General features: G+C 50.0%; 4 protein-coding genes across 6 annotated transcripts; 2 read left to right on the forward strand and 2 right to left on the reverse strand.

The window, feature by feature from the left end:
- Positions 1–1,885: 1,885 nt before the first annotated feature.
- LOC127043138 (tubulin alpha-3 chain) lies at positions 1,886–48,861 on the forward strand. Of its 3 annotated transcripts, none has more exons than XM_050936930.1 (5): positions 1,886–1,996; positions 5,967–6,210; positions 7,532–7,680; positions 9,039–10,045; positions 48,776–48,861. In XM_050936930.1, exons 1-4 carry the CDS (start codon positions 1,994–1,996, stop codon positions 10,014–10,016), a joined length of 1,374 nt encoding a protein of 457 aa, XP_050792887.1. In that variant the 5' UTR covers positions 1,886–1,993; the 3' UTR covers positions 10,017–10,045; positions 48,776–48,861. The 3 variants fall into 3 exon arrangements, with proteins under 3 accessions (XP_050792887.1, XP_050792885.1, XP_050792886.1); XM_050936928.1 differs by lacking the exon at positions 48,776–48,861 and adding an exon at positions 40,522–40,821 and having other exon boundaries at positions 9,039–9,719; XM_050936929.1 differs by lacking the exons at positions 9,039–10,045; positions 48,776–48,861 and adding an exon at positions 39,841–40,821.
- On the reverse strand, positions 48,777–51,045 carry LOC127043179 (tubulin alpha-3 chain-like). Its single transcript, XM_050937017.1, has 3 exons — positions 50,808–51,045; positions 50,285–50,433; positions 48,777–49,754 (listed from the first exon to the last, which is right to left on the reverse strand). Exons 1-3 carry the CDS (start codon positions 51,034–51,036, stop codon positions 48,777–48,779), a joined length of 1,356 nt encoding a protein of 451 aa, XP_050792974.1. The 5' UTR covers positions 51,037–51,045.
- A 3,851-nt stretch (positions 51,046–54,896) lies between these two features.
- LOC127043143 (tubulin alpha-3 chain-like) lies at positions 54,897–69,291 on the forward strand. The gene is made up of 4 exons (XM_050936942.1): positions 54,897–54,919; positions 62,989–63,207; positions 66,542–66,692; positions 68,314–69,291. Exons 1-4 carry the CDS (start codon positions 54,897–54,899, stop codon positions 69,289–69,291), a joined length of 1,371 nt encoding a protein of 456 aa, XP_050792899.1.
- Positions 69,292–78,804: 9,513 nt separating this feature from the next.
- UCN3 (urocortin 3) lies at positions 78,805–91,273 on the reverse strand. The gene is made up of 2 exons (XM_050937032.1): positions 91,189–91,273; positions 78,805–79,269 (listed from the first exon to the last, which is right to left on the reverse strand). Exon 2 carries the CDS (start codon positions 79,258–79,260, stop codon positions 78,805–78,807), a length of 456 nt encoding a protein of 151 aa, XP_050792989.1. The 5' UTR covers positions 79,261–79,269; positions 91,189–91,273.
- Between the last annotated feature and the right edge of the window lie 51,376 nt (positions 91,274–142,649).

A 142,649-nucleotide genomic window follows, 5' to 3' on the forward strand; every position in this document is an offset into this window, starting at 1 on the left:
TCCCTTCCCTGAGGCCCCGCCCCCAAAGGGAGATGTTATTCCACACTGTTGGTGGGGAACCTGCAGCGTATGCAACTGAAGTATTCAAATGAATAGTGACGGATCTGCACATCTGGGAGTGGAGTGGGCTGGTCAGTTAGGGAGGTGGCCCTGGAAAATACGCCTCTCCCCAAAATGTGGTTACCTGCCTGGAATTCCTGCTACAGGAAAAGTTTGCAGCTATCAGCACCCAGGATTGGGTCAGAATTCATGAGGGAATTGATAGGCTGCTGTGTTAGCTTCCACATGATTTAGCCAGCTATGGCTGCATGAAAACACAGAGAACTCCCCAGCCATCTTCCTTCCCCCATTCTGCACTCTGCCCCTGCCATATTTCTGGGCAAAATTTCAAACCCCAGTCGAATTTGGTACAAATGATTCCATCAGCTATGGACCATATGGGATTGTGGGATACTTTTGGCGGACTTCCAGGACTTGAGTTGGGGGAGGGGGCCTGCGTCTACATTGCAAAGCAATAGGGTTCAAACCCTGGGTCTTAGCTTGACTCGTGCTCAGACTTTCCACTCCTACAGGGTCCTAAGACCGGTATCAGCCCGAGTCTGAGAGATTTGTGTGTAGCCAGAGTGGGGTTTATGCTCAAGCCTGAGTCTAAGCCCGGGACCAGACCTAGACAGCCTGAACTGCCTATACTAAACTGGTTACAAGGGGGCTGACCCATGAGGGGGCCCTCTAGTATTACTAACTGGTCTTGCTACTGGTTCATTAAAAACACTTCAGGCTGTTTACACCTGTTCTGTGCCACCAGTTCTAAAACTGGTTTGAATGCTTGAGGCTAGTTCTAATGGGACAGTCCGGTGGTTAGGCTATGAGTCCAGGATGTAGGATTCCTGGGTTCAATTCCCTCCTCTACTACAGGTTTCCTGTGTGACCCTGAGCAAGTCACTTGGTCTTTGTGTGCCTTGGTTTCCCAATCTTTAAAATGGGGGTAATAGCCCCATCCTACCTCACAAGGTGTTTGCAGGATTAGCATAAGAAAGCCTGTCAGATGCTCAGATACCATGGTAATGGGGGACAGATCACTGCCTTAGCTAGACAGACAGTGTAAACAAGCCCATTGAAGTCAAGGAGACTGTTCACAGAGTGAGGAGTTTCTGACTGATGAAATTTACACCTATGCTAAGGACCTGCCTAAGCTCTGGGCACCACTTTATTCCTATTTGCAGGGCTCAAATCCAGACCTGCTAACACTCGTGCTCGTGCATAACTCTAATCATGGGAGCAGATCCATAGACGTCAGAGTTCAGTGTTTGCAGGATGGGGGCCTCCAGTGATGCACAAAGCTGGTGTGAACTCTCTAAGCAGGGCTGGATTTCACCAGCTGTCACACAGGGGAGCAGAATAAGACAGACAGAGGCCTGACCTTGTAAGTCATTCCTCATGGGCAGACTCCTATGCCCAGGTGGGAATCCCATGGATGGCAGTGGGGTCCTTGGCACAGACTGACTTGCAGGATTATGCCCATTGAGTAGGCAGGACACAAGACAGCACTGACAGCTTTGTTACTAATCAGAATGTGGATAACTGTTAAATAATAAGAACTGGGCACGCTTGTGTGCCAGCCTGCGGCTTGGGAGTGGTTAGTTTATCCTTATGACACAGCACAAGCTTCCCTTCAGCTGGAATAAAACCCTCATGTTTTATTTATTTACTTACTTTTCAATCAAATCCCTCTTTGAAAAACACTTGGGGCCAACTACATCCCACCCAACTCTATTCAAATCAATGGGATTGCTCCAAGCGCAAGTCAGTGCAGAATCCAGCCCCTAAGGGATTGTGTTTCAGGCCAGCCCAAAAAAGGGGTCTCTGCCCCTTTAAATGAGCAGAGTCCCTCTTTACATTCAGGTGGAGTCAGTTCTTACTGGGATATAAATTTCCAGGAAGAGAGGCAGAGGCAGCTGGGTTGCTTAAATCTTAGGAAGCTTACAAAGCCATCATGGTAAGGCATGCATTATTATTTGTATTAGTGCTAATGTACAGGGTTCTTAAAAACTACTGATCTATACACCCAGTCCTTCCTCTGTGGATGTTAAGTCAAAGCAGCTATCTCATTTAATTGTTGCTTGCTTTGTAGTTTATTGAACCAACAGTTTGCTCCTTATAAGGTAAAAGAATAATCCAAGTGCTGGCTAAGTGGCCCCCTCACTCTGGTGTTTTTCTCTCTAAGATTTCAGCTCATGAGCAGCTGGTGCCAATAGACTTGTTAAGTGTTTAACTTTTAATAGGAGTTTTGAGGGGTTTCTTTGTATCTGCAACTGGTCTATATAGAGGCACAAATGTGTTTTTTGGCAAGCTAAAATTTTTAAAAGTACAGTATATTTGTGGTCTTTCCCCTTGAAATTAACACGTCAGCAACAGTAACAATGCATGAAACTAATGTATTTTGCAGAGGATAACTTTTTCCTTATGAGCTGCCATGTTCCCTTTGTCTACTGTAATCCCAAGGGTTTGTCTGTTAAATGAGTAAAGTTACAACTGTCTCTTAGCATTTCTAATTTAATCTTGACTCTAAAAAGCTTAGTGTTGACACTCAAATGCTTTAATATACAAGCTTTACAAATGCATGTAATCTACATAACTACCCAGAAAGTGTACAATAAGGGGACTTGTTGTATTCTAAGTATATTGTTCTAAAAAAAAATGTTTGTGGAATGCTGTTGAATATGATTAATCTAAAATGTGAAGGAAAAGGAGTTTTCAAAATAACTTTTTGCAGACAGTAGTCAGACTTCAAAGTGCTGTTCTAGGGACTTGCCTGTTATAAAAATTTAACACTTTCATGACAACTTAAAAGCAAATAATCTGGACAACAATGTTTCATCTGTTTGTAGCCTGATGCTGTAAAATACAGCTTATCTTGGTGCAGGATGCAAATACTGTTGATCTGGTACCTCTTAACTGCATTCCCAAGCAAACTGTTATTTCAACTTGCATTTCCTGCTGTTCCACTAGGGTTTTTCCATTTGCCACGCACTCATTTTAAAAATTCCAGTAACCATGCTATGTTGGGAGCAGGTGCTGTCCCTTGTGGACTAGAATAAGTCAGTGATCCAAACAGCTGTCTCTGCTAAAGCTGGGGAAAATGGACACGGTGGTGACCTTAGCCACATCTTGCTAAGAACTATTGCAACTATCTAAATGGTGGGGATGGGCAAGCTGAGTAACAGATTTCCCAAATAGTACGAATACCAGCCCTCTGAGAGAGAGAGAGAGAGAGAGAGAACTTCAAATATCAGCCAGATGGAATCAGGAGTGGCCACGCCCACTTGAGATGGGCCCACCATAAGGCCTTGGGGTCTGAGCTCTCACCCTAGTTTAGGGGTGATGAGAAATCAGGCCTGGACTAAGTCTGTCTCTTTCAAATATATATGATAAGCTAGTGGGAGATCTTCCAATCCCATGAGAGCAATCCAGCCAGTTGGCATCTGGATTTCACATCATCTGGCTTGGCTAACTTGCAGTCCTTCATCCCTCACCTGGGGTGCTGAGTTGAAGTTAGCTCCTGAGATCTCAGGAGCTATGTAGCCTCATGGCATCTCACTGACTATAATTACTTGAGTACTTAACATGTGTTTAAAGAAGTACCTTTAATTCTAGGTTATTGTTATAGCTATTCTAGTTGCTGAAGCTCTGTTTTATTTATATTAAATAGTCTCTTGCCCCTCCATTGCAGCTGTCTCTAGATCTCTGGAAACTGAAGTAATGCTTATAGAGGGAAATGTGTATAACAATCAACAAACACTTCAGTAAGACACAAACCAAACACTAAATCAGGACAACCTTATTGGCTGCTCATACCCTAAGGCCGTGACACTGTTGCTAGAAGCCAAGTATCTTTCAGATTAACCCTTTAAAGCCAGGGCTGCCAAAATCTTCCTAGTGTAGATATCCTTGTGGAGGATCAGTGGATGGACAGCTGCTATGTTCCCTTGCACTGGGCTAGGTTACTAGGGTTGTCAACTTTCTACTGACACAAAACTGAACACCCTTGGGCCCCCTCTCCAAGGTGTGCCTGCCCCCCCTCCCCCCGATCACTTGCTCTCCCCACTCTCCCTCCCTTGCTCACTCACTGTCACCAAGCTGGCTCAGGGGGTTGGAGTGTGGGAGGGGGTATGGGCTCTGCACTGGGGGTGCAGGTTCTGGAGTGGGACCAGAAACAAGGGGTTTGGCGCACAGGAGGGGGATCAGGGTGGGGGCAGGGGTTTGGTGCTCAGGGTGAGGGCTCCAGCTGTGGGCTCTGGGGTGGGGCTGCAGGAAGGTGCTCTGGGTGGCACTGAGGGGTTGGGAGGTAGGGTGACTAGATGTCCCAATTTTGGGGTCTGTCTTATATAGACTCCTATTTACCGCCCCCCCCATCCTGATTTTTCACACTTGCTGTCTGGTCACCCTATTTGGAGGGCAGGGGATTGGGGCACAGGAGGGGGTCAGGGTGCTGGCTCCGGGTGGCACTTACCTCAAGCAGCTCCTAGAAGCAGTGGCATGTCCTTCTGGCTCCTACATGTAGGCATGACCAAGTGGCTCTGCACGCTGCCCCACCCCACATGCCGGCTCTGCAGCTCCCATTGGCCAGGAATTGCAGACAGTGGGGGCAGTGCCTGAGAACGGGACAGTGCGCAGAACTGCCTGGTTGTGTCTATGTGTAGAAACAGGAGGGAGGACATGCTGCTGCTGCTGCTTCTTCTGGGAGCTGCTTGCAGTAAGTGCCCCTGGCTGCCCCCATGCTTAGAAGCCAGAGGAGGGTCATGCTTCTGCTTCCAGGAGCCCCACACAGCCATGGCAGGCAGGGAGCCTGCCTTAGCCTCGCTGTGCTGCCGGCCGGACTTCTAATGGCCTGGTCAGGAGTGCTGACTGGAGCCACCAGAGTCCCTTTTTGCCTGGGCGTTCCAGTCTAAAACCAGACACTTAGCAATCCTATAGTTACAGTTAATTTTTTGGTCCATCTTCTCTCCCTGGTTCTTTCAGCCTGTCTTATCTCTTGCTTTCTACTTTTTTTAATACTCACGTGGCTTCTCAGTTCCCTCTCACCAGCTACATGCTGCTTGGAGCTCTGGAGGGAGAGTGAATTATTGAGTCTACAAGTGGCTTCTGGATGCAGAGCCTATGTGAGAAGCTGAGAACCTGCTGGAGCTGAAATGCACTTGGGCCAGAAAGTTGAGCTTGCAGCCCTGTGCAGTGCATGTACGCTTCAGTAGAGGCTGTGCAAGAGCGGGGGGTAGAAGGCCAGTGGGTTACAAGGAGTCACCTGCTGCATAAATCAAAACTGCAGGTGCCCATTGGGTTGGATCGGTCCACAGCTGTTATTCTTTGCTCACTGTGTTTCCCCACCTGCCCCCAGGCTGGAAAACCCTGCATCAAGGTTACTGTCACATACAGGACTCTGTTAGAGATGGTCTAATCTCTGTGTATTACCTGAAAACTAGAGATTCTCTCCCAGAAATCTAGGTGTAGACCAGGGGTCAGCAACCTTTCAGAAATGGTGTGCCGAGTGTTCAGTTATTCACTCTAATTTAAGGTTTTGTGTGCCAGTCATATATTGTAACGTTATCAGAAGGTCTCTTTCTATATGTCTACAATATATAACTATACTGTAGTATGTAAAGAACATAAGGTTTTTAAAAGTTTAAGAAGCTTCATTTAAAATTAAATTAAAATGCAGAGCCCCCCGGACTGGTGACCAGGACCCGGGCAGTGTGAGTGCCGCTGAAAATCAGCTCAAGTGCCACCTTCGGCACCCATGCCATAGGTTGCCTACCCCTGGTGTAGACCAAGACCTGGTGTTGGGTTCAATGGCTGCATGTAGGAAATAGCTTGAAAGAGCAAAATACAACTGCCAAGGCGAACACCTAGTAGCCACAACGTGTGATATCTCCTTAACCTGAAGCAGTAACGAGACTTGTCCCCAATTCCAGAGGGAGTGTCTTTCTATCCATATTGGCCAGGCTGGGGTCCAGATGGGCAATGCCTGTTGGGAGCTGTATTGTCTAGAACATGGAATCCAGCCGGATGGGACCATTCCTGGCAACAAGGTAGCTAAACCGATAGAGCCAGAGACTGAACAAGTGGATTCTTCTTTTGAGACTTTCTTCTGTGAGACTGCATCAGGAAAGCACGTGCCCAGAGCTGTGTTCATTGACCTGGAACCCACGGTCATTGGTAAGATAATAGACAGACTCTTAAATATGCAGCAGAACATTCTTTAGCTTTCTTTCCAGACTCTTGGTGGGAGGGTCTAATGGCTAATGTCCCTGATTGCATCCTTTGACTTGCCACCTCCATCAGTTTAACCCTGGTGACGCTGTCCAACCATGAAGTGTTGTATTTTGTGTCATTAATTCCAAACAGGACTCTGCGTGGCAAACCAGTTACTTCTCCTACACTAGGAGGTGTGTAGCATTTCACTTTGGACTCTGCTTTCTTACGTGGCATTTCCCTCTTGTGGATAGAGGGCTAGAAGCTCAGCTGGTGAAACTGGCCTAGCTCCATTAACTTCAGTGGCACGATGCTACTTACACCCACTGAGGATCTGGCCTGTTTGATACCAGCTCCTAAAGCATCCCCATGAAGTCTATGTAAACCAGTTTGCCTGGTTCCTTTGGAAAACAAGCATCACACTTTTCAACAATCTGAAGTAGTGAAGAGTGTGTTTCTGAGTAGATCACCAGTCTCTTATGTTGGAAACCTCTCCATAAGTGTTCACTATAAAGTGTTTGTGTGTGTGTGTGTGTGTGGGGGGGGGGGGTGTTTTTGTTTAACCCAGGAGACATCTTCACTGCTGCCTTTGATTCCTGAGGATTTCAGAGATTTGTTGCCAGAAATCTTGTTTAGGGTCTGGGTGACTCCCTGTAGATTAAGGGGGAAATAACTAAACTAAATAAAGAACAAATCTCCCATGGCAGGGGGAAGAAGCAGAGTAGTCTGTGTAACATGCTGAATTTTTAACAGTCAGGGAACTGGATGTTTCTCTAGAAGATCTGCTCTAGGAATTATTTTGGGCAAGTCTTATGGTCTGTGTTCTACAGTAGGTAAGACTGGATCACAATGGTTCCTTCTGGCCTTAATCTATGAATCTGCAGCATGTAATGCCACCCCTAGAGAAAATGCTACTAGAAATTCAGAGGTGCAAGTAAACAAGACAAATACACAAGCTTCATATGGCAGCTATAATCCCACAGACAGAACACCGGAAACCCAGCCAGCATCCTAAAATGACTTCAAGGTGGAAGTCAAAGTCCTATGTGCATTACCTGAGCAAACTTGTGGGTATCTATCTAGATAGCACTCTTCTTCAGTTCTAGTTCACCAATCCCAGGCCTTCCTCTGAAAATTCCTAGAGTGTCTTCAATACACTTCATGCTGGACCTTCTTAAAGCTTGTCTCTCAGACTCTTGACAGCTTTGCTAGCAATGACATTCAGTCACACGCTTCTAACATCCCCAGTCTAACTATGTTTAACCAATAATCCAACTTCCTGCAGATGAAATCCGAATTGGCAACTACCGTGCACTCTTCCATCCTGAGCAGCTCATTAGCGGCAAAGAGGATGCTGCCAACAACTACGCCCGGGGCCACTACACCATTGGGAAGGAAATCATTGATACAGTGTTGGGTAGAGTCCGCAAAATGGCAAGTAGACAAATACTTTCTTCTAAAACAGTGTTTTAAAGCACCTCCCTCGCTAATCTTTGGGTCTGGAGGGGTTGGGACAAGTGGGGTTCTAAGAAGGGCAGATTAAAAAGGGATTGTAACAAGAGGCTAACGGGGCATTCTGACATCCTAATCCAGTGTTTGTGATGGGCACTGCAAGCCAAGTACAAATAAGTTCGTTGCTTCAAAAGAACGCTTAAAGTCTTAGCTCAGGAGTTGTTACTACTTTTGAAGATGGCTTCATAATGAGATTTGGGGGTCTTGTCCTCTGTACTTAGTAACTATTGTGTGGAACCTAAATAGCTCAGGGCCTTGCAGTCTATTATCAGTGTGTCAAATCCCAGCCATGGTGAGTAGATTACATAAGAACATAGGAATGGCCATATTGGGTCAGACCAATGGTCCATCAAGCCCACTATCCTGTCTTCTGACAGTGGTCAAAGCCAGGTGCTTCAGAGGGTATGAACAGAACAGGCAGGCATCAAGTGATCCATCCCCTGTCACTTCAGCCAGTCACATAGCTTTGCATCCAAGCATAGCTTTGCATTCCTGCCCATCTTGGCTAATAGCCATTGATTGGCCCTATTCTCCATGAATTTATCTAGTTCCTTTTTGAACCCTGGTACAGTCTTGTAACCCTTGAATAGCTGGGGTGGCCTATATAACATTAGCTAGTGGTTCTCAATCCAGTTCCAAATAGACAAGTGTCCATATCACAAATGACTTCAGACTCCAAGCTGTCAAACTTGCATTTCAATGATCGTGAAACAGAGTGCATAGAATATTAGGGTTGGAAGAGACCTCAGGAGGTCATCTAGTCCAATCGCCTGCTTAAAGCAGGACCACCATCCACTGTTAGTTGTCCTAGAACTAGCCAATAACTTGCACTTGGCACAAGTGCTCTGTGGATGTTGGAGCGTGATACGCTGCCTGAAGGGTTTACAGATGTCCATGCAATAGTACCTCTAATAGCACCAAGTATTCTGTCATTGTGCCATCACTTAACACCCAAACTAATTAATAATCTCCTATGGAATCATCCAAGGGGTAACTTAAAGGCCCAAATTAAAGCTGAATAACATTCCTCTTAAACTGTTACTATTACTAAGTCCTGCCTTGCAGGCAGGGGATTGGACTAAGTGACCCACTGAGGTCCCTTCCTGTTCTGCACTTTTATGATTCTAGGAAAAGGAGAATTATTGGAACTTTATTCTTGCACAGAAACTAACTTTCGGAACTTCTGACTAATCCTGCTGTCAGCTGTTAATCAGCAATGAGATTAAATAGTATAAAATCATTGAGATGGAGGAGATTAACGAATATTGTTTCTCTTGCAGGCTGACCAGTGCAGTGGCCTTCAAGGGTTCCTGGTCTTCCACAGCTTCGGAGGAGGCACAGGCTCTGGATTCACATCCCTCTTGATGGAGCGCCTGTCAGTAGAGTACAGCAAGAAGTCCAAGCTGGAGTTCTCGGTGTACCCTGCCCCACAGGTCTCCACTGCAGTGGTGGAACCCTACAATTCCATCCTGACCACCCACACCACGCTGGAGCACTCGGACTGTTCTTTCATGGTGGACAATGAGGCCATTTATGACATCTGCAACCGGAACCTTGATATTGAGCGTCCCACTTACACCAACTTGAACAGGCTGATAGGACAGATAGTGTCATCTGTCACTGCTTCCCTAAGATTTAATGGTGCATTAAATGTTGATCTGATAGAATTCCAAACTAATTTGGTGCCTTATCCCCGCATACATTTCCCCCTCACTACCTATGCACCCATAATTTCAGCAGAGAAAGCCTACCACGAGCAGCTCTCAGTGCCTGAAATCACCAACGCTTGCTTTGAGTTCTCCAACCAGATGGTGAAATGTGACCCTCGCCGAGGCAAATACATGGCTTGCTGCCTGCTGTACCGGGGGGATGTGGTGCCCAAGGATGTGAATGCAGCTATAGCAGCCATCAAAACCAGGAGGTCCATCCAGTTTGTGGACTGGTGCCCAACTGGGTTTAAGGTGGGCATCAATTACCAGCCCCCGACTGTGGTGCCGGGAGGAGACCTGGCTAAAGTGCAGCGGGCCGTCTGCATGCTGAGCAACACCACAGCTATTGCAGAAGCCTGGGCCCGTCTGGATCACAAGTTTGACCTGATGTACGCGAAACGGGCCTTTGTGCATTGGTATGTGGGGGAGGGGATGGAGGAGGGGGAGTTCTCTGAAGCCAGAGAGGACATGGCTGCTCTAGAGAAGGACTATGAGGAAGTTGGCAGGGACTCTGCCGATGGGGACGAGGCAGATGAAGATGAGTATTAACTGGAGTTTGTACTGGATTTGAGGTTTGAGTTAATCAGGCTAAAGTTGTGCCCATGCTCAGGCAGCATCTCCCTCAGGATTCTCCCTTAATATCAAGGTTACCAGCTGACATATTTTATGCCCTCTTATGCTTACATAATTGAATGCAGCCAGCTCTCTGTAGCATGAGCGCATACTTGCTGAAACTATCAGGCTTCATTGCTAGGTCTCTGAAATGAAATTTGATAAAGCACCAGCTTAATGCTTGGTGCAGATTTTTTTTTAGGAGCAAAGATACTAATGTATGAACTGAAGGATCTAAAGCTTGCAATACTCTCCTGCACGAAACATGATTCCTCTGCCTCTTTTACTGCTAAAGCACCTTTTATTAGAAACAGTGTGTGACATTAGACTATGTAAGTCTTGTGTAATTTCAATAAAAATTTGGCTTAACTTCTCTGCTGTATTGACTTCCTAAGATTGTCTTAAATGTGTGACTTTGCACTAATCCACAAGTCATACCAAATCCATGTTTCAGGACTAGCTTTGTAATTAGGCTTAGCTACCTAGACTCTCCACTCGGAGATCTACAATGTGCTTATCCCTCTTTCACTAAATGCAGCGGAGATCATTTTTGCAGCAAACTGTCCCCAGTAGGAGGCTGCCCTCTTCTCTGAAAACTGATCCAGCCCTGAAATTCCTAGTGTGCAAGTTCCTGTTAAGAAGTTCACTCTTCTGTCCAAGAATTGAGGCCATAGGTGCAAGCTTCCCCTCTACGTGGGGAGTGCTTGCCCCTTCCCTCAAGCACACCCCCTCAGAGTGCCTCACCGCAGCATGCAGGAGGTACAGCACTCCTCCAGGCCACTGGTGTGTAGGAGGCCCTGTGGGGAGGCAGGGAGCATGGCTGCTGGTTGGTGATAAACATCTGCTAACTTTTTTCCTGAGGTGCTCCAGCCCTGGAACATCCATAGAGTTCTCACTTGAGGTTGAAGCTATTGGAAGAAGTAACCTAATAAGGCCATTTACTACAGAAAATTATTTCCCAGATGTCTGGTGGGTGAGCTTCACCCACATACTCATGTTCTAACTGATTGCCATATTTTGTGCTGGGAAGGAATTTCCCCAGGTCAGACTGGCAGGGGAGGGATGCCTTCCTTTGCAATATGGGGACATGGGCCCCTTCCTCGTTTGAACTAGAGGAAATGGTGGAGTCTCTGCAACTTGAAGTCTTTTAAAAAATGCTTCAAGGACTTCAGTACCTCAGCCAGCGGTTATGGGCCTATTCTAGAGATGGGTGAGGTTCTGTGGCTCAGCCTGACCTCCTACATGTTGCAAAGGATGATCATAGTCCCTCAGACTTTAAGGCCAGGAAGTAGCCAAATTACTGTATTGAACCCTTGGGTGCCAGAGCAATACACTGGCCTTTTGAAATGTTAATCCTCAAATCACAGAATATCTGGGTTGGACAGGACCTCGAGGTCATCTAGTCCAACCCCCTGCTCAAAGCAGGACCAATCCCCAACTAAATCATCCTAGCCAGGGCTTTATCAAGCCTGACCTTAAAAACTTCTAAGGGAGGCAATTCAACCACCTCCCTAGGTAACCCATTCCAGTGCTTCACCACCCTCTTAGTGAAAACATTTTTCCTAATATCCAACCTAAACCTCCCCTCCGACTGCAACTTGGGTGGGGTGACAGGGGCTCAGGGCAGTGGGATGGCATGTGGGGTGCAGTAGGGGTAAGGGGCACAGCAGGAGGTCAGGGAAATGGGGTGCAGGAGGAGGTCAGGGCAGGGAGTCAGGTGCAAGGTATGGCAGGTGACTTAGCAGGGGATCAGGTGTGGCAGGTGGCTCAGGGCAGTAGGTTGGGGTGTAGGGTGTTCAGGGAAGGGGGTTGGGGTGCAGGGTGCAGTAGGGTGCTCAGGGAAGGGAGTTGGGGTGCAGGGGGCTCAGGGCAGGGAGTCAGGGTCAGAATACAGCAGGGGGCTTAGGGCAGTGAGTTGGGGTGTGGCAGGGCTGCATGTTTGAGACCCCTGATTTAGATCCATCCTCTTTGGAACCTCCCTTCAGGTAGTTGAAAGCAGCTATCAAATCCTCCCTCATTCTTCTCTTCTGCAGACTAAACAATCCCAGTTCCCTCAGCCTCTCCTTATAAGTCATGTGCTCCAGCCCCCTAATCATTTTTGTTGCCTCTGCTGAACTCTTTCCAATCTTTCCACATCCTCCTTGTAGTCTGGGGCCCAAAACTGGACACAGGACTCCAGATGAGGCCTCACCAATGTTGAATAGAGGGGAATGATCACGTCCCTCAATCTGCTGGCAATGCCCCTACTTATACAGCCCAAAATGCTGTTAGCAATGATTCCATTGCTCCTTGTCCTCCTCCACACAGGAGTGAAACACTCCACAAGATTCTCTCTAGAAAGGCAAATGGGCATGATAAGCTTTGATCTAAGAGCAAAGGACTTCAAATGTCTGGAAAGCTTTTTTTTTTTTTTTTTTTAAGTGCTTGTGGTGAGCACAGTAGATAGACATGGATCAGTGACCACGGTAATAGAACCAGCTTGCTCCAGGCTAGGACTTCTAAGAGCAGCTGTTGCTCATTACTGAGCTGTCTTAGTGGAGCTCTTGCTGCATAGCCAAAAGAAGCTTAAGCTGGGCCTGTGGAATTAATATATTTAGCTTGAGAAAGGCACAAACCAGCCCTTAAGGGAATGTGTGGTGAAGAGAACATGGTGAATGCAGCAAGGACAGCTGGCAGGGTTGCTAAATCAAGATTTTGATGTTTCAGTTATGTCCACTAGCTGGTCTCGTGATTCTGCTAATAGCACCCACCCATGTAAGAGGTGGAGGGGGGGTCTGGGAGCCAAGCACTTGCAATGTCACTGAGCTGTGATCCTTTCCGTGCTGAAAAGGGATGGTAATGAAATGCCTCGATGGATGTGAGAGAGGGAGAAATAGCGTCTGCTATGGACTAGACTGTATGTTACTGGATCAACAACTCCGGTATCTGCTACTATGTCACCGCTGGCGTATTGGACAGAGATGGTAGCTGTTACCGAATGAGGCTCCTGAATAACACCTCTATGCTCTAAAAAGTAGACTCCATCTAGAAGAGATGCTATCCTACATCTGCTTCCGATGGGGGAGAGAAACTGACCAAAACAGGGGGGATGCTGTGAATCACATACTCAAATTCCAGCGTTGTACCTCTCTGAGAGGAGGTCAGATTGGGAGCCTTCTCCAGCCTATACAATAAAAGGGACAGGAAAGACCTGTAGGCCCAGAGCACAGGAGTGGGGCCTGGTATGTATTAGAAATGCTAAGTAATAGAGGCTGAAAGTAAAAACAAAACAAAACAAAACAAAAAACCTTGTAAAGACGCTCAAACTTGAAGGTAATTACTCAGAATAGTGTTGCAGGTTAGGTTAATCCTGGCTGAAGCAGGTGGGTGAAATTCTACCCTTCACTGATGGGTAGAAACATTTAAGTTCCTTTATGAAACAGCAGTTTCCAAATTAAAGCACAGGCCCAGGTCAGTGCCCAAAACTAAGCATACTCAAAGGCACTTGGGAACTTGAATGATGCAGATAGGGGCTTTGCTGGGTATTTGATTCAATAAAGAGGTGCATGGAGAGGCGAAGCAGAAACAGAAACCAAATACACAGGCTGGACAAGCATGGTGCGGTCCTGCCTAAAACAGGCTTGAGGCTGTAAGCAAATAAACTTCCTCCTGTGTTCAGGGAAACAAGACTTTCTACATTTCTTTGTAAAGAAACAGGATTGCATTAAAGGTACCTCACTCCAGCAATTTTTCTTCCTAATTGGAACAACCTGAATTTTTGGATAGCCATTTGGACCGAAAGGGGTAACAATAGGTAAGAGAAGACTTGGGAAAACCTGCTTTTATAAATGTTTCCTAGTCCAGCTTCCTATGGAGCTAGCTAAAAAGTAGGAATTCTGATTTTACATTTTAACCAAATGATAAAACATCCCCATACAAAACAATAACACACAAACAAATAGATGTTTAATAAATACCAGAAATAACTACTTGTAGCTCAGGGGTTGTCTACATAGAGCCAGGGGTTGATTTCTAAAACATGTTAATGTGCTGCTCGTTAATTGGTCAAGGGAGACCCAGCTGGTGTGCACTAAAGTTTCCCTAGTGTGCTTTAAGGTAGTGCTATTTGAAACAGTACTATGCTAATTTGCTCTGGGGAATGTTACAAAGATGTTACTCATTACAGTATTTAAAAAGGAAAAAAACCTGAAAAACACTGCTTTTGGGGCATCTGTATAAAACTCAAAAATTGCTAAAAAAATAAACTCTAACAAATTAAATGAATGCCCTTTCCTCCTCCCCCCAAACCCCCCAAGAAGCCCTAAGATAAACTAACTGTGCTAGAAGCTATATTTTAAACGTGATCAAAAACTGAGACAGTAATAGAAAAATGGTACCAGGTGCTTTTCTACCCCATAAAATAATGGAACAACTGACATTTCCTCCCAGCACCCTTGTGCCCTTCACTTCTTCCCCACTTCCCCTGTGCTAGCTACTGAAATGATGAGCAATGAAATACTTCTTGTTGACATCGTTAACATCCATGGAGATGGGGTGAAAGTAAAATACAGCTCTTACTGGTACGGGTCCCACTTTGTGCAACCCCCTCCCCCAGAAGGGGCGGGGCCTCAGATGGAAGGGGTGGGGCCAGGGGTGGAAGTAAGTTACATTTCTTACGGGTACAGTCCAACCACAAGCAACGCACCTCTCCTACACACTTCATGGATCTCTCCCATCGCATGACTTGGATATAGAAAATAAAGCTACTATTACTACTACCAGTACTATCTGTAATAAAACTTCACTATTGGAATAAGCCTGAAAAACTGAAAACTCACTGTCATATTTTTCTCCTTGTCCTCCCTTCTCCTCCTCCTCCAGCCAGGCTGCCTGACACGGCTAGGCTCCCCGTTCCCCCGACCCCCCCACTCAGTAGGGGCTGCAGCAGCTCCCCTCTAGCTTGTAGCAGGGAGCAGGGGGACTGGCTGAGGGGGAGGCCTCCCCAGGTAGCCTGGTGCCTGCGTAGGAACAATTTAAACTTAGCTGTTCACTCCGCAGCCTGAACCATGGGATTCGGGGCTATTTCTGGCATCCTTGTTAATTTCACTCACAGTTGGTGGGGTGGGGTGGGGGTGTGTGTGTGTGACCAAAGCCATATTTGTTTTAGGAGCTGTCACCAGTTTCCACTGGCCCTTTCTGAAGTGCAAGTCCACTTTAGCAGCTGGATTTCACTGGGGAAGGTGGTTTTAGAGCAGTGGTCTCCAACATTTTTACACCCAAGATCACTTTTTGAATTTAAGATCAACCCAGGATCTACCTCTCCCCTTCCCTGAGGCCCTGCCTCTTCCCCAAGGTCTCACTCCGCTCACTCCATTCTGTCGCTTGCTCTCCCCCACCCTCACTCACTTTCACTGGGCTTGGGGTGCGGGAGGGGGCTATGGGCTATGAGTCTGGAGCAGGAGGTTGTGGTGAAGGAGGGGGTGAGGGGTGCAAGCTCTGGGAGGGAGTTTGGGTGCAGGAGGGGGCTCTGGGCTGGTGCAGGGGGTTGGGGTGCAGGAGGTGGTGAGGGATGTGGGTTCTGGGAGGGAGTTTGGGTGCAGGAGGGGTCTCTGGGCTGGTGCAGGGGATTGGGGTGCAGAAGAGGGTGTGGGGTGTGGGCTCTGGGAAGGAGTTGGGGTGCAGGAGGGGGTTCTGGGCTGGGGCAGTGTATTGGGTTGTGGAAGACTTGCTGCCCCTTCCCGGTCTACAAGCACCATCTCTGAGCTCCCATGGCCAATGGGAGCTGTGGAGTCGGTACAGTGGGGCAGGGGCAGCAGCAGTGCACAGAGCTGCCTGCCTCTCCCAAGGGGCTGCAGAGACATGGCAGTCACTTCTGGGAGTGGCGTGGGGCCAAGGCATGCAGGAAGCTTGCCTTAGACTCACTGCGCCACTGGATTTTTAGCAGCCGGAGATCGTGATCGACTGCCAGAGGCTCCGGGATCGACCAGTCGATTGTGATCTACCAGTTGGTGACCACTGTTTTAGATACTGGTCTGTTTGCTCATTAGACCTGTGATGGGAATTTCATTTACACCCCACAGTATTTCATTTAAGAAATACACGTAGCCATCCAGGAACTCAGATACAGTCTGTATTAGAAAAGGAATGGCTCCTCCCCATTTCCTGCCCCTTCCGCTCCCACCGCCACTGGAGCCCCAAGCCCCCCACTGTGGCTGCTGGCTCCTCCACCCCAGTCCTGGGCCACCCTGGCCAGCCCGCCCAAGCACCCGCAGCCCTGGAGAGTCCCCAGCAGCCCCAGTGCTCCTAGCCTCGGAGTGCTGAGTGGGTGGCCTGAGCGCCCCCAGCCCAAGAACACCAGATGGGGGGTCCCAGCGCCCCTAGCCCCAGAGCACTGGGTGGCCTGAGCAGCGGCCCCACCTGCAGGGCTATCCTTAGGATTTATGGTGCCCTAGGCAGGATTATTAAACTGGTGTCCCTGTGCCTGTCTTGCTCTTAGCAACACAAACATAAGCTGACACTATTGGAAAACTTGCCATGTGCATGTTATTAAAACCAGTTTAACGTAGTTAAGCACACTGTAATGCTGATGGACTAGCACTAAAGAAGTAGCACTATAGAAAAAATTCTGATTTGACAGAATGATGCAAATAATATAATTTTTTTAATTTGTCAACATAGTATTGGAAATTTCTATGAAGAGGTATTGAAACAAGGATTAGTTTTTAATTAAAAGCAATCTTTATGACTTTTTTGGCCAGTAAGAATGTCATCGTATGACAAAGACAAAGTGATGTCTTGTTTGATTGCAAGAATAGCAAGACCAGTCAAGTGTTCCTGACTCCTTGTAGAGCGAAGATAGTTTTTAATGAGCTTTAGTTTTGAGAAACTCCGTTCTCCTGATGCTACTGTTACAGGAATTGTCAGTAGAATACGAGTGGCAACATACACATTAGGATATATGTCAACAAGTTTGCTGGTATGAGTAAACTGTACAATGTCCATCATCGATTTTGCATGTGGCAACATTGATGACAGTGTACTCAATTCTTCGTACAGTTCAAGTCCATTTAAATCAAAATGATCGCCGTGCTTCAGGAGGCTCTCTAGGTCAGGGGTCCCCAACGCGGTGCCTGCGGGTGCCATGGCGCCCCCCCAGATGAAAAAGGTTGGGGATCACTGCTCTAGGTTCTTGCACTTTGTCATTAGTTGCTCTTGTTTTCCTATTTTGTTGAATTTAGTCCTGCTCAGCCCACTACCAGCTGAGTGAATGGAAGCCCAGGTTGACAGCAGGTTGAGTGGCTCAGCCAGGGTATCAGCGGCCGGCCTGCTCAGCCCACTGCCAGCCTGGAGTTCCTTGGAGGTCCCCAGGCCAGCAGTGGGTGCTGATTGGGGCCGGCAGCCGGGACCTCGGGTGGCAATGGGCAGCAGCCAGAACCCCAGAGCAGCGGTGAGCTGAGCCGCTCAGCCCACCGCTGTGTGCCATCAAAAATCAGCTCGCGTGCCACCTTTGGCACATGTGCCATAGGTTGCCAATCCCTGCTCTATACACTAGTAAGATGAGCATATTACAATTGTTGGAGGGCTCTATTTAGCAGTAACAGGGCTATAGGAAAGTCAGTCAACGTTTTTTGTTTCTCTGATGAAAACTGGCCCACTCCCTTCCCCATACCAAACTTGTGACAAATAATTGTCAACAACTTAATTTTCTGGTTTTGGCTAAGATATTGATTTTTAAAAAAAAAATATTGAAATTGAATTCAGGATTGTTAGCAAGCATTTTTGGCGAACAAATTTATTAAATGACAATCTAAATGGCAACACAGCACTGCTTTCATGCTTGGCTCACCCCCCAGCCTGCTGGTCCAACAGCTGCAGTAGAGAAGGAGATAGGTGGAAAGCTGCAAGACCCCAAAATCCATCTCTTGTGGTGCAGAGCGGCAACAGCAGCAGCAAACCCTCAGGTCCAATCACACGCCAGTGGGCACTGCCGCCAGCCCAGCGGAACATGGTGAAGTTAGCAAAGCATCTGATCTCAGGAACGGGGCACCCATGGAGCCACAGCAGCTCATCCTGCCCTGTTCAGCTCCATCCGGGAGAGAGACGTGCTCCCCAGCTAGGGTGACCAGATCCAGATGTCCTGATTTTATAGGGCCAGTCCCGATATTTGGGGCTTTGTCTTATATAGGTACCAATTACCCCCACCTAGGGTGACCAGACAGCAAGTGTGAAAAATCAGGACTGGGGGTGAAGGGGGAATAGGATCCTATATAAGAAAAAGACCCAAAAATTGGGACTGTCCCTATAAAAGCGGAACATCCGCTCACCCTACCCCAATCCCCTGTCCTGATTTTTCGCACATGCTATCTGGTTATCCCCAGCCCAGACTTGTGTGACCATTCCAATCCTGGTTGCCTATCAGGAGTGGCTCCAGGCCCCAGCACGCCAAGCGCGTGCTTGGGGTGGCAAGCCGTGGGGGGCACTCTGCCGGTCACCACGAGGGCCGCAGGGAGGTTGCCTTCGGCGGCTTGCCTGTGGAGGGTCCGCTGGTCCCACAGCTTCGGTGGACCTCCCACAGGCGTGCCTGCTGGTCCCGTGGCATTGGACCTCCCGCAGGCACGTCTCCCTCCTCCCCCCACGCCTCCCCTCCTCCCCCAGCACCTCACCCAACCCAGCTCTGACAGAGGAGGGGGGGGAGAAGAGGGTGCTCCGTGGGGGGAAGGGATAAGGGGGGGTGCTCTGTGCTCCATTGCTTCCCGTCTGTTCAGGCTCCCGCAGAGCGGTGCCCCCAGACCTAGTGGTGCACTAGGCGGCTGCCTGTTCTGCCTATGGCTAAGGACGGCCCTGCCCACCTGCCTTGAGTTCCGGGTTGTAGGCCAGCCCATCCTAGCCCCAGCCCTAACCCCAGCCCCAGCTTACGCCCACTTCAAGGAAGAGGAGCAGCCTGGGCTGGGGCCAGGGGGAAAGAGCGGGAAGCAGGACGGGGCTTGGGATAGATCATGGGTGGCACCAGGCCTGGCTGTTTGGGGAGGCTTAGCCTCCTCTAGCCTGCGATACTTGCCGCTCATGGGAGACACTCACATACCATGATGCAGGCCATTCATTGCACCAGTGTCAAATCCAGACATAAAATAACCTCTCTACCCCTACTCGAGATTCCCCTATTTGTGCATCCCAGGACAGCCTTAGCTCTTTTGGTCATTGCATCACACTGGGAGCTCATGTTCAGCTGATTATCCACCATGACCCCCAAATCTTTTTCAGAGTCACTGCTTCCCAGGATAGGGAATCCTGTACGTATTTCATGCATTCGGTGTTCCTAAGGGAAGACTTTCAGACTTCGCCATATTAAAATACATCTTGTTTGATCAGTTTATCAATCCAAATTGCTCTGAATCCAAATTGGTCCTCTTCATTATTAACCACAGTCCAATTTTTGTGTCATCTTCAAACTTTATCAGTGATGATTTGGGGTTTTCTTGCAGATCGTTGATAAAAATGTTAAAGAGCATAGGGACCCCACTGGAAACATACCTGCTCAATGACAATTCTCCTTTTATGGTTACATTTTGAGACCTACCAGTTAGCCAGTTTTTAATCCTTAATCAAGACTATAACAGGAATCAAAAAAGAAATAGATAAGTTCATGGAGGATAGATCCATCAATGGCCATTAGCCAAGATGGGCAGGGATGGTGTCCCTAGCCTCTGTTTGCCAGAAACTGGGAACGGGCGACAGGGGATGGATCACTTGATGATCACCTGTTCTGTTCATTCCCTCTGAGGCACCTGGCATTGGCCACGGTCGGAAAACAGGATACTGGGCTAGATGGACCTTTGGTCTGACCCAGTATTGCTGTTCTTATCTTCTTTTCATATGTGACACGTTAATTTTATATCATTCTAGTTTTTTAATCAATATGTCATACAGTATCAAGTCAAATGCCTTATAGAAGTGAATATGGCATCAGTACTGCCACCTTTATCAACCAAACTTGTAATCTCATAAAAAAAGATGTCAATTTAGTTTGACCAACCCCTTCCCAGCTTGGCGTCATCCACAATTTTGATAATAAGCATACTCTACACTCTAGTATCAGAGGGGTAGCCGTGTTAGTCTGGATCTGTAAAAGCAGCAAAGAATCCTGTGGCACCTTATAGACTAACAGACGTTTTGGAGCATGAGCTTTCGTGGGTGAATACCCACTTCCTCAGATGCATGTAATGGAAATTTCCAGGGGCAGGTATATATATGCTAGCAAGCAAGCTAGAGATAACGAGGTCAGTTCAATCAGGGAGGATGAGGCCCTGTTCTAGCAGTTGAGGTGTGAAAACCAAGAGAGGAGAAACTGGTTCTGTAATTGGCAAGCCATTCACAGTCTTTGTTCAATCCTGAGCTGATGGTGTCAAATTTGCAGATGAACTGAAGCTCAGCAGTTTCTCTTTGAAGTCTGGTCCTGAAGTTTTTTTGCTGCAGGATGGCCACCTTAAGGTCTGCTATAGTGTGGCCAGGGAGGTTGAAGTGCTCTCCTACAGGTTTTTGTATATTGCCATTCCTAATGTCTGATTTGTGTCCATTTCTCCTTTTCCGGGGACAGGAAGAGGTGGGACAGGATTGGGGGTTGGAAGAGGCAGGGCAGGGTTGGGGATTTGGAAGAAGGGGGGTGGGGGGTGAGGCCTGGGGCAGAGCAGGAAGTTGAGCACCCCCAGGACCCAGAGAAAGCCGGTGCCTGTGCCAATTACCCTGCCAATGAAGGAAATTAAATTGGTTTGGCATGAATCACCTGCCATACTAGGTCATTTAAGACTTTGTTTTTGTTAAGAAAATATTTAACGAAAGCACCTCGGGAGAAAAGCTTTGTCAAGGATTCAGTGTTTTCATTCCTAAAAATTGAGAAAGCCCAAACATCTCAGAGCCTTACAAGTCCTCCAGCAAACTGGATTTGTTATTCCTGACATCTCTAAAGTTAGAACAAGCAAGAAAAAGCCTCTCAGACCTTCTTTGCATCAACTCCCCTGTCCTTTGTGGGTCACTGTTAGCTCTTTTCACTTTTGTATTTATTCAGAAAGACTTGAGGGTTTTCTGCCTTTTTGCAAAAAAGTCACATGCATGGCAGGACACCTCAGAGTTTAACAGAATAGTACAATCACAGCATACGTTCTTCTTTCAGGTTCATGAATGGGCTGACAGAAAAGGAGGCACATACCTTTCCTAGTGGGCCTGAGACCCAGCCAAACAGCTGAAGTATATGAATTCTCTTACAAATGCAGAGCAGGCTTCCAGACAGCCTGAACTCTGGCAGCCCCTTGTGCACTACTTTAGCAGGGACTCACAGCATAGCTAGGGATTTAAGTAATAGGATCACATTTGCAGCCATTGAGGCGTATGTCACCTACTGAGGCACAATATTGTATCGGTGGTTATAGAAACCTGGAAATGCAGCCACCGGGGGGGGGGGGGAGGGGGATATCCGCTATCCCATTGCCCTGTTCAGATAACGGCTGAATTTAGAGCCACGGTTGCCGCTGGTATGTTTCTGGTACAATTTCCCCAGTCACTTCAGCCAAGGCTTTATTAGAGCACGGTGTGAGGAGTTACATGTAACTAAGTACAGTTTCAGTTGTGGTGTCATTACAGCTGAGGAAGACAGTCTTGATGAGGGTTACAACTAGGTTTGGTTTAACGTTTTCTATCAACATTGTTTTGATGGAAGGCTGGGTTTGACAAGGGAGATTGTGTGGAGTCTCTGTGGAAAGTTGGTGTGTTTAAAAAGAGGTGTGAAAACCCAGCTAGTTCTGGGTGGAAATGCTGCCCTGGTGCTTCCTGGGAGTTGTAGCAGGGCTCCATTCTCTTCTCTGGAGGGACTCCCCTCTCCAAGAGTTAACCATGGGGCATTCTGGGAAATGTAGTCTGGTTGGAGCCATTGGCCAACAGAGGAGAATGGGAAGAAGAGGCAATGCAGAACCATTTCTAAATTGAAATATTTTAGCTAAAGCTTTTTTGTTATATGAATTTCTGCCAAAACACAACAAACAATCCTATGGTAGAAAAGCTGTTTTTTGACCAGCTCTAGTTATGATCCCAAAATTGCTCTGGTCATATGAAGACAGTGATGGAACTGCTTGGAGATTTCCTCAGGACAATGTGCAATATCCTAGAGGCCAGCAGAGTTTGAAGTTTACTAGATCAATGTTTCTCAGCCAGTGTGTCATTTCCAAAGCTGGAATGGGGAGTAGGGCGAGGAAAGGCAGAGGGGTTTGAAGAGAGAAAAGTTTGGTCACAATGTAAATCAAAGAGACTGTTGCTCTCCACAGGTATTCCATCAACATCTTGCAACACACAAGTAAGATCATGTACATTAACTGTTCTGGGAGTGATACATTACTGCAAAAAGTGGGTTACAAAAAGTGTTTGACTTTGAATAAGGGGTTAAGAAACACTGGGCTAAAGCAGGATTTAAAAAAAATGAAGATGTGAAGTCAACAAGATGCTGGCTCAAAGTAGTACTTTAGAAATATATTTCAGTATATTTCCCCCTCACTCCTCATGCCCATACATTGGGGTTTAACACGTTTAGGGCCAGATTTTCACCCTTGGTTGCTTCAATAGCTGTGGGTAGTTAACTTTAGACACCCTACATTTGAAAATTTGGGCCTCAGCACTCAGTAAAGTGCAACTCCCCCTCCACTGCTTTGCTAATCCAACTTGACTCTGGCCTTCATTATTTAAGCTAATCTAGTCCTGGCTTCTTTTCAGTCTAGGTTGCTGCATAGGCCCAGATCCACAAAGGGACTTAGGTGTGGTGATGCTGAGCATTGTAGTGCATGAGGTGACAGATCTCTGTTCAAATCCTTTAAGTGGCCAAATGTTTATTTTCACTGATTTGTGAGTCACTCTGGGGCTTAGATGGGAGATAGATGCTGGGGGGCCTAGAGGGAGGTAGCAGTGTACACACATAGAGGCAGTAATTTAGACACCTACAGGATTAAGCAACAGCCGAATGGGAATTTTGTGGATCACAGCAGTGCCAAAAAATGGGACTTAGGTGCCTATATACCTTGAAGATCCCAACCACTGCAGCTCAGACTATAGGGTTGCCAGGTGTCTGTTTTTTGACCGGAACGCTGGGTTGAAAAGGGACCCTGGTGGCTCCGTTCAGCACCTTTGACTGGGCCGTTAAAAGTCCGGTTGGCGGTGCAGTGGGACTAAGGAAGGTTCCCTGCCTGCCATGGCTCTGTGTGGCTCCCAGAAGCAGCAACTTGTCCTCTCTCCGGCTCCTAGGTATAAGGGCAGCCAGGGGGCTCTGGCACACTGCCTCTGCTGCAATTGCCGGCTCTGCAGCTCCCATTGGCCAAAAACTGCGGACAGGGCAGCGTGTGGAGCTGCCTGGCCATGCCTACATGTAGGAGTTGGAGGGGTGACGTGCCACTATCTCCGGGAGCTGCTTGAGGTAAGCGCCGCCCGACCCTGCACCCCTGACCTCCTCCTGTGCCCCACCCTCTGACCCAGCCTTGATCCTCTTCCCACCTCTGAACCACTTGGTCCCAGCCTGGAGCACCCTCTTTCACCTCAAACCCCTCATCCCAGCCCCACCCCAGAGCCTGCACCCCCAGCTGGAGCCCTCATCACCTCCAACTCCTTGAGACAACAGGTTTGACCAAATCTGTTTCAGGTGCCAAGCTTACATAGGAGGCACTATTGTAGAACCTAGCTCTAATTGCTGGGTATCTGAATTTACAAGTTCTCTTCTCTGAGCTACACAGAAATGGCAACGTCACCTTCTTTCCATCTACCCAGCTTGTGAGCAAGAGGCCCATTCTCATAGAGTTGCTATGCATTCCCAATGACTGTGGGTTCGAGGTCTACGAACAGTGCTCTGGGCACGTGCTTTCTCGATCCAGTCTCACTGGAGAAGGTCCCTAAGGAAGAATCAGCTTGCCCTTAAGGCTTTCTCTGAACAGATGATGGATCCCATGTTCTAGGCAGTACAGATCCCAGCCTGCAATGCCCATCAGCACTCTGACCTGGACAAAAGTATACCCCCTCTCCATGGGGGAACAGACACACACATCAGGAGCACACACTAAAACTATCCAAATGCCTGGTTCCAACTTTATACCCTCTCAGAAGCAGAGGGCATCAAAGCTCAGCAACATGGAAGTCCCAATAATTTTTAAAAAGACGAGGAGTTCTTGTGGCACCTTAGAGACTAACAAATTTATTTGGGCATAAGCTTTCGTGGGCTAGAATGAAAGCCCACGAAAGCTTAAGCCCAAATAAATTTGTTAGTCTCTAAGGTGCTACAAGGACTCCGTGTTGTTTTTGCTGATACAGACTAACACAGCTACCACTGTGGAACCAATAATTTTAGTCACTTACGTCCTATTAGCAACACTGGGTGTCTGGTTTGAAGAGATTTCCTATGCTGACAACTGCTGGTGAACTATTCACATCAGATTTTAGGATGTTCTCCCCAGCTAGTGACAGAACCACGTGACACCTCATCAGAATCAGAGGTAGGAATGTAAAACACATGTCCGGCACGTCGGCATTTGCCAGATCAGCAATTGCCACTGGAGATCTTTGCAGCTGCAAGGACGTAACCCTTTAGAGAGAACAACGCCGAGTGCAAGTTAAGGCAAGGCAGAAGGTTCTAGGTGGTCACTAACGTACCTGCACTGTCGTTGCACTGATGAACAGGGCAGTTGCAAGTTACTATGCAAGAGCTTCAGATATACTTACTCTCAGGATTAATGAGTGCTAGTTAGGTGGCCTGTAGGGGATTAGAATCCCCTCTTGATTAACATAACATAGGAGGCCAGCTGTGCTTCTTCTTTATATATGCTTACCTGCACACCCTCATCTTATTACCAGATCCTTGTCCTATATGGTCACATCTCATCCTTCTTCGGATGCAGGCTGCTTAAAACAAGAACCATTCATTGTTCTGTCATACAGAACATACTACAATGGGATTCCTATCCAGAATGGAGCCACTGGATGCTAAATAAATATGTTTACCTAGTGGAAGGGCAGGGCCTGGGGTGGCGGGGCAAGTGTGGCAATTTGCCCTAGGCCCCAGAACCCGCAGGGGCCCCCACGAGAGAAAGCTCATGCTGAAATAAATTTGTTAGTCTCTAAGGTGCCACAAGTACTCCTGTTCTTTTTGTGGATACAGACTAACACGGCTGCTACTCTGAAACTTTTTTTATGGAAGAGGCCCCCGATATTGCTTTGCCCGAGGCTCCCTCGATCCTCTGCGTGGCCTTGTGGCAGGGTCAGATGCTTTATATACAAGGACTTGTTTGCCATAGGTTAACGAAACATCCATGGAGCAGTGCCATGCCAGCCTCAGTTACAGGATTGCCTCAAACCTAGAAGGCTGTTGCACGGGTGGTAAATATATGAAATCAGGCCTCCAAGCCTGCCCACACAGGAACACAAGTGTGAACTGGAGTTGTAGTTCTGTGCTGCTGTGGTTCTGTCCTAAACCAGTAGAACTGCATAGGAAACATACTGAGAAAGGCAGGAACGTAACAGGTTTACCACTCAAGAAAGAGATCTTGGAGTCATTGTGGATAGTTCTCTGAAAATATCCACTCCATGTGCAGTGGCAGTCAAAAAAGCAAACCAGATGTTGGGAATCATCAAGAAAGGGGTAGATAATAAGACAGAAGACATCATATTGCCTCTATATAAATCCATGGTACGCCCGCATCTTGAATACTGTGTGTAGATGTGGTCGCCCCATCTCAAAACAGATATATTAGAATTGGAAAAGGTTCAGAAAAGGACAACAAAAATGATTAGAGGTATGGAACAGCTTCCGTATGAGGAGAGATTAATAAGATTGAGATTTTCATCTTGAAAAAGAGTCAACTAAGGGGGGATATGATAGAGGCCTATAAAATCATGACTGGTGTGGAGAAAGTAAATAAGGAAGTGTTATTTACTCCTCATAACACAAGAACTAAGGGTCACCCAATGAAATTAATAGGCAGCAGGTTTAAAACATAGAAAAAGAAGTATTTTTTCACACAATGGACAGTCAACCTGTGGAACTCCTTGCCAGAGGATGTTGTGAAGGCCAAGACTATAACAGGGTTCAAAAAAGAACTAGATAAATTCATGGAGGATAGGTCCATCAATGGCTATTAGTGAGGATGGTCACAGATGGTGTCCCTGGCCTCTGCTTGCCAGAAGCTGGGAATGGGCGACAGGGGATGGATCACTTGAGGATTACCTGTTCTGTTCATTCCCTCTGGGGCACCTGGCATTGGCTACTGTCAGAAGACAGGATACTGGGCTACATGGTCTGACCCAGTATGGCCATTCTTATGGTAGTTGTCATTCTTCAACAAAAAGCATAGTCATTAATTAGACCCCGACCAATGACTAGATCCACAAAGAGACTTTGGCACCTAAGTTTAAATCCTCAGCCCCCCGCTCAACTCCTTTTTAACCATTTCAAGGTCTGTCTACGCAGCAGAGAAAGCTCCGTGGCTGGCTCATGCCAGCCGACTTGTATTCAAGGGGCTTCGGCTGCAACCCAAGCTATGGACCTTCCCACCTTGCAGGGTCCTAGAGCCTGGGCTCCAGCCAGAGCCCACAAGTCTGCACAGCAATGAAACCTGCCCTACAGCTCAAGCCCCACAAGCATGATCTAAAATGGATTATCCATTGAGAACAGCAGTGCCTTGTTAGTTTAGATTTAGGTGGTTGTTCAGAAGAGTTTTTGGCAGGTTTTCATGTCAGATTTCAACCCTTCCCCACAAAGCCAGACAGGAACAGTTGAAGTATAAGATGCCAGGCTAGCTTGAGTCAAAGCTTCAATTCAAGGAACAAACAGGTTAGCATTTGTAGCTCAGAAATCCGTCAGTCGGACAGGGCAACGCCTGTAAAGAGTTAATTGTTTCTGTTTTTAAAAAACTGTTACATTCGCAGAGAAGGAACAGATTTAAAAACCTAACCAAGCTTTTAAACACAGCTCAGGATATAGCTAGCTATCTTCACAGGAACACAAGCCACGCGTAAGACAAAGGAATAATACAGCCCCTTCCTTAGTCACTCTGTGCCAGACAGGAAGTCGCACAACACTGACACTGAAGAGGAAATATTTCCCTTTAACTGGTGCTTTCTATCCAGTTACAACATTAGAGCAGAAAAAATGAGACTACGATAGAACACATCAGCAAACTCACCATGGCGAGAGTCCAATTCAACTCTGCACCAAGCAGCGCTACAGAAACTTGTTGCTGACCCCGGTTAATTTATAGGTGGAATCGTGTGTGTGTGTGTGTGTGTGCCCGACCTACACAGACTTTGTGCATCCGCTTAAGTTTATTTTTTAAGTGTGTAAAGTTAAGCACATCCATAAATCTTTGCAAGGCAGGGGCCATAACTTGTAGGCCTTTCTACTCTCTTACTCTTGGGGACTTTTTTCCTTCTTCTTCCTTTATGGATTCTGATTCAAAGATTTTGTTTGATGCAAGCCACTGATGCAGCAACATCGAAACAAACTCGCCATTCGAATTCCAAAAAGGAATTTCATCCACACCTTTTGCTCTACTTTAATTATCATGGCATCCACTCCGAGCACTCCTGGGGGAATTCTGCACCACTGCGCGTGCGCAGAATTCATGTCCCTGCAGATTTCTTCGCCCCCCACAGAAAAATGACTTCTGACAGGGAAGCAAAGGGAAGCTGCAAGAGTGGTTATGCAGTCCTCCCCCGCAGCAAGGGCACATCATTTTTGGCACTCGGAACAGGTGGAGAGGTAAATCAGTGTGTGTGGGGGGAGGGGATGCAGACACTCCCTACCCTGCGCCAGGGTTGGCTGCTAGTCCCAACTGGGTTGGCGACAGGGAAGGAGGGGACTTCCTCTTCCCCTGACAGGAGCATCTGGAGCCAGGTCAGTCCCAAACCCAGAAACCTTCCCTGACTGTAGGAAGCTCTGCACCTACCCCTACTTCCGGTTCCCATTGCTTCAGAGCGGGGGGGGGGGCAGAGTCTCTGTACAGGGAGCTGCTCCCTCATCCACCCAATCCCCATGCATCTGACCCCCCATATCCATCCCCCCACTGAGCCTCACCCCCACACCCAGAACCCCCCACCTAGTCCCCCACACCCACACCCAAACCCCCACCCAACCAAGCTTCAACCACTGCACCCAACCTCACTGCCAACTGCCTCCCCCCTGCACTGGGACCCTCCCACCAAGCCCCTTCCCCAGCTGAGCTCCACTCACCCTGCATCCAGACCCCCACCAAGCCCCTTCCCCCTTCATCCATACCCCTACCCTTGCACCCAGACCATCGCCTGATGAAACCCCCGCATTTGAACCCCCACCCCGACAAACCCACCCCTTGCACCTGAACCATCCCGACGAGCCACCACACCCAGCCACCCCTCTGAACCCCAGCCAGCTGCACATGGTCGCTCACCCCATCAAGCACCACTCCCCCAACCCCTGAACCTCCCTGCTTAGCCCCCTGCACCCAGACTCCCCCGCTGAGCCCCCATCTTCCTAACACCCAGACCCACCGTGCTGCATCTGAACTACCTTCACCTGGACCCCCCTGAAGCATTCCATTGGCCCTGTACCCAAAACCCACCAAAGAGCCCCTCTGTATCCAGATCTCCCCCTGAGCTGCCGGCACTCAGATTGCCCCATACGGAACTGCACACCCCACACCTGGATCCCCCCACACTTGGATCGTGCCAGGCTAGCCCTGCCTGCCCCATACCTGGATCAGGGGGCAGGGCTGGGCATGTGTGTGAGATCTGTCCTCTCACTTGCAATCCTGGTGTGCCTGGCGTGGAGGGGCAGAGCCCTGGAGTGTTTCTAGGCCAGCTCAGGCTCTTGTGCTCTGACAGGGCTGGGTGCAGCCTCATTGGCAAGTCCATGTCCCATCTCCATGCAGCCAGTGGCCTGTGCTCCCCACTGTCATATTGGAGCCTCCACATTTCTTTATTGACAAAATGTGCAGAATTTTAAAATACTATGCACAGAATTTTTATTGCTTTTGATGCAGAATTTTCAATTTTTTGGCACAGAATTCCCTCGGGAGTAAACTCCCACTGGATGAGCACGGGCATCGAAACAAACTCACCGTTTGATTTGCTAAGAGGAATTCCATCCACACCTTTTGCTCTGCTCTCAGTCTCATGGCATCATGGAGGAGCGCAGGCCATCATTCAGTGGTTTGGGACTTACCTCCCATAAGCCGCTATTCTGACAGGGATTCCATGTAGACAGACACTGGGGGGCTCCATTCTCTCCAACAAGGCTCCATGCAAGTCGACCTCAGGGCCTACCCAGAACTCCACCGACATCACTTGCAGGACTGGGGCTAAAGAGACCACCCCAATGCCTGTGTGTTATCGTGGCACTTGCAAGCAACGGAGGGACCTGGAGTCCTGTGGGGATAAAAGGGGTGGTGGTGCTGGTGGAGAGCTTTCCTCCGGGGCTTGAGAATTCACTGCCCATTGAGCTATGGGATACTCAGACGTGAGGCTCCCACAGCCTCTCCCCTAAACGCTGTTGCCCTGTGGATAACTAACAAAAGAGTCATTTGGGGAAGGGGGAAACGCAAGTTGGAATGGCTGTATAGCCCAGGGGTTACAGCTCTCATCCAGGCAGTGGAAGACCCAGGGTCCAGTCCCCCCTCTCCAATGACTCTTTAATTATTGGTCCACAGTGGAGCAGCTACAACAGGAGAGACTGAGGGGCCCCAGGAGAGAATACCCCGTAGCCCAGCGCTCAGACGTCTCACCCGAGCGGTGGAGATCCCAGCTCAAATCCCTTCTCCTCCTCAGGTGGAGAGAGGCTTGAACTGGGGGGGGGTCTCCCACATCCCAGCTGAGTACCCGAACCACTGAGCTAAAAGTCATAAGGGAGCTCCACCTTTGACCCCTCCCCCAATGTTAGGGCTTCCATATTTGAATTTTCAAAAAAGAGGACACTCCATGGGAGGGGGGTAGTCCCACCCCCTATCCACTCCCTCCCACTTCCTGCCCCCTGACTGCCCCCTACAGAATCCCTAACTCATCCAGACCCTGCTCCTTGTCCCCTGATTGCCCCCTCCAGGACCCCTGCCCCTAACTGCTCCCCGGGACTCCACCCCCTATCTAAGCCTCCCTTCTCCTTGTCCTTGACTGCCTCCTCCTGAGATCCCCCCCAAATACCCCCCTAGGACTCTACCCCCTACCTGTCCCCTGACTGCCCTGACCCCCTCTCCACACCCCTGCCCCCTGACAACCCCCCTAGAATCCCCGACCCATCTAAACCCCCCTGCTCCCTGTCTCCTGACTGCCCCGACCCCTCTCCACATCCCCGCCCCCTGACAGCCCCCCCAGAACACCCAACCCATCCAACACCCCCTACTCCCTGTCCCCTGACTGCCCCGACCCCTCTCCACACCCCTGCCCCCTGACAACCTCCCTACAGAACACCCGACCCATCTAAACCCCCTGCTTCCTGTGCCCTGACTGCTCCAACCCCTCTCCACACCCCCGCCCCCTGACAACCCCCCCAGAACACCCGACCCATCTAAACCCCCTGCTTCCTGTGCCCTGACTGCTCCGACCCCTCTCCACACCCCCGCCCCCTGACAACCCCCTCAGAACACCCGACCCATCCAACACCCCCTGCTCCCTGTCCCCTGACTGCCCCAACCCCTCTCCACACCCTTGCCCCCTGACAACTCCCCCAGAACTCCCGACCCATCCAACACCCCCTGCTCCCTGTCCCCTGACTGCCTCAACCCCTCTCCACACCCTCGCCCCCTGACAGCCCCCCCAGAACTCCCGACCCATCCAACACCCCCTGCTCCCTGTCCCCTGACTGCCCCAACCCCTCTCCACACCCCCGCCCCCTGACAACCCCCTCAGAACACCCGACCCATCCAACACCCCCTGCTCCCTGTCCCCTGACTGCCCCAACCCCTCTCCACACCCTTGCCCCCTGACAACTCCCCCAGAACTCCCAACCCATCCAACACCCCCTGCTCCCTGTCCCCTGACTGCCCCAACCCCTCTCCACACCCTCGCCCCCTGACAGCCCCCCCAGAACACCCGACCCATCCAACACCCCCTGCTCCCTGTGCCCTGACTGCTCCGACCCCTCTCCACACCCTCGCCCTCTGACAACCCCCCCAGAACACCCGACCCATCCAACACCCCCTGCTCCCTGTCCCCTGACTGCCCCAACCCCTCTCCACACCCTCGCCCCCTGACAGCCCCCCCAGAACACCCGACCCATCCAACACCCCCTGCTCCCTGTGCCCTGACTGCTCCGACCCCTCTCCACACCCTCGCCCTCTGACAACCCCCCCAGAACACCCGACCCATCCAACACCCCCTGCTCCCTGTCCCCTGACTGCCCCAACCCCTCTCCACACCCTCGCCCCCTGACAGCCCCCCCAGAACACCCGACCCATCCAACACCCCCTGCTCCCTGTGCCCTGACTGCTCCGACCCCTCTCCACACCCTCGCCCTCTGACAGCCCCCCCAGAACACCCGACCCATCCAACACCCCCTGCTCCCTGTGCCCTGACTGCTCCCTGGGCCCCCCTGCCCCTTCTCCAGCCCCCCCAGCCCCCTTTCCATGCCGCTCAGACCAGTGTGTCTGGCTCCATGCGGAGCGCACAGCCCCCCCCCCAAGTGCTGCCGGCATGGTGTGCTGAGGCTGCCGGGCAGGGGAGGAGAAGGGGAGCAGGGGAGGGGCTCTGGCTACTGGAGGCCCCGATGCGAGCAGCTCAATCCGGCCCGGCTGCTCTGTCAGCCGCGCGGCGCTCTGCACTGGCCGGGAAATCCCAGACCTTTTTAGATTTTTACAGAGTCCTTCCAGACGGCTATTTAAACCCCCCAAATCCGGACATGTCCGGGATAATCCAGACATATGGTAACCCTACCCAACGGCTTGCCAAAGCGGCAGAGGCGCCAAACTCCAAAGAGGGCTCCTGGCTATGACTCCCTAGCCGAGATAGATCTGCAGCCCAGAGACTGGTCAGCGTCTCCTGTTGGCTGGCTTAGGGGGCTTCCTGCCTAGCGTGCTGCCTTCTAAGGCAGTGGTTCTCAAAGCCGGTCCGCTGCTTGCTCAGGGGAAGCCCCTGGCAGGCCAGGCCGGTTTGTTTACCTGCTGCACCCGCAGGTTCGGCCGATTGCGGCTCCCACTGGCCGCGGTTCGCCGCTCCAGGCCAATGGGGGCTGCGGGAAGCGGTGAGGGCCGAGGGATGTGCTGGCCACTGCTTCCCGCCGGTCCCCATTGGCCTGGAGCAGCGAACCGCGGCCAGTGGGAGCTGCGATCGGCCGGACCTGTGGATGCGGCAGGTAAACAAACCGGCCCAGCCTGCCAGGGGCTTTCCCTGAACAAGCGGCAGACCGGCTTTGAGAACCACTGTTCTAAGGCCCCTCTCTCCCCCCAAGCATTGCATGCAGAGCCTGGTGCCTAACTCAGGCTGTGCGGATTCCACGGTTTTTCCAAGGCCCCTGCTCCACCTCTTCCTCTTCCTCCCAACCCCCACCCCCATTCAGCCTCTTCTCCCGAGAACCCATCCCTGCTCTACCTCTTCCCTTGAGTCCGCACTGTCTTCTCCTCTTCCCCACCCCTCTTTTCACCTCTTCCCCCAAGCCCATGCTCCCATTGCTCACTCCTCTCCCTCCTCTCCCTGTCGCTCGCTGGATTGTCTCAAGGAGCCTGCCTGCAGGTAGAAGGCAGCCCTGGCTGAGCAGTCCCCCAAAACCAGGCACCTGGCAACCATAAATGGCACCCGGACACAGAAGCCAGAACCTGGACTGTCCAGGTATAACCCTAAGCCTTAGCCTTGCTGTGCCTCAGTTCCCCATCTGTACAATGGGGCTAATAACACTGCCCCACCTCCCAGGGGTGAGTGGGAGGATAAACACATTAAGGAGTGTGAGGCGCTCAGACACTATGATAATGGGAGCCCTAGGAGTACCTCAGACAGACACACTGATAGCTAGAAAAAACAATGAGGCTGGTTGGGGGGGGAGGGGCGTTGCAGGACTACTACAATGGAAATAACAGTAATAATGACAGCAGCTTGTTGGAGAATTTTAGGTGAAGTAACTCCTTGTTATCATGATTGAAGACTGGGTTTTAAATCCTATCCTGCCACACCAGCAGCTATACAGCTGTTTTAGGGCTTTCTCTGTAGCACCCCTACCAAGCCACATGCTGTTAACAATAGGTTGGAAAATGAGCTCTGTCCTTTTAAGACACACCCTCCCCTCTGCCCAGCTGTGATTGTTTGCAGAGGGGGCTATAAGTGAGCTGGGCGTGGGCTAGGCTGATTGCAAGCTGTTTTGTGTGGAGCTGGGAGAGTTAGGTTACCAGCATGGTGAGTTTGGGACATGGGGGTTTGCAAGTGTTGGATGATAAACTCTGCTGGACTGGAAGTGAATGAATCTAAATGGAGCTTTTCCTTTGGTTATTCTTATTGGTGAAACCTGGGGTGGGTTTTCTGGTAACCTACAGCTGTTGTTAGAGCCCCCCGGTCCCGTCCCCGCCCCCCTCAAAAAAAAAAGAAAACCACAACCTTAGCTCCCATTCCAATTGCTAAATAAAGCTTAGCACTTATATCAGGAGTGCCATGCTGACAGTCTAAGTATTGTGATCTCCTGGGCCCAGGGCTCTTTGGCTCTGTGTTTGCAAAACAACTAGTGCAAGGGGGATGTTGGCTTGTGAGAAGAATCCTAGATACTCCTGCAATACAAATAACAGGGGGGCAGATTTTTCTAAAGGGCTCAGTTCAGACCTCTTGGAAACTCAGCTGCTTAACTTAATGCCTGAATGGGACTGAGATATCTAGGAAGATCTGACCTATGGCAGACTAAGGGGGTGGTACTTCTGTTATGGAGAGGGATTGATTCTGTTCTAATTGAAGTCCACAGTAAAAATTCCTACTCCAATGAGTGGGTCTCTGCTAGTGTTTCCTTAAACTGGGATAGCTATGGACTGACTCTCAACCAGCTTAGCTTAACACTTGTAAACTGGATTGTTTGCTATGTGAGGTAGGGTGTGTCTACAGGAGACTAGGCTCTACTCACTCACTCGCTGGCCTGTTACCTGAGCTGGGTCTACTTCAGGATTCCAGAGGGCTGCAGATATTAATTAACCAGCCCCACTCTGAGGGGGGTGAATGTTCCCACCTTACAGAGGGGCACAGGGGTATGACAGTGAATCTAGCATTAGCTCAGGCAGATTCTTAGTGGTAAAGCTGGAATAAAATGAGGTAGCTAGAGGCAGTGTGGCGGTTCTCAAACTGTGAGTCAGGACCCTGTTTTAATAGGGTCACCAGGGCTGTCACTAAAGTTGCTGTGGCCCAGAGCTGAAGCCAAAGTCCCAGTCCCACTGCCCAGGGCTGAGACCCTCAAGCTTCGGCACTCCCCAGGATGGGCATGAGAGGAGGGGAGGCTCTGGCTTCGGTCCCCTGTCCTGGGGTCTTGTAGTAGTTTTTGTTGTCAAAGAGGGTTGTGGGGCAATGAAGTTTGAGGAAACTGTGGCATGATGGATAGAGCACTGTGTGGGACTCTGGCCTGGATTCTATTCCTGGCTCTGCTGTGGGCCTGGTGGCTGACTTTAAGCAATCCCCTTATTCTCTGTGAAATGGGGATAATGAAGCATCCTCAGGCCCTGCTTTAGGAATGATTTAGGGGAAGTTTTATGGCCTGCACTAGCTAGGAGGTCAGACTAGAGGATCACTGATGTCCTTTCTGGCCTTAGAATCCAGTTCCTGATTCTTAATCTTGTGTTCAATCTATCTCTATTATCAGAAACTCAGCAGTTAGAAATACCATCAATATGCCTGGGGTTTACTAGCCCAGCCCCTGCTCTGATCAGCTCACATCTTACATTAGAGCTGTGATCATGCTTCTCACTCTGTTAGGGAGCTGATAGATCTGCTAGTCTATTTGGAGTGACAAGTAGGGTGACCAGACAGCAAATGTGAAAAATTGGGAGGGGGGGGGGGTAATAGGAGCCTATTTAAGAGAGACTCAAAAATTGGGACATCTGGTCACCCTAGTGACAAGCCCCAAATTTATTGATGCTGCTTCTCCTGTCTTTCCAGTCCTAGTCCTGTGTACATTTCGCTATTGAATCTAAACTGTCCACAAGCCTATGGAGCCAATTGTCTCATCTGAATTTTTCCCTAAATTGGAAAAGGAATAAAAGCTGAATTTTAAGCAAGAAAATAGCTTGATCCTCATCCCCCTGGGGAGAGAAGCTGGCTGATCTAGCTTAAACATTAAGGCGTCCAAGTCTGGATTGATGGTAGGATCCTGCGAAGAGGCACTGCTTGTTTTCCCTCACTTCAGGATGACCTTACCACTGAGCAGACTGAAGTGATGGGCTACACAACAAAGCCTTATGGTGGTGTAGCTGCTTTAAACTCTCTAGCATAGCTGCTCTAAGCTGACAGAAGAGAGCTCCCCTGTCAAATTAATCTACCCCCTCCACCCAATGAGGGGCAGTAGATATGCGGGTGAAAGATGCTCTCCTGCTGACATAGGGTGACCAGATGTCCTGTTTTTAAAGGAACAGTCCCATTTTTGGCATAGGCGCTGACTCCGTGGGTGCTCTGGGGCTGGAGCACACATGGGGGGGGGGGGGGAATTGGTGGGTGCTGAGCACCCACCGGCAGCTCCATGCCCAGCTCGCCGCCTCTCTGAGCATGCCATGTGCCTGCTTTTCCCTCCTTGCTTCCAGTGCTCGAGCTGCGAAACAGCTGTTTTGCGTGGCTGGGAGGGGAGGAGGAGGAATGCGGTGCACTTAGGGAAGAGATGGGGCTGGGGCAGAGATTTGGGGAAGGGGTCCAATAGAGGCAGGGAGGGGGCAAAGTTGAGGTGGGGACTTTGGGGAAGGGGTTGGAATGGGGGCAGAGCAGGGAAAGGGTGGAGTCACGGTTGAGGGTGGGGGTGAGCACCCATCGGTGCGGGGGGGGGGGAGTTGGCGCCTATGACTGTTGGGGACTTTTCTTGTATAGGCACCTATTACCCTCCCCACCCCAATCCCCATCCTGTTTTTCACAGTTGCTATCTGGTAACCCTACAATGACATAGTGCTGTCCACTCTGGTGCTTAGGTTGATGTAATCTGTTATCGGAGGTGGCTTATTCACACCCTGGAGCAGCATGAGTTATACCAACGTAGCCTCAGTCCCTCGTAGCCAGCACAGCTATGGGAAAGCTTCAGTCCCATCGATGGTTCACTAAGGTTGCAGTTTTCATTGCCTGAACTCTAATTCATAGTTAAAGCTCTCACACCAAGTCTGCTCCCTCGTGTTCATGCCCTGCAATAGGGCTCTATATACAGTAGGTACAGAAGGAAGAACTGGATTGTTACTGGTTCTCATTATGCCTTCACAAGTTGGAAGAGGAATCTCAATACACACAAGGAGCAGGACTAAGGTGATGCTTTTAGTTTCGTATCAGAGCAGCCAAACTCTCTGATAACATTGCTCTGTGTGCTTCTGTCCAGTGTCTGGTGTGTCTCATACTGCAGTAACGTGATGTGTATTTAAAGCATTTCACAATGTCAACTATAACAGGGTTTAAAAGAGAACTGGATAAATTCATGGAGGTTAAGTCCATTCATGGCTATTAGACAGGATGAGTAAGGAATGGTGTCTGTAGCCCGTTTGTCAGGGTGGAAATGGATGGCAGGAGAGAGATCACTTGATCATTGCCTGTTAAGTTCACTCCCTCTGGGGCACCTGGCATTGGCCACTGTCAGTAGACAGGATACGTGGCTAGATGGATCTTTGGTCTGACCCAGTATGGCCGTTCTTAACAAATTAAAGCTGACCAAGACTCGGGATGGTCTGTCTTCGTCTGGTAGAACAATCCTGAAAATGGACTGGTCTTGGGAACGTCACACCAGTCACATCTTCAGTACTGGAATTCCCCTTGCTCTTCACTCCATAATGCCAGGAGTTTTCCACTCGAGCAGTTCTGAGTGCACTGAACCATACACATCGCTCACTAGAAATAAGCAAACTGCCTGAAATCTCCAATGGCACGTGGGCCAGAAGGTGAACAATAGTTAGACATGGCTCCAAGTAGCCATGGTAGCCTGGCAGGTAGCTCTGTCCAGTAACCAAGCTACAACCCTGCTTGTCTATTGATTGGGTGATCCTGGTTTAATGTTGCCTTAACAGGGCTGTGCACATAGGACAAGGCTGTAGTTGAACAGCTGGAAATCGAGCCCATTGGTCTATTCACATTCCCAGAAGTGGTGGATGAACCTCCCCACACCCAGCTGCTCTTGAGCAACACTGTAGCTCTGAGCAGGGATGGAAGTGGAGTGACGGGCTCCCTGTTTCTGGGCATGAAACACTGACTGAACCACACAGTTAACACCACCATTTCATGGATGCAACTTCTTTGTGTGCCTCTTCCCCATGCAGCGGGAGTGTATTTCTGTCCATATTGGCCAGGCTGGCGTGCAGATGGGCAATGCCTGCTGGGAGCTGTACTGTCTGGAGCATGGGATCCAGCCAGATGGAATCATCTGTTTGGAGAAGTCCTTGGGGCAAGCTGATTCTTCCTTTGGGACCTTCTTCAGTGAGACTGGGTCTGGGAAGCATGTGCCCAGAGCGCTGTTCATAGACCTGGAACCCACCGTCATTGGTAAGACACTGGAATCTGCATAGGCCAGACCCCTTAGAGTTTCTATCACTGACCTGCTAGGAAGAGGGGGAAAACACAACCTTCCTCTCCACTTCTCAGTAACTTCTGCAGTAAGAGCTCTGTGTCACATAACAGTGGCATAGCCAGGTTTTCAGTATAGGGGGAGCAAACATAAAAAAGGCTCCCTCCCTTGGCTCCTCCTCTGGCCATGCCCCCTTGGCTCCTCCCATTTTCCCCCTAGATTAACTCTGAGACTGGCTCAGGACTCCTGCGGGCTTCCCAGGGGTGTGGATACCACCTCCCATCCCCCCGCAGTCCCAGGAGAGTGTCTCCATCCCAGCACGCTCTACAGGTATCCCCCGTGGGGCTGTGCTGCCCAGCCCCACCCACAGGGTCCTGTCCTCCCTGCCCCAGACAGTCAGGACCCCCCCAGTGCAAGGCACCGGACCTTCCCTCTGCTCACTTTCTGTCCTGCACCACTGCCTGTCCCTGGCCCGCTCTTGGTGCACTCCATGCGAGGCTCACCAGCCAGGCAGCCTTAAAGGCGCAGGGGCCTTTTTGCCTCCCCCCGCCTGCTGCATTAGCAAGGGGCGGGGGAGGGCGGGGAGCACTTGGCTGCTGGGTCAAGGAGCTGTCCCCCTCGCTCCTCTGGCTGCATCTGCCGCTCCCCCCCCAGCTCCTCTGGTGGTGCCGTTTCCGCACCTGCCACCCTGAGGGGAAGCAGCAGCTTCTGCTGAACCCCGCTAGCTACGCTACTGGCAGAGAACCCGTCGTTTGGTGGCAATCCTGTCTGAGCCCAGATCCACAAAAGCTGTTTAGTCTCTTAACTTCTGTTGGCTTCCACAGAAGTTAGGAGCCCAAATACCTTGTGGATCTGGGCCATAGTGCCCAGATTGCTGTTGACTGTGTGGGCACTACAGAGACCCTGGAACATGCTCTACAATAAAACTATGACCAAATCACAGCTCTGAAGCTGAGGCCCTGAAGGTATTCATGACCCCTCCTCCCTTACAGACGAGATCCGAACTGGGACCTACCGCTCCCTGTTCCATCCTGAGCAGCTGATCAGTGGCAAGGAGGACGCTGCCAACAACTATGCCCGTGGCCACTACACCATTGGGAAGGAAATCATAGATCCCGTGGTTGACAGGACTCGTAAAATGGTAAGTGGGCAAACTTCTTAAGGGAAGTACCAAAAAGGAGTCGAAGGGATTGCAACCCATCTAAACTAGCCCGGAATCCCTCTGGTGAGGGATGAGGGACTTAACAGGACTGTGGGGGAGTTGGTAGAACTTCAGTCCAGGGATTTCCTTCCTGCCATGCTCCTCATTGTCTCTTTGCTGGCTGAGGTGAGCTAAATATAGCACCCATAGAGCCCATCACTCCTGCTATAAGGAGGTGAAGCCTTGACTTGCTCTTCCCATAGTTAGCCTGGAAACAGAGCTCCTTGTCGGGGCTTCTCAAATGCTACTCTAGCACTGGGACTCTTACTGAAAGACAGCTGCTCGTTCAGTAGCAGATTCAGTGCTGTCAGGCACCGGCCTCTCACTGGCTAGATATCTAGCTTGAAAGCCTACCTCTGGCTGAAAGTCAAGAGGAATAATTGTATCTCACTCCCATGAGATCGTTATGTTGGGGTTTTGTAGCTGGAACTGTCAGTGGAAGAGCAGCCCAAGAATAGACCAGCCACAATGTCAACCTGTAATGGCATCTGCCCACCCAGCTGTTGTATGTAATCTAGGACCAAGCCTTTAATTCAGTGAATGCTGACAAGGCTCATTCCTGGGATGGGAGGAAATCCTAAGCTGACTCATGAGCCAGCATCTTGCTTGGTACAGGCATTGTGTTCTACCTTGGCTGGCTGACTTACTCAATATAATCTTCCACCAATATTATCTGGTTGCTGTTCTGGGATTTCTTATCTTGATGTCCAGCAATCTTCAGTTCCCCAACAGGTTGTCATTACAAACTACTTCTGATTTTGTATTTATACATCATAATTACACACCTTCAATATCCCATCATGGGCACATGTTAAGTAGCTGATAGCTGGGTGATGTTGGAAGGGAAGAGGCGAACCAGTATGAGTTGCATGACCAACACTAGTTCAATGTCCTCTAACTTTGTGCAGGCTGACCAGTGCAGTGGCCTTCAAGGGTTCCTGGTCTTCCACAGCTTCGGAGGAGGCACAGGCTCTGGATTCACGTCGCTCTTGATGGAGCGTCTCTCGGTGGAGTTTGGGAAGAAGTCCAAGCTGGAGTTCTCGGTGTACCCTGCCCCACAGGTCTCCACTGCAGTGGTGGAACCCTACAATTCCATCCTGACCACCCACACCACGCTGGAGCACTCGGACTGTTCTTTCATGGTGGACAATGAGGCCATTTATGACATCTGCAACCGGAACCTCAATATCGAGCGCCCCTCCTACACCAACCTGAACAGGCTGATAGCCCAGATAGTGTCGTCCATCACTGCTTCCCTGAGGTTCGATGGTGCCTTGAATGTGGATCTCACTGAATTCCAAACTAATTTGGTGCCCTATCCCCGCATACATTTTCCCCTCACTACCTATGCACCCATAGTCTCGGCAGAGAGAGCCTACCACGAGCAGCTCTCAGTGCCTGAAATCACCAACGCTTGCTTTGAGTTCTCCAACCAGATGGTGAAATGTGACCCTCGCCGAGGCAAATACATGGCTTGCTGCCTGCTGTACCGGGGGGATGTGGTGCCCAAGGATGTGAATGCAGCTATAGCAGGCATCAAAACCAGGAGGTCCATCCAGTTTGTGGACTGGTGCCCAACTGGGTTCAAGGTGGGCATCAATTACCAGCCTCCCACCGTGGTGCCAGGGGGAGACCTGGCTAAAGTGCAGCGGGCCGTCTGCATGCTGAGCAACACCACGGCTATTGCAGAAGCCTGGGCCCGTCTGGATCACAAGTTTGACCTGATGTACGCGAAACGGGCCTTTGTGCATTGGTATGTGGGGGAGGGGATGGAGGAGGGGGAGTTCTCTGAAGCCAGGGAGGACATGGCTGCTCTAGAGAAGGACTATGAGGAAGTTGGCAGGGACTCTGCCGATGGGGATGAGGCAGAGGAAGGAGACGATTATTAAATGCTTGTTCTAGGCATTAGCCTGACAGGGCTGTTCCTTCAATGGGCCAGGTGTATCTGGGGTTACATTTAGTTACTTGCAGCCTGCTTCTCAATGCATCACTGAACTTTCATACTGTAACTTCTGACCATTTCATGTGTCATTTCCTCCGCTTGCCAGTTGTTTGAACCTGAACTGTGGGAATAAATTCTTAACTGCAAACCCCCTTGTCTTTCTCTCTTTCAGCTAACTCTGGCAAAACCTGGAGGTAGGTATCCATATCTCAGGCTTTTGCATACTTCCTAGTACAAGATTACAAATGACCTGATTTTAGGGCCTGTTTCTCTGCTTCTATTACAGATGGTAGTGGAAGCAGTAGGTTTGGGCAAGCAGGGACCCTCTTCTAATCTGAAGTTAGGCACATGGGGGTGTCAGATATAGGTGCCTGAATTAACTCCTTCCCCTGAACTCAAATTCTGAGAGTTTGAATCAACCAGTAGGTTCACAAGGAAGAAACTTACAGATGTCTCCTAAGTATATTGCATCAAAATATCTCAGGGTACCAGATCTGTAAGGGGTTGCAAACACCTAAATGTGAAGGTGATAAATGCAGTCAGCAATATGATTCTAAACCAAACCTCAGGCTCACTCCTCCTCTTGGGGAAAGAGGAGTTACTAATATCCTTAGTCAAACAAAGAGCCCAACCTCTACTCTTTACACAGTGAATGTGGAGTGACTCCAGTGCTGGCTGGAGTTGCTACAGCCACATACTGGAGTAGTAGAGAGGAGAATTTGGCCTTAGCTGGTGGTTTTTGGTGTTTAAACCACCACCATAGCAGGCCACTGGTCCAATAGGATCCTAGAATCCTCAGCACTAAAGATGGGGGGTGAGGGGAATCTCTTCTCCATCTCCTGTGGCAGGGTTACTCCCTGCAGTACATGGTTAAAAGAGAACTGGATAAATTCATGGTGGTTAAGTCAATAAATGGCCATTAGCCTGTTTGTCAGAGGATGGAGATGGATGGCAGGTTCACTCCCTCTGGGGCACCTAGCATTGGCCACTGTCAGACAGGATACTGGGCTGGATGGACCTTTGGTCTGAGCCGGTACAGCCATTCTTATGATGATCTTATGCTGAGATGTTCTGTCAAGTTCTCAATACCTTCAGCAACATTTGTCACAAGACCCCTTGGGAAATGCTTTCAGGGTCTAATGGGAGAGGGGGGAATTTTTTCTTGGTACTTATACCTTCTGGGCCAAATCCTGAGCTGAAATTTAAGACACCTCATCACAGTTGAGGATCTAAGCCATCTTCCATTGCTTGCCATGGGAGTTAAGTACCTCAAAACCCTTGAGCATTTGGGACCAGGCTGAAGTTCTGTCTGAGCATATGACCCTTTATACATATTTTAATTACCTCACATCACTGCTTATATGGCCCCCATTGCATATGCACCTCACCATCTTTAATGCAGATATCCTCACTAAGGTAGGGCAGTGTGGTTCCAAGTGGGGAAACTGAGGCACAGAGGCTAAAGCCTGGATCCTCCAAGTATTTCAGTTCCTAACTCGCAGTGTGACCAAGGGAATTTTGAGAACGTGGGCCAGAGTGACTTGCCCAAGGTCAGCCAGGAAGGCTGTGGCAGAGAGAGTCTCTCAAGTCCTAGCTTAGTGCTCTAGGTAAGAACCTGAAATCAAATGAGCAGTGAGTTAAAATAGAGAACAGGATCTGCCAGGACTCCTGGGTTCAGTAGGGATGTGCTTGGTACAAAGCAAGTGAAGTTCTGGAGGAGCAGTGAGGGCAAAAAAACCTAACTGGCTTCAAGCCTGAGCTGGATACATCTCTGGAGGGGATGGTATGATAGGACCACCTGGGATAGCATATGGTCCGTTGGCAACTGCCAGTAGCAAAAATCCCCAATGGACAGACACTGGACCCTAGATGGAAAGGGCTCTGAGTTACCACTATAGGTGGGTGGAGAGATCTAAACTTGGTACCCCCACCCCCCAGGAGCTTAGCTTGGTTCCTGGGGCTCTGTGTGCTAGTAACTCCAGGAGGGAGACACTGGTGCTGAGTGGAGGGTGGCCAAGGGTAGGGTTAGAGTCTGCTAGGCAACCCAGAGGGGGAGAGGAAAGACACATCAGCACCAGGGGCCTGGCTGGGTTGGGGAGGCGGGAGGATAGGCAGTATGCCTGGGTGGCCACCAGTCACCTGCTCAGAGCAGGAGTGGAGAGAAGTGAGGTGAGAGTCGAACAACCACCAAATAAAAAGAGGAATTATTCCATCCCTGGGATGGAAAGCTTGCCTGACCAGAGGAAGGTGCCCAGTGCTGGGAGGGGGGGGGGGAAGCCATTTTGGAAGAGTCCAGAGCCAGCCACTGAAAGGGCAGGACTGGCTGTGAGTGAGCCCCAGGCCTGCCTGCAGGGGGGAGAAGGCCCCCCGGAGAACAGGCTCTGGGAGCCTGGTAGCAACATCTCTTAACTTGATCCCTTTGCTGGTTGAGGTGACTCCAACTACATAGTCTGGTTGGGAAAACTGCCTCCCCAGCTGGCTGTGTTCACCCTCTGCTCCTAGATAAACTCAGTTACTTAGGGGTAAGTGCTGCTCTTGGCACTAGGTCAGGGCTGCCCACCTGTGGTGAGGGGATCTGAGCGCTGAGGAGGAGAGCGGAGTTCAGAGTGTAGCAGAGTTGTTCTGATTTGTGCCTGGAACCCTGCACCCCTTTGGGGTGAGGGGGACTCCTGGGGTTGGAAGCAGCCTGATTCCTGCACAAAGAGGATACCTTTTAGCTGTGATCCTCTGTAGTTGCTGAGGAACCCACAAGGAAGTCAAATAAAGAGTGCCCCTTCCCTGGGGAGGGATCCAAAGCCAGCAATTGAGCTACCTACAGTCTTTCTCTATCTTAAATCCAAGCAAAGGAGGGCCTAGTGGTCAGGGGTTAGTCTGGGACTTGGCAGATCCAAGTTCAATTCCCTGGTCTGCCATAGACTTCTTGTGTGATACTTATACTCTATCGGTAGGCAGGATGCTAGGCTGGACGGACCTTGTGGTCTGACCCAGTATGGCCGTTCTTCTGTATTGTCAGTGCCCAAGTTCCCCCCCTGCCCTGTGCAATGGGTATAACAGCCATGCCCTGCCTCCCAGGATACATTCAAGTTTGGGAGGTGCTCAGGTATTGCAGCCCGACAAGCACTCTAGCGTAGCTGAGGAAGTCAATATACCAGCACCAGAGTCCCACCATGGAACCGCTGGACTAGGATGATGTCATTAGGAAGCCAACAGACAGGCCTGTCTTCCATCTGTGTCAACTTAGTGCTGCTGATACCCCTCAAATCCTTTCTCTAACCCCAGCACAAACTTCCACCCCGTCCAGCCCTTGCCATGCCAACCCTTGGAACATGTCACACTTGAGCATTTCCTCAGCCTTCCACAGGATGCTGGCATCTCAGAGGCTGCCCATGCAGAGCTCATAGCCGAAGCAGGCCTGCTACGTACCCCACACCACAGTTCAAAGCCACCCGTAGAAGTGAAGGCAACTCATTCCCCCAGGCCCCGCCTTGGGCAGAGGGCCTAACAGGCCAGTTATGGGGCTAATCTCTGAGAGACAAGGGGGGTAATATTTTTTATTGGACCAAAGTCTGCTGGGGAGACAGACAAGCTCTGTCCTGTGGATGCCCGTCGATGAATCAGACTGAGCCCCACCATTTCTAACCCACGTAGGTCACTGGAAATGAATTTCAGTCACAGCTGGATTTGAACCAGTGACCTGGTAGAACCCACCTCACCAAAGTCCAATAACGGACATGCTGAGGGTCCAGGCTCGGCTGTACATCAGCGTGTGTGGGACAGAGATGTCCACTTACAGCCTCCTGTTAGGTGCTTTTCCAGCAACACATTTCTTGTCTGGCCATTCTGAGCAGAAACTGCACGCGCACCGACTCAGTTCAGACCCATGCGCTGCTATGTTATCAACACGCCGCCTCTTCACTAGACCCAGAGTATCAGTAGCACACAGCATGGCAGGCAAAGCACAAGCCAGGCTGGTCAGGGTGACTTAGGTAAGGGGAAGCCTTTAATAACAGGTCAGCTTCTGAGGTTATTAATATTCCACCAGCTGAGTTTCTGGGTGGACTGGCTGTTTCCTTAATACCTCAAACTGAACTACAGCCAACCTCCTGTGATCAGACCCAAAGCACTGACAGGATCCAAAGGGCCTTAACTAAAGACTCCCATTAACAATGGGGTTTCCAATGGTCTGTGCCTAATAGATGGGGCAGGACTAGGAATCGGGAAACCTCAATTCTAATCCTGACTGTGCCACATGGCCTTGGGCAAGTCACTTTACCTCTGGGCCTCAGTTTCCCCTCTACCCTTTGGGTGTTTAGACTGCAAGTTATTCAGAGCAGGGGCACTCTTGTTTGTTTGCACAGTACCTAGCACAATGAGGCCCTGGTCTCTGGGCATTATTATTGTGATGCTGTATGATTGAAGGTGGTCATTTGTATCATTGTGGCTATCAACTGTTATACAAATGCAACAAATCTTATACAAAGCGTATCGTGTAAGGTGTCTATGGAAAAGTTACATTCTGTCAGATATGGTTATTGGTTAAATCATTATATCTGGAGTTATGAATATTGGCTCTCTATCTGTGTTGATTCTTGGGGTGACACCCACAATGCAGTGTACATCCAGCTCATGGTGAAGGGACTAGACAAGCTGGATGGGCCATTAAGAAGAATCAACCCTCCTGCTAGCTGTTCCTGAGGCTGCCTCAGACAGCAAGGAGCCAGTGGCCACTCCTGTGATTCAGCAAATCATGTAAGGGCATGTGATGTGGACACATGACCTTAGACTCTCTCTTCGTCAGTAACTTTCCATAGACAGGGGCTATGAGCATTTTCTGGGACAGCAACTTTCCATGCACAGATATAAAAGACTCTTGAGACACCTCCATTTTGCCTCATTCCTGCTCCACTTCTCTGAACTGCAGATTTACAACTCAAAGGAGTATTTTGAACTATGGACTGAGGACCTTCCAGTCTTTTGGAGATTACAAGAGAGATTTTTGCAAGCCAGCAGTCTCGTCAAGCACAGCTATGAGCCTGATCTATGAACACTTGTATGTAGATGATTCTTTAACTATTCAGTAAGTCTCTTCTTTTATTAATAAAATCTTTAGTTTACTAAGGATTGGCTGACAGCATGATATTTAGGTAAGATCTGAGATACAAATTGACCAAGAGATAAGTGTCTGATCCTCTGAGAGTGGTAGAACCTCTTCTGTGCAGGAGACAGAACTTTCCCAGGGACCAGTCCAAGACCACAGAACAAACTTGTCCCTAGTTCATGGGCAATGTCAAACCTCACCACCTTCTACTCCACATGCCAGGTGCATTTCTTTGACCTGCCTTCTGTGACAAAACACAGCAATGTGTATATACAAATGAAAAACTCCTCTGCTTCTCCTCCCTGCTGAGAGGACAAGCACATGAGGGCTGTTAGTCACGTTGCTTGATGCACTACAAGGAGGAGCGCAGTATAAAAACCTACACAGAACACAGTAGAGAAGCTAGCTCAGAGCACCAGCTAAACCCTCTAAATCCAATTCCCCTCAGTTCCTCACACTGAGCTCTTAGGCCCAGTGTCCCTGTGACGCTACTGGCCAAATAGTTAAGAAGTTTACCCCACATCACTAGCATCACCTAGTGGAGAAAGACAAAAAAAAGTGGCCTGGTACTGGCTTCAAAAGGCAAGGAGGAAAGTGTTTATCAAATACGCTGGGTAGTAGAGAGGACAGCTAGTCCTGGGGTTAAGGAAATCTCAGCACAACTCTGACACATTCCCTCCCCCTCTCACTGTGCCTCAGTTCCCCCTCTCTATGACCAGGGCTGCACGACAGACTTGTCAGCCTCACTATACCGATCAGGGGTGTGATCACTGACTGACACACAGGGCTGCCTGGGGGAACAAGTAGGGCAATTTGCCCCAGGCCCCACAGGGGCTCCCACAAGAATATAGTATTCTATAATATTGCAACATTTTTTATGGAAGGGCCCCCAAAATTGCTTTGCCCCAGGCCCCCTGAATTCTCTAGGCAGCCCTGCTGACATAGCAGCCCCTAGCAGACTGCTTTTACCAGTATAGTTCATTTCACCCACAGGGGCCCTGGTACTGGGTGGGTTCAAAGCACAGCTTTGCTTGTATAGCTGCAGCAACACTGGGAGTGCTTTGCTAGTGTCCCAGTAAAGCACTCAGTGTAGACATGGCTTAAGTTAGGCACAGTTACAGGCTCATAGATAAAGGCCAGCCTGAGGGAAAGGAAGTAAGCTCTTTAGGGGCCATCTCCATGGTTCTCTACTGCACTTTCCACAGAGCAGCCTGGTGATCTCAGCTGGGGCATCTACACACTGCCGTAACACAACAAGATGAACAGTGAAAACGTACCTCAGTGTCATGGCAGTTATGTTGGATGGGCAACAAGCCAGCCAGAGACAAAGGCTCCACTGGAACCTGTTGCCAGTCTAGCAGTGGTCAGCAGGGTATCATTTTGTAAGGGGTATTTCTATGCTGGTAAAAGCCCTAGTGAAGATGCAGTTGAGCAGCACAGAAGGGCTTGTGCCAGCAGAGCTGGTTTTGTATGGGGACCCAGGATAAGTGGTACTGGAGAAAGCATTCTTGTGTACACTAGGAGGGTTTCCAAGATGCTCGACTTGCAAACCTTTCCTGGCTTAGGCCTGATCCAGCTGCTTGGCTAGAAAACAATCTCTGATCACATGGAGTAGGGCATTAGTTGAAAAAAGTGAACTTATAGCCCTGGGCAGAACCAAAAGGGGAGCAGGCAAGGTCTGCACAGGGTACTGCCAATGGACGTCATTAACCCTCAGTAACACAGCTACTCCAGTGCTAGGTGTGGCTGTCTGTTGCCCCATCCCTGTCTGATCCAACCCTCTCAGAATCAGAGCACCTGCCCCCTGACCTGGAACACCCCTGCTCACTAGCTCCAGACACCAGCTGAATGAAACTTGCTCATTATCTTGGGCAGCAGTGGCAGGCCTGTTAGATGCTGCCAGCCTTTTGCCACCACAGCTGTGATGGTGTAGGAGCCACTGGAGTCACTGCTGGGTCATGACCTTGCTGGGAGTCCCATGAAGTGCATGCTGCTCCTCTTGCAGAAAAAAGAGGGCCTTAATGCAGTCTGTGAGAAGGGTTAGTGCAGGAAAAGAGTGAGGAAGTGCAGCAAGAGGTTATGGACAGTGGCTTGAAGGGGGAAGATTTAGACAGTGAGTGAGAGCAGTAAGGAAGAGCCCGAATTGAGACAGTTAAAGTGGTGGGATCCAGCAAGACTTGGAGACAAATTGGTCCAAGATGGCTCTGGCCCTGGGTAGAAGCACTGAAGTGCATCTACCTTGTTGCTAGAAGGAGAGGCTAATCAGCTCTGCCTTCCCTTTATGACAGTTAGGCCAGGCAGCCAGCCAGCGAGCTGGAGCAGAGCCAGGGGACAGAAATGGGCACAAAGTCTGAGTGTAAGAGATGGACAAAGCTGAAATTGGCCCACTCCTGCTGAAGGGTCTCACTTAGTGTAGGTGAAGACCAGTCAATTATGGCTGCAATACTTGCTAACATACCTCCAGTACAACCCAATTACAGCCACTCGTGAACTACACATCTGCTTGTTCATCCTGCTAGAGAAGCAGACGCGCTATATTCCGTTGACTCTTAACCAAAGACCAAACGGACAGGTTTGCTGTTCAGAGGTTTATTTTCAGTTTCCAGGCACAGTCTCTTGACTATGATACAGTCCTCTTGACTATGATACAGTCCACAACATTATAGTTACTTCATCCAGCACAGGGAGGTGCCATCTCTGGCTTGCTGTTCCATACATATGGAACACTTTCTCCAGTAATTAGGGTGACATCGAGGGGATGCCAGCTGTTCTGTTAAGATATATATGTTTTTAGCAGCCACAGTTTAATATTCATCGTCACCTTCCTCCACCTCCTCAGCAGAGTCCCTGCCAACTTCCTCATAGTCCTTCTCTAGAGCAGCCAGGTCCTCCCTGGCTTCGGAGAACTCCCCCTCCTCCATCCCCTCCCCCACATACCAATGCACAAAGGCCCGTTTCGCGTACATCAGGTCAAACTTGTGATCCAGACGGGCCCAGGCTTCTGCAATAGCCGTGGTGTTGCTCAGCATGCAGACGGCCCGCTGCACTTTAGCCAGGTCTCCCCCCGGCACCACGGTCGGGGGCTGGTAATTGATGCCCACCTTAAACCCAGTTGGGCACCAGTCCACAAACTGGATGGACCTCCTGGTTTTGATGGCTGCTATAGCTGCATTCACATCCTTGGGCACCACATCCCCCCGGTACAGCAGGCAGCAAGCCATGTATTTGCCTCGGCGAGGGTCACATTTCACCATCTGGTTGGAGAACTCAAAGCAAGCATTGGTGATTTCAGGCACCGAGAGCTGCTCGTGGTAGGCTCTCTCTGCCGAAATTATGGGTGCATAGGTAGTGAGGGGGAAATGTATGCGGGGATAGGGCACCAAATTAGTTTGGAATTCAGTGAGATCCACATTCAAGGCACCATCAAACCTCAGGGAAACCGTGATGGAGGACACTATCTGGGCTATGAGCCTGTTGAGGTTGGGGTAGGAGGGACGCTCAATGTCAAGGTTCCGGTTGCAGATGTCGTAAATGGCCTCATTGTCCACCATGAAAGAACAGTCCGAGTGCTCCAGCGTGGTGTGGGTGGTCAGGATGGAATTGTAGGGTTCCACCACTGCAGTGGAGACCCGGGGAGCAGGGTACACCGAGAACTCCAGCTTGGACTTCTTCCCGAACTCCACCGAGAGACGCTCCATCAAGAGCGACGTGAATCCAGAGCCTGTGCCTCCTCCGAAGCTGTGGAAGACCAGGAACCCTTGAAGGCCACTGCACTGGTCAGCCTGCACAAGGTCAGAAGACATTGAACTAATGTTGGTCATGCCACTCACAGTAAACCCCAACACAGCAATCTCATGGGAGAGAGATACAATTATTCCTCTTGACTTTCAGCCAGAGGTAGGCTTTCAAGCTAGATATCTAGCCAGTGAGAGGCCGGTGCCTGACAGCACTAAATCTGCTACTGAATGAGCAGCTGTCTTTCAGTAAGAGTCCCAGTGCTAGAGGAGTATTTGAGAAGGCCCCACAAGGAGCTCTGTTTCCAGGCTAACTATGGGAAGAGCAAGTCAAGGCTTCACCTCCTTATAGCAGAAGTGATGGGCTCTTTGGGTGCTATATTTAGCTCACCTCAGCCAGCAAAGAGACAATGAGGAGCATGGCAGAAAGGAAATCCCTGGACTGAAGTTCTACCAACTCCCCCACAGTCCTGTTAAGTCCCTCATCCGTCACCAGAGGGATTCCGGGCTAGTTTAGATGGGTTGCAGTCCCTTCGACTTCTAAAAGGGAAGTACCGAAAAGGAGTTTGCCCACTTACCATTTTACGAGTCCTGTCAACCACGGGATCTATGATTTCCTTCCCAATGGTGTAGTGGCCACGGGCATAGTTGTTGGCAGCATCCTCCTTGCCACTGATCAGCTGCTCAGGATGGAACAGGGAGCGGTAGGTCCCAGTTCGGATCTCGTCTGTAAGGAAGGAGGGGTCATGAACACCTTCAGGGCCTCAGCTTCAGAGCTGTGATTTGGTCATAGTTTTATTGTAGAACATGTTCTAGGGTTTCTGTAGTACCCACACAATCAACAGCCATCTGGGCACCATAGCCCAGATCCACAAGGTATTTGGGCTCCTAACTTCCATGGAAGCCAACAGAAGTTAAGGGACTAAACAGCTTTTGTGGATCTGGGCTCAGACAGGATTACCACCAAACACTGGGTTATCTGCTCCATGTCAGAAGTTACTGAGAAGTGGAGAGGAAGGTTGTGTTTTCCCCCTCTTCCCAGCAGGTCAGTGATAGAAACTCTAAGAAGGGATCTGGCCTATGCAGATTCCGGTGTCTTACCAATGACAGTGGGTTCCAGGTCTATGAACAGCGCTCTGGGCACATGCTTCCCAGACCCAGTCTCACTGAAGAAGGTCCCAAAGGAAGAATCAGCTTGCCCCAAGGACTTCTCCAAACAGATGATTCCATCTGGCTGGATCCCATGCTCCAGACAGTAAAGCTCCCAGCAGGCATTGCCCATCTGCACGCCAGCCTGGCCAATATGGACAGAAATACACTCCCGCTGCATGGGGAAGAGGCACACAAAGATGTTGCATCCATGAAACAGTGGTGTTAACTGTGTGGTTCAGTCAGTGTTTCATGCCCAGAAACAGGGAGCCCGTCATTCCACTTCCATCCCTGCTCAGAGCTACAGTGCTGCTCAAGAGCAACTGGGTGTGGGGAGGTTCATCCACCACTTCTGGGAATGTGAATAGACCAATGGGCTCGATTTCCAGCTGTTCAATTACAGCCTTGTCCTATGTGCACAGCCCTGTTAAGGCAACATTAAACCAGGATCACCCGATCAATAGACAAGCAGGATTGTAGCTTGGTTACTGGACAGAGCTACCCGCCAGGCTACCATGGCTACTTGGAGCCATGTCTAACTATTGTTCTCCAACAGCATGTAGGCCAGAAGGTTATTTAAGACAGTTTGCTTATTTCTAGCGACGTATGTGTATGGTTCAGTGCAGTCAGAACTGCTCGAGTGGAAAACTCCTGGCCTTATGGAGTGAAGGGCAAGTGGAATTCCAGTACTGAAGATGTGACTGGCATGACATTCCTAAGACCAGCCCATTTTCAGGATTGTTCCACAAGACTATGGCAGAGCATCCTGAGTCTTGCCCAGCTTCACCCTGATGATATGCAATGCTTTCAACGCACATCTCTCATATAGCAATAACATATTAGATACTGGACTGCAGCACTGCTCTGTCTGTACTATTACTGAGATTATCTGCACTGAAAAGACACTAAAAGGAGTAATACCTTTGTCCCCACCTTGTGTGCTTTGAGAGTGCTCTCCAAACTGGTGAGGGCTGGGGAATTAATTTTACTAGTGTAACCCATGCAGCACCAGTAGTTTTGGAAGAGAAACTCCCTTCTGGTGTAATCATCAGAACCCCCATTTACTAATTCCAGTTCTTTCCTGTATGTTACCTACCATGAATGGAGACCTATTGCCTGGCATGAACACAAGGGGGCAGAGTTGGTTTGGAACAGTTTTTTCCTGCCTGCTGATAATAGCTCATCTTAATTCGCCTCTTAGAGTTGGTAGGGCAACTCCCAGCTTTTCATGTTCCCTGTACATGTGCATCTCTATCTTCTTACTATATTTCCATTCTATGCATCATATGAAGTGGGCTGTAGCCCACAAAAGCTTATGCTCAAATAAATTTGTTAGTTTCTAAGGTGCCACAAGTACTCCTGTTCTTTTTGCGGATACAGATTAACACGGCTGCTACTCTGAAACCCTTAACTATGCATTAGCATTCAGGGAATGAAAAAAATGGAACCTTATTGAACCATCACTGAGTTCAAGCCTTCCTGCAGCTGTGCTCGCTAAGAAAGAACATTCAGTATGCTCAGTGTTAAGGTTATCCTGAGGTGAGCTGTGCCTGTTCCTTGGGGGAAACCAATGATTAGTCCAGACAGGGAAGGCTTAGGTCTAAGTTACAAGTAGGGAACCAGGTTAGATCATCCAGCTTCTCTCCCCCCATTGGATGGGGTTCAAGCTATTAGCTGAATTTTAGTCAGGCAAGTGTCTAGTCCTTTTCCAATTCAGGGAACTAGTCAGATGAGACAATTGGCTCCATATGCTTGTGGACAGTTTAAATTCAGTAGAGAAATTTATGCAGGACTAGGACTGGGAAGACAGGAGCAGAAGCACCAATAAGTGGGGGCTTTGTCACTCCAGATAGATCAGACTATCCTTGCTGCATAGTCAGGAGGAATCACTGCAGGATGTGAGCTGATCAGAGAAGGGGCTGGGCTAGTAAACTCCAGGCATATGGATGATCTTCTAACTACTCAGTTTCTGATAATTGAAATAGACTGAACACAAAATTAAGAGTCAGAAACTAGATTCCAAGGCCAGAAAAGACCCCTGTGACCCTCTAATCTGACCTCCTAGCTAGCACAGGCCATGAAACTTCCCCAAAGTCATTCCTGAAGCAGGGCTTGAGGATGCTTTATTATCCCCATTTCACAGATTGGGAAGGAACTTGTTTAAAGTCACCCAGCAGGCCTGTGGCAGAGCCAGGAGTAGAATCCAGGTCTTCTGAGTCCCAGACCAGGTCACACTGCCTCCAACTACCCCATTTAATTCCAGCTTTACCACTAAGACGCTGCCTGAGCTAATGCTAGATTCATGGTAATACCCCTGTGTCCCTCTCTGTAAGCTGGGAACATTCCCCCACCCCCAGACTGGGGCTGGTTATTTAGTATTGGTGCAGTGCTTTGGAACAATAATGTAGACCCAGTTCAGGTAACAGGCCCATATACAGTCACGGTGCCCTAGCTGCAGAGAAGTGTGAAGGCAGGATAGGGCCACCAGTCATTATTCCACAGTTAGAACCCAGTCTCCTAAGTTCTCCTGCATACAGAGGCCCTGCCTCCCCCACACAGCCAACAATCCAGTTTGCAAGCATCAAGCTTAGTCTGTAATTATCTAGCAGAGACCCACTCATAGACTAGGAATTTTTACTGTTGACTTCTGTTAGGGGGAGGGATTGTTTCTGTTTTAACTGAAGTACCAGCCCCTAGTCTGCCATAGGCCAGATCTTCTCAGTCCCAGAGATCAATCCCATTCAGGCACCAAGTAAAGCAGCTGAGTTTCCAAGGGGTCCTAAGAGTTCTTTGGAAAAATCTGCCCCTCCTCAAATGCTGTAGTTATTTGCATTGCAAGAGTATCTAGGAGCCCTACCTCACAAGCCATCATCCCCTTGCATTAAGTATTGTGCAAACAGAACCAAAAAATGATCCCTGCCCCCAGAAGGTTACAATACTTACCACTTCAAAAGGTATTCTCCCCACCCCCCTCCAACTTGGTATCCTGCTGTTAATAGATTTCTCTCACTAGACTGACCTCACACTTGGTAAAGCAACCCCCATCCTTTCATATATTTATACCTGCACCTGTATTTTTCACTTCATGCATTTGACAAAGTGGGTTATAGCCCACAAAAGCTTATGCCCAAATACATTTGTTATTATTTAAGGGGCCATAAGGACTCCTCATTATTAATACTTGACTGTCAGCTTACCAGTCCTGAAATAAGTGCTAAACTTTATTTAGCTACTGGAATGGGAACTCAGTTCTCTGGACAAAAGTTGTAGGTCCCCAGAAAACCCACCCCAGGTTTCACCAATAAGAGCAACCAAAGGAAAAGCTCCATTTAGATGCATTCACTTCCACTCCAGCACAGTTTATCATCCAACACTTGCAAACCCCCATGTTCCAAACTCACCATGCTGGTAACCTAACTCTCCCAGCTCCACACAAAACAGCTTGCAATCAGCCTAGCCCAGGCCTACCTCACTTATAGCCCCCCTCTGCAAACAATCACAGCAGGGCAGAGGGGAGGGTGTGTCTTAAAAGGACAGAGCTCATTTTCCAACCCATTGCTAACAGCATGTGGCTTGGTAGGGATGCTACAGAGAAAGCCCAAAGACAGCTGTACAGCTGCTGGTGTGGCAGGATAGGATTTCAAACCCAGCCTTAAATCATAATAACAAGGAGTCACTTCACCTAAAATTGTCCAACATGCTGCTGTCATTATTACTGTTATTTTCACTGCAGTAGCGCCTGCTACCCCTCCCCCCCTCCAGCCCCGTTGTGTTTTCTAGCTATCAGTGTATCTGTCTGAGGTACTCCTAGGGCTCCCATTATCATAGTGTCTGAGAACCTCACACTGCTTAATGTGTTTATCCTCCCACACACCCCTGGGAGGTGGGGCAGTGTTATTAGCCCATTGTACAGATGGGGAACTGAGGCACAGCGAGGCTAAGGCTTAGGGTTTTACCTAGACAGTCTGGGTTTTGGTTTCTGTGTCCGGGTGCCATTTACAGTTGCCAGGTGCCTGGTTATCGGTGACCTGGCAACCCTAAATGGCACCCGAACCAAAAGTCCGGTTACCACGGGATGGGCAGAGGTGTCGGGTCATGAACCCGCGCCAGCCCCTGCTCAGCCGAGGCTGCCTCCTACCTGCAGGTAGGTTCCTTGACACACAGGGCCGGATTAAGGCAGGGGCTTTAGGGGCTGCAGCCCAGGGCCCTGGCTCACAGGGGCCCCACAAAAATAAATCACAGGCAGTGATCTCTAACTGCAGGCTGCTAAAAGTCCCGCGGCACAACAGGGTTCAGACAGGCTGCCTGCATGCCATGGCCCCAAGCTGCTCCTATAAGTGGGTGGTTGCTAGCACGTCTCTGCGGCCCCTGGCAAGGGAGGGGGGAGCAGCCCTGTGTGCTTCCCCTTCCCTCAGCACCGTCCTCACAGTGGCTGTGCCTGTGGGCATGGGCAGTGCATGGAGACATGCTGTCCCCCTCCCCTCAGGGGTCACAGACACGTGCTAGGAGCCAGCTGCTTCCAGAGCAGCATGGGGCTATGGAAGGCAGGCACCCTGCCTGAGCCTTGCTGTGCTGCTGGCTGGGAGCCACCCATAGTAGGCACCTCCCGGCTGGAGCTTGCACCTTGCACCCCAGCCCGCATCCTAACCCCCTGCCCCAGGTAAGAATCCCCCTCCTGCACCCAAACTCCCTCCCAGACCCTGCACCTCCCTCCTGCACTTCAACCCCTTTCCCCAGGTAAGAATCCTCCTCCTGCACTCAAACTCCCTCCCAGACCCACAGCCCTCACCCCCTCCTGCACCCCAATCCCCTGCCCCAGCCCCCTCCTGCACCAAACTCCCTCCCAGACCCTGCACCCACCTCCTGCACCTCAACCCCCTGCTCCAGGTAAGAATCCCCCTCCTGCACCCAAACTCCCTCCCAGACCCTGCACCTCCCTCCTGCACCTCAACCCCTTTCCCCAGGTAAGAATCCCCCTCCTGCACCAAACTCCCTCCCAGACCCTGCACCTCCCTCCTGCACCTCAACCCCCTTCCCCAGGTAAGAATACTCCTCCTGCACTCAAACTCCATCCCAGACCCACAGCCCTCACCCCCTCCTGCATCCCAATCTCCTGCCCCAGTCCCCTCCTGCACCAAACTCCCTCCCAGGAAAAAGACTTGTATACAGGAGCCCCACAAAGTGTAACAGCCCTGGGTCCACAGGAGAGTTAATCCAGCCCTGTATGGCATAGTACAGTGAATGAAAGGGGGAGGGGGCAGAGGACAAGTGCTGGGGGTGGGGAATTGGGGGAAGATGTGGAGCATGGGTGTGGGCATTCGGGGAAGAGGCAAAAAATGGAGTTAGGCCTGGGGATGACATGGGGCCTCAAGGAAGAGGTGGAATGCAGCATGCTAGGCAGGAAGCCACCTAAGCCAGCCAACAGGAGATGCTGACCAGTGTGTGTGTGGAGGGGTGCTAATCCCCTCACCTCCTCACAGAGCTAGACACCTAAATCTGGCTGCAGGGAGGTGCCTATCTCGGCTAGGGATTCACAGCCGGGAGTCCTCTTTGGAGTTAGGCCCCTCTGCTGCTTTTGCAAGAGGCTGGAGGAAGGAGCAAAGGCGGAGCTCCCTTACCACTTTCAGCCCAGTGGTTTGGGTACTCAGCTGGGATGTGGGAGAGCTCTGAGCACTGGGCTACGGGGTATTCTGTCCTGGGGCCCCTCAATCTCTCCTGTTGAAGCTATTCCACTGTGGAACAATAATTAAAGAGTTGTTGGAGCAGGGGGCCTGGACCCCTGCATCTCTCACCGCCTGGATGAGAGCTGTAACCCCTGGGCTATACAGCCATTCCCACTCGTGTTTCCCCCTCCCCCAAATGACTCTTTTGTTAGTTATCCACAGGGCAACAGCATTTAGAGGAGATGCTGCGGGAGCCCCACGTCAGAGTATCCCATATCCCAGTGGGCAGTGAATTCTCAAGCCAAGGGCTGTGGCCGATTTCTGTTACCAATCTGCCTGAGGCATCAGGTGATCAGGCTGACGCTGCAGGATCGTGAAGGGAGGAGATGACGGAGCACACCAAATGTCTAAGTTTTAAAGCTTTATTAATAAAATAACAGCGGCAAGTGTTGGGACTGCATCCACGTCACTCAAAGGAAGCAAGAAAGTGTTAGTACCCCAGCCCTAACCCACTTTCATACTCTCACATGCACGACCCAAGGCTGGCCAAGCCTGGGTGTAACGTAAGAAGAAGAGGGGGAGGGGTGGACGGGAGTTCTTGTCCCGTGCATGGGTCGTCCAGGGTCCGCTGTGATCTCTGACTTGCTTTGGCTCTCGAGAGGGTTTTTAAGTCCTGGGTTTTTGTGGAGGTGTTTTCATTCAGGGCCCTCTGTTCCTGGTGCTCTTTGTACCAGTCCAAACTGTATTTCTGTGGCCTTCTCAGCTTTCCCCAAAACACACTGGCGGCTGTGAGACGGTTATTTTTCCCTCGTTGACTTTGTTGTCTCACTCCTTTTCATGGCCCCTGCAATTTATTCAGCCACTCTCCTTTCTCAAGGTGTGTATGTAGGGGGGACTCTCTCCCCCGTCTTTCTTGGCAGGTAGCAGAGTGTGTGCAAAGGCCTTGGGCTGGAGTTAGCTCCTTATCTTCATGTGCAGCTGGAACATCAAATTAACCGTTCTTTTCTCATTTCCTCCCCCCTCCGGCTTTTTGTCGCCTGTAAAGAAACCTTTTGTTCCACACTCACACCTTTAACCCTTCCCAAAATGCCTTGCGATGCTTGCAACGGGGTTAGCAACATACAGTGCTGATCAGCCTCCCCAGGGGACCCCCTGAGGGAGTGGGCCATGGGTTGTGACTGGGCCCCCAGAGGAAAGCTCTCCACCAACACCCCCCTCCTTTTATCCCCAGGGGTCTCCAGGTCCCTCCATTGCTGGCAAGTGCAGCAGTAACACACAGGCAGTGGGGTGGTCCCTTTGGTCCCAATCCTGCAAGTGACGTCAGTGGAGTTCTGGGTAGGCTCTGAGGTCGACTTGCATGGAGCCTTGTTGGAGAGAATGGAGCTCCCCGGTGTCTGTCTACATGGAGTCACTGTCAGAATAGCAGCTTATGGGAGGTAAGTTCCAAACCACTGAATAATGGCCTGTGCTCATCCATGATGCCATGAGACTGAAAGTAGAGCAAAAGATGTGGATGGAATTCCTTTTAGCAAATCGAATGGCGAGTTTGTTTCAATGCTGATGCATCAGTGTCTTGCGTCAAACACTATCCTTGAACCAGAATCCATCAAGGAAGACGAAGGAAAAAAGTCCCCAAGAGCCAGTGAGTAGAAAGGCCCACAAGTTATGGCCCCAGCCTCGCAAAGATTTGTGGATGTGTTTAGCTTGACACATTGTGGTAAACTTAAGCATGTGGACAAAGTTTGGGTAGGTCGGGCCCAAGACTGGATCAAGTCATTGGCATAAACCCAACAAGTGAGCCTGGAAACCGTATGAGGTCACACACTGTCCTGATTGGAGGGGGGAAATAAAGAAACAACTTCAGCCTCTTTCACACACACAGACACACACACACACACTCTCTCTCTTCCAGCTATAAATTGACCAGGGGTTGGCAATAGGTTTCGTTTGGTGCACAGTCGAGTTGGACTGTCACCATGGTGCATTTGCTGGTGTGTTCTGTCTTAGTCTCTTTTTTCCTGCTCTAATATTGTAACTGGATAGAAAGCACCAGTTAAAGGGAAATTTTTCCTCTTCAATGTCAGTGTTGTGCGACTTCCTGTCTGGCACAGAGTGACTAAGGAAGGGGCTGTATTATTCCTTTGTCTTACACTCTTTTCCTGTGAAGATAGCTAGCTATATCCTGAGCTGTGTTTAAAAACTCAGTTAGGTTTTTAAATCTGTTCCTTCTCTGCGAATGGGAACAGTTTTTTAAAAAACAAACAGAAACAATTAACTCTTTACAGGCATTGCCCTATCAGACTGACGGATTTCTGAGCTGCAAATGCTAACCTGTTTGTTCCTTGAATTGAAGCTTTGATTCGAGCTAGCCTGGCATCTTGTACTTCAACTGTTCCTGTCTGGCTTTGTAGGGAACAGTTGAACTCTGACAAGACAACCTGTCAAAGGCTCTTCTGAACAACTTCCTAAATCTAAACTAACAAGGCACTGCTGTTCTCAATGGAAAAGCCATTTTAGATCATGCTAAGTCTAGAGCTCTGGCAAATTTAACTCTCACATAGTCAATCTAGCATCACACAACATGGGTTCTGTTGACCACAACTTGGAATGCAGGCGTTCGGTACTGCAGATAATCAAGCTCCGAAATAGCGTACTGCTTTTCATCATGGCAACCTAAACTGTCCTACAAATGTGGATATGTCTTCTTCAAATGGGTTAGAAGTGAAGTGAGGGGTGTTGGGCCATATTTTTGGTTCATGGCAGTACTCTAACCAGGGGCCATGCTGCCTCCCGCCCCCATGGGCGGTTTTGCCCTCCCTTTTATGGTTCAGTTGCCCTTTGAAATGCCTTTCCCTGAGGGCTACCCTTGGATAAAGCTCCTTCTAGCTATTAGAATGGAGACATGGAGTCTCACAGTGATAGAGGTTCCATGTTGTTTGCTCAAATGCAGATCAATCTATTCCTGCTCCCCTTCTTTGCCAAAGAATGGCCTCTTGGCCAGCGATTGTCAGTCATCTCTGAAGGCACCTGGCTAGAAAGGTCAGCGTATCCTTTGTCTTTGAGAAACAGGTTCACCCTGTCCCCTGACTTGTCTGGTAAACACATTTCAGTCATGATTTCAGCTTCTGTTCATAACTTTACATCTAAGGTTGCTACACACATTTCATCATGAGATTATTGACCAGTGAGTTATTAATTTTCAAATTATACCACACAAGGCACATTTTGTACAAAGATCATTACCACGGGGGTAGGGCATGAATATTCTCTATTTTTTGTCTGTGGTCTCTGTCTGGTTCTTTGATTGTTTCTGTCTGTTACCTTACAAAGAACAATTATTATATCCCCATCTGCAAGGTGGGAAAACTGAGGCACAGGGTGGGAAGTGACTTGTCCACGCTCACCCAGCAGAGCATTGGCAGAGCCAGGAATTGAATGCTCGTTTCCAGAGTTCCAGCCCAGTGCCTGGGCCTCTAGGTCATCCTGTTTCCTTTCATAGCCAATATATTTACCCTCCGAGGGCTAAATCAGTGCTACTGAGATGTAACCCCATGGTTATAGGGCATCTAAGGGTTTCAAAAGTGAGGCTAGGTAACCCCCCCCAGCAGTCTGTACTTCAGTACTATAGCATAGACCTCCCACCAGGAGATAAAGGAGTAACTCTGCTAACCAATAGCAGAAGCAGATTGTTGTCCTCTAGTGCAGGAGTTCTCAAACTTCACTGCACCACAACCCCCTTCTGACAACAAAAATTACAACAGGACCCCAGGAGGGGAGACTGAAGCCTGAGCCCGCCCAAGCCAAAGTCCCACCACCCCGGGCCAGGGAGCCAAAGCCGAACCCCAAGGGCTTCAGCCCCAGGCAGGGGGCCTATAACCTGAACCCTGCCACCCAGGGTTGAAGCAAGTCTAAGCCAGCCCTGGCAATCCCATTAAAACGGGGTCCCAACTCACACTGGGGCCCCGACCCACAGTTTGAGAACCGCTGCTCTAGTGAACCAGCCACTGGAGGGTGATGCAAAACACACTTGCTGGGGTGGCTTACCCTTGGACCAATAAACAGGCCCACCATGTCACCTCCAAGGTGACTGCCCCTCCATGGTGGGATGAGTGATGACTCTGATCCCGAAACGAGCTCTGCCGGGCTCCTTGCGAGCTCGGGGCCATCGCCCGTCACTCGGTTGGCAACATCTGCAAAGCACTGCAGGATCCTTCACAACGCAGCAGTGCCCAGCTCAACCTCACCTCAATGCTGCAGCCTATCCTCTCTGCCTGAGCAGGGACTACCGGCTAAAAGCACAGCATGCCAAGGGGTGGCGATGTGGCCAAATGTCCACTATGGACTGAAACCATCTACTCAGGTACATACATAGACCCTGTTACTGTACTCATAGACTGTAATGCCAGAAAGGACCATCATGATCATCTAGTCTGACCTCCTGCACAATGCAGGCCACAGAAACTCACCCACTCACTCCTGTAACAGACCCCTCACCTCTGGCTGAGTTACTGATGTCCTCAAATCATGGATTCAAGGCTTCAAGTTACAGAGAATCCACCATTTACTCCAGCTGAAAGTGACTCCAGGCTGCAGAGGAGGGTGAAATCTCCCCCCTCCCACCCCCAGGGTCTTTGCTAGTCTGACCTCAGGGAAAATTCCTTCCTGATCCCAAATACGGTGATCAGTTAGACCCTGAGCATGTGGGCAAGCCTCCAGCCAGACACTGGGGAAAGAATTCTCTGCAGTAACTCAGAGCCCTGCAGTGTCCCACTGCGGGCCGCTGGGGATATTTGCTGGTAGCAGTTGCAGGATCAATACTATAGTATTGGAGCACCTCCCAAGCCTTAGTGTATTTATTCTCACAGCCTCCCAGTGTGAGAGGGAAGAGCTATCATCCCAATTGTACAGAGAGCCAAGAGACACGGGGGCCCTGATCCCCAAAGAGATTTAGGCACCTAATGCCTATTAAAATCAATGAGGCACCTAAATCCCTTGGTGGATCTGGGGTCCAAGTGACTTGCCCAAAGTCTCACAGGAAGCCTGTGCTGGAACAGGCATCTCTCAAGGCCTAGGCTAGTTGCTGTCACCGGAGCATCCATCATCCCAAGAGCATCCAATTTGTCTTTGAAGACAACACCTAGGAGAACGGACTGAGTACCACACCCCTGTGAATACAAACAGAGGTTTTAATGTCTTGGACACCCCCCAAGAAGGGGCTCTGCAGCTTTAAACTTGCAAGCAGCTTCCCCCTCTTCAGGTGGAGCCCCTTGCAAGCAGGCTATAAATTTCCAGTAAGCTACAACAGGAGAGCCATCAGAAACTGTATACAAGAAAGTGCTTAGACTGAATTGCCATGGTAGGTTTCTATGATGGAGGCTTTGTGGGTCAGCTTGTGAACAGGCTGGAGATTGTAAAGTCTCTGGCTATGTGTGCCTTACTACTTTCTCTTGGGATCTAATGAAGTGGTGGGTTTTAGGGGGTGCTTTTTGTTTTTGGAAGGGCTTATAGCTTATAGAAGCAGGGAGTGTTCCTTGTAAGTATAGCTCTACCTCTAGTTTCCCTTTCAGACCTGCTCAAATGCTGCTTATGAGAGTATAATCCATTTAAAGTCTAGGGGCTTTCAGTTGCCTGGCTGCTAGGAAAGCAGCAAGCCTAGGCTGATTGGGGAAACAGCCACAGCTGTGGCCACACCTGAATCAGACAACAGCTGGCCTGTATAAAAAGGCTGAGAGCTAAGAGCTCAAAAAGGCAGGCTCCAGGCTGGGAGACAGCAGGGCCTGGCTGCCTGCAGAAAGGGGACTGGGGGTGAAGCAGGGCTGGGGGAAGCTGGAGGAGCAAGAAAGATCCAGGCTGGCAACTCCCCAGGCTGCAGGGCCTGGTCCAAGGCCCATAGAGGTACTGGGAGGCACAGGAAGGCAGCTGGTCCAATCACTGCTGCCCCCCCTCGCCTATGATGAGTGGCTTTTACACTGCAGTCAGCCCAGTGAGCGGAGGCTAGATGGTGATGGGTAGTAGCCCACAACTGAGGCAAGGTGGGGATAGAGGGTTGGGGGTTCCCCTAGGTGGGGAGACCCTGAGACTACAGGGCTATTGCTAAGGGGAAGCACCCCAAAGACAAGGGGCCCTGGGTCCTGGGAGGGACATGGGGGGTGGGGGCTGCAGCAGTGGGACACTGGCCTGCAGAGGGTGCTGTGTTGGATAGAGCTAATTCCCTGAGATAACCAGCAGGAGGTGCTGCAGGGGTGAGTCCTGCACTGTCACAGTGATGTCTAGAGTCTCTCTAGAAAAAAGGAAAATTATGGGGAATTTTATCCTTCCTACTGAAAATTAATCCTGATCCTGCAAGGTAGGATACAATGCTGAGGTTGATCCCACTGATGCAGGGTTGAGGTTGTCTAGGTCAGTTATCTGTGTGCATGGCACATACAGCCTGTGTCTCTCAATGCGGTTCTGACTGTGTGTTTCTGGAGGGAATGCCTTTCTATCCATGTGGGCCAGGCTGGAGTCCAGATGGGCAATGCCTGCTGGGAACTCTATTGCCTAGAACATGGAATCCTACCAGACGGGACCATTCCTGCCCCAAAGGCAAGTGAACAAGTGGATTCCTCTTTTGAGACTTTCTTCTGTGAGACTGCAGCAGGGAAGCATGTTCCCAGAGTGGTGTTCATAGACCTGGAGCCAACAGTCATTGGAAAGATACTGACATGGATGAATCTCCTTGATGTGCAGTCAAGGCCGGCTTTAGGAACTGCGGGGCCCAATTTGAATACCCAGTGGCAGTCTGGGTCTTTGGCACTTCAGTGGCGGGGGGTCCTTCGCTCACTTCACAACACTGAAGGACCCCCTCCGCTGCTGAAATGTCACTGAAGACCTGGACCGCTGCTGAGTGAGTACAAAAAATTTAAAAATTAAAAAGCATTTAAGGTGCGGGGCCCAATTCCAGGGAATGGACCTAAAGCCGGTCCTGTGTACAGTGACTGTCAGTCTTGTCATCCTCTCCATCACAAACTGCAAACACTTGCAGGGTTGGGAGACTGGCCTCCAGATGGCTGGGGTCCAATCAGGCAATGAGCTAGCTCCACCAGCCTCACAAGCAGGGCCGGATTAACTCTCCTGTGGGCCAAGGGCTATTGGATTTGGTGAGGCCCCTGTATACAAGCCTTTCCTAATTTAAAACACAATGATTACAATTATGGCATTGAGGCTATTAACTTTATACTAAACTTGCCTTTTAATTAACATTAAGCTATTCTGTGGTTACATTTCAGTCTTAACTCTAGTCTGTTTTTTAATTCAAAATAGTCGACTTCTTACCTTAGACCAGCTGTTGTATTAGTTTCTTTCTGGGAGAGAGTTTGGGTGCAGGAGGGATTCTGACCTGCAGGAGGGGGTTGGTGCAGGAGGGAGGTACAAAGTGTAGGCTCCAGGCAGGAGGCACTTACCACAGGCAGCTCTTGGCCAATGGTGCAGCAGGGCTCAGGCAGGCTGCCTGCCTGCCATAGCCCTACGCTGCTCCCAGAAGTGGCCAGCTGCTGGCAGGTCTCTGCGTGCCCCTCAGGGGAGGAGGACAGCACGTCTCCATATGCTGACTGCAGTGATGGTGCCGGGGGCCTGGGCAGTGGGTGGACCCGAGCCTCCCCTTCTCCCCCACTGCTCCCACGCCAGGGGCTGCAGAGATGTGCCAGCAGCCGGTTGTTTCTGGGAGCAGCGTGGGGCCACAGCGTACAGGAAGCCTGCTGAGCCTTGCTGGACACTTAGCAGTCTGGAGATCATGATCGACTGGCAGACACTCCAGGATTGACCCTTCGATCATGGTGACCGCTGAATTGTATATAATTATGGATTTATTTTTGTGGGGATCCCCTTACCTGAGGCCCTGGGCTGCAGCTCCTAAAGCCCCTGTATTAATCCATCCCTGCTCCCCAAATTTCTAGAGAGGGTGTAACTGATAGGCTTTCATTCAAATAGTGGATGTTCAATATTAAAGGGATGCTGCTGGACTGAAGCTCCTCTGTTTAAAACATGGCGCTTTAGTCATTGGTGAAGACCAAAGTGTCCCATTGGGATGACCCTCCCTGGGTGAGGTCAGGAAGGTTGTGGCAGTGGCTAGTGCAAAGGATGCCTTTCTCACCCAAGCAACCCTCCTCCCTGTGTGCAAGGGTCACTGTGTGGGAGTGGGGAGGAGAGAATGCAGATGGTGAAGGAAGCACATAGTGGCCAGTCTGGTAGAGGGATGCTCTGGCTGGTTCTTATCCTAGATGTCCTCCCCAAGGTCCATATCTAGTCTGGGTACAGTGTCAGTGGCTTGAACCTGCCATGCTGAAATCTTTCTGAGAAGACTGTGGAACAGACCCTGAAAATGAGGACAGTCTCTGGGCTTGAAGACACATGGCTTTCCCATGTGAAAACACAAACCTCATGGTCTCCAAAGGCATGGCATTCTCCTCCTGCATGTGCATTGGGCAGGGAGTGATGTATGTGGAGGGGAATGCTGGATGGATCTGAGACACAAGGTCACTTCTTAGATTATCTCTGTGCTTGTTACTACACCTCTTCAGAGAACAGGAACTGAAAGGTGCAACCTCCTGCAAGTCCCTCAATAGGGACAATTCCCAGCTCCCATGAGCTAGCACAAAGCTGCAGTGTCTGATAGGGGAATTTATTCTCAGAAGTCACTTAAAGTAGTTTTAACCCTCTCATTCAGGGTTTCCTGGTGAGCTTATTGCTGTAGCATCCAAACATCTTTGTGTGACAGCTTTGATCATAGAGACCCCCTTGGGACTGTTACCTGACATGCTGAGATTACCTCAGAGCCCATTTTTTCCTGCCAGCTTGAGACTCCAGACTTGTTGAGCCAGACACACTAGCCTGCTGCAACACCAACCCAAGTCTGGTCCATGCCCCCAAAGCTTCAGACTTTAAGTGAAAACAGCCCTGCAGATCACGTATCTCCAGCTCCCAGGGGGATCCAACCCCCTAATAAATCCTTTTTACTCTGTATAAAGCTTATACAGAGTAAACTGGTAAATTGTCCATCCCCTATAACAGTGATAGAGAAATGCACAGCTGTTTGCTTCCCCCAGTATTAATCACTCATTCTGGTTTCATCAATGAAGTCACTTTTGTTTAAGTATAAAAAGTAGGATTTAAGTGGTTTCAAGTAATAACAAACAGAACAAAGTAAGTTACCAAACAAAATAAAACACACAGCTCTAAGCCTAATACATTAAGAAACCGATTACAGGTAAATCTCACTTTCCAATGTTCCAATAAGCTGCTTTCACAGGCTAGACTCCTTCCTAATCTGGACCCAATCCTTCCCCTGGTACAGTCCTTGCTAGTTCCAGCAGGCATCTTAGGAGAAAAGCAGGGGCTTTCTCATGATGGGGACCTCCTTTTGTTCTCTTCCACCCCCTTTTATAGCTTTGGCACAAGGTGGGAATCTGTCTAGCTGGGTCCCCACCTCTCCTTCTAAATGGAAAAGCACCAGGTTTAAGATGGATTCCAGTATCAGGTGATGTGTTCACATGTCCTGTGAGACCCCCTCTATTCTTCCACAGCTCATCTGCAGTTACACAGGAAGGCTTGCAGGTAAATAAACCATTTACAACCAATTGTCCTAGTCAATGGGAGCCATCAAGATTCTAAACCACCATTAATGGCCCACACTCTGCATAACTACTGTGGGACCTCAGTTATATTTCATATTCCTAGTTTCAGATACAAGTTTTATACAAATAGGATGAACATGCTCAGTGGATAAGATTTGTAATGATACCTTACAAGAGACCTTTTGCTTAAAGCATATTTCAGTTACATCATATTTCTATAACACATTATGGAGTGCAACATCACACTTGGGTTTCATGAAACCTACTGTGTGGGCCTAACCTACCCTTGGTTTAACTCACTGTGGCTTAGTTGCCCTGGCAGTTTATGCACCTTCTCATGCTCTTGTCTGATAGCAGCTCCGTTTTTATCATGGTAGATTGCAGATCTCACTATACGGTCTCGCTCCCCCACAGATGAGATCCGCACGGGGACCTACGGCTTGCTGTTCTACCCAGAGCAGCTCATCACAGGGAAGGAGGATGCAGCCAATAACTACGCCCGAGGTCACTGCACCATTGGGAAGGAAATCATTGATAACGTATCCGCCAGGATTCGCAAAATGGCAAGTAGGAAAATCAGTTTTGTAAATGGCTGGTGCGGCACGGCACAGCTCTGCCATGTGGGCTGGCTGCAGAGTTTGAACCCTGGGTCTCCATGCAGCTAGTTCTGAGCTTACATTGCTGGAGCTAAGGGAGGGGTTCCCTCTGCACCCTGAGAACCCACTCCCTTTAGGAAGTGCCCTACTCCCATCACAGAAAGGTCGTGGCTCCCTTCCCACCCACCCCTTAGGAGCAGGAGTGTGGGGTCCAGTCTCTCTCAACCACATCCTGTAGGGGTCCCCCAGTATGTCTGTGTAACCCACTGGTGAGGTGTGTTACAGGTTGGAGATCCCCAGTGTGTGGCCATGAGGGCAGCCTTCCCATTGAAGTGGGTGGGCTGGGCCCTCATTGCTCTAGGTGGGGGTGGCTGGGCCTCCCAGGGAATGGATCTGGTTGAGATGCATAAACCCTTTGCACTGCTTAGAGTTCATGTTTCGGACTCAGGCAGGCAGCATTGCACTCAGGGCCGGTGCAAGGATGTTTCGCGCCCTAGGCAAAACTTCCATCTTGCGCTCTCCCCCCAGCGCCCCCTCCCTGAGACCCCCCCGGCAGCTCCTCCCTCTGCCCTGAGGCACCCCCCCTGCAGCAGCTCCACCCTCCACCCTGAGACCCCCTCCGCCCCAGCTCAACCTTGCCCCATCTCCTCCCTGAGCACGCCGTGGCTGCTTCACTTCTCCTGCCTCTCAGGCTTGCAGCGCCTAAGCTGATTCCCGCCGCAAGCCTGAGCTTGGTGAGCTGGGGCAGGGAGTTCCCCTGCATGCCACCCCCACCCCCCTTACTTGCTGCAGACGGCCCTCCCCACACTCCCCTGCCCCAGCTCCCTCTTCCTAAATGCCGGCGGTGACCGGGGCGGCTGAAGATCTGGCCACCATGGTTACTGCCGAAGAAAATGCCACCCCCCAAATTCTAGCGCCTTGGCAACCGCGTAGGTTGCCTAAATGGTTGCACGGCCCTGAATGCACTGGTGACGCTTGGTTCATGCATCCAAGCTGCCGCCAACCACAACAGCTAGAAACTCTTTAAAACAGGGAAGCTGAGAGTTTCCTGGAATAATGTGCCTCAGTAATTTGTCTTCTAGGCATAGGCCTGTCATGCATGGGAACTTCATAAAAACATTTCCCCAAAATGCTTGGGGTAGTGATTGCCTTGACATCAGTGGGTGTTGAATGCATCTAACCAGAGGCATCTGAATTCTGTAACAATGGCAGCCAAAATGAACTGTCCTCCAGCAACTGGCCCCTTGGGGACAAGCTATTCAACAGGTATCCCTCCCACCATGCTCCTGCTCACTTGCTGGCATATTGCCTATTCTAAAGGTGAAACTCCTATTAAAAAAAAAAATGCAGAACCAGGGTCTGCTTCACTAGCTGTGTTGACTGAACCTTGCTCAGGGTAGGCTGTGACTTGTGCCCACACAGCCTGAGGCAGCAATCTATGGCATGTTTCACCTTTCCAACCGGCAACTGTAAGTGATGACTAAAAATGTCACTTGTGCCTTGTCTCAATGATTGTTTCATACACATCATGCTTTAAATCCCAGCCCTTAAGAGGGGAATGGGAGTCCAACACTTTCTTCTACTGCAGGCTGACCAGTGCAGTGGCCTTCAAGGCTTCCTGGTCTTCCACAGCTTCGGAGAAGGCACAGGCTCTGGATTCACATCCCTCTTGATGGAGCGTCTCTCGGTGGAGTTCGGGAAGAAGCCCAAGCTGGAGTTCTCGGTGTACCCTGCCCCACAGGTCCCCACTGCGGTGGTGGAACCCTACAATTCCATCCTGACCACCCACACCACGCTGGAGCACTCGGACTGTTCTTTCATGGTGGACAATGAGGCCATTTATGACATCTGCAACCGGAACCTCAATATCGAGCATCCCTCCTACCCCAACCTCAACAGGCTGATAGCCCAGATAGTGTCGTCCATCACTGCTTCCCTGAGGTTCGATGGTGCCTTGAATGTGGATCTCACTGAATTTCAAACTAATTTGGTGCCCTATCCCCGCATACATTTCCCCCTCACTACCTATGCACCCATAGTCTCGGCAGAGAGAGCCTACCACGAGCAGCTCTCAGTGCCTGAAATCACCAATGCTTGCTTTGAGTTCTCCAACCAGATGGTGAAATGTGACCCTCGCCGAGGCAAATACATGGCTTGCTGCCTCCTGTACCAGGGGGATGTGGTGCCCAAGGATGTGAATGCAGCTATAGCAGCCATCAAAACCAGGAGGTCCATCCAGTTTGTGGACTGGTGCCCAACTGGGTTTAAGGTGGGCATCAATTACCAGCCCCCGACCGTGGTGCCAGGGGGAGACCTGGCTAAAGTGCAGCGGGCCGTCTGCATGCTGAGCAACACCACGGCTATTGCAGAAGCCTGGGCCCATCTGGATCACAAGTTTGACCTGATGTACGCGAAACGGGCCTTTGTGCATTGGTATGTGGGGGAGGGGATGGAGGAGGGGGAGTTCTCCGAAGCCAGGGAGGACCTGGCTGCTCTAGAGAAGGACTATGAGGAAGTTGCGTTGGATTCTGCGGATGGGGATGAGGCAGAGGAAGAAGATTATTAAACGCTTGTTCTAGGTATTAGCCTGGCAGTGCTATTCCTCTTGTGGGCTAGATGTATCTGGGCTTACATTTAATTACTTGCAGTCTTGCTGCTGGATATCCCTGCATGTCACATTGACTGTTACAGCATGGAAGACGGTTGTGTGTCCAATGACTGTCACGTCCTCAGCTTGCCAGTTCTCTTTGAACTGGAACTGTGAAAATAAATTCTTAACTGCAAACTTCTCTCTCATTCAACTAATTCTGGCTAAGCCTGGAGGTGGGAACTCTGAAATGTGGGTGTCTACAGTTAAGCTTTTGCGTGCCTGTTTTTTTAGTACAAGATTGCAAATGACCTGTCTTTCAGGTGCAGAGTTTTCACTTCTACCGCAGATTGTGGTGGAGCTCTAAGTGCTGGGCTGGGGGTGTAGCCTGAAGTTACACACACGAGTGTCAAACTGACTCCTTCCCTGAACGTAGAGATTCCAAGTGTATGAATCCTCCACTAGGTTCTTGAGGAGGAAAAGGCTCTGCCATCCCTCAGCCATAACAAGTACTGCCAGACCCAGAAGGTGATGAGCCGGTGCTGGAGAACAAATGATAGTGATTTGTGTAAAATGCTTCCTGATGGCATGGGTTTTCCAGCTTCTCCCAACCCTAATTCTGTGTTGCTATCCCCACAGCTGCCAGTCTCGTCGTACAACAGTAAAGTATGGGCACACAGGGAGAAATCTATGACCAGCAGAGTTAAGGACAAGGAGTTATTTAAGTATTAGGAATAAAAAGAATCCTGAAAATATTAGCCCATTACTAGATGGAAATGGTAGAATTAGCAATAGTAATGCAGAGAAGGCAGAAGTGTTCAATATTTGTTTTTGCATTTGAGAAAAAATATTCTCATGGTGATAATACCTTTTTTCCTTTCCACTAGTATCTGTGGAGGATGTAAAATGAACAGCTACTAAAGTCAGACACTTTCAAAATCCGCAGGTCCAACTAACATATCCAAGAGTTTTAAAAGAGCTGGCTGAGAAACTTGCTGGCTGACTAGTGTTGACTTTTCAATAAGTCTGGGAACACTGGAGCAGCTCTAGAAGACTGAAGAAAAGCTAATGTGCCAGTTTTCAAATGGGATTGCTAGGTAATGTTGTCAGGCTAATAGGTCTCTAAATCCTTTAAAATAACAGAATGGTTGACATGGGATTCAATGACCATGCTTTAATGTTTTTTAATGTTCATGCAAATATACGTGGGTTTATGGAAAATAAATCCCTCAGACTAATTGGATTTTTTTTCTCTTCTCCAAATGAGACAGCAACTTTGCTTGGGCAAGGTAATAGTGTTCTAATAGACTTAGACTTCTGTAAGGATTTGGCTTGGTACCACATGCCATTCTGATGTTAAAAAACAAACTCTCTAGAGTGATATAAAACTAGCCAATTTTTAATTCACCTATGTGCCATGTTAACTGACAGACCTTAATGTAACTCTAAAGGGGGAGTTGTCATGGAGTGTGTTTCCAGTAGAGTCCTGCAGGGCTTTGTTCTTGGCCCTCTGCTCATTAACATTTTTATGAATGACCTGGAAGAAACACACTCTCTTTCCCTGATTAAAGTTTGCAGGTGACTCACAAGTGGAGGGAGTGGTAAGTAACTAACGAAGAGGACAAGTCACTGAGTGAGAACAATCTGGATCAAGTGGTGAATGGGGGTGCAAGCAAAGAACAGGTATTTTCATATGGCTGCACAAAAATGTATACGGCTGTGAACAAAGAATGTAAGTCATACTTACTGTCACTCAGCATGGTCTGGGCCTCTAGCCCCTCATCCACCACCCTGACAAACCAGGTTTCTGTGCTGAATGATTATTAAAACCAAAAGTCACACATTAGGTTCTTCCGGTTCCAAGCTCAAAATCTATTCCAGATTTTACCCAAAAAACCATGCTGGTAGCCAATCCTTTAGCAACTAAAGGTTTATTAATATGAAAAAAAAAGCACAAAGTGATTATACATTGAAGTTGATTTTAGAGTTTTTGTAATTCCATGGTTTTAGCCTGAGTCCTGGATCACATATGCCTTGCTGAGGCATTCAGTGCCTAGGTGCTGCCTGAAGGGACCTCAGGAGCGGTCCCTGGAAGAGCTGATTGGCCGTAAGGGGCCAGCCTTGTGTAAATCTGTCTGGAGGGTGTTACCTAGGAACACAACCGGTGTGAGAGAGAAACACCTAGCGAGGTTTCAGAACATCATATACAATGGTGATGCATGCGGATAACCCTACTTAGCCAACCGTGCCTTTTCCAATGATTCTTCACACAACATTAATCACAATTGTGCAACAGTGGTGATACATTAGTGTAAACAGGCTCACCTATGTTTTACACAACGTCACACATGATGAGGAACTCTAGCCGGGGAAGCAACAACTCTGAAAAAGGTTTTCACAAGTGCTTTTACCATACAGCTTATACTGGATCCCCAAACAAAACCAGCTCTGCTGGCCCAAGTCCTACTAGGCTGCCCTAACTGCATCTTCACGAGGGTTCTTGCTGGCATAAAAAATCAAATACCCCTTACAAAATCACACCCTGCTAGGCACTGCTAGACTGGCAACAGTTGCCAGTAGAGTCCTGGTCTCAGGCTGGCTTGGTGCCCACCTAGAATAGAGCAGAAACCGAGGTACATGTTCACTGCTGTTCATCTTGTATTACAGCAGCGTGTAGACTCCCCAGCTGCGATCACCAGGCTGCTCTGTGGAAGGTGCAATATAGATCCATGGAGATGGCCTCTGAAGAGCTTACAGGATCATTGATAAGGAACAGCCTCAGGGAAAGGAAGTAACTGTGCCTAACCTGGGCAATGTACACTGAGTGCTTTATGGCGACACTATATCAAAGCACTCCCAGCATGGATGCAGCTATACAGGCAAAACTGTGCTTTGAACCCACCCAGTACAATTGCCCTGCAGGTGAAATGAGCTCAACTGATAAAAGCAGTTTCCTGCTATAGCTGTCTCTGTGCTAGGGGCTGCTGTGTCAGTCGGTGATCACACCCCTGATCAGTACAGTAAGGCTGGCAAAAGCCTGGCGTGCCCCCCTGGCGGTAGAGAGGGGGAACTGAGGCACAGTGAGAGGGGGAGGGGTTTGCTCGAGGTCATACAGGGAATGTGTCAGAGTTGTCCTGAGATTTCCTTAACCCCAGGACTAGCTGTCCTTTTTACTACCCAGCATATTTGATAAACACTTTCCTCCTTGCCTTCTCAGGCCAGTACCTGGCCACTTATTTTTGTCTTTCTCCACTAGATGATGCTAGTGACCTGGGGAAAACTTCTTACCTGCTTGGCCAGTAGCTTCACACAGACAGTGCTCCTAAGAGCTCAGTGTGAGGAGCTGAGGGAAATTTTATTAGTGGGTTTGGCTGGTGCTCTGAGCTGGCTTTTCTACTGTGTTCTGCGTAGGTTCTTATACTGCGCTGCTCCTCATAGTGCATCAAGCACCATAACTAACAGCTCTCATGTGCTTCTTCTCTCAGCAGGGGGAGAAGTGTGTGTAGAGGAGTTCATTTCACTTGTAGAAACACCAGTGGTTGTTTGCAGAGAAGGCAAGTCCAAGAAACACACCTTGCATGTGGAGTGGTCAGGTCTGGGATTGTCTCTAGTTCCTGGGCAAGTTCATTCCATGGTCTTGGACTGGTCCCTGGGAAAGTTCTGTCTCCTGCACAGAAGAGCTTTCCAGATGCTGCAGACAGATCCCATTGCACACCCTTCATCTGGGGACAGGTCATCACTTGTATTACGGTAATGCCTGGAGGAGCTCACTTGAGATCAGGACCTTGTTGTGCCAGGTGCTGTGCGAACAAACAAGAGTGCCCCTGCTCTGAATAACTTGCAGTCTAAACACCCAAAGGGTGGAGGGGAAACTGAGGCCAGGAGAGGTAAATTGACTTGCGTAAGGCCATGTGGCACAGTTGGGATTAGAACCGAGGTTTCCTGATTCCTAGTCCTGCCTTATCTATTAGACTTTCTGCCACTGTCAGTTGAATCGAGCACAGGCCGTGCAAAGCCTGTTGTGTCTGGTCACCGGTTTAAATCCAGCCTAAACCAGCTGTGGCTGAAATTCATTTCTGGTGACCTACATGGGTTAGAAATGGTGGGGCTCAGTCTGATTCATCGACAGGTATCCGCAGGACAGAGGTTGTCTGTCTCCCCAGCAGACTTTGGTCCACTAAAAAATATTGTTCCCCTTGTCTCTCAGAGATCAGCCCCACAACTGGCCTATTAGGCCCTCTGCCCAAGGCTGGGCCTGGGGGAATGAGTTACCTTCACTTCTATGGGTGGCACCTGAACTGCAGTGTGGGGTACGTAGCAGCCCTGCTTCTGCCATGAGCAGCCTCTGAGATGCCAGCGTCCTATGGAATGCCAAGGAAATGCTCGAGTGTGACGTGTTCCAAGGGGCTGGCGTGGCGAGGGCTGGACGGGGCGGAAGTTTGTGCTGGGGTTAAGAGAGAGGATTTGAGGGTTTTCAGCACCACTAATCCAGGAGCGGCTCCAAGATTTTTGGCGCCCTAGGTGCAGGGTCGGCTTGCAAGTCCCGCGGCTCCGGTGGACCTGCCACAGGCGTTCCTGTGGACGGTCTGCTAGTCCCGTGGCTCCGGTGGACCTGCCACAGGCATTCCTGCGGACGGTCTGCTAGTCCCGCGGCTCTGGTGGACCTGCCGCAGGCATGCCTGTGGCAGGTCCACCAGAGCAGTCTGCCGCCCTCTGAAATCCTGGAGCCCTAGGCAACTGCCTAGGTCGCCAAAATGGAAGCGCCTGCCCTGCACTAAGCTGACAAAGATGGAGGACCAGCCTGTCGGCTTCCTAATGCCATCATCTTAGTTCAGAGGTGAGGCTCTTATATTGACTTCCTCAGCTATGATAGAGTGTTTGTGTGGCTGCAGTACCTGAGCATCTGCCAATCTCATGTCTGTTTATCCTCACAGTGTCGAAGGAGGAAGGATATGACTGTTACACCGATTACATGGGGCAGAACTGAGGCCCAGCAAGTGTAAGTATCACACAGGATGTCTGTGGCAGACCAGGGAATTGAACTAGACTAACCCAGACTAGCCCCCAACCACTGGGCCACTCTTTGCCCAGGTCTGGGCTATACAGAAACTAGGTTTTTGGCCCTCACAGGGAGGAGTGGCTGTTTATTTGATTCCCTTACCCCTATTGTGGAGGGAAACTGAGGCATCCCCTTAGAACAAGCTTGTTAAGGTGGCACGTCTCGGAGAGCAACCCTGGAACAGGCTGCAGGAGTGCCAAAGCCCATTTCTCATTATGTTTTGCACTCTCTCGCTCTGAGGGCCAGTCTGGTTACAGGCAGGGAAACGGAATGTTTCCTGCTGAAGTCTCTCAGGCTGGTGCCGCTGCCTGTTTGTGCCGGAATGAGTGGCTGGTTTAAATGTGGAGGGACCTCATGCCCAGTATCCCGGGACTAGTGGGGAGCGATCTTAGAGGGCAGGCCGTTCACGTGCAGGGATGGGGGAGACATTCAGGGAAGCCAGGAAGCCTTGTTTTAAAATGTGTGTGGCACCCTATCCACCCGGTTACTTCCTTGAACGCCAATCTCCTTGTGGGTTTTGCTGGCCAGGCCTGGGGTCAGCAGGATCCCACCTCCAGCTCAGCACGGTCTAACTTCCTTATTTTCTTCCCGTAGGAATTTATTTGGTGGTGCATCCACCCCCCTGGCTCCTTCTTGCCAGGGTCATCAGGGCAGCCTGTCATATGCGGTTTGAATTCTATTTTAAAGCAAGAGTCTTTTGATTCCAGGTTCTTACCTGGATCCCAAAACACTTTCCTAGAGTCCTGGTTTGCTAAAGATCTATGACAGCGAGGCATAGACAGCACTAGCATAGCCCATGCCGATACAGAGTGAGCTTCTCCACCCAGCTCTGACGAGACCTGGCCTACAACATGCCTGCCTCTAGCATTCCAGCCCCGGGATTCCTCTTGGCGAGATACTGCACATCGTGCCTGTTTGCAGGGTGTGTTTCTGACACAGACGTGTCTGTTGGCAGGGGTGGAGGGGACACACTCAAACTCATCTCCCTCATGACAGAAGCAGGATCTGAGGGCTAGGTCAGGGGAGCAGTGCCCTAGGCACATTATACCGCTGAGCTCCTGGAACAAGGGCTATACCAGGGGAAAGGATTGTACCCAGACTAGGAAGGTGTCTAGTCTGTGAAAGAAACTTATTGAAACATCTCTGAGGGTGAGATTTTATCCGTATTCAGTTTTATTACTGTATTAGGCTTAGATTTGCGTGTTTTATTTTATTTTACTTGGTAATTCACTTTGTTCTGTCTGCTATTACTTGGAACCACTTAAATCCTACTTTCTGTATTTAATAAAATCACCTATTTATTTATTAATTAACCCAGAGTATGTATTAATACCTGAGGGGGGGGGGTGGAAATCGCTGTGCATATCTCTCTATCAGTGTTATAGAGGGCGAACAATTTATGAGTTTACCCTGTATAAGCTTTACACAGGGTAAACAGATTTATTTGGGGTTTAGACCCCTTCTTAAGCTGCTTTAGTTAAGTCTGCAGCTTTGGGGCACGTGGTTCAGACCTGGGTCTGTGCTGGAGCAGACGGGTGTGTCTGGCTCAACAAGACAGGGTGCTGGAGTTCCAGGCTGGCAGGGAAAGCTGGGGCAGAAGGAGTCTTGACACATCAGTTCCCAAGGGGGTTTCTGTGATCCAACCCGTCACAGGAGTCACTCCAGGTTTACACCAGCATAACTGAGAGTAGGAATTGGGGCTTATTTTGTTTGTTAGACTAAGAGGCTATTACTAACTCCTCTTTGCCATGAAGAGAACAGAGCCCCGGTTGCAGTTTATGGTTATATTGGAGCTAATTGCACCTATTGGATTTAATGATCAACCTTTCTTGGAATCATTACCTCAAAGGTTCAGTGTTGGTTTGACAGCCTGGGAGGATCCCAGTGTGTGAGGCCAGAAGGGACCATCCAACCGAGGGGACCAGTCTGGCTTCCCAGACAAGCAGATAAAATGGGGCCCATTGCCCTACTTTGAATAGGGCACACGGGGCGAGCTTTGCACTGACGAAGTCCTGCAAACAAAAGCAACGTGTGCTAGAACTGGAGAGTGCTGGACTGCGGGGAAGGCGAGTGTCTGGGTTTTTTGGTAATGGACAAATAATACTTTCACCTGCAAGTCAAGCCTTTGGAATCTGGTTGGCAGTGGATGAAAATGACCATCTGAAGGCTTAGTGCTACTCCGTGTGCAATCACACTTATTGTTCCTGGGCTCAAGCAATTTTTTTCACAGGCATCAGCTCCTAATTTTCCCCAGGGGTGCTCAACCCCTACTCAGCCCAGGCCCCCACCCCAACCGTACCCTTTCTCCCAAGCTCCCAGCCCTGCCCTGCCTCTTTCCATTATGCTTTGAACAGGACCTTACTTTTAGTGTCTGTTCTGCTACTGGGTGCAATGACCTGCCCTTGGGTGCTTGATTGAGAGGGAGGAAGGGGGAAGAAAGCCCTGCGTAGAAACAGAAAAGATTTGGGTGGGGGCGTTTGAAGGGGGAGTTTGAAAAGTAACCAGGTGAGCGTGAAACAGGCTTTCCCCCCTGCTCCCTGCTGCTTTATATTTTGGTGTGAACGTGGCCCTAACGTGGCAGCATTCTGTTTACCCACCTGAATATAGTCTGGATCTTTGCCCACATCTTGTGTCTGGTCCACACCAGAGGCTTAGGAGTGTACCACTGCCTTTAGCTCAGGCAGGAGAGTTGTGTGTGTTAGATCCAGAAGGCTCAGTCCCTGCAGACTGAACCATTCGGGGGTATTAGCCACAGGGCTGGCTTTCCCCACGCTGCTTCGTGTGTTTGTGTGACATTGCAGACTGAGCTGGGTCGCTTTAAGTGCTGGCTTACCAAAGCTGCTGCTACCAGAGAATGACTGAAGGCCCCCCTCCCTCCTTTTGTTCACACCACCATAAGCCGTGCTTCTAGCCAGAAGAGCAGAGCCAGGAGGGGGATTGGGTCTGGTTGTGTAGGGGATGATCGTAATGTGGACATCCATCTGCTGAGAACCCCCCAAACTCACGTCACATAGGCCTCTGAACGGCTGCTGGATGGCAGCAGCTTGTGGGCATCATTACCTACTCGGAGAGGAAAAGCTGTACTGCACATATTCTGGAGGGTTATGCATCTTACCAGGGAAGGCCATTTGGAAGGTGGCTTGTCATACAGCCAGCGTCCCCTTCTGTGACTGCTTCATACTTTATGGGTGTGTCTACACGGCAATGTAAGCCTGAGGTTAGTGGGACTTGAGTCAGCTGACTCATGTTAGGGAACACTAGGCTTGAGCATCTACACTGCATTTTAGCCCCATGTTTTCTAACCCGTGCTCAAACCTATGGCTCTGGTGTCCACGCTGCAGTGCGCAGACTCAAGTCGGAGTAACCATATCCCAGAATCCTCAGCGCCCACCCCAAAATGTGGCTACAGTAGCCTTAGGAGCGTGGTGCACTGTGGGAAAAGTTACCTGCCTGCCCTGCCTGTCACCAGGAAGCAGCTCACTTTGCAAAAGGCTTGATGGGTTTGTTCTCCACTGCAAACCCAGGAGGCTGTCTGATAGTGCGCTTGAAGATTGGGGATCAGAAGACATTGCATTGACGCTGACCTGAGCTGCTGCCATTGGCAACGCGAGTAGGGATTGCAGATGGTTGGGATAGGGAGGACTAAGGAAGGTGTCCCAGGGAATTGTGGGATACCTCTGGTTGCCTCCTAGGACCCGAGTCAAGTGAGGTTGCATCTACACTGCAAAGCAATAAAGGTTCTGACCCTGGGTCCCGGCTTAACTCGAGCTTGGACCCTCCAGCCCTGCAGGGTCCTGGAATCCAGGATCTGAGCCCTGGATTAGCACAGTTGCAGTGTAGACACAAGTGGGGTTAGGCTTGAGCAGCCTGGGCTTACTTGCAGTGTCGACCTATGTGGTGACCTGAGGCAACACAGGCTGTGTTTGGAGAGCCAGGGATGGTTACAGGGTCTTGTCTGGGTTCCAGAGCCTCCATAACAAATCCCCTTTATAACCTTTGCAGTATCTTCTATAGCTTGAAGAACAAGGCCTCGTCAAGCTTTATTTACCCAGCTAGGCCTGAATGAGAGGCAAGGAAAGGAAAGAATTGGAAACTCAAGAGACTGTTGCTTTAATCGGGGCCCTTGTTATGTGAAGCCAACCATCCCCTTCCCCTGGTGTGAAAGCCCTGTCTGTCTCCTCCTAGCAGCGGGACACAGTCGGGGCTCTGAGGAGAGGAAAAGTTCAGAGCGAGAAAGAGAGAGAGCGAGATCTGAATGTTATGCAGCTTTAAGGATCAAAAATAGACAGCACTTATATACAGTTCCATTTGGGCAGCCCCAGGAGGTGTGGGCTGTAGACCCCAGTGGCTACCGCCCTCCCCGGCCCGCCCAGCCCTACCTCACCCACAAGTTCGCTCTCCCCGCTCCACCCTACCCCACCCCACCGCCACCTTCACTTCCGCCGCCCGATTTGAGCCATCAAGTGGGCGTTGGCGGCGGCCTTTGCCCTCAAGTTCTTGGCCTTGGCGATGTCGAAGAGGATGTTCATGATGTTGGTGGGCACGTCGAGGGAGAGGGTGAATTTGGTGCGCCGGTCGGGCTTGGCCCGGTTCTGGTACATCTTCCTCTTGAGGTGCGCCTGGGAGAGGTATTTGTAACGGGCATCCCCTGGGAACGTCCTTTTCTCCTTTTCCTCTTCCTCCTGCTGCGAGGGTGCCTCCTTCCCAGGCGGGGAGTCGAAACTCCTCCTGTCCACGAGGGAGTTTTCCTCCAGGCGGCTCTTCTCAGCCTCCGAGAGGGCGGCGTTGATGCAGCTGAAGAGAGACTCGGCTTTGTACAGCTTGAGGGACAGGCCCGTCCGCACGGCGCAGGCCACCAGGAGCAGCAGCACGAGTCTGGTGGGCGACATGGTTCCCCCCTGAGGCTCAGGAGAGGGAGAGAAGGTAGAGAAAGCAGAAACGTAGGTGAGGTCATTAGTATTAATAACGATGTATCCTCAGGGCACATGGACGCTGATTCCATGGCTGCTCCCTGGAGCAGCCACGGAAAAAAACCATGGGTGCTTAGCACCCACTGGCAGGCCCCACCGATCAGCTTCCCCCCACCCAGTGCCTTCTGCCTGCTGGCGGCCCTGCCGATCAGCTCCGCTCCCTCCGGATCAGCTGTTCAGTGGCAGGCAGGAGGTGCTGGGGGGAAGGGGCAGAGATAGGACAAGGCACGCTCAGGGGAGGGGTGGAATGGGGCAGGAAGAGGCAGGGTGGCGGCGGAGTGGGGGTGGGAAGAGATGGAGTGGGAGCGGGGTCTGGGGGAAGGGATGGAGTGGGGGCGGGGCCTCGGGTGGAGCAAGGGTCGAGCACCCCCAGGGAAATGAGAAAATCCACGCCTGCGATGGCAGAATCGTCCAGTGATAAGGGGAGGGAAGTGGGATTTCCAGATCTTGGAGGAGGTGTCTAGTGGTTAGAGCAGGGGTCAGGGAATCAGGACTCCTGGGTTCTATACCCATAAGTAGGAGGAAGTGCTGAGGTGATGCATGGGGCAGGGGCATGTGCTCCCCCACCCCGGATTTCTACCAGGGTTTGCCGACCCTTTATAAATCCCCTTTATAACTCCCTCCTTGTGCGGTAGCTCCTGCAGCTGGCAGGGGGAGAGGCAGTAGCAAACAGCTGGGAGCTGCAGGGAGGGGCCACTGAAGGTAAGAGGAGGGGTGTGAGTCTGGGGGGGGCATGACTCAAATTGTTTTGTGCGGGGGAACCTTTATATTGTGCCCCCCCCATCAGCAGCTACCAGTCATCTCTTGTCTAGTGGTTAGAGCAGGAGACTGGGCGTCAGGCCCCCTGTGTTCCACTGTGCCATACCCATGGGTTCCCTCTGTACTTTTGGGCGGGTCGCTAAGACCCACATTTAGAAAAGTGGCCTCTAGTTGTACATGCTGAACCGGAGACCAGATGCTTTGCAGCCCTACAGACTATTCATTTTGCTATGCTTCCCTGTCGCTGAAATGCAGCTGCCTCTAGGGTGGGACACAACAGCTATGATAACAGCTCCAGCAATATTACTTGGGACACTGCCACAGGATTGTCAGAATAGCATGGTCACCTCCCAGTCTTCTTCCACGTGGCCCCCTGTGCTCGCTATGACTTCCCTGACATAAAGGTGCCCCCCTCACACACACCCTGACCAACTCAAACCTGGTTCAAAATGTCAATTTTTCAAAAAAGCACTTCTGGGCAATCTGAATCCCAATTGGACGCTTCCATGGTGCTAGCTAACTCCAATGGTCATATATGTTCCTATATCAATAGGAAACCCCATGCGGTATTGGCAACCCATGTATTGCAGCCCTGAGAGTGCATCTGACTATAATCCCCAGTATTGCAAACCCTGACTTGTCAAAAATCAGGAGTCAGGGCCCCTCGAAATCATGAGCTGACTAACACCAACAAACCTCACCCTGACTGAGTCACCTTGGCTTTACCACAAAATGTGCAGCACGGGTCACTTGCTGGTGGATTCTCTGCACCTTGAGGTCTTTAAACCATGATTTGAGGACCCCAGCAGCTCAGTCATAGGTTAGGGGTTTGATACAGGAGTGAGTGGGTGAGGTTCTGTGGCCTGCGTTATGCAGGAGGTCAGACTAGATGATCATAATGGTCCCTTCTGACCATAAAGTCTATGTTCAATAAGGAATGCGCCATGTCTAGGTCAGGGGCTGCATAACCGGGTCACCACAGAGGTCTGATGGAGTACTAACAGGGCATCCCAATACACCTCAGCCCTGCCTGGCCACACAGCCATTTCATCCCTCCATCAGTCCAGAGACAAGCCCGTTGGTGGATGGATTTTCCATTGCAAGCGAAGACAAAAAGCTAAAATTTGGGGGGGGAAATGAAATTCTGAAAATATGTTCATGCAGGGTCAGTGGAAATGTTTATTTATCGCTCTCCGGCTCTCCAGACCATGCAGGTCCTTGGCCACTCTCAACTTTTCCCCCACCTCCCTCAGCCAAGGGCCTATTTTCCCCCATCAGTGCATTTGAAATGGTTCCATTTCACCCATTTAAACCTAACGTAAACTTCAAAACGGAGGTCATTTCAGGATGAACAAGCAACACTTTCTGTGCCAAAAGGGGACATGTCGACTTAAATGCCTTCTCCCTCTCCATTTTTTTCTAAATGATACGTTGTTGACATCAACATGATTTCACGACAAATGTTGGTTTTCTGATTGCCTGTTGTGATCAGCTCCCTTCCTGAGCTGCTGCTCTTCCAGAAGGGGTGGCTGACAATCATGCTGGATATCTCTATACTCATAGGCGCCAACTCCGTGGGGGCTCCAGGGCTGGAGCACCCATTGGAAGCTCCCCTTTCAGCCCCATCTATCAGCGCCTCCCCGACCCCCATGGCTCCTGCTCGCCATGATCTGCTGTTTTGCGGCATGCAGGAGGCTCTGGGGGGAGGAGAAGGGGCTGGAGTGAGGATGCGGTGCACTCAAGGGAGGGGGTGAAATGAGGTGGGAAGAGGCAGGAAAGAGGCAGGGCTGGGATGGGAAGAGGCGGGGTGGGAGTGGGGACTTGGGAGAAGGGGTGAGTGGGGGGCAGGACCTGGGACAGAACCATGAGTACATCTACACTGCAATGAGAAACCCGTGGCACCTAGTCGCAGAGCCTGGGCTTGCAGGGTTCAGGTCTACAGGGCTAAAAATTACAGTGTAGAGGTCTGAGCTTGGGTTGGAGGCCAGGGTCTGAAACCTACCTCAAAGCCCAAACCCACTAACCCAGTCCAGCCACAGCCGTGCTGTGGGTGTGTTACTGCAGTGTAGACATACTCCTTGTTTCCATGAGCATCCACACTGCATTGTAAACCGGGCCCACAGTGTATTATACAGACCTTCTGATTCAGGTCTGTAGTTTGAGTTGTGTCCACACTGCTCGGCCCTGAGTCACTTGGGCTCTGGCCCATGCCCTTAGCAGGTTCCTAGGGCCTGGGGCCTGCATGCTTTGCTGACCCACATCAGGCTGAGTTGTGTGTGAGAGGAAGGGGGCTGGGGTCAAACCGGAGTCAGAGCCCAGGCTTGGTGGGCTGTGTAAACGTATCCTCTGTGACGCGAGCAAACATTCCCTCGTGCTTGGAGTGAGACTTCCAGACTCATACTCCTGTGACCTAGTCAGTGCTTGGGAGCCCAGATATTCACAGAGCTTAGGGCCAGGAGGGACCATCTCATCTGACCCTCACTCAGTTCCTGGGGAGAGGAGGGCTGGAAGATGGCTACAGTAGGTGCGCCCCAGGAAGCCAGTCTAACCTAGTGGGAGGCTGAGTAACTCCTGGCTTTTCATGGCTCTGCTGCGCATTGTCTTTGTGGGTTGGAAGGGTTTCTCCTCCTCAGGGCAGCTCTTCCTGAGAGGCACCAGGCATCCTACCTCCCTTTGAAGTCAAGGGGAGTTCCGAGTGCTTGGTCCCTCTCAAGATTAGGCCCTGCGTCTCTTGAGCCTACCACAGCAAACAGGAACCTGTGGAAAGACAGGGAGGTCATAGAATATCAGGGTTTGGAAGGGACCTCAGGAGGTCATCTAACCCAACCTCCTGCTCAAAGCAGGACCAATCCCCAGACAGATTTTTACTCCAGATCCCTAAATGGTCCCCTCAAGGATTGAGCTCACAACTCTGGGTTTAGCAGGCCAGTGCTCAACTCACTGAGCTATCCCTCCCCCCAGGTCCCAGCCAGCCTGACGCTCCTTTTGACTGTTCACAAGCTTTGTTTGCTTTGGACATCCCAGGGCGCCCCACTTCCATCCATGGATTCTAGCTGTTTTCCTGGTTAGCATGAAAAATGCTGGCATGGGACTCAGGAGACCTGGTTTCTAGTCCTGAATCTGCCACCGGGCTGACCTAGGGAATATTCCTGCCCTGCTCTGTGCCTCAGTTTCCCCCTCTATAAAATGGGTGTAATGGTATTGCCCTCCTTTGTAAAGCACTTTCAGATCTATGGATGAAAAGTGCTGCATAAGAGCTAGGTGTTGTTATTAATACTGGAAACTCCATTGATGGAGCCATTTGAAATAGGATGGAGGAATACGCGATAGGGAACAAGCCAGCTTTGGCAAAAGCAGATGCGGAGGGATGGAGTTGGCATTTCTAACAGACACTGTCACAGTGACAATGCATTGTCTGGCTGTGGATGCTCAAAAGTCCTGGCGCGGTCACTGGCTAGAGCACCAGCCTGGGACTTGAGCGTCTTGGCTTCTTGTCCCAGCTCCGCCACTGGCTGTGTAGGTGAACTTGGGCAAGTTCTGTGCCTCAGTTTCCCCATATGTAATATGGGGATAATGACACTGATCTCCTTTATCAAGTGCTTTGAGATCTACTAATGAAAAGCACCGGATAGTATTAGTCTCTAGCTAGTAAACCACACTGCAGACTCAAACCAGCCCTGTTTGGCTTTTCCATTGTGCCGACATTTACCTTTTAGATCAGGGGGTTTCAAAGTGGGAGTCGTGACCCGTCAGGGGGGTTGTGAGATTATTACATGGGGGGTCGCCAGCTGCCAGCCTCCACCCCAAGCCCCGCTTGCCTCCAGCATTTATAATGATGTTAAATATATAAAAATGTGTTTTTAATTTATAAGGGGGGGTCACACTCAGAGGTGTTCTGTGTGAAAGGGGTCACCAGTACAAAAGTCTGAGAACCCCTGTTTCAGATCCTGACACAAAACAGAGCAGTGTGCAGAGACCCTTGTGTGTGCTACTTTTTGTGAGCCACAGGCTCCCCCTAGTGGGAATTTCAGTACCCTGCAGGCTAAGCAATAAGTGACCCTACCCGTACGTCTACACAGCAACTAGACACCCGTGGCTGGCCCAGGCTCACAGGGCCAGGGCTGTAGAGATGTTTCATTGCTGTGTTGAATTCCAGGCTCTAGCACTCTGCAAGGTAGATGTGTGTGTGTGTGTGTATCTCTCTCTCTCTCTCAAAGCTCAGGCTCCAGCCTGAGCCTGGATGTCTACACAGCAACGAAACAGCCTCCCAAGCCCAAGTCAGCTGGTACGGACCGGTCACAGGGTTGTCTTTGCTGTGTAGACAGACCCGAGGAGAGACAAAGTGGGTGGAGTAATAGCTTTTACTGGGCCAGCCTCTGTTGGTGTGAGAGACACACTTTCGAGTTTCTGCACAGCTCTTCTTGCCTCTCCAATGTCCTGGGACCAACGCAGCTACAATGCTGTAGAGAGCCTCATCTGTGGGTCCAAAGCAGATGTCCAGCGCAGTCTGGCTAGATCCTTTAGTGTCAGTCCCTTGGGTCACTCACCCAGCTCAAACTCGCTTTGACTTGCTGCAGGGCTGGAGGGGGGCGGTTGGATTTTCAATTGGAGATCACAATACCAGAGAGCAGAGGTGAGCAACCTTTCAGAAGCGCTATGCCGACTCTTCATTTTTTCATTCTAATTTAAGGCTTTGCGTGCCAGTCATACATTGTAATGTTTTTAGAAGGTCTCTTTCTATAAGTTTACAATATATAACTAAACTATTATTGTATGTAAAGTAAATAAGGTTTTTAAAAGTTTAAGAAGCTTCATTTAAAGTTAAATTAAAATGCAGAGCCCCCCGGACCGGTGGCCAGGACCCAGGCAATGTGAGTGCCACTGAAAATCAGCTTGCATGCTGCCTTCGGCACGTGTGCCATAGGTTGCCTACCCCTGCCAGAGAGCCTAGAAGATAAAACCTCACCTGATATTTAGGGTTGGTGGAGGGGACCAGAGGGACAGCCCCACAGACGGGAGCCAGTCACAGAACAGGTACAGCACAGGCAGCCCTGCTGCCAGCTACCTTGCCCCAAACCTGACCAGGCTGGAGTGATCTCCAGTGGCCAGGGCCGTGGCTTTGGGAGCAGGAATGGGTAGGGCAAAGCAAGGGCCAGTGGAGAAAGGGAGCATGGGGAAGCCAGCAGGCCTCTCCACCCTATTAAAGGCTTGTGGAGGCCCAGCTCCGGGCCTTAGGGCGCATGCTGGGGGCTTCCCACCCATTTCACAAACCTTATTATCTTAGCTGGTCACCCAAGCCTCCATCGGATCCTGGGGGTCTCTCCCAGCCAGCTCCCACCAGATGGGGGCATTATGAACCTTGTCAGAGCCCCACACAGAAGCCCAACTAGGATCAGTCCCCATAATGGGCCGAAATCAGACAGAGGTGATGAGAATCTTCAGGATGGTGGAGGCTATGGGCCCCTCTGCCAGTCACTTAAGGCTCATGGGGGACCCCCTGAGCCTCTTCTCATCTGTGTGGGTAAGGTTGTGGTACCCCAAAAGGTTTCTAAGGTGGGCCTCAGGGAGCCTCCTACCACCCGCGGGAAGTGAAGCTGGAGCACCTTTCTAGTAGCCTTCTGGGGCTTGCCAGGGAGCTGCTACCTTATCCAAGCAGAGCCCTGTGCCTGGGCACCTCTAAGCTCCACAGGAATAAGGCCTGAGGAGATGCACAGGAAGGAAATGGGGAATGCCCCACAATCCTCCTGCTCCCCTTATCCCCCCCTTTAAGACCTGAGACGGTTCCCACCCTGCACACATCCTAAGGTCTGCCAGAGAGAGGCTCCCCTTTTGGGCTGTGCATGGGAATGCTCCTCTCCCCACAGACGATAGGGAGTGAGGGGAAAAGGAGGGAGAATCTCCTCCCCTCCCCCCATTTCCAAGCCTACTGCTCTCTCCAGTTCCTCAATAGGACAATTAAAAAAACTAAGGAAATTCCCTTGCAAAAAACTTTCTTGCAGGGTGTTTAAAGCTGCTTTGGACCCACAGATGAGGCTCTCTACAGCGTTGTAGCTGCGTTGGTTGAGCGGCATCACCTTTCCAGTGCATTAGCATTAATAAAATAAAGTAAGTACCCCAGGAATTTCAGCGCTGAGGTTTCACTTCCATAACAAGCCACAGTCACACTCACAAAATACTCATAACCTTCACTCTGCCCCCTAGAGCTGTAAGGCTGTAGTAGTCTCAGCTGGGTTTAGAAAGCATTGTGTAACATCACTGCCAAGCTTGGGCTTCAGGAAGTGGTGGTTCAGCTGAATTTCTTTGGAGTGAAAGAACAGTCATCTAAGAGAATGAGAGCGAAGTTGTCGATTTGATTTATGGACCAGACGCCCAACTCTTATTCAAGAACATCTGGCCCGGATGGTTGTTTGAAATTGTTCCCAGGGTACTAAGGGCTAGAGTCACTGTGGAGGGTTATAATGATTAATGTGTAAGGGGTGGAGGAATGGTCCTGTAATTCCCATCTTGATGAGTTACTTTGCTTACAGAACTACATAGAAAACCGTCGGCCTGATTTTCAACTCTCTTGCACTTTATCTCTCAGAAAGCCCTGGATCAAATGATCCCAAATTTAAATCACTGACCCCAGCCAGTGCCCCCATGGTGCTCCCCAAATTTCGTGGCAATCTGAGAAACTGCACAAATTTTAGAGCACTTAGGAAAGCCAAGCTTTAACCAGAAAGTTGGTTTCAATTTTAGCTATAGTAGATCTGGTGGTCCACTATAATATAGTCATTTGCACGTGTGCAAAATGAGTGCAAAGTGGTGCGCAAGATTACCAACTGGAGTTGGTCGCATTCCCCTCTCCCCCTCCCATACGCACACTTTGCACAGGCGTAAATAACGACACAAATCAGAAGGCAATGGAAGATTGGGCCGGCCGTGTTGTGAAAATGGTTTTAAAAATGCCAGGTACCTTGAGAAAATATATTGTGACTGTGGCTTGTTAATGAAGAAAGCCCAGAGTGCCTGCATTGGGCCTGCTGACACTGGCCACTGGCGCAGAATGCATAGTCCGGTGTGAGCTGGAGGTGCTTTTTACAGAATGCATCCCTCTAGTATTTTGGGGAGTGCTGTCTGGACAAGGAATCTGCAGTGGAGAGCATTCTGAAGGACATTTTTTTCAGGCCCGTGGCTACAGCAGTATTTTTACCTGCTCTTCCCGAGGACTGAGTGTGCAATGCGACCTTTCTCCATTTCCCCACTTGTGAGGTTTGGCAGCTGTCTCCCCTGGGGCAGAGTTAAGGCTATGGCTGTTATCTGAGGGGAACTCAGTGGCTGGTGGCAGAGATGCTAGCTCAGTTTGGAACTTCCTAGGCATCTATATTTTCATGAGGGTTGTCAACTTGAACGTGCTCAGAAGGGAAGACATGCTCATCACCCTGATATGGGCTTGCAATTGTCACCTCCCCTGGACTAAGGCCTGAGCTGAGGACTAGTGAATGTTTGTGTAGTGCTTTGAAAGTGTAAAGCACCATGGAAATGCTGTGGTATTGGTTGTCCATTATGAGCTCTTTGGGACAGACTCTTGTATTGCAGGGCCTGTTGGCGTGGCGGTACCTCGGTCTCTCCTGCTCTTGTTTGCGGCTGGCCCACAATTTGGCCTCTTGATCATGGAAATGCTTGAATTTAATTAAAGTAACTGGAATCAATACAGGGGCAGCAGGGTGAAATGTAGCACCCTGGGGCAGGAGATCATACTAGGGATCTAATGGTTCTGACTGGCCTCTATGAAATCAGGCATCCAAGACAGCGATGGGTCTGTAGGTCTTGAGAGACCTTTTCATCTCTCCAGTTAGCACAACCCTGCTCTGGCATCAGGTCTGGGCAGGTCACACGGGCTCAGAGTGGCTTTGAACAGGTCCATGCTATATAGCTGGCATGCAAAGCTGTCGGAGAACAGGCATGGATCATTTAAAAGGGTCCCTTTCAGCTGAGATCAGCTCAGGAAGACTCCTAGTGGTTGGGCGAGAAGGAAGCGCCTTCCTGACTCCTGGAAGAGCACGATGGACCAGTTTGGGTCTCAGTTATGGTGCAGGAGATGCCCACCCACCCACTGAGCTTGACTGACCTGCTGGACAAGGAGCCCAGTCATTGCTCAGAGCCATTCTCACTTGTTTCCTTGGGGCGATGTGTGAGGCACAATGCTGATGGAACCAGGCGTCTGCCTCTGCCAGCCTGCCGTGGTTCAGAGCACAGGTGGCAGGAAAATGGCAATGGAGCCCTGAACTAGGCCTGGATCCAGCAGAGCATGTAGGCCTGTGAGTAACCCTGAGCATGTGTGGGCACCCATTGCTGTCAGCAGAACTAGCCACATGCCACACCATACTTCATCCCATCTCTCTGCAGAATGAGGTGCATCTGTCAGCTAAGAAGACCCAGGAACCATATTCCTCACCCCGAAGTGACCTTTCAGTGTGGTCCATTTCAGAATAACCGACAACCTCTGCTCGGGCCAGGTGAGACTCGCCGGCCCCAGCCTACAATGCACATGTGGACATGGTTCAGTCTGAGGCCTAGTGGCTGCATACCTCAGAGCAAGAGTGGGGGTTGCCTGGCATGGGGGAGGGCTGTTGGTTTTTTCAATCTCATTCCAGTCCTTAGAGGGTGGCTCCCTCCTCTCAGCCCTCCAACCTCTCCATGGGGCTCTGCCCATTCTCCACCCTTCTGGCGCCTTCCTCTTTCAAACAGAAAAGGCTCCCTCCTGCCTGGCTCCCAGCCCTCTGGCTGCTGAGGGACCGAGAGAGCCTGCGCTGATCGTGGGTCCCAAGGCCCAGCTCTGACACGAAAAGCCATGTGGGGCCTCAGGGCTGGAATAGCACCGGGGCAGGACGAAGGTGTGAAGGCTGAGCTGTGCAGACCACAGATCAGGATCGTGACGCCTTGGCGGGGCTGGGGGGGCGGGTAAGCGCACACCGTGTCTGCCACTGCTTTGCCTGGATAAAGCTCATGTGATTGGCCCCTCGTTTTGGTACCACTCTGGGCCTGATCCTGTGAGATGTTCAGCACCCTTGTTAACGGCAGGGGAGAGGTCCCAGGAATTGCTCAGCACCTTGCAAAATCAGGGCTTAAACTCTGCCATGAAACGTTAATAGGCCAATAACCACTCCCCCCCCACACACACATGAGAAACAGCCTTTGACTTGGCATTTCACCCCCAGCCCTGGGACAAGGGAGCCAGGAGACCCTTCAAAAGAGATTTCAGCTTCCTGCCAAAGGGACAGGGACTATGGCAGGGGGGAGCTGTTCTTAAGAGTGGCTTTCCATTCTCCCTCTTCTCTGACGTCCGCTGCTCTCATGCTGCTGTCCCGGAGTAATCAATTGCACCAATAAACTTGGCTGCACAAGCTGGAGCCAGATAGATGGAGTTTTGCTAGGTTTTAAACCATACGCCCTGCAGGATTCATCAGCCTGCACTTGCCTGAATAGATCTCAGCAAAGACCCACATCCTGCTTATCTTTCTCTAAAAATGCACGGGCCCAGCTCCTCAGAGGATGGAAATCCATGTTGCTCTACAATGGGTTTCCACCTGTTGAAGACCAGGCCTCATGTGCTCTGTTAGTGTCAAGGGTAATTGGCTCTGGATTATTACGAGCTACCGTTTTGACAGCTATGTTGTTCAGATTTCGTTTGGAAACGCCCAGCTGTAATTAAGAACTGATCGAGCTCTTTCCCGTAGTGTCTCTAGGGATGGTATTCCACTAATCCGTGCGAATATGTCAGACGATTTGCATCTCTCTGAGCCCTGCACAGCAAACTATCAAATCAGTTTGTAACACTCTTTATACCATCATCTGACATGGAAAGTCTGGCCCTGTGTCAGGCTATAACTGGATTAGCTTGCCCAATCTCTGAAAACTCTTTGGGGGCCTCCTGGGGGCTGTCACTGGCTATGGGGACCGTAAAGCATGAAAAAAACCCAAATGAAACATGCCCCGAAGCATCAGTAGTTTTCAGATCCCCAGACGTAGGACTGATATCATAAAAAATTCAATCAAGGCAGAGTCTCAACACAAGACCCTGCCGATGACATGGCTAATGAATTCCCTTTCCTTGGCTACTGCAAAAAGTAGCTTTTGGTCGCCATCCTGTTGTGTCTCTTATATTTGAGAACCCTAGTGCACTGTTAACCATTACAAAACCTCGCTCCTCGGAACTGTCACCAAAGAAATGGGGAATTCAGCCGAAAGAAGCAGCAAAACAGTTTCCGAAGAAGCTTGGATAAAGGCTGATGATGACATTTACGAGATGTGATCCACAGGTGCCCTTAGGGGCACATCTTCAGCTGGGATAAATTGTCATCGCTCCAATGGACAATTTACAGGCATTATATCGAAAAGCTACAGACAATTGGAGCTATCAGAATTTACACTAGCTGGGGACCCACACCTGCCTCTTAGCTATTACAGACAGGAGGCAAAGTGAAGCAGACACACCAGCCAGTTCAAGCAAGTTGGGAATAAAGCTTTTGCTGACCTATTGGGGTCCCCCCCTAACAACAACTCCAACTGGGGCTAATTAGATGGCTCTGATTTGCAGAGAAGGTAGTCGCCGGAAGATCAAATATTACAAATTTGGATCTCAGCCACAGACATTTCCACTTTGCTCACTAATAAACCAACTGCACCTTTCAAACGGCCCGTTTTGTTGCTGATGCACAAAGCTGACTTTAGCCGCGGGGCTGACTGTGTCTTGCTGTCCCATGCTGGCTTTAGAAACCGCATCTTGGGTCCCCATCCCTGGCGATACCCCTTGCAAAATGTCAACCCCACCTCTTTCCCCCATCCCTGGAGCTAGTCAGTTTAACTCTGAAAATTGCAGCTGGTCCTTTAGCTAATCCTTTGCCTCAGTAACTCAAAAGACAGAGTCATTTTTGGCTCTTAATACAGGTTCCTAGACTACTTTTTGATCGAACGCCTGTCTCCTCTCGCATAGAAATGCAGCACCGGCAGGGACTCGAGCACCTATGAGAAGCACTGAAATATTTAAACTTCATTGCAAACAAGCTGGTTGCTCTTTAATAAATGAATTCCAAGCAATGCACTCACCTGCAAGTCTTCTGTGCTCGGGAGTGAGAGCGCTCTTGGTTGCAAGCCGCCGCCTCAGAGTAAGGAGAAATACATCAGGAACATTAGCCTGAACTTCTGTATCCTGCCTCGTCTTTTATTGTTATTAAGAGGGCTGCGATATTTTTTCTCTCTATGGAAACGCTTCGCCCCCTCCCTTGTGTATATATAAAAATGAGTGATCACGGGGTCTGAATCGTAACTCCAGACGCGGAGCCTTCATTTGGACATGATTTCATTAAAATGAAATCAGAAGGAGCTGGCAACGTCACGGGGCTGAGATGTCCCTTCTCATTCAGGAAAAAAAAAAAAAGCTGGCTATTAAGAGTCACACCAAGAAGAGGAGCTGTTGCAAACTCCAGGACTGTACAGAGCACACAGCCACACACATACTTTGCCTCAATTCTCCTGCTTAGAATCAAGGGACATTGCACTAACACGTCCCACTTTGGGCAAGATTTTTAAAGGTATTTAGGCCCGTAAGGATGAAGATAGGTACCTAGTAGGATTTTGAAAAGCTCATGCTACCTCCTGGGCTTTTGTTTTCAGCTGAAACCAGTGCAGGCAGCACTGCAGACCAAAGCTACAAAAGAAAAAGTTTTTGTAAATATGGAACCTGCTTTTCAGAAAGTGCTGAGCACCTGCCCTCTGAGAATCAGGCCCCTTTAGGTGTCCCCAGTTAGACTGGCTTGTTTCAAGGAAGGTTGATCCGTTGGTTAAGACAATTGAGTAGGACTCTAGAAACCGAGGTTCAATTACTGGTCCTGCTACAGTCTTTGTGGGTGACCCTGGCCAAGTCATTTAGCCATTGGCAAGCCCCAGAGATGAGTTACTGTGCTTGATAGACCAAATATCGGATGGGTTATGGGGTAAATCCTTTGATGAGACTTAGAGAGAAAGAAAGTGGGGTTTGAAAAGGATTAACGTATCCCCTTATTATCTGCTATGGGGTTTCCTTTCTTGTTCATTCCTCCCATTATATCTAGGGCCTTTCAATGCTACATGCCTGATTCTCCACCCTTTACATCCTTATAGATAAGAAGTAACATTATTGAAGCCAATGCAGCTTCACCCACAATGGAGCGGAGGATCAGGCTCTGTCCTGCTTTACTCCATTGGTTCTGAAACTGACTGATCACGGCAGGGACTCCTTACTCATTTACCTGGGTGAAACTAACTTGATTTCCAAAGGTGCTGAGTACCTGCAGCTCCCATTGACTTTAGTGGGATTTGTGAATGCTCAGCCACTGAGGAAATCGGATCCCTTTACATGTAAGGATTTAGGAGCTTAAAACCGAAAAAAGTTGGTCTCAGTTTCTGCTCGGCAGTATCATTGTGAGCGTGGAAGGGTTGGTACAGCTGCAGTATCCCTGGACAGGGATACATCTCACCGAAGACAATGAAACACCCCCGCCCCCCAAAAACTATCATAGTAGTGACAGGTGTAGTTCAGATTCCACCACAAGTTACTGTGGTTTATGCAGGAATCCTTGGGGAAGGTTTTCTGCCATGGGTTATGCAGGAGGACAGACTAGATGACCTCAATCAGAGAATCATAGAAATGGAGGGCTGGAAGGGACCTCCAAATGGCATCTAGTCCAGCCCCTGTGCTGAGGCAGGACCAAGTAAATCTGGACCATTCTGGGCAGGTATTTGTCCAGACTATCCTTAAAAACCACCAGTGATGGGGATTCCGCAACCTCCCTTGGAAGCCTGTTCCAGAGCATAACTAAAGTTTTTCCTGATGTCTAACCTAAATCTCCCTTGCAGCAGATTAACTCAATTGCTTCTTGTCCTACCTTCCCTGCATGTGGAGAACAATCGATCACTGTCCTCTTTCTAACAGCCCTTAACATATTTGAAGACTGCCTTCAAGTTCTACCCCCCCAAGTCTTCTGTTCTCAAGACTAACTAGATCCAGTTTTTTTAACCCTTCAGGTTTTCTAAATCTTTTATCACGTTTGTTGCTCTCCTTTGATGCTTTCCAATTTATCCACATCTTTCCTAGACTGTGGTACCCAAAACTAGAGATAATGCTCCACCTGAGGCCTCTCCAGTGCCAAATAGAGTGGAACAATTAACTCCCGGGTCTTACATGCAACACTTCTGCTAACACACCCCAGAATGATATTAGTCTTTTTTGCCATTATATCACGTTGACTTGTATTCAATGTGTGATCCACTATAGCTCCCAGATAATTTTCAGCAGAACTACTGCCTAGCCCGTTATTCCCCATTTGATTTTTTTTCTGAAGTACTTTGCACTTGTCCTCACTGAATTTCATCTTGTTGATTTCAGACCAATTCTCCAATTTGTCCAGGTTGTTTTGAATTCTAATCCTGCCCTCTAAAATGCTTGCAACCCCTCCCAGCCTGGTGACATCTGGAGTTTTTATAAGCAGATTCTCCACTCCATTATCCAAGTCATGAATGAAAATGTTGAATAGTACCAGACCCAGGACAGACCCGTGCGGGTCCCCGCTAGATACATCCTTCCACTTGGCAGCGAACCATTGATAACTGCTCTTTGAATATGGTCCGTCAACCATATTCAAAGACGGAGAGAAGTTGTTGAGAAATGTAATCTGAACATAGCGGAATATTCAAAAGGTGCTGAAACCATTACCTTACAGTAATTTCATCTAGACACATTTCCCTAGTTTGCTTATGAGAATGTAATGTGAGAATGTCAAAAGCCTCACTAGAAGATACATCACATCTGTTTATAGTTGACTGGGATGTAATGTCCCAGGTCTCCCTTTTCCCTATTTTTAAACATAGGTGCTATGTTTGCCCTTCTCCTGTCCTCTGGGACCTCACCTGTCCTCCATGAGTTCTCCAAGATAATCGCTAATGGTTCTGAGATTGGTACAGCTAGTTCCTCAAGTACTGTAGGGTGAATTTCATCAGGCCCTACTGATGTGACCTGTTTCCCCCATCTTTAACCTGTTCCTCCCATCTGGCTTGTGTTCCTTTCCCCCTGTTGTTAATATTAACTGTGCTACACATCTGGTTACCATTAACCTTTCTAGTGAAAGGCTGAAGCAAAATAGGCATTCAACACCTCAGCCTTCTTGATGTCACCTGTTATAAGCTCTCCTTGCCCACTAAGTAAAGGACCTCCACTTCTCTTCATCTTTCTCTTGCTCCTAATGTATTTACAGTTCCTCTTCTTCTTGCCTTCTTTGTGTCCCTTGCTAGGTGTAACTCATTTTGTGCCATAGCCTTTCTGATTTTGTCCCTATATGCTTGTGCTATTTGTTTGTATTCCTCCTCAGCAATTGGTGCACGTTTCCACTTTCTGTAGGACTCCCTTTTGATTGTCAGGTCATTAAAGAGCTCCTGATGGTGCCATATTGGTCTGTTGCTGTTCTTCCTATCTTTCCTTTGCATCAAGATGGTTCATTGTTGAGCCATTAGTATTGTCTCGTTAGGAAACGGCGAGCTCCCTGAACGCCTTTATCCCTTAGATTTTCTTCCCAGGGGACCGTTACATACCACTTCTCTGAGTTATTTAAGGCTGCTTTTTTGAAGTCCATTGTCCATATTCTGTTGCTCTTACTCTTTCCTTTCCCTAGGGTATGACTACACTACCTGCCGGATTGGCGGATAGTGATCGATCTATTGGGGATCGATTTATCTCGTCTAGTGTAGACACGATAAAATCGATCCCTGATCACTTTGCCGTCAACTCCAGAACTCCACCGCGCGCTCCTCCCACCCCAGTGTAGACCTAGCCTGAGAGTCATGAAACCTACCATGTCACGATCACATTCACCCAGATTACTTCCTACCTGCTGATAGAATGGCCCCTATTAGCCTTTGACTCTGAAGTGTTTCTATTTGAAACCTTGTGTTTCACTTTATAATTGTAATGAGATACCCTGCCCCTTTCAGGCCAGCCCCGTACAATTAGCTCTGCCTGGCACACATGGGCCAGGGCCTGGGGCTTTGTTAGTAGAACCAGCTGGGTATGAGAACCTGATTATCCTATAAAGAGATGCAGGAAGCTGGTGGATCGTACCTCTCCAGTGCCCTGCATTGTACAGGACATCCCACACCTGGTCCCGATTTTTACAGCTGTCCCATATTGCCATTGCAAAGCCCTGGACGGGCTGCTGGATGGAGGAGAGGGTGGTCCCTGCCCTTTGCAGCCCACCACTGGCCAAGTGCCTAGCTGTGGGGCTGGCCCAGTGGTGGGCAGAAGCATTGTCGGGGGTGGGGGAGGGGCATCAGTCAACACTGGGCAGTGACAGAGGTAGGAGGCAAATGTGGTGCCTTCCCCCATGCTATTCCCCTTGTGAGACCCCCCCATCCCTCCCCCCACACCAACTGGGGAGTGGGCAAGTGGGACAGCTCTTGGGGGTGGGGGCTCAAGGGGAACTTTGAGGGGAATGGGGGCAGGTGTGGGAGGGTGATGGTTGGGGTAGATCTAGCGGGTGGTGGATGGTGGGGGCAGGTGTGACTGGGATGCTCCGGGAGCAGGTGGAGGGCCAGGAGCTGATGAGAAGCAGGTGTCAGTGGAGGTGGGGAGCAGATCTGCACATGTGAGGGATGGTAGAGGCCTGGTGGGGCTGGTTAATGCTCAGTCAGTTTCCCTGGTTTCCCTACAGAGCAGCATGTTCAGAGGTAGATCAAGGTCTCCTGGGACCTTGGCCTGGAGCAAGTGAGAGGGGTCCTGGTGCTGGAACTGTGGCACTGCCCCTGTTCTGCCCCTTCCACCTGTGACCCCGCCCACGGCCCCACCACATTCCACCTGTGACCTCAACCACGGCCCCATCACATTCCACCTGTGACCCCAACCACGGCCCCATCACATTCCACCTGTGACCCCGCCCACGGCCCCACCACATTCCACCTGTGACCCCAACCACGGCCCCACCACATTCCACCTGTGACCCCCAACCACGGCCCCATCACATTCCACCTGTGACCCCAACCACGGCCCCATCACATTCCACCTGTGACCCCAACCATGGCCCCACCACATTCCACCTGTGACCCCAACCACGGCTCCATCACATTCCACCTGTGACCCCGCCCACGGCCCCATCACGTTCCACCTGTGACCCCAACCACGGCCCCATCACATTCCACCTGTGACCCCGCCCACGGCCCCACCACATTCCACCTGTGACCCCGCCCACGGCCCCACCACATTCTGCCGCCTGCGACCCCGCCCACAGCCCCACCACAGTCTGCCTGTGACCCCGGCCACGACCTCACCACATTCCGCCTGTGACCCCAACCACGGCCCCACCACATTCCACCTGTGACCCCGCCCATGGCCCCACCACATTCCGCCTGTGACCCCACCCACGGCCCCACCACATTCCACCTGCGACCCCACCCACGGCCCCACCACATTCCGTCTGCGACCCCGCCCAATGCCCCACCACGTTCCGCCTGTGACCCTGCCCATGACCCCACCACATTCCGCCTGTGACGCCGCTCACGGCCCCACCACATTCCGCCTGTGACCCCAACCACGGTCCCATCATATTCCACCTGTGACCCCAACCACGGCCCCACCACATTCTGCCTGCGACCCCACCCACGGCCCCACCACATTCCACCTGTGACCCCACCCATGACCCCACCACATTCCGCCTGTGACCCCAACCATGGCCCCACCACATTCCACCTGTGACCCTGCCCATGGCCCCACCACAATCCACCTGTGACCCCACCCACGACCCCACCACATTCCGCCTGTGACCCCACCCATGACCCCACCACATTCCGCCTGCGACCCCGTCCACAGCCCCACCACGTTCCGCCTGTGACCTCACCCACGGCCCCACCACATTCCACCTGTGACCCGACCCATGACCCCACCACATTCCGCCTGCGACCCCGCCCACAGCCCCACCACATTCCGCCTGCAACCCTGCCCATGGCCCCACCACGTTCTGCCTGTGACCCCGCCCATTACCCCACCACATTCCGCCTGTGACCCCAACCACGGCCCCATCACATTCCACCTGTGACCCCAACCATGGCCCCACCACATTCCGCCGCCTGCGACCCCACCCACGGCCCCACCACATTCTGCCTGTGACCCCGTCCATGGCCCCACCACATTCCGCCTGCGACCCCGCCCATGGCCCCACCACGTTCCGCCTGTGACCCCAACCATGGCCCCACCACATTCCACCTGTGACCCCAACCACGGCTCCATCACATTCCACCTGTGACCCCGCCCATGGCCCCATCACATTCCACCTGTGACCCCAACCACGGCCCCATCACATTCCACCTGTGACCCCGCCCACGGCCCCATCACATTCCACCTGTGACCCCGCCCACGGCCCCACCACATTCCACCTGTGACCCCGCCCACGGCCCCACCACATTCTGCCGCCTGCGACCCCGCCCACAGCCCCACCACAGTCTGCCTGTGACCCCGGCCACGACCTCACCACATTCCGCCTGTGACCCCAACCACGGCCCCACCACATTCCACCTGTGACCCCGCCCATGGCCCCACCACATTCCGCCTGTGACCCCACCCACGGCCCCACCACATTCCACCTGCGACCCCACCCACGGCCCCACCACATTCCGTCTGCGACCCCGCCCAATGCCCCACCACGTTCCGCCTGTGACCCTGCCCATGACCCCACCACATTCCGCCTGTGACGCCGCTCACGGCCCCACCACATTCCGCCTGTGACCCCAACCACGGTCCCATCATATTCCACCTGTGACCCCAACCACGGCCCCACCACATTCTGCCTGCGACCCCACCCACGGCCCCACCACATTCCACCTGTGACCCCACCCATGACCCCACCACATTCCGCCTGTGACCCCAACCACGGCCCCACCACATTCCACCTGTGACCCTGCCCATGGCCCCACCACAATCCACCTGTGACCCCACCCACGACCCCACCACATTCCGCCTGTGACCCCACCCATGACCCCACCACATTCCGCCTGCGACCCCGTCCACAGCCCCACCACGTTCCGCCTGTGACCTCACCCACGGCCCCACCACATTCCACCTGTGACCCGACCCATGACCCCACCACATTCCGCCTGCGACCCCGCCCACAGCCCCACCACATTCCGCCTGCAACCCCGCCCATGGCCCCACCACGTTCTGCCTGTGACCCCGCCCATTACCCCACCACATTCCGCCTGTGACCCCAACCACGGCCCCATCACATTCCACCTGTGACCCCAACCATGGCCCCACCACATTCCGCCGCCTGCGACCCCACCCACGGCCCCACCACATTCTGCCTGTGACCCCGTCCATGGCCCCACCACATTCCGCCTGCGACCCCGCCCATGGCCCCACCACGTTCCGCCTGTGACCCCACCCATGACCTCACCACATTCCGCCTGTGACCCCAACCACAGCCCCACCACGTTCCGCCTGCGACCCTGCCCATGGCCCCACCACATTCCGCCTGTGACCCCACCCATGACCCCACCACATTCCGCCTGTGACCCCGCCCACAGCCTCACCACGTTCCACCTGCAACCCCGCCCACGGCCCCACCACATTCCGCCTCCAACCCCGCCCATGGCCCCACCACGTTCCGCCTGCAACCCCGCCCATGGCCCCACCATGTTCCGCCTGCGACCCCGGCCATGGCCCCACCACATTCCGCCTGTGATCCTGCCCACGGCCCCACCACGTTCCGCCTGCGACCCCAACCACGGCCCCATCACATTCCGCCTGTGACCCCAACCACCGCCCCACCACATTCCGCCTGTGACCCCACCCATGACCCCACCACATTCCGCCTGTGACGCCGCCTACGACCCCACCACATTCTGCCTGTGACCCCACCCATGACCCCACCACATTCCGCCTGCAACCCTGCCCATGGCCCCACCACATTCCACCTGTGACCCCACCCTTGACCCCACCACATTCCGCCTGTGACCCCGCCCACGGCCCCACCACGTTCCACCTGCAACCCCGCCCACGGCCCCACCACGTTCCGCCTGCAACCCTGCCCACGGCCCCACCACGTTCCGCCTGCAACCCCGCCCACGGCCCCACCACATTCCACCTGTGACCCCACCCACAGCCCCACCACATTCCGCCTGTGACCCCGCCTACGACCCCATCACATTCCGTCTGTGACCCCGCCTACGACCCCACCACATTCCGCCTGTGACCTCGCCCACGATCCCACCACATTCCACCTGTGACCCTGCCCACGGCTCCACCACATTCCGCCTGCGACCCCACCCACGGCCCCACCACATTCCACCTCATCCTCTGTAGCTCTGCCCCATTCTGCCCAGGGCTGCGTCCTGTTCCACCCTCTTCCCAATGGCACTGCCCCCACCTTGCTTCTTTCCAGCCCCACTCTCGCTGCAGCACTGAGACTGGAGAAGCGAGAGTTCCTCCAGCCCAGGGGCCACGGCCGGGGGAGATTTTTTCCACAGCTGGGCCCCTGGTTATGGGCCCCATTGGCCCAGGAAGTAATCCACTCAGTAAAACATCTGAGGTCCCTTATTTCCAGGTGTGCTGGCCTTTATTCGGCGCCTCACTGCCCATCATTGCAGAATCCAGCGGTTAAAAGTTATAGTGTGTGTTTGTGTCTGTGTCTGTATCTCTGTGTGTGTGTGTCTGTCTGTCTGTCTGTCTGTGTCTCTGTGTCTGTGTGTATGTGTCTGGGTGTTTTCATTGTGACCAGAACAGTAGGGAATGGGGCACAAGTAGCCTTAATTGACGTCCTCAATGGGGCTACTCGGGTGAGTAAACGCTCACCCTGAGAGTGAAGGCTTCACAAGGAAGGAGAGTGAAGGTTTCACCCCTTGCTCAGGCAAACACCCTTTGACTTGTCTAGTGCCTCAGGGCAAAGTTTCTCTCCTGGTTGGCTTGTCCAAGGCGGCAACATGAAACCCCTCAGTCTCGCCCTCCACACAGAGCGAATGTTGATAAATGAGACCTACTTTCAGCCGGGCCGGGCCCCCCTGCAGGGTCACTGTTAAAGTGATTTCCCATTGGATCCATCAGAGATATTTGAACTCGGAAGCCCAGTGTCCCTAGTTATAAATCCTGCCTCTGCCAGACAAGAGGCTGGGGCAGGGGACTTGAGTCAGCCTGTAGCTTAATTAGCCCTGCTGCACTGAGAGACACCATGCAGAACCAAGAGCAGAACTGGGCAGGTGCGATATGGATGTTTCCTGAATAAATGCATGTTTCTTAGGCTGATGGCCAGCACTGGGGTTCAGGGGGCGGAATGAAGAATGGGCTGGTCTGAAATACGCAGGTAGCGTACGGACTAGTATCTTATTAAAGCAGCTAAACGTGGGCACCGTCTTCTCTCCTTCGCCTGCAGTCCCTCGCTGTGATAACTGAACGTCTTCCAACCGCGTGTTAAGCAACCTGCTTAGAATTGATGGCATGGGGCTCTGGCCTGTTGCTTTCCCCAGGTGGGAAATTGCCTGCCGATTACTTTGCGTGATGTCTGCTGTGCCCTGTGTGTTAGCGATGGCGCGGTGGAAGATGGGCGTGAGCTTGGCAGCGGTTCTTCGATCCTGTGGCATTCTGTTCCACAGGCTGGGACCGGCCTCCCAGGAAACCTCCGGCTCCTGCACAGATGAGCTAAACCCTGCCCTGGACAGGCCCATTGTGCCTGAGGGGCAGAGCTGTCGATGGCGGTCCCCTCAGGCTGGACTCTAGATAATCTTTTAGGTATCCTGGACCCAGGCTGTTGAGAGCTGTGACTAAAAGAACTGATCAGATCCTTGTTCTTTAGATCCACCAGGTCCGATGGGGTGTGTGTCTGTCTACTTATCTATCTGCCAGGGTATTAGCGGTGACAAAATAGTCACAAAGGAATATGTACAGCACTATTCCCGTTTTGGAACGAGCACTGAGAGAGTATTGCTGTACATTGAATTGTTTGCCTGCTAGCCCTTGTTGAGAAAACTCCAGAGGCTACATTTACCGTCTCCCCCAGCCCCATCCCAGTTCCAATCCCAGTCCATCCCTTGATCTCTGGACTTCGGGCTCAGACACATTTTTTAATGAGATAATCACGTCTTTTAGTTGTAAGCTGGCAGGCTGTGGTCCTGATTCAGATTTCGGCAGTAGAAATCAGGCATGAAGCCAATGGGATGAGCTCAGGATACGGCCTTGTGTGTAGTCATTTGATCTCGTACAGTATTTAGAGGTTAAAGCTACTGACTTTCCCGTATGGGAAGAGAGGGGGGCTTGTACCAGCTGTGTCAGAATGAACCCCAGTCCTATATTCTGTGGGGCCTCGTGGCCATGGCCTCGGCTGGTATAGTGAATGGGCTGCATCACCTTTGTTCTCAGAGCTCTGTGCTAAACCAGCTGTGGCTTCTGCCCCACGGGGGCTGCGCCGTCCTCCAGCCAATCAAAGCCGGGCTGAAAACCTCTCTGTAAATCATTGCAGCTCCTAACTGCTTGGGGCGACCTTTCCACACCTGCTCCTGCGGCTGGCAAAGAGGCGAAGTGAAACAAAGCCTGGAATGGAAGGCCAGGGTCCAGAAGGGGGAACGCCGACAGCCCACACCCTGACGTCACACCTCAGGCTGTTAAAGCCTTTCTGATTTCTCTTTAAAGGGACCAGGGACCAGCTGGAAATGCCAGGGTGGCATTGGGGCCACTTCTTCAGGTGCTGTTGTCTAGTGTGTGTGTGTCTGAGAGAGAGAGAGAGAAATACTGTCATTTTGACAATGAGTTTGGGCTCCTTGCTGCTTGGCAACTGTGCCTTGCTACCGTCTCAGCCTGGCACAGTTCCCTTTGCATCCATGGAACTGCTCCCCTTGTTAGCCCTCCAAAAGGTCCTTGGGACCTTCCTGCCAGATCCCAGTGCTTAGATGTCAGTTTAGCATTCAGGAAACCTGTCTGCAATGTCCTGCTCTGCTCCAGACTCCCTGTGTGGATTTGGCTTCTTTATATTGTTGCCAACTCTCTTTAGTGTTTTCCTTAAAGCCTCAGCTGCTGGAATCATGGTATTGCATCCGAATCTCAGCTTTCATTTAAAATCCCAGTGGCAGAGAAAAGCTTGAAAACATGAAACCAGTGCAGCCTGAAGGACGATGAGCCAAAAGGCAAATCAAAAGAACCCAACCTTTTAAAATCAGTCAATCAATCAATCAATCAATCTCACTCTTTTGAAGCCAATCTTGTGATTTGGGAGGGGGAGATCTGGGCTCTCTCATTCTGAGTGTTTGGGGTTGGAGATACTGGTTCTCCCTCTGGCCGATGGGGCTGATAGCACTGCCCTAGCTCACGGCGGGTGTTCGGAGGATAAACACATGACAGATTGTGAGGTGCTCAGACACTGTGGTAATGTGGGGGCTTATTGAGTACCTAAGCAAGCACTGGGGTTCCAGTACATAAAGCTTAAGATAGAAGTGGATGAATTTGGGCCTCACTTTACAGCATGCGATAGGAAAGGCCTGAGGGCGTGGCTGAACGAACACATAGGGTATGTCTTCAGCAGGGGTCGGCAACCTATTAGAAGTGCTGTGCCGAGTCTTCATTTATTCACTCTGATTTAAGGTTTTGCATGCCAGTAACACATTGTAATGTTTTTAGAAGGTCTCTAGCTATGTCTATAATATATAACTAAACTATTGTTGTATGTAAAGTAAATAAGGTTTTTAAAATGTTTAAGAAGCTTCATTTAAAATTAAATTAAAATGCAGAGGCCCCCAGACCTGAGTGCCACTTAAAATCAGCTCGGCATGTGTGCCATAGGTTGCCTACCCCTGGTCTGCAGTGTAAAGGAAAACTCGAGTCTTTAAACCATGATCTGAGGACTTCAGTGACTCAGCCAGAGGTGAGGGGTCTGTTACAGGAGTGAGTGGGTGAGTTTCTGTGGCCTGCGATGTACAGGAGGTCAGACTAGGTCAGTGGTCCCCAAACTGTGGGGCATGCCCCCCTAGAGGGGGTGCAGAGGAACTTTCAGGGGAGTGTGATGGGGCCCGGGCCAGCCCCCATGGGAGATAGAGAGGAAGTGCCACGCAGCCCCACCCCCAGCCTCACCTCAACCCCAGCCCCACCTCAACCCCAGCCACAGTTCTGGCCCTGGCCTTAAGCCCCCAGCTCCCAGCTCTGATCACGACCCCTGCTCCTGCACCAAAATGCTGATTAAACCTGTGCTAAATCTGAACACGTTAGCAGCCACAACGGAGCAGGGGGTTAGCATGGGGTGAACAAAAATGTTGAGCAACATGAAACTTATCACAGCAAAACACCAATGCACACCCACAAAAGAGGCATCGGACCAATGTGGAAGTGTTGTTTTAATAGACTAAATGCATCTTGTAGGGCACTGAAATGCATTGCACTGCACAGTCATCTCAATTAAGTTGATTTTTGGATCCTACTAAGCTGATCATTCAGTCTGCCCTGCCCTCATAAATGCTGTGTTCTGTCTTTCGCTCACTAATAATAATGTGTTACAGGTGGGGAAAATGAGGCACAGAGCCATAAAAGTGCCCCATGTCACATGGCTGAGCCAGGAAAAGAATTCTTACTCCTAATCCTGTGGTGTAACCACTGGACGATGCGTTTTTTAAAATTCCGTCTGTACAGCTATTCCTCATTGTTTTCTTGCTGTGTCACAGAAACACAGACTTACTAAGAAATATCTGGTGAAATTGATAGTTTGGGTATGTTTTGAAGCATGGCATATTAGAGAATTCTAAAGCTGCAACCCTTAAACGGCTCTCTGTTCTCTTACTCCGTGCGGAATTCACGACAGAGGTCAAATCATAATTCCAGACATGGAGTCTTCAGTTTAGGGGTGATTTTATTAAAGGGAAATAAGAAAGAGAGGATATTGATTAATAAGAAAGATAAAGGAACTTGAAACATCCATTTTACCTCTGTTAAGCTGCTTAAAACACAAATGTTTTATCCACCACTGCTCAGCTACGGAACTGAGCAAGCAATTATACTGCTTTGTATTTTGCTTTTTGTATAGTATCACATGCTAAGCGTTTGTTGCAAAACTAGAAACATCATGGCAACCCCCCTCCCACCCTAATGATCAATAATGCAGTAGTAGTATTGTCACAAACAGCCTAGTATATACATGTGGGGGGAGGGATAGCTCAGTGGTTTGAGCACTGGCCTGCTAAACCCAGGGTTGTGAGCTCAGTCCTTGAGGGGGCCATTTAGGGATCTGAGGCAAAAATCTGCCTGGGGATTGGTCCTGCTTTGAGCAGGGGGTTGGACTAGATGACCTCCTGAGGTCCCTTCCAACCCTGATATTCTATGATTCTAACTCTTCTGCCAGTGCTTGTCAGCAGTGAAAAGAAACAGGTTCAAATAGCCAAGGGTTGCTCTTGAAATTATCATGCACCATTGGCTTGAGACCCTATCTAGAAACCAGGGAAAATGAAATCCCTTCCCTGGGTGCCTGTAATGGGCAATATTTCCCCCTTGCAAGCAAAGAGACAGTGTCTGTGTATGAAACAAAGACAACTTTAGTAAAGGAGAAAGGAACCAGGCATTAACCTAGGAAAACACAACAATAAATCAACAGTATGGTTATATGAATAATAAGTAAAAAGCCCACACACACCCAATATCTTTGCCAATAGTCTTATGCCTCAGTTTCCCCATCTGTTAGTGTGAACATCTAATGGACAAATGTTCCTTTACACACCACTTTCCCTTTCCCTTCTGCTGCGCCCCATTCACAGTTTGTTGCCTGTGGTTAGAAGTTCCAGAGTGCACTTGAACAGGTTCATTTCCAGCCCCTAGGGGGCATGTTGTCTGGCTTCCATGAAGAGATGCCTGACTGCCAACTCTATGCCATCTCTTTCCAGGCTGCCACTTCTGGCCATGATGCCGTCTCTATGCCAGTCACAGTACAAAGGCTCCACCACCAAACCTAGCTATAGTGAGTACAGCTCTAGTGGTGCTGGGTGGGGGGCATCTTGCTACACCACTGCACCATTTCTCACTATAGTGCAGTCTCCATGCCACCTCTGGATGCTTAGGCTCCCCCTCACCCAGCTCTAGCACTACCAGGTAGGGGAGAGAGGCTTATCAGAGCTCCTGCATTATATGGTGGAGAGGAGTGTCAACAATATATAGGACACTTGAACAGAATCCTTCCTACCAGGAATTCACTACTAACAAAAGAAATGGATGGAATTCCTTTTCCCCCACCTTCACCTCTGGCTGTTGGCCAAATCTCATTATCCAGAGCTAGAAGAATGAGGTTTTGATTAGGATGACTTTTCACTTAGGGTATATTCAGTACAGTTCCATTGTCCTTTTATTGCACAATAAGGACAATAACATTCCATTACCCCTTCACCTAAAACTTAAATGAACTTTAAACAAAATGACCAAAATCTTCCCACTGAGATGGTGCTTAGCAACATGCAAATAAGGTTTGACTCATTCTGTGTCTTCCTCTAGCTTACCAATAGATGGCGACAGAGAGTTCCTTCCCTTTAGCGAGTCAGACCACAGTCTTACATGTGTATGATTGCCCTCTACTGTATGGAAATAGAATTGTGGGTCATACAGCCTTTACTACTAAACTCTGAAAGAAGATTCTCCTCTAGTTTGAGTGGCAGGAGCCTGTGCTTCTGGAGCAGGAAGATCTGATGATCGTGCTGTTGCCATGAAGTTTTGAGTGGTCAGGACATACAGTATAATTACAACCCAGAAGTTCCTAAGTGGGTGTGGCTATGTTACAGTATGTTATCCAGGCCATCTGATTTTCACTGCTGCTCTGTAGAGCATCTTAGGCAGTCCACAGCACTGCTTACAACCCAGTGCTGAAAGCATATATGAATGACACAGCAGGCGGTCATGATGATTTAGCAGTAGATTTGCACACACTCATCATCAGGCTGAGCTCCCTGCATCCTAACACTTCACCACTGCTTTGTGTCGCTGGAGTGGTCCGAAGGACAAGGGCTTATCATTCTGATTCTGATCTCCTTGATATCAACATAAATCAGGAGTCCTACCACCAAGGTCAACACCGGTAAGTCGATGCGAGTGAGAGGAGACCCAGGCATTTTGCTGTAAACTCTCCGCAGAGCATGAAGACGCATTTCAGAATGTGGCCGAGTGCTGTGAAATTTCACTTTGCATTTTTATCAAATGAACGCCAACCCTCCCTTTCGCCCCCCATGCATGTGTTATTCATCTTTAGCTCATTTGGGGCTATTTGTTCTGCACATTTCTTCCAGTCGTGCCACTTTACCGGTGTTCCACTCAGCGTCACCTCAGGGAATTCCACTTAAACAATGGCATCTGAATTCTGCTACAGCATCTTCCCAAGAGATAAGCGTAATAATGGCTGTGAGATGTGAGGGAAGCAACAAGACTAGTAGAAATGGAAGGGACGGCTTTTGTGTTGAGTGTTTGGAAGCTAATTGTGTCCCATGCCTCCTCCCACCTTCCTCCTCTCTAAAATAAGCTGAAAGTTTGAATATTTTAGGGGATTTTTAGCATGGAAGAATGAAAAAAGGAGAAATTTCTCAACACGTTTGTGTTTAACTTAAAGGGACAGCTGAGGTGAATGGGCATAGTTCCATTGACGCTGATTGGCCAGTTCCTCATCTGACATGAACTGATGGAGCTCTGTTGATGTCAATGGGCCAGATCCTCAGCTGGTGTAAACCTCCACTGAAGGCAATGAAGACAAGTGCCATCAATTGAGGATGAGTTCCTAAGGATTTGCCAAATTGCTCCCACAGCTGAAATTGTCTCTACGGCCAGGTCCACGCTACAAGCTTTTGCCAGGGGTGCGAGGAAGTGTGATTTGTGACTGATAGAGCCGTGCCAGCAAAAGCCCCTAGTGTAGATGCACTTTTGTCAATGTCGTGTGTTTCACGTTGCAGGGCTGGTATACGCTCTAGTTTTGCTGGTGTAGCCGCACCCACTCTAGGAGTGCTTTAAATCACGACTTGAGGAGTTTGGTCACTCCGCCAGAGGTTATGGGCCTATTACCGGAGTGGGTGGGTGATGTGGCCTGTGATGTGCAGGAGGTCAGACTAGATAACCAAGATGATCTCTTCTGGCCTTACAGTTTATGGGTCTATGGGCTTGTCTATACTTGAACTCTACTGTGGCTTCAGGGTAGACACTACCTGAGGGTTTTTCCCTCAGCATGGGTAATCCATCTCCCCAAGAGGCAGTAGCTAGGATTGACCTAGAGCTGGGGGTTAGGTCAGTGTTACTACATCGCTCAGGCAGGGGGTGGATTTTTCACACCCGTGCAGCTGGGTCGATCTAACTTTTTGGTGTAGGCCAGGCCTATGATGAGTCTGTGGTATGTATGCTGGTATAACAGTTATACAGGCAAAACCTTCCAAGCGCAGAGCTGTCTGTAATCCGCGGGAATAACACTGCCAGCACAGCAGACACTGGCAAGCTGGAGAGGATGGGGGTTCATGATGGCATCGCATCTGTCTCTGCAGGGCAATGGGTTTACAATCCTTTCTCTTTACTAGCCAAGGGCCCCAACCAAGACCCATAGCTCCAAACACCTGGAGAGTTTGTAATCTGAACTTGGAACTGGATCAGAGTGTTGCAAAGAGCCCCTGTTTTTATAATGAACTGAACCAAAACCTTGTGTCTTTGGAGTATTCACCATCCAGACTGGAAGATTGTACTGACCTTTTAGCACCAGAAGAATAAAATTCTGCTCTCATTTATAGTGCAAAGCAGCTCACTGAAATCAACGCAGCTCACAGTGACTGCAGTCAAGGAAAAGATGATCAACTGCAGGTTTTTATCATCTCACGGGGCATGGGTAGCAATGTTGCTGGCGGGGGGAGGTTGTCATTCTTTTTAGTCTGTGCAGCACCTCTAGATAGCAGGAGTCTCCCTGCGTGCTGCAAGGGCATATGTGAGGCAGCTGCGGCTCTGAGTTTTGGTTCAAATGCAGACTGTTACTGAGTGAGAAACACACTGTGCTCTCTCTGATAGAGGCCAAGCACCTTCACTGAATCATTGCAATCTTTTACAGATGGTATTTAAACCGCTGCTGTCCAGTGTTTGACAGCTGCCTTTGTAAGGGGCCAGGTCAACTCACACTGACTTCTGGGCATCTAAGCCCCACACACAGGGATTCTCATAATGACCCTCTTGCTCACTTCTCCAGCACACGCAAAGTCCAACAATTTTTAAAAACAACTAATTGAACTTGTAACTCAGAGTGAGCAGTGAATTCTCCACCTTTAGGGTATGTCTGCACTGAAGCTGGAGGCTGTTGGCTAATATATGCTGGCTATCAAATATGTAACATATATATATATAAAAATATATTAGTATGTATTAAGCACTAGTAATATTAAGCACAAATATTGTACTGTAAGGTGATATAGCCTAAACTGGCCTATACCATAATCCTGTTCACTTATGCTAAATATCCCATAACACCTTGAATTTACTGAAGTAATCATTTGTCACCAGTAGATAAGAAACTTGTCAAAATCAAGGGACATTTGTTCTTTGGCTTAGTACAAGCTCGGGACGTCCCTTCCCAGATCAGTACCTGGAATGCTAGGATCCAAAACAAAGCTAAGGAAGGAACAGAACAAGAAGCCAGGGACCTGGGACTTACTGCTGGGTTGGATTTTACTGCCGTGTAAAGAAATGTGTAACTAGTAAAATCGTATCACTAGTACTAGGTGAAATGTGTAACTCGGGGAGCACACCTGTGTAAGGTGAATGTGGCATCGCTCCATGGGACTGCACTTCGAAGACTGGAATCATCTAGAACCTTTTTCCTGTACCGTATTAATAAACCTGATTGATACTGGTTATTTGGTCTCTTGAGCATATTTTGTAGCAAAATAACGAACCCAAGCGTGATCAAGCAATTGACCATACAATTAATCAATGAGGTGTAATCACCAGCGTGAGTAGACAGACCCTTGCTAGCTCTGACCAAGCAGGCGTGCTAAAAATAGAATTGTAGTAGTAGTGGGAGGGGCTAGCGGTCTGAGTATGTACCTAAGATCTGGGATGGGATTATACAGGGGGCAGCTGGCCCCTCGCGACACTCGTGCTGCTGTGGCAACACTAGTGCACCATATCTCTCACAGCTAGCGGGGGGATGTCTGTTGGAGCTGGGAAAGACCGCTCCAGCTCCAAGAGCAGACAAACCCGTGCAGTGAAATTCTGCTTTCAGTTACAGCCTGGTCAGTCGAAAGGCTCTTGACTGACGTCCCTGGATTTACACCAGCGGCAGCGAGCTAAGCATCAGATCTGTTTGCATATAGTTTTGAACCCATTTGAACATTGCAGACTCCGGCACATCAGCGAAATCCAAGCCTCGCCGGCGCTGTGCAGTGCTGGGGGCACTGTGACAGCAGGAGGAGTGGAAAGACATGAGCCAGGGAGTCACTGCAGTCACCCAGGCTTGCCTCTTTTGTGTCTATTTAAAGCGTAGTGGACCCAACTCCTGAGTTCCATCCTCAGGGCTGGCCGCACTGTGCAGGACCCAAGAGACCAGGGGTCTCTGGAAAGCTGTAGCCGCTCTGACCAAGCCCCCTGTCCCACCCACACCTCTATGGCAGGGACTGCACGGACGGAGAAGGGGGAAGAACTCTGCCTCTGCTGCCCGGGCGTTTCTCCAGCTAACATCTCGGAAGATTTGGTCTGCACTGAGCATGCTCCAACCTGGGGTGGTCGGGTCTGAGCAGGGCCTCGCCCTGCAATTGCTCCTCCTGCCTGCTACATTGCAGGCATCGGGCCTGAGAGCTGGGAGCGTGTCTGTCTCGTGCTCTGACTGCTCCCCGTGCCCGTGCCCAGGTCGCATGGAGGCGTGTAATGCAGAGGGATGAGGAATGGGGAGGGGTAGGGGTGAGGGGTAAAACAGCAGAAGAACAGGAGCAGGAGGCAGTGAGGTGAGGCGGGAGTAGCAGCTGATGTGTGTGTGGAGGAGAAGAGGACAGGAGTCAGGATGGAGGTGGCTGGGGTGCATAGTAGCAAAGGGGGGTGGAGCAGAAGCTGAAGTGGGGTGGATAGGATCAGAGGGTAGCTCAGACAAGCTGGGAGCACATGAGCAGAAGGGTCTGTAATCACTGGAGTACGCTCATCTCCAAAACCTGGAACTGAACCCAGCAGTACTGACTCTCCACATTCCTCCGCTGTGAAACTATTCATAGACTACACAGCTTAGTTCATTCCTTGGGTACTGTGCAGCCTGAATGAGATAGGGCTTCTGGGGGCGGGAAATACTATGTGATCATGTAATTAAAGTCTGTGCCATCATGAAGATGCACAAACGGGCAGAGTTAAGGTTGCACAGGCAACCTTAATTCTGGCATTTCTTAACTTTTGAGTTCTTAACTTTGCAACCTTGAAGTTCTTTTAAAATAGATTTTTTAAAAAAGTAATAATTGGGTTTAGCAGATTTTTTTTATAAATTTCAGTGGATAATATGTTTATTTGTAAAGATTTTTAATTTTTTTTATTGATTTAAATGTTCACAGTTGTGCAAAATTATGGGTGTTAAGCTTTTTAAAATATTTGTATCTGTTTAAATTTTCACAGCTGGAAATTGTGGAGGGGCTCAGATAATAATTAATTAAGAAGTGTAGATGTTGAGATTCAAAGAGGTAAAACACAAATCGTTAAAACACAAACCCATTAAAACAGAAACTGTCAACATCACATGTCAAAATATACAAAGTAAATAGCCTTAAATCAAACTCTAAGTAGTTCTCAAGCAACATTTTTCTCACTTTGCCTGTCTGTAAATTTTGATTTGTATCGATGACAATATTTATTCATCAGTTTATGCGTGTGCAGGGAAATTGACATTTATCAGTATTTACCGATATAAATTTATGCCTTCCAAGCCTAATTAATAATAAATAATAATCATGGGCCACAAAGCTACGAGAAAGGCAATAAAATCCCCTTCTAGCTGGTGTTCCTGGAGGATAGAAAGAGACCATAGGGGGGTAGATTTTTCTCTCTCAGTTCTCTGGCATTTTGTTAACATCGATAGAAGCCAGGGATGAGAGGTTATTCCATAGAAAATACTTCCACATCGTGAGCTTCCCTCCCTTACGTGTCAGCTCTCGAATGATAACACGCTGCTCTTAAGCTGATGGCAGACCTGGACTCGCCAGAGCGAGGACGTATGGCTGTCAGCTGGCACAACGAGCCTGTAACTCCCTAACGACTCATTTGATCCAGTGGCAACCCTACTCAAGGCTGTGACTATTGAGAACAATTGACAAGCTAACCCTCCCTCTCCCCACTCTGCAGTTTCTTTTATTGTGGGATTAACTCTACCATTTGCCATGATTTGCAACTGCACACATCTCGATGCTCCCCACAGGACGTTGAAGACAAAGGAAATGTACAGAATATTGTTGCCAACTCTTGTCATTTTAGTGTGAACATTGACATATTTTTTGGTTTTGTTTGGTTTGGGGTTTGTTTTTTTTTATAGCTCCAGCTACTGGAGGCAAGTGATTAGATGAGACTCTCAGCTTTCATTGTTAAAAAAAGAGAGAGAGAGAGAGAGATTTCTAGCCCCCATGGCGGCAGAGAAAAGCTTGGAAGCACGGCTCAGGTCCAGGCTAAAGGCTTTGAAACCAGATAGAAAAAAGAGAGCAGCCAAAATTCATTATTTGGAAAAAATCATATGATTTTTGAAGCCAAATGCTTGATTTTTTTTGTATTTTTTGTATTCTGATTAATTAATTAATTAATTAATTTTTGTGGCAGGAGGGACTCAAGATCTTTGACTGTTTGGACTTGGCAATCCAGCTATTTGCTAATAAAAGGAAAGAAGAGTAAAATAGTTAATCGGCTTGAGCCAGCCAGACTGTGTGTGTGTATACACACACACCACTGCCCTCTGCAGGCTGAAATCCGAACCACTAAATGCTGTGTCATGGGCCCTATAGTGCTAATGGCTGATAGCTCAGGTGCCAGGAGTCTGCGCTTGGGAAGCAGCAGGACCTGAGTGCTGTCCCTGACATGACTGATGTAAATGCTAAGCAACTTGGCTGTGCAGCATCGTCACAAACGTGGAGTGAAAAATAGCATTTTCAGGAGAAGCAGCTTAGACAGACAGACAGACAGAAAGCGGCACCGCAGAAGCAGCATGCGTGGAAAGGAAACTGGCAGTGTCTGATTGAGTCTCAGACTGTGCAGAGGCAGAGGAGAAGAGGAATGATCGGGCTGGTAGACTGCCTGATATGCCTGGACAACCAGCCACCGTGCCTGAATCCAGCTGGGCCTGGGTGAAGGGAAGAGAAGGGACTGGCTTCCAGCTGCAGAAGGATGCATAGGCAATCAGTTGCTCTATGCAGGGCAGCAGCGGGAGCTCCATTTTATGCCTCTAGAGGTGTCCAGCCAAACAGAGACACCCACAGGGTGTCCCCCTTGAGCTAACAGTCTCCAGAACAGCTCGGCTCCTGAGGCCATAGGGCAGGGAGACGTCAGCGCCTCACCAGCCAGTATGGGGAGCGGAGAGGCAAAGGATCCACTATGACCTGTGTGCCAGCCTCACTCAGGAGGCCTCCTTTGCACCAGACTCTAGCACGTGGGCAGAGAGCGAACAGCTTGAGATCAGCTCCCCCCAGGCCTAGATCCGGCTGCCTGTGAGCCTCAGATCAGAGCTCATGAGGGGGAGCCCCCGAAACTCATGAGATTGGCCCCCAAAAAGAACAAATTGGCCCTGCAATCCAAGGGGCACATGGGACTAAAACTTCCCCTGGGTGTAATATGCTGGGGCTGAGGGAGGAAAGTGGCACAGGATGCGTTATGCAGCTGGATCTGACTGAGAGCGCAGACACATCCTGGAGAGACAGAAGCCCAAGGCAGCTCCTTCTAAGGACAGTGCAGTGGTGCCTGCGGGGAGATTTGTGCCCGTTGTGTCGTTTCTTACCACCTCAGTTCAGGGAAATGGGACTTGCTCTGGACTTGTAAATAAACGTGTCACTCTAAGGAGGTACCTGATTTCCTGGCATGGATTTCGGTCCCAAGCAGGGACCCCTAACGCTGCTTCCACTTGGCAAAGGAGCAACAGTTTTTAATCTTTCTAAAGAGAGGACGGTGAGTGTCAAGCTGGCCTGCTGTGGCTCAGGAGTATGAGAACCAACTTCAGGGCAGACTGTTCAGAAGCAGGGCATGATCCCCAAATTGGCTGTGAGTTCTATACTTTGATTCCACCAATTATTAAGCCCAAACTCCTCCAGCACTATACTAACCTTAACATGGAGTCACAGTTCTTTGGGTACTCTGATCTGCCTCACCACCCAGGTGAGCCTACCTTTGTAATAGAGGAGCTGTTAAACCAAGGATCACAGCCACATTCGGATTAATCTCAATCCCAAAGGACCAGTCACTTAATGCAGGTCAATTGCACTTTAGCTCTCACCCCAAAGCCAACGCTTGTAGCCAATCCTATAATAAGCTATCTAAAGATTTATGAACTAGGAAAAGGAAATGAGAGTTATTTACAAGGTTAAAGCAGGTAAACATACATACATACACACAGACAAGTTTCAATCTTAAAAAAAATAATAGAAACTTGTATAATAAGTGAGCTCTATATGGCTAACCCAGACTAAACACTGGGGATCTTTTGCTTGTGCCTAGTAATTCTTGCACCCTGGAATCCAAGCAGCATAAAGATACAGTCCCTCCTTGTTAGGGGTTTTTAATTCCCTTTGCCCCTTCTGCTTTGAGCTGCAAACTCAGCCAACAGGAGGAATTCACTTGCAAGACTTATCTTCATGGTGCGGGGGAGAGTAAACAACAAAGTATTTTGTCCTCTTTAATGTTCCACTATAGTCCATGTGATGTTGACGGGCCTTCCTTGTTGGGCAGGACCTAACCCCCTCTGTTGGAAGCCAGCATTTCGCATTAGATGTCTCTCTCCTGTCTGCTGATTTTCGCAGCTTACAATGTAAACACTCAAATATTACTTTACAGTATGCGATACAGATGTCAAAAGTGAGATTAATGCAGGCAGCAACTTACACGCCTTCAGTAGAGACTAAACACATTCTTATAACTCCAGTACCTCTTTTAACAATACTAATGCACCGGTGAGCCTGGCTGATGCCAGCTATGTGCTTGTCAATGTTCCACTGGGGACCATGGCATGAGCTTTCACCTGGTTTGCCAGCATCATGGGCTACGTCTTCACTACTCGCCATATCAGCAGGTAGCAATTGATTTCTCGGGGATCGATATATCACGTCTCATCTAGATGCGATATATCGACTCCCGAACGAGCTCCTATGGATCCCGGAACTCCACCAACCCGAACGGCGGTAGCGGAGTCGACATGGGGAGCCACGGACATCGATCCCGCGCCATGAAGACGGTAGGTAATTCGATCTAAGATACTTCGACCTCAGCTACGTTATTCATGTAGCTGAAGGTGCGTATCTTAGATCGATTTCCCCCCGTAGTGTAGACCAGCCCATGGTGAGCAGATGAGAGAGGGAGTGACTGGTTACTGCTGTGTTCACAATCCTCATCTCCGTGGTTCCTATCAATGCCTCTTCTTTTAATTTAACCCTCTCCTTTCCGCCTACTAACGTGTTTACTTCTTCTTACAGCTGGTTCGTCCTTGATTCCTTTAAGCTGTGAAGTTAATGTCATAGAAGCTGTGTGTTCAGTGAGTCAGCTGACCACATGGTGGAGGCACTGAGCATTCAGAAGACCAGCTGGTGGAGGAGTAAGACCCACCAGCAATGAACTCAATGGACCTAAGGTGGGCCACTGAGTCAATTTAAGAGGGAGGTGTTCCAAGAGGGAGCTACAGTTATAGATTCAGATTTCTCCTCTATCTAGCTGGCTGAATTCAAATCTTTATAAACACAAATGTTTTGATACCTCAAGATCACAGTCCTAAAGGATATGTTTTAACAAGTTGCATGTAGTTAGTAATACCAGGTGCTGAGATCAATGGCCACACCCTCTAGCTGGCCAAAGCTTGGGGAGTTTGAATCCGGGGCTTTGGTTCTATCTGTTACCGAGATGAGGGACAGGGCAGAGTCAGCGTTTGGATCTGGATCTAAACTTCCCCAAAGTTTGGGCTGATTTGGGTAAAGGTTTTGACCCTGCTGAGGCTGCCCACCGCTCCTTGTGTTGTTTGGTTCCACACTGGAAAACAAGTTTACAACTAGGCCCTTCATCCTCCCACAGCTCTGACTTGAATGAGTCCTATAAACTTTGAGCTCAGTGGGCAGAGTAAGATTGGAGCGCCAAACGAACGGTGTGGGGGTGTATGTGGTACCTTCCTGACCGCCGGCACGTGGCAACGGCAGCCGGCTTGGCAGTGAGGAAAGGGACCCATTCCGGGTGAACAGCTGCATCAGGTGATTGTAACTGCAAATCTGGGAGCCGTTCAGAAACAAAAATAAGCTGTAGCTAAGTGTGCAGTGAATTGAGTTAAAGCAGCTGACTGGAAGGCGAGTTCTGTACACCGGCTGCTGTTGGCGTCTAAATTTGGTAGGGAATATGGTGCTAGTGAACTAGTCACAGCGATTGAAGTGTCTATGTATGTGACGGAGCAGGGAGTGGGCAGTATTGACCTGGGGATGTTGCGGGGGAGTTTTACTGGGACCGTCTGCATTGTTGATGGGATATCAGGGGGTGACTTCACTTGAGGGATGAGCATGTAATCTGAGCCCAGGAGGGGGCTGGGGCCAGGTGACACCTTCTGCCTGGGGAAACTGGACAAAGGCTGGAGAAGGAGCTGGGGTGTGTGGCTGGAGGGGGTTTCAGTTTGGAGTTGAGTGAGGAAATGGAGGGAGGCCAGAACCGGGTCTGGCTCCCACCCCCCCAAGATGGACCTGACTGAGGGGTCTTGTTCTCTGTACCTACAAGCTCTGTTTGGGACTGTGCTCCTGTCGTCTAATAAACCTGTTTTACTGGCTGGCTGAGAGTCACGGTGAATCGCAGAAAGTGGGGGTGCAGGGCCCTGTCTCCCCTCAAACTTTGTGACAGTACTGGCACAGCACAGGCAGCTGCGGCAGTGGCCCAGTTCAGTGCATGGGGGTCTCCTGTGTGCACATCTCTCTCCACCTGTCGGTGCAGGAAGGGGCCTCTGTGTGCCTGTCTATGCTACCAGTGAAGGTGGGACTGTGGGTAGCGAGCCCAGGCAAGCTTTAATCTGCTAGCAGGGGTAACGATAGTGGAGTCATGGCAGCACAGGCTAGAAAACAGGTACACGCCTGCCTGGGACCCTGGCTCTGTATTCTGGTTGCTAGCCCATGCCACCGCGTCTTCATTAAAGCAAGCACTGCTACGCCAGCCCATGCTGCCATCAAACCTTCCCTTGCAGTGTGGACCACAAGCACTGACGTTTGGTTTTGCCAGTGGCTGCTCCTCTCTGCCCCTCTCGCCCATGCAAGCAGTGGGCAGGGGCCACGATCCAGGCGCAGGGACCCACAAAAAATGAATCTGGCCCTGCAGGTGCTGAGCACCCCGTATCTTTTTGGTGGGTGTTTGAGCCCTGGAGCAGCCCCGGAATTGGTGCCTATGGTGTGGACAAACCCTGGGACACTATTGCCCCAATCCCAGGGTACATGGATCCCCCTCCACATGCGATGGGATATGCTGGGAGAAGAGCAGGATGCTAACTGGGCCAGGAGAGGAATGGAACACACCCCAGCGTCCTCTGACCTGGTGGAGTTGATCTTGGAAAGGTAATGCGGCCCTAGGTTAGATACCCTCTCATGCTGCCCATCTTTCTCTATTTCTCTCTTTCTTTATGGGAGGAAATATCCAAATCTACTAATGTCGTAGGTGGGTGGGGACCCTAAAAGGCAGGAATCCAGTTTGTCCCCACCTGCATTAAAAAGGGTCTTTTGGGGAAAGAATCCTCACTATTCTCAGCACGAGGGATCCAGCTGTGGAAGACAAGATTAGATGAAACCAGAGACCAGCTTGAGGTAACACTTCCAAACCTTCCTAGTCGATAAAGCTTTCCTACTCTAACCGGAGTGACCCTCACAGCATCAGCCATCCACCCCCAAAACCCACTCTAAGCAGAGCATTGTATACCCTGAAACTGGAGAGAAGCCCAAGACTCCAGAAGTCCACTAGGCACCTCTTCTCTATTGCTAACCTATTTTCTGTGGAAGGCGCCTGGATACCATGGTGAGGGGCAGCAGTGCAAACCACACAGATGGAGGGAGCACCAGTCTGTGATGGGGCTGGCTTGGAACCTGGCCTGATCCCAGATTTCTAAAGCAAGTCTAACCCATGGGTGAGGTCATTTACATTCGAGCCTCGTATTCTTTGGGAGGACTAGCTCCAGGACAGTCTAGCTGTTCAGGAGTTATTCAAGGTCTATCCAGATTACAGGAGAGCCCATACCTGGGCTGCCTTGTAGCAGCTAAACAACTTTGGAAGCCTGAGGTTCCCTTCCCCTTTTAGCTCTACAAAGAGTTTTTCTTGCAACCCCGAAGTCTGTCTAAACACAAAATTGCGGCAATTGCCGGAAGGTATGGTTTTAAACAGAGTTAGGTCTGCACTTAAAAGTTAGGTTGACGTAACTATGGAGCTCAGGGTTGTGAAAAGTTAACACCTCTCAGCGCTGTAGCTATGCCAACCTAGCTCCTGGTGTAGACGCAGCTGGGTACATAGAAGCATGCTACCATCGCTTGGGGAGGCGGAGTTCCTACAGCAACAGAAAAACCCCTTCCATTTCTGTAGGAAGTGTCTGCACTACAGCCACATAGCCATGGTGCTGAAGCTGTGCCATGGAGCACCTGGACCACAAGGATGGCCTGAGGGCAGCTTTGCGTGTAGAAGCTGGATATGAGTCAGCAGTGTGCCCTTGCTGCCAAGACAGTCAACGGCATATTGGGCTGTGTTAGTAGGAGCATTGCAGCAGATTGGGGGACGTGATCATTCTCCTCTATTCGGCACTGCTGAGGACACACCTGTAGTATTGCGTCCAGTTTTGGTCCCGCCACTACAGAAGGGATGTGGACAAATTGGAGATAGTCCAGTGGAGGGGAACGAAAATGATTAGGGGGCTGGGGCACGTGAATTATGAGAAGAGGCTGAGGGAACTGGGGTTATTTAGGCTGCAGAAGAGAAGAATGAGGGGGTATTTGATAGCAGCCTTCAACAACCTGAAGGGGGGTTCCAAAGAGGATGGATCTAGACTGTTCTCAGTGGTGTCAGATGACAGAACAAGGAGTAATGGTCTCAAGTTGCAGTGGGGGAGATTTAGGTTGGATATTAGGAAACACTATTTCACTAGGAGGGTGGTGAAGCACTGGAATGGGTTATCTCGGGAGGTGGTGGAATCTCCATCCTTAGAGGTTTTTAAGGCCTGGCTTGACAAAGCCCTGGCAAGGATGATTTAGTTGGGGTTGGTTCTGCTTTGAGCCCAAAGCTCTTGAGCCCATCCGTAACTGACTTCTCACCCCTTGTAAATGTCAGAATATTGGACTCTGGTGCTTTCATTATTCTGGCAGAGCTCGGAACCCAGCCCCTCCTTTGGGCACTCTGTTCATTTTAACTGAGCTATTCATTCCCAGATGTTTCATGTTTCTGACAATTAATTAGCTCTGCTTTGAACTTTCGAAGTGGAGGTACAACAGTAGCATCAAAAAGCTTACTCTATTCAGCGTACATTGGGCGCCTCGGTATTTTATAGGCTCCTGAGCCCCTGTGAATATTAAGTATCAGAGGGTAGCCGTGTTAGTCTGGATCTGTAAAAGCAGCAAAGAATCCTGTGGCACCTTATAGACTAACAGAGGTTTTGGAGCATGAGCTTTCGTGGGTGAATACCCACTTCCTCAGATGCAACATCTGAGGAAGTGGGTATTCTGAGGAAGTGGGTTGCATCTGAGGAAGTGGGTATTCACCCACGAAAGCTCATGCTCCAAAACCTCTGTTAGTCTATAAGGTGCCACAGGATTCTTTGCTGCTTTTGTGAATATTAATGTTGTCTCAGTAAGAGTTTCCAGAGTCTAGCCTTAATGCTTCTGTGTTTGCATCGATAATCTTAAACCCAGAGACCAAACACAAAATGTAATATTCTGCGTTAAAACCCAGCACCTATTTAATCTGTTATTGACCGTTAGAAGTTAAAAAATCCCTTAAGAACTAAATAAAACTCTGGTTTTGATCTTGCCATCCAGAGGGGGGAAAATCCACACTGGAGCAGAGAAAAAGTATCTTAAAATACAGCGAGTACCTTGGTGTGCTGTGTTTGCTGCCTTGTTATTATTTACATTACAGCCACACCTGAAGGCCTCTGCCAGTACTGGAGTCCCACCAAACCAGGCACTGCACATCCACAGACTCAGAGACAGTCCCTGTGCCAAAGAGCTTACAAGTAGCCTAGAAACGAGGTGAGAGAAAGGACAGCTTTTCCCTATTTGACAGATGGGAAACTGAGGCACAAAGAGTGAAGTGACTCACCCAGCAAGTACTTTAGCCTTGTGACTATCCGACCTCTTCCTGCTTCACTGCTGGGTGCCCATAAGACAAATTCTCCCCCATGCATCTGGTCTTTTTTCCTGTCTTCTACAAAAGCTGTTTGCCAAAAGCAATCAGAGAATTTAAGGGCATTGGACCAGGGCATATACGCTGCTTGAGTGTCAGCCACCTTTTCTGAAGAAGGGTGGCGGGGAGAGGGTGTGAGTGTGTGTGGCAGTGGGGCTATCTAGCCTGGAAAGAAGGAAATATTTGCAGAGACATTGAGGGGCTCCTGTCCACGAGCCCCCATGCCCAGATCCACATATTAGAGCCACATCAGGCTCTCACAGTTGATTCTGACAGGTGTTGTATAAAGAAAAACTAATGATACCACATGGAGCAAATGATTAAAAATAGCTTCCCCCCCTCCTGCAAGCACATGGCTAGCTCCAGCTAATGAGGCTGTCAGGCTGCAGAAGGGACAGGGGATTGGTAAACAGTGTGCTTTCCCATGACAGCTTCATCTAGTCCCTGGTTCAATGCAATTGCCTTTTGCACCTCTCCAGCCATCATGTTCCCGAAGGCTGTTTGATCTAATGACCAGCGAGTTGGTCTTCATTCTCCCGCCCCGTAACAAAGCACAGATTTCTATTTCCTTTGCAAGCTCCTGCTGAGCAGCCTTTTTGTTTTTGTTTTTGAGCATCGTAGCAGTCAGGCGAAAAGCCCCCCACAAAAACGAGACACAGGTTTACGTCCCGTCTACGCATCCTCTTCCTCCGGGCGAGGCGTACAATTGCACAGCAGTGCCCCCTCTACCCCGTCCTAGGAATTGATCCCCTCTTGCCCATCCTGCTCCTGCTCCTACTCCAGGGGGCTCCAGGCCATTCCTCCTACTTCCTCGCCCACCACCTCCCACCAGAATGGCTCTCGACCCCCTTAGCTCACCTCCCACGTTTCCACTCTGGGGTCCCTCTCTCCTCCCCTAGCCGCTGCAGTGGCGTCCAGCAGTCTCTGGTTTAATCACTCTCCTCCTGCCAGCTCAAGAGGAAGTTGGCTGCTCGGCAAGGATGGGTCCGACTGGCTGCCTGGCGCTGGCAGGCCAAGGGGCATATGGGAGGCTGGGAGACCATGGCTCGGGGAAGGAGAGTGTTCTGATTGGCACGTGGGCCAGGGAGGGATAAAATGGGGAAGGGAGAGATGGAGAAGCAAGCAAAAATAAAGGCAAAGACCATTGAGAAGGACAGAGTTCCCCGGGGGAGCAGAGCAGAGGTTAGGACTCAGTGGAGGGGCCTCTGGGGTGATCTGGGAGCCACCATTGGGGGCTACCATTGCAGGAGACAGAGTCAGGCTGGTCCGGTGAGGAGGGCACTAGCCTAGGAGAGACCTGGGTTGGCCTGCTCTGCCCCTGGCTTCCTGAGTGACATTGGGCAAGTCACTTAGGCCCACATTCTCAAAGGTATTTAGGCCCCTTGGTTTCAGTGGGAGTTAGGAGCCTAAATACTTGAGAGGAGCTGGGCCTTACCAGCTCCATTGCTCAGTTTCCCATCGGTACAGTGGGGATAACAGCACTGCCCTGCCTCACAGGGGTGTTGTGAGAACATGGGCACTGCAAAGCGTGAGGTGCTCCGATGGGGGCCAAGGGAGGGACTCTCTTGCATCTCCCTGGGGTCCTGGTCCCCTATTGATCCTGGCTGCTGTCCTGAGCATGGTGGAGGCGTTTGCCCAGGAAGTTGAATGCATTCCACTGTACTGAGCCACCCGACACAGTGACGCTTTACACAACACAGTCCAGACAGGCGCCTTGTCCTGTCTGTCCAGGCATCCTCCCAGGGGCCCAGGCCAGCCTCTCCACGGGGAGCTGTCGCCACAGACGCTGTGATGAGGTCTAGAAGACTCCCCTGTCACAGGGTCACGGAGGCGCTTTTCTAAACGAGTCAGAGTGCAGAGCTGGTTAATGAGATTTGATACGCAGCGCTGCTGATACCAGCTCCAGCGATTCCCACATTGAATTACGCCTGTCGCTTTCAATGAGGGAGACTGCTGGGGAAAGAGAGTCGCCACCCAGAAAGCCAGGTTTTAACCTTCCCCATCAGCTGCTGGCAGCTCGGTCATTCAGCATCCTTGTCAAGCATCAGATCTATCAGTGCTGGAATGGGGCGGAGGGGGGAAAGGGGCCCTGGCCCTCCCACTTCTGAAAGTAGTTGGTCCATTTTTCACCATGGGCCCATCCCTTTGCCCCTCCTCTTCCCCCTGGGGTCCCTCCTCCCAGCCTGGCTGGAAGCTGGAGCCTGGCCTGGGTAAGTGCAGCCCAGGGAGCCAGGGCAGCTGTGGGAACTGTGGACTCTCCATCTGCCCCGGGCGAGGGACCTGGAGGGCAGGGACACAGGCGGAGGGCTGCTCTCAGGCCTCCCCCAGGCAGGTGGAAGGGTCTGGGCTCCCCGACCCAACTCTGGCTTGGCTGGGCAGGGCGGGGCTTCAGGGAAAAAAGGCTGGGCAGGGGTGGGGCCATGGAAAGGGCGGGGCCTCTTGCCCCTCCCACCATACACTTTTAGGAAGAATCCGTCACCCCTGTGTGACTAATACCGAATTTACACCCCCCCCCTTTTTACCTCTGGCCGTCTGCCTGGCCGGGGTGGTGCTGAAAAGGACTGATCAGTGCTGCGCATGGAATGACCAACGGCCATTGAGATCAGTGGGAGACTGCCCGTTGACTCGAAAGGGAAGCTAGATCCGGCCCTAGGAGAAGCTGCCCTTGCACCTAGTTTATTTATTATATTCCCCTGGAATTACTGGGCTCTGTAATGCCCAGAAATGCGTTAGGCCCTGGCCAGGACAAGCCAAAGGCCTCCAAAGAGGTTACAATTGAATTGTAGACGTGACACAATGGCATGTCTGTGTGTGTGTGTGTGTGTGTGTGTGTGTGTGTGTGTCAGAGAGAGAGAGAGAAAAGCCAACAGTGGGCTAAGGGCAATGAAAGATCAAGGTGTTCCAGCAGTAAGATCACCTGGTTCCCCATTTTACACAGGGTTTATCGTAAAGGTGCTGTTATTATGATGTGTGTGAGGGTATAAAGCTCACTGGTCTAGGATAGGTTCTGTGTCTGCCTCTAATGGCTGAGACACTCACAAAGAGAAGCCCCTGCAGCTGATGACTGGCGTTACTCCATCAGTTCAAGTGCCTTTGGCATGGCAGGTTGCCGATTTGTTCTTCACAGAGGATCCATAGGGAGGAGGCACTGAAGTGGGCACAGTTGCATGTATATCTATTCTTTAGACATTTTTTAGCTCACGTCTCATAGGTGCAAAGGTGGAGGGGAGTGTCTCAGAGCACCTGAGTCAGAAGAGTGTGACCCATGGACCTCTGGATGCCAACTGGCAGAGGGCACAGGGGTTGCACGGGGTTTTACAGGGATCCCCATGGTCAGATAGATGCATAATAATTCCCTAAAGGGTTGCACATAAAGCTGCTGCTGAGAGACAGTAGCCCCTGGTCATCATAATCACTTGGAAATCTATGTACAGAGTTGTGTTTCTATATTGAAAATTATGTTCTTAAGGCAGGTACCCAGCAGGTGATGTGTTTCAGACAGGTTCTGTTCAGGCAGGGAGTAACAGGCGCTTAGCTGCCTGGCTGGTCATTGTGTAGTGTTTGCTTCGCAATGTATGTCTTTTTGCACCCTAAGCCAGATGCGCCAGGAATGGCAACATCTACAAGAAAGGCGTATACAGGAGAAAACCACCAGCGGGAGGAGAATGTGGAGGATAGGGAGCATCTTGCTTCCAAATCAGGACAATGAATTATTCTAATATCTGCCGGGAGGGCGGGAGGGGGAGGGGAACAGAACCCCGGGATCTTTCCCCAAGTAGGCAACCTGGCGTCATGACTTATCTCATGAATGGAAGATCACAGCCAAGCCTGGCAGTAAAACAGTGGAAGGACTTCACCTAAACTTTGGCCTATGAGACATGAAAGTGTCTGGATACTAAGTCCACTACTGTTACTTGCTATCCCTGGAATCTCTGCACTCTTTTAAACCAACTTTGACCTGTTTTTGCTATCACCATGTCTCCGTGTTGGGTGTGAAGCAGAGCGGTGAGACAAGGTGGAACTGGTGAGCTTGGATTTGCTGTTTCTTTGGAAGCAGCGACTCTGTGAATACTGCGAGCATCCAGTGGACCAGGGGCTGGACGCTGCAGGTGGATGCTTGGAGGACTTGGGGGCTGGACTCTGCCAATCACTAACCTGAGAGAGATAGAGAGTGGGGCCTGCGTAGGCCTGGAGCGGAGGGCTTGTGTTGCCTGTGGCCGGTGGAGTCATGGAGCTGACCCATGCTAGGCATGGCCAAGGCTTCCTCACCCTAAGGACGGGGTAGTGAGGTACCTCACAGCTCTGGGAATCCTGGGAAGAGAGACAGCTTTGGTGCCCATTGTCTGAGAAGGAGTCCAATGGAGGTCTAGCAGAAGAAGGAAAGATTGGGCGTGTGGAAACTTGCCACTAGTGGGACGGAAGGGGCATCTATAAGGTGCTTTGGGATCCTTCAGGATGAAAGGCATTTCACAGGTGTCAGGAGCTAGCCGGGGATACAACACTCACAGCCCCTGCCTTGGCAGCCGCCAAGTGGCATTCGATGTGCACTAAGGGCGACTTCTGTGCTGAAGCACCAGTCACTCTCCTTGCAGGGAACTGACAGGCCAATAATTAAACAGGTATCTCCACCCTTATTTGCTAGTCACAATACGGGCCGAAGAAAGATTTGATTTAATTGCTCGCTATCCCCACGAGGAGCTGCCTGTCAGCGCAGCAGGGTGGCCGTTGGCGGCGCTGGGCAACAGGAACTCTGTCAGAGGGGACCTAGTGAGCGGCTGGTGCTGATGGGTTTGTTTGGCGGGTTCCCGTGCCAGGGATGGGCACGGTGAGCGATGCACTGCACGGCACCTCTTGGCCTTGCAGAGCGGCTCAGTGGCACAAAGAGAGGAGACTGGGGATCAGGAAGTGAGAGGCTGGCCCCTCCTGCCAGGGTAAATGCCCTACAGCATTACCAATTTATCATACAAGGGGAAGGGGGGAGGAAACAACATTTATTTACGGTGGGGCCCACAGTGTTCATGGAGCTTTCCGGCTGTGGAGGAAGGGGCGGGAGGTCAAGACAATGGGCAGCCAAGGGGGAACTTTTTATACAAGTCAGTTCAGCTCACTGGAGCCAGCAGGGTTGGAGTCTAAAAGGGACTTGAAGGTGGGCAGGTGAGGGACCCATTGAGCTGCTCACCAGCTAGATGATGATTATTATTTAGCAGATGGCAGCACCTACCAGCTGCAGCTGAGATCAGGGGCTGGTGAATTAGGCACTGTCCCTACACGTAGTAAGAAACCGTCTCTGCCCCTAAATAGACAAAGGAGGGGGAAGGAAACTGAGGCACAGGGAAGATAAATGACTTACCCAAGAAGACTGTTCTCAGAGCCAGAAAGTGAACTCAGGCCAGCATCTTCCCCACAAGGCCCTGTGCCATAGGACTGTCCCTGAAGAGACGTTTGGGACATGATCCATCAGCATGTGTTGGATTTACACACCAGAAAGGAAGGGAATTATTTAGCCTGGCACCAGGGGAAACAGCTAGCGATGAAATAACTAAAATAGAGATGGGCTAAATGGGGGAGGTGGGGCACACATCATGGATGTGTGAGCTCAAAGGCTAGGGAGCAGTTTTCAAGGCCAGTGGCGGAAGCCTCACTGAGTTGGTTTTGCTAAGAGCCCGGAATATGAAACCCTCTGCCTCGGGTCCTTCTTCATCCCTGATGCAAAGCGACCATCTGGGGACTGGATTCTCCCAGCTAGCCGCTGAAGAGTGGGAACCTAAGCAGTACAAGTCCTTCTGCGGCTGCCTTAATGATACGCTTCAATGTTGGCAGGGCAGGACCATGTCTATGGACAAGAGTGTAGTTCAGGACCCAAGACCCATTCAGTCCCATTCAGACGTGTGGCCGGGACACCAGAACAGAGGGGCTTGCTTGCTTTAAGGGCGAGTGATGAGGGGGCGGGGCCTTGAGAGGAAGAGGTGTGGTGGGGGCGGGGCATCAGGGAAGTAGCGGAGTGAAGGTGGGGCCTCAGGGGGGAAAAGGAAGAGTGGGGGCAGGGCCACTGTTGTAGCCACTAGGAATTGGATGGAATCCACCAATTGAGTCACCGTATTTATTTATTCTGGAAGGTGGCCAGGCCCAGCTCCAGAAAGGTATTTAGATACCGAGGATAGTTCTCTGAAGATGTCCACGCAGTGTGCAGAGGTGGTCAAAAAAGCAAACAGGATGTTAGGAATCATTGAAAAGGGGATAGAGAATAAGACTGAGAATATATTATTGCCGTTATATAAATCCACAGTACACCCACATCTCGAATACTGTGTACAGATGTGGTCTCCTCACCTCAAAAAAGATATTCTAGCACTAGAAAAGGTTCAGAAAAGGGCAACTAAAATGATTAGGGGTTTGGAGAGGGTCGCATATGAGGAAAGATTAAAGAGGCTAGGACTGTTCAGCTTGGAAAAGAGGAAACTAAGGGGGGATATGATAGAGGTATATAAAATCATGAGTGGTGTGGAGAAAGTGGATAAGGAAAAGTTATTTACTTATTCCCATAATACAAGAACTAGGGGTCACCAAATGAAATTAATGGGCAGCAGGTTTAAAATAAATAAAAGGAAGTTCTTCTTCACGCAGCGCACAGTCAACTTGTGGAACTCCTTACCTGAGGAGGTTGTGAAGGCTGGGACTATAACAATGTTTAAAAGGGCACTGGATAAATTCATGGTGGCTAAGTCCATAAATGGCTATTAGCCAGGATGGGTAAGGAATGGTGTCCCTAGCCTCTGTTCATCAGAGGATGGAGATGGATGGCAGGAGAGAGATCACTTGATCATTGCCTGTTAGGTTCACTCCTTCTGGGGCACCTGGCTTTGGCCTCTGTTGGTAGACAGATACTGGGCTAGATGGACCTTTGGTCTGACCCGGTACGGCCATTTTTATGTTAACTCCCATTAACATCTAGGGAGCTGGGCCAAAGATACCATAGTGAAAAGCATAGCCCAGGACAGCACAAGAGCCTCAGGAGACTAGAAAAGAGCTCATTTCAAGGAGTCTACAAAATAACCCTGAGGAAGTGAGAGCTTCCAGTCACCTCCTGCATGGGATGCTCACAAAAGGGTGAATATGGAAAAGGCAGATTTTCAGAAGCTGCTGGAAAGAATCATGCGCACAGGGCCCGCTCAACCAATGGCAGACAAGTCGCTCTGAATTTGGCAGTTCATTGGTCGGGTGTGTCACCACCTGAGTCCTGCGGGAGGCGGAGTTCTGCGAAAGCTCCAGGAAGTTTCTCTCCAGCACCCATCTGAACTCAGCTCTGGTTAAACCCTGTGGCTAGATTCCCGAGTCACCTCCAGACTCTAAATAACTCTTGCTCCAAACAAAGCAGGTAATTAGCCCGATTCAAACCAATGACATGGAGATGAACGTCTTCATACGCTGGCGTGGGAGGCAGGAGCCATTGCCAGCTTCCTTGCAAACAGCCGATCACCTGGGTACAGCAAGAAGACACCAGACAGTGTTTTGGCCCCTGCTGTCTGTACGCGCAGCCATTATACTGACTGTAGCATTACCAAATTACTCAATTAGACTACCCTAGCCTTGTGATCTCACAGCCCATTTTCTTTTGTCAAGGTCACTCAAAAACTAGGCACTGACATTTTAATCCAAGATTAGTCAGCTCCCCTGCCCCCAAGTACTTTCTTACTCAATTCAGACAGCTACCCTGATAAAAACAAGCTGCAACGCAGTCGCTGCCCTGGCTGACCCAATGCTGTCCGTGCTGAGATAACTAGCATCAAGGAGGACTGGATCACCGAAAACAGACTCCCATGCCTAGTGAGCACAGATGGCTGCAGCTGTTCTGTGTCGATAGACCCAGCATTGAACTGGTTCTTGAAAACCCAGCAGTGGCAGGCTCTGGATTTATGTATGAAGTATGTGACTATTATCTCCCACTGAGGAGTATAGAAGACATGGGAGGTCATTTTCCCACTCTCCTCAGCACTGGGTGAGGCCTCAGCTGGAGTTAGGGTGACCAGATGTCCTGATTTTACAGGCACAGTACCAATTTTTGGGTCTTTTTCTTATATAGGCTCCTATTACCCCCACCCCCGTCCTGATTTTTCACATTTTCTGTCAGGTCAACCTAGCTGGAATATTTTCCAGTTTAGGAAAGATGTGGCCAAATTAGGGAGAGAATCCAGAGGCAAGCAAAAAAAATGATAAAAGGCTTAGAAAATCTGACCTACAAGGAAAGATTAAAAAAACTAGTCCTGAGAACATAAGACTGAGGGGGAGACCTGATAACAGTCTTTAAATATGTTAAGGGCTCTTATAAAGAGGACAGTGATCAATTGTGCTCCATGCCCACTGAAGGAAGGGCAGGAAGTAATGGGCATAATCATCAGCAAAGGAGATTTTGATTAAATTTTAGGAAAAACTTTCTAATTATAAGGGTAGTTAAGCTCTGGGAGATAATAATCGCATCCCCGTCACTGGAGGTTTTTAAGAGCAGGTTGGACAAACAGCTGTCAGGGATCGTCTAGGTTTACTTGGTCCTGCCACAGGACATGGGGTTGGGCTTAATGACTTATAGAGGTTCCTTCCAGCCCTACAGTTCTGTGATTCTGTGTCTCTATGTATGTAGCACATATAAAACATTGAAACACACACACACACACACACACACGTACGTACGTATATATCTAACATATGGAAGCAAGTGGGCATTTTTAGGTAGGTAGAGTATAATCGCCCAAACTGGCATTTGGATCAGCCACTAGGGCAAGCACCATTGCGTAAGTGAAAAGTATCATGGGATCATTGATGCTAGAGATGGCAAAGACCTCTTGGTCATCCAAGTCAGGTCTGGATTAAGACATAGGGGCTATAGGCCCACGTTTAGGGACTCAGCTCCTGAAGTCATGTGTTTACATCAGTTTTCATTAAAAAAAAAAGACAAATTAAGAATGTGTCTACACAGGGAGTTGTTCCAGCACAGCTACTTCTGATTAACTCCATGTGTGGATGCTCTTATTCCAGAATATAAGTGCTTTATTCCAACTTAGTTTAATCCACTTCCAAAGTACACCAAGGGCTTGTCTACACTTACATTTTATAGCGCTCTAACTTGCTGGCTTGGAAGGGGGTGAAAAATCACCCCCCCAGCACTCGGAGCTAATCCCCTCATGGAGGTGGATTACCAGGAGCGCCAGGAGAGCTCTCTCCCAGTGCTCGCACACGACCACACTCGCACTTCAAAACGCTGCCATGAGACCGTTCCCGCAGCAGCGCTTTGAAGTTTCCAGTGTAGACATACTCTACCCTAATTTAGCGTAAGTCACTTTTATTCTGGAGTAGGAGAATCCACACATGGATTTAACCAGAAATAGTTAATCTGCTTTAAATTCACGCCCTACCTTTTTCCAGATTCAATTGCATGTGCAGACAAGCCTTAAATTTCTAGCCTTGATGGCAAGAAAGAAAAGCTTGAAAATGAGATCAATACACTAACACCTGCCTGAGCTTGAAGCCAGCCTGGAACCAGAGCTCTGAGACTTGTGAACTGCCCCATGCCTCTCCATGGGGTGTTAATGGCTGGACTCTGCTCTGGGAGGCTGCTGATGCTATCCTGGTGGAAGGGCTGTGTATGTGGCATGGCGAGAAGAGTGCAGAGAACCCAGCCCACCTGCCACAATCGCTGCTGCTTCTGGTGAGAAGAAGGGGGCTCCATACCTCTCTGGGGGAAGGACCCCTGCTACCGTCCACCACTGCTGGAAGTGTGTGGGGGTGGGACTGGGGCCTGGAGGCTCTGAGGAGCCATGTCTCAGTGTGTCTACACTCCTGGATTGCTTTAATCTAACCCAACCCCTAGCCAGCGTAGTATCATCCCCCCCAACACACTATTGTTTTGGAAGTTCCCAATGATGGGCCTGTCCACCTCTTCCCTTGGGCCAATAATACTCCACAGTCGAATGCAGCCCACTATCAGCAAGTCTTTGCTCCTATTTGGCTTTCTCCCTTTCTTAAGATTTCCTCCCCGTATTCTTATTTAAGCCCCATTGTACCACCCTTCATTTTTGCCTCCATCCTCGCTGTTTGAACGTCTCAGTGATTAATAGACTATCATGTCCCCAAGTTAGCTGCGTTTAGCCCGTTCTGTCTTGCCTCGCATGGGACCCCGTCAGACCCTACTTGAGCTTTCTCATGGCTCTTCCCTCAACCCCTTCCAAGCTCTCGGTAGGTTTCTGGTAAGGTGGAGCCCCGCACTAGATGGAGCACTTCAGCTGTGGTCTGCCCTAATCTGCCTAGACAGTGACACTACTACCTCTCTGTCAGACTTTTGTACTGGTGACCCCTTTCACACAGCAAACCTCCGATTGCGACCCCCCGACACATTAAAAACATTTTTTAATATATTTAACACCATTATAAATGCTGGAGGCAAAGCAGGGTTTAGGGTGGAGGGTGACAGCTCGCGACCCCCCCATGTAATAACCTTGTGACCCCCTGAGGGGTCCCAATCCCCAGTTTGAGAACCCCTGGTCTATGAGGATCTACATGGGGAACAAATATTTGATACCAGGCTCTTCAGTCTAGCAGAGAAAGGTCTAACAAGCTCCAACAGCTGGAAGCTGAAGCTAGACAAATTCAGACTGGAAATAACATGTAATTAACCACTGGAGCCATTTACCAAGGACACTGGTGGCGTCTCCGTCACTGGCCAGTTTTAACTCAAGACTGGATGTTTTCTATACTATGTGCTCTGTTTCAAACGGGTTATTTTGGAGACCTGTGGCCTGTTCGATGCTGGAGGTCCAGGGCTGCCCAGAGGATTCAGGGGGTCTGGGGTCTTCGGCAGTGGGGGATCCTTCCGCTCCGGGTCTTCGGGGAGCTTTGGTGGCGGGTCATGGAGCGAGTGATGGACCCGCTGCCGAACTGCCGCCAAAGACCCAGAGCAGAAGGAGCCCTCACCACCGAACTGCCGCCAAAGACCAGGAGCAGAAGGAGCCCTCGGCACCGAACTGCCGCAGAAAACCCGGAGCGGAAGGAGCCCTCGCCACCAAACTGCCGTCAAAGACCCAGAGCGGAAGGAGCCCTCGCCTCACAACTGCCACCGAAGACCCAGAGCAGAAGGAGCCCTCGCCGCCGAACTGCCGCCGAAGACCTGGAGCGGAGGGAGCCCTCACTGCTGAACTGCCGCCAAAGCCCCAGAGCGGAAGGAGCCCTTGCTGCCCAACTGCCGTTGAAGACCTGGAGCGGAAGGAGCCCTCGCTGCCAAACTACTGCCGAAAACCCGGAGCAGAAGGAGCCCTCACCGCCGAACTGCCGTTGAATACCCAGAATGGAAGATGCTCCGGGTCTTTGGCAGCGGGTCCTTCACAGAAGCTCAGTTCAACCCCCCCGGCTTTCAGAAAGGCTACGAAATAACCTGCCGATGGTAACAGCTTTCAGTCATGGCCTTCATGTGCTGCCCATGAAAGGGTTAATTTGGAAAATGCAGCTTTTAGAAGCTGTGGAAAGAGGTAGGCTCACAGGGTGTGAGCAACTAAACTTGTTCTGAAGACAGAGCTACTCTTCACCTGATGTTTCATTGGTTGAGTGCGTCATCCCCTGGTCTCTTGGTGCCAGCTGCTTTGTTGTGGGAAGTCATCAGGTGACAGCCTGGATGATTCAGAAGCATAGCATGAAAGTCATGAAACTTGAGGGCCATCAGGGCAGCTGGGGAAGAGCAACAATGTGCATTTATACTGCATAAGATGGAGGGTGGGAATAGCTGCACCCCGTGGTTGTATTTACCTTTGTGAGATGCCATCGGATGGCATTAGAAGAAAATAGATATTGGGCCCAGTGCTGCCCCCACTGAAGTCAACAATGGTGAAACCCCGTGACTTCAGGGTCAGACTTGTTCACTTCAGGACATTTTCCACTGCGTTGCTAGCATGCAGTATTCCCGTCAATGATTATACATTCACCTTGAAATGACTCTGTGTTTCAGGATTCCCTTCTCGCGTCAGGTCACGCAGAGGAAAGTTTCAAAGAGCAAACTGAATCTCTTGCTGCAGGGGGAGAGGGGAGCTCCTTTCCACTGGAAATAGGGGCGGGGTGGTCAGATCTATGTGTAACCCGTCTGCCAGGCAGAATCAGGACAGGTTCAATATCTAGGAGGTTCCTTTTGACAACACAACACAGAACCATGACCCCCCCAACCCGGTAATCTGGGAAAACAAAACACCACCCCTGGGTGCCTCTAAGAGGCAATACTTCCCCTCTCACGAGCACTGAGTTTGTGTGTGGAAAAGAACACTTTTCATACAAGGGAAAATGAATTCATTTGGGAAAACACCACAAGAATAATTCTACAACATATAACCAGGAGCAGAACACCCACCCCAGAGTACACTAAGCAGTGTCCTTTGCCTCAGCATGGAAGGCCGACAAACAGACATCCCTTTAAGACGTCATATTCCCCTCTCTCTCCACTGCTCTCCAGTTGCTGTCCTTAGTCAGTGACGACCCCAAGTTTAAAGATGTGTTTGCCTGAGTTCATCTCCCACCCTGGTGGGGGGAAAGCACCCAGCAATGCCTCGGCTGGTGCTGCTGTGCCGATCACACTGCGTTGCTCAATCCACCGCCAGCCTCTCCACCCTCTTTGCTATAACCTCTAGGCTGTCTTGAGGTCACAAAATTTAGCACAGCTCCCAGTGATTTCAGCTGTTAATAGGGGAGCCTCCTGCTAGTGCAGGCTGGGCAGTCTCTTTCACCAGAGACTCTGCCCCGAAAGCAGGTCTAAGGGAATGGCTACACTTGCAGATGTAGAGCACTTTGAGTTAAACCAGCTTTTGGAGAGCGCAGCAGGGAAAGTGCTGCAGTCTGTCCACACTGACTGCGGCCCGCACACTGGCATGGCCACATTAGCAGCCCTTGCAACGATCACAGAGAGCAGTGCATTGTGGTAGCTATCCCTGCATGCAAATGGCTGCAACGTGCTTTTCAAATCGGGGGTGGGGGTGGAGTGGAGTGTGACAGAGCGTGTGTTGTGTGTATGTGGGGGGAGAGAGAGTGGGTTTTTGGGGGGCTGAGAGCATGTCAGCATGCTGTCTTGTAAGTTCAGACAGCAGCAGACTTCCCCCTTACCCCCCACCTCTCTCTCACTCTCAGCTTTCCACAGTAACGGTTGCTTTGTCTCCGAGCAGATAAGCAGCCAGCTGTCAGAAACGGAGCTTTCAAAGGACATATCCAAAACAATGAGAAGAGTGGCCTCTTGACTTAAGGGGATTATGGGACATTTCTGGAGGCTGATCAGAGCGCAGTAATGCAACACTTCATTCACACTGACGCTGGGGCGCTCCAGCGAGGGCGCATCAAATGTTATTCTACTCGCCGAGGTGGAGTACCAGGAGCGCTCTAGCGTGGAGTCAGAGCACTCTACGGGCCTCGCCAGTGTGGATAGGGAGTGAGCTAGGGCACCCGGGTCTCTTTTAATGCACTGTAACTCGCAAGTGTAGCCAAGCCTCAAAGCTTAGCACTTGGACCTGGTTATCAGGGATGTCAGCTCTATTGGTCCATAACAAAAGATTCATAATCGAGTCTTAATCAGTTGTGTTCTCAAACAGTGGAGAAAGAGAGGATCAAATGGTGCCGAGGGCCCTTCAGTAGAGCCCATACCACCAGGAACAAACACCTGCCCCCACCTCCTCTCATCTCTACTGGGCTTTGGTGACCCTACTCCTTGCATAGCATGTGCAGTTCAGTTGAGTGTGAACCCCTCAATCAAGGCATGTCAAGCACAGCTCTGCTGCCCTTGATTCCCACAACAAGGATAACAGCACTTTATTACCCCTGCACCCAATAACAAAGTGACTTGCCACCCAACCCCAACCAAAAGTGATCATGTGGGCAAAGCAGCCCCACCATGCAGCGCACCTAAGCAAAGTGGGCGTGTCTATGCAAACAAGGTCAGTTCCTGAAGTCTTCTCCCCCAGCTCATCAGACTCTGCTTACAGATATTTCTGCCCACTATATCGTACAGAGGCAAAAGGGGGACCTGGTGTCTGGGAAGGGACAGAGACAAGACTTGGGATCTGGAGGAGGGACTGGAGCAGACAACCTGGTGCACCAGATCAGGCCTTCTGCCAGGGAGCAGGTAGGACTCCCTGGCCCAGCCCAATCCTGCCTTCTAGCCACTGCAGGTCCTGGCAGAGACACTTGGCCTGTAGGAGGGGAAGAAGAAGGTGAACCAGCTGCTGCGGGTCGGGGATGAGACAGGGCACCAGCACCTGGGTGCGGGGAGGTGGGCATTGGTGCACAGCGCCACAGGACGGGCAGGGGCACAGTGTACCAGGCATCAGCCACTGAAGAACTGCCATAGGAATGGCAGTAGGAACTACCGGGACACCCCTTCCCAACCTGGAAGCCAGCCGCTTCCCTCCCCAGCCAAGTCTCAGTAACTCCCCTTCCACCTCCCCCCTCCTCTCCCTCTGCCCCCCATTCACCCACTTGCCTTTCTGTACACCAGCTAGAGCATAGTTCAAATAGGAGATTGCACCGTTGCCAATTCTTGTGATTTTTATCACGTCTTGCACTAGTTGGCGTTGAAGCTCCAGGACCTGGAATCGTGATTCTGCGAGACACTCAGTTTTCATTGCCCTTTAAAAAAATTCTAGCCCTCATGGCTGCAGAAAAATGCTTGAAAGCATGATTTGAATACAACCTAAAGACTCAAAAGTCAGAAGGCAAATGAGAAGAACCCCAAAGGGAGTTTTTAAAAAAAAAAATCTCACATTTTTAAAGCTATTCACATGAGTTTTTGGGGCTCTCATTCAAGCTATTTTGAGGGCATGGAGTTGTGCCTACTGGGTTTGTTTGGTTTTTTAGAAGTATTTCTAAAGGATACGTTTCAGTATTTATGGACTCTCTAGAATGCTCCCCATTTACAATAATGCCACCTCCTGCATGTCTCAAAAGCAGCCTGCTCTGCTGTGGATTGTTGTGCCCTAAAAGTCTCCTCTATCACAGAATCAAATCAGCTAGAGAAACTCAATTATAGTGGCATGACATTTCCAAGGAAACGTGGAGGATACATTCCAGTCATATTTTGGCCCTACCAAAGCAGTTCAGATGGTAAATCAATAGTAAACATTTAGGGCTAGATTTGTTTTGAAAAAAATCAAGTTACCCATTTCCCATTATGTCCAACCTCCTAGGGCACTGATGGGAAATCCTAGCTGCCTTTAATACACCCAATTCAGGAACAAACAGTTTGATCTTATATAGCCACCGAGCAGGGTTTGTTCCAGGTAGCTACCAGTGATACTAGTTTGTGTGACTATCACCTTCCCATCAAGGATCTCAAAGCACTTTACAAATATGAAGTCTCACAACTCCCTTGTGAGGTCAATGTAAGTTTGATGATTCCAATATTACAGATGGGGCACTAAAGTTAAGTGACTTGCCCAAGACTTGGGTATAGAACCCAGGTGGCTGGATTCCCAGGGCCCCAGCTCTAATCACTGCAGAATACTTGGCCAAAATGTCACAGAGGCATCCAAGAATGCAATGCTTGTAAGGACAGAGAGGGGTGACCACTGGGGCAATTTGCCAGATCATTCATGGGGGTAAAGGATGAGAGTCACAAAGGCATTTAGGTGCCTAACGCCCATTGGTGCTCAGCACCTCTGACAGTCACCACTTTTATTTCGGAACCTAAGGTTAGGCTGTAGATTTAAAAAAAGAAAACTCCACCAATTGCATCTTTCTTGCAGCGAGTAAGGATATGCCTACACTACCCATCGGATCAGCGGGCGGGGATTGATCCAGCGGGGATTGATTTATCTCTTCTAGTCTAGACACAATAAATCGACCCCCGAGTGCTCTCCCGTCGACTCCTGTACACCAGCACCGCGAGAGGCGCAGGCGGAGTTGATGGGGGAGCGGCAGGAGTCGACTCACCGGAGTGAAGACACCATGGTAAGTCGATCTAAGTACGTCGACTTCAGCTAAAGTTGCTTAACTTAGATTGATCCCGCCTCCCCCCCTCCGCGCTAGTGTATACCAGGGCTAAGGAAAAGTGGGAGTGAAGGAGATTTCTGCCTCTCACATTCTCAGGTAGCTCCTGTATCCTCAGGCCAAGAAGTCAGATAGTTCAGAGACCCTGATCTTTGTCAATGGGTAAAAACAACCGCAAGGAGTTGGCAGGGTGTCTCGTCAGTTATAAATGTGCCTTAGATTGTAACGCTAGCTAGCAAAGAAGGTTCAGACTGGAATAAGCTGCCTCTTTCCCAGGCATTCCAGTCCTAGATGTGCTCCTTGTGCCCGTCCCAGTCCTGGAGTGCACTTCATAATCCTGCTTTACTGTCACCGTTTCCACAAGCCACGTGGTTTTCATTTAATGTCACGCCCCCAGCTACCACCCCTCCACCTTGGCTTCCTGGCCGCCAGGTGCATGAGGTCTGAAAGGCCATGTATGCCCTGGGACTGTGGGAGCTTTTGAATGGTCCAGGCAATGCTTTGCTCTAGTTTTTTCCATTATAGGGACTCAGGATGGAGTCAGGGAGGCCAGTGACATGGTAATCACTCTGAAAAGGCCCATGGGCACAGACTGGGGAGCCATTATAAGGGGGGGAAGCTCCAGGGGCAGTCCCATTTATAATTGAGCGGGAGGATTAGAGTTCTAACTCTACTAGTGCTGGCCAGGCCGTGCACCACATCAACAATCATGAATTCCTGTGTGCCCGCAGATTTGTTATGGCCTTATCACTCCAGTCGTGAAGATGGGCAAACTGTAACCCAGGGAAGCTAAGGGACTTGCCAGAGGTCACTTAGCAGCTCAGTGTCAGAACCTTGTAAGGACAGAAAGATGTGACCCCCATGAACAGAACCTCCAGGCTGCCTATTCTTCTGGAAAGGACTGAAGTGGATGGTTTCCTTCAAGCCTTTGCTCCTTCCCTCACTTAAACTAGAGTAATACCCCCGAAGACTGCAGTATCAGCATTATACGGCACAGGCTCTGTGTCCAGCTCACTTCATTCCCTTCCATCCCATAGGAGTATGCCAGGCTGTTCACCCCACACTGCTGGGTTGTGGACCAAAAATTCAGTTCCCTCCTCCCTCTTCTCATGTGGTTTATCCTCTGATCCTTGGAGCGCTTTGGTTGGCCTAGGAATTCTCTCTCATTTCTCTTCCTAAGTTGTGGTGACCAGGGGGAAACCAATTCTCTGACCACGTCTCTCAGGACTTGCTTGCAGAAGAAGCAGTTGGCCAAAACCTTCTAGCTAAGCGGCGGACTGGTGTGACACATCGTGTATAAACCCATTGTAAACTGAGACTTGGCATGCTGCTAATTCACAGTCATAAGAGACATTGAGAAGATTGTTAATCCTCCCTGTACTTGATATCCCTGTTAATCCTCCCTGTACTCTAATGCGCCTCCCAAGGCATCCCACTGGGCAAGGATGATGTACCCTTTGTTTTTCTAACACGCTGCAGTTCGCAGCCTGTTGGAAGAAAATGAAACACGCAGCCAGATTCACCGAGGGAAGAAGACACTGGGTAGAGGGACGTTTTCTGCTTGGAATTTTAACAAGAAGAGGCATCTTGCTTTACTCAACTAATGAGCTCTTCCATGGCAATTACCCCATTTCATTGCATGGGGAAAAAGAGGTGCCTCCACCGATCACAGCACAGGCTGACGTTATCACTGAATCAGAGACACATAGGGCTGGAACGGACCTCCAAATGTCATCTAGTCCAGTTCCCTGTGCCTGAGGCAGGACCACATAAACCTAGACCATCCCTGACAGCTGTTTGTCCAACCTGTTTTTTAAAACCTCCAGTGATGGGGATTCTACAACATCCTTTGGAAGCCTGTTCCAGAGCGTAACTACCCACATAGTTAGAACGTTTTTCCTAATATCAAACCTAAATCTCTGCTGCTGCTGATTAAGCCCATTACTTCTTGCCTTACCATCGGTGGACAAGGAGAACAATTGATCACTGTCCTCTTTATAATGGCCCCTAACTAATTTGAGAACTGTATCAGGTCCCCACTCAGTCTTCTGTCCTCAAGAGCAACCATGCCCGGTTTTTTTTAATCTTTCCTCAAATGTTGGGTTTTCTAAACCTTTTATCATTTTTGTTGCTGTCCTCTGGGCTCGCTCCAATTTGGTCACCTCTTTCCTAAACTGTGGTGCCCAGAACTGGCTAATGGACTCCAGCTGAGGCCTCACAAGTGCTAAGTAGAGTGGGACAGTTACCTCCCATGTCTGACATGGGACACTCTGTTAATACAGCCCACAATGATATTAGCATTTTTTGTAGCTGTATCACATTGTTGACATATTCAATTTGTGATCCACTCTAACCCCCAGATCCTTTTCAACCATTCTACCACCTAGCCAGTTATTCTCCATTTTGTAGCTGAGCATTTGATTTTTTCTTCCTAAGTGCTGTACTTTGCACTTGTCTTGAGAGAAGTTCGTCTTACTGAATCCTGACCAATTCTCCAATTTGTCAAGGTCGTATTAGCCAGGATGGGGAGGGATGGAACATCATGCTCTGAGTGTCCCTAGCCTCTGTTTGCCGGGAGCTGGGAATGGGCAACGGGGGATGGATCACTTGATGATTACCTGTTCTGTTTATTCCCTCTGGGGCACCTGGTATTGGCCACTGTTGGAAGGCAGGATACTAGGCTAGATGGACCATTGGTTTGAAGCAGTATGGCCGTTCTTATATTCACAGAAGCCTTACCCTCAGCAGCCCCTGCCATTGCGTTCTGTAAGAGAGCTGCAGCTGGACTGCGAAGGTTATTTAGAAACAATACAGCGCTCTCTCGCTCACCCTGTGCTTATCCAATCTACTGGAAGAGGTGTCAGTACAACGTCGAAGCAGTAAGGCCCAGATCCTCCAAGACAGCAAGGCACCTAACTCCCATGGACCTCTACAGGCTAATGCCTGTTCAGCCTAAATATCATTGAGGGTCTAAGTTCTATGAACAGCACAGTGGCACGTAATGAGGGTCATTCTCAATTTGGATCGACAAGGGTTAATCGGATTGGGGCTGTGGTGTCACAATCCCGCTGTCAACTTGTTTTTGCTTTTTTAAGTCACTAACATTTACACTTTGTAAACTTAAGTGTGTGGTATGTGTGAGACCCTTTAGATGGGAACAGCTTCCGCCAACAAAGGGATCGTGGTTTCTGGCAGGGACAAAGCAATACCTGTAACTGGCTATCCTTCTGGGTAGATTTGGTAGGTGGTGTTTCTGAATATCCTGTAAGATGCAGAATTTAACCTTTGCAGCCTCCTCACAGGCCGTTTCAGTTAAGATCTTACTAGAAACACCTCTACCTCAATAGAACACTGTCTTTGGGCGCCAAAAAATCTTACCGCATTATAGGTGAAATCGCATTATATTGAACTTGCTTTGATCCGCCAGAGTGCGCAGCCCTGCCCCCCCCACCCCGGAGCACTGCTTTACCGTGTTATATCTGAATTCGTGTTGTATTGGGTGGCGTTATAGCGAGATAGCGGTGTACTTCTCTACTTCCTCTCCCATAACACTTATTAAAACACTACTCCCATCGGGGTTGTCTTGAAAAAAAATATGTGGGGAGTTTTCACTCAAAAATTCACAAAGACAAGTTGTCCTTTAAATGGTTTAATGAAAACTAATGATTTCTCTATATACAGAACAAAAGAATACACATTCACAGAGGAGACGGGCACAGTTATTTGAAGAACCATTAGCGAGAGGGTGTGTTCTGTACAAAAAACCCACTCCTTCGTTTAAAGTCATGGGTATTAGTAAATTTAGCCTTCCTTCTATTTAATCTCTACCGTTGGCTGGCTTTGGACACCATATTACAAAGCAATTAAACTGCACAACACTCCTGTTAAATGAATGAATGGGTATCGGAACAGTCATTATAATAGCCACAGAGAGGTGAAGTGACTTGCCAAAGTCTTCAGAGGCTAGTCAGTGGCAGACGCTTCCTGGGAATTCAGGAATGCCATGCTTCCTGTACTGGACTGCATTGCCTTTCCTGTACAGGACCAAGTCAAGGGAATTTAGCATGAAATACATAAATTAGAGACCAGAACGGTTATATTAAGCCAGAAAATTTGCCAGTACAGGAATTGCCTTTGTTAACCAAGCCCCATTTAGTGGGTGCAATATATATATATTGGAGATAATTAATATTTCCTTACCAACTCTAAGTTGTTTGTAATTTCCTTTTTCATTTTCCCATTGGCAATGAAATGATTAAAGATTTAAAAAGATCTAAGAGTCTCTTGTACCTTAAGACAGATACAGACACATCTCATGCTGGGTCACCCTGATGACAAAGAGTGGCTTCTCTGATAACTCGTTACTCCTGCCTTATGAAATTCAGTTCGAAGGATTCTATTCTTCTCATCTGAAGGGGACCACTCAGCCCGTGTTACTTAGACTCAAGACACTGGAATCTTTACCACAAGCCCATCTATCCCTGCAGCTGCTGATTTCAGCATTTGGCAGCTAAATTGGGAACAGTTAGGATTGCCCTCCAAATGTATCCAAAACACTTTGATCTAGAAACTGGGTTTGAAATTTCATAGGACAAGGCAATGATTTCCAGAGTGGTATCGCCCAATTTGAGAACAGCCTTTCTCATGAGATTTTAGTAACACTTGGCATGTTCCCTCCGCAGTGAGATTAACTAATTAGTGCTCGACACATCCCTGTATTACCGGTGGGTATCTGAAGCAGAGAGAGGCTAAGTGACTTGTCCAAGGCCACAGAGAGAGTTTAGTGCATAGCTGGGATTAAAACTCAAGAAGTTCCATGCGCCCAGTTCTGTGCTCAGATCATGCCCCCTCCCTCACAACGGCTTCCTCCGATTCTGGAGGAAACCGGGAAGTGGAGAGACACGTGAAAATGGCAAACAAGCTAGAGTGAGCGATGGCTGAAGGCTGATTTGAACAATGATCCAAGTTGTCCCAAACTGGTTCCATATCCCTAATGATGATTTAATATGAGCTTCACAAAACATTTACCAGCAAAACTGTCCTGTCCTTCCTTACCAAACTGATGGTAATAGAAAAACAATTACATTTGACTTGCCCATCACAAAGAACTCCCTGGTGAGCGGGTGACTGGAATTAGGCAAGGTTGGCTTAACCTACAGTTTAATTTTTAAAAATAAAATAACATTTAGGTGTCTGTTGGGTTTTGTACAGTCTGAATGGGACCGTCAAGCGCCTCTGAACACTTCAGCTTTTCCAGCCAAACAAAAGATTCCTTTATCAGTCCGATTCATTACATATCCATAACCATAACGATCTCCTTGTTTGCAGAACTAACATCTACCACCTCTTTGTGTTAAATGGCTCATCTTGATGTATTTCCAACCTCTGAGCTGTCCTGGATTCACCTCCTGCAGCTCCCTTATCATTTATATCACCTGTCTGCAGCCAGTCACGTTCCTGGGAGAGATTTTGGAGAGAAAGGAAAGAGAAAACAAATGGGTTCAGTTGGGGGCTGGCTGGAAGGTCCGCTCCTCCCTGAGTTTCCTGTGACATTGCCATTGCAGAAGGAACAGTGTTAAGACTAATGTTTAAGTCATTTTTCAATTCTTGGGCTGTTCTAAACAATTTTGGGGGAGTTGACCACCCCCACAGTTTTTGTTTCAAAATTTTCAGTGAACCAAAAAGTTGACCAAAAATTCAATTTGGGGCTGAATGAAACTTTTTGTTTGACCCAAAACAAAATGTTTTGTTTCGATGTCTAGCTGTCTCTGGAAGATTTTTCGAAAACTGGAAGACGTTTCAAAACAGAAATGGCCATTTTCCCCATAAAAAACAGACATTTCTTTTTGAAAATGTCCAAACAAAAATCTTTCGATGTTTTCGGGTGTGGGTCTGCTCCTTTTCTCACTGAAACAATTTGCCAAATTCACAAAACGTTTCCATTGACCCGGGTCTGCATTTTTCGCCGACAAAGAGGTGGGGTCAAAAAATTTCATCCTGCTCTAGCCATTCTCATGCTGCCTGTCCTGCCCTTCAAATGTCCTCCCTTCTGCTGGCTCCCACATGGCAAGGAAATATACTAGACTTCCTGGACCAAATCCAGCCCACCGTTCAAAATGCGCTAACTTTGGCAGAATCTGTGTGCCCTGACTCTATTCCCTGATTGTGATGCATCGTCAGACTGTTAATACTCAACCCCTAGTCCCATTGCCTTGATCACCAGAGGAACCTGGCAGGGTAGACTGCGAGCTACTATGTTTATGGGTGGATGCTCAGATAGAAAAGGCGTTCCTTTCCCCCACATCAGGCACCCACCTAGCCCGGTGGCTGGGATTTGATGAGTATCAAACCAGTGACTGCCCAAGGCACCACCACTGTTGCTAGGTTGTATTTCTCGGCCATTTAGAATGTCATACTCGGTGGCTCAGAAAATCAAGAATCATTATGTTCCAAAACGTCTGTTAGTCTATAAGGTGCCACAAGACTCTTTGCTGCTTTTACAGATCCAGACTAACACGGCTACCCCTCAGATACATTACGCTTTTGCTGTCCTAAGCAACCAGCTGCTCTCCAGTAGAGTGATGCAGGTGCTGACCTGGGTCGGATCCACTTAATCTCTCAGTAGGTTTGTATGGCACCATAGCATTTGAGCCTTTGACTAAGAAAATTCTTTTGCTCACCAGAAAGATGTAACTGAGGTCTGAATCCATGCGAAACAGCGACTAAATGAGTGTATTTTATACATATTAGGAATGGGCTTAAATCAGACACCAAGATCCAAGCACCTGCAAACTCTGAAGTAAATCTGAACTTTGTGTCTTAAGACTCTTAGACCCACTCTCCACCCCCAACACATCTACAGCTATATCTAATGAACATCATCAGAAACTCTTAGAACATCATCAGAAACTTGACTGTGGAGAGTGAATTTTGTCTAGACTGCTACCCACAGGGCGATTTTTTGGATTTGATCTAGGCAGAGGCCGAGACAAATGTC

The sequence above is a fragment of the Gopherus flavomarginatus genome, chromosome 1, assembly GCF_025201925.1.
Source record: "Gopherus flavomarginatus isolate rGopFla2 chromosome 1, rGopFla2.mat.asm, whole genome shotgun sequence".
Classification (NCBI taxonomy): domain Eukaryota; kingdom Metazoa; phylum Chordata; order Testudines; family Testudinidae; genus Gopherus; species Gopherus flavomarginatus.

Coding starts and splice junctions, on each gene's coding strand:
- LOC127043179 (XM_050937017.1), bottom strand. CDS start 51,036: ATGCAGCGGGAGTGTATTTCTGTCCATATTGGCCAGGCTGGCGTGCAG. Junction 50,434..50,807: donor CCTGGAACCCACTGTCATTG/GTAAGACACCGG, acceptor CCTTCCTTACAG/ACGAGATCCGAACTGGGACC. Junction 49,755..50,284: donor TTGACAGGACTCGTAAAATG/GTAAGTGGGCAA, acceptor GACCTTGTGCAG/GCTGACCAGTGCAGTGGCCT.
- UCN3 (XM_050937032.1), bottom strand. CDS start 79,260: ATGTCGCCCACCAGACTCGTGCTGCTGCTCCTGGTGGCCTGCGCCGTG.
- LOC127043138 (XM_050936928.1), top strand. Junction 7,681..9,038: donor TGGGTAGAGTCCGCAAAATG/GCAAGTAGACAA, acceptor TTTCTCTTGCAG/GCTGACCAGTGCAGTGGCCT. Junction 9,720..40,521: donor GGTGCCCAACTGGGTTTAAG/GTGGGCATCAAT, acceptor ACTGGGTTCAAG/GTGGGCATCAATTACCAGCC.
- LOC127043143 (XM_050936942.1), top strand. CDS start 54,897: ATGGCACCCGAACCAAAAGTCCG. Junction 54,920..62,988: donor GCACCCGAACCAAAAGTCCG/GTTACCACGGGA, acceptor GTGTTTCTGGAG/GGAATGCCTTTCTATCCATG. Junction 66,693..68,313: donor CCGCCAGGATTCGCAAAATG/GCAAGTAGGAAA, acceptor CTTCTACTGCAG/GCTGACCAGTGCAGTGGCCT.